General features: G+C 36.6%; 7 protein-coding genes across 14 annotated transcripts; 6 read left to right on the forward strand and 1 right to left on the reverse strand.

Annotated features, from left to right (window-relative positions):
* Window positions 1-3,165: 3,165 nt before the first annotated feature.
* Window positions 3,166-21,922, forward strand: lman1 (lectin, mannose-binding, 1). The gene is made up of 13 exons (XM_038275078.1): window positions 3,166-3,406; window positions 5,388-5,542; window positions 10,013-10,120; window positions 10,452-10,513; window positions 10,838-10,937; window positions 11,026-11,149; window positions 12,051-12,109; window positions 12,215-12,347; window positions 12,474-12,661; window positions 13,782-13,858; window positions 20,906-21,068; window positions 21,196-21,320; window positions 21,398-21,922. Exons 1-13 carry the CDS (start codon window positions 3,208-3,210, stop codon window positions 21,432-21,434), a joined length of 1,530 nt encoding a protein of 509 aa, XP_038131006.1. The 5' UTR covers window positions 3,166-3,207; the 3' UTR covers window positions 21,435-21,922.
* Window positions 21,923-25,258: 3,336 nt separating this feature from the next.
* cplx4a (complexin 4a) lies at window positions 25,259-30,566 on the forward strand. The gene is made up of 3 exons (XM_038274913.1): window positions 25,259-25,573; window positions 27,081-27,168; window positions 29,693-30,566. Exons 1-3 carry the CDS (start codon window positions 25,410-25,412, stop codon window positions 29,918-29,920), a joined length of 480 nt encoding a protein of 159 aa, XP_038130841.1. The 5' UTR covers window positions 25,259-25,409; the 3' UTR covers window positions 29,921-30,566.
* A 3,385-nt stretch (window positions 30,567-33,951) lies between these two features.
* On the forward strand, window positions 33,952-36,398 carry rx3 (retinal homeobox gene 3). Its single transcript, XM_038274909.1, has 3 exons — window positions 33,952-34,317; window positions 34,592-34,815; window positions 35,509-36,398. The coding sequence occupies exons 1-3, from the start codon at window positions 34,065-34,067 to the stop codon at window positions 35,953-35,955; spliced, it is 924 nt and encodes a 307-aa protein (XP_038130837.1). The 5' UTR covers window positions 33,952-34,064; the 3' UTR covers window positions 35,956-36,398.
* Window positions 36,399-39,556: 3,158 nt separating this feature from the next.
* On the reverse strand, window positions 39,557-40,836 carry LOC119776501 (gastrin-releasing peptide). Of its 2 annotated transcripts, XM_038274911.1 has the most exons (4): window positions 40,658-40,836; window positions 40,418-40,530; window positions 39,911-40,104; window positions 39,557-39,826 (listed from the first exon to the last, which is right to left on the reverse strand). In XM_038274911.1, the coding sequence occupies exons 1-4, from the start codon at window positions 40,660-40,662 to the stop codon at window positions 39,773-39,775; spliced, it is 366 nt and encodes a 121-aa protein (XP_038130839.1). In that variant the 5' UTR covers window positions 40,663-40,836; the 3' UTR covers window positions 39,557-39,772. The 2 variants fall into 2 exon arrangements, with proteins under 2 accessions (XP_038130839.1, XP_038130838.1); XM_038274910.1 differs by having other exon boundaries at window positions 40,418-40,835.
* An 11,887-nt stretch (window positions 40,837-52,723) lies between these two features.
* Window positions 52,724-70,325, forward strand: znf532 (zinc finger protein 532). Of its 4 annotated transcripts, XM_038274986.1 has the most exons (11): window positions 52,724-52,992; window positions 53,452-53,793; window positions 55,709-55,769; window positions 59,163-61,518; window positions 62,571-62,752; window positions 64,535-64,711; window positions 65,395-65,557; window positions 65,747-66,061; window positions 66,606-66,718; window positions 67,474-67,603; window positions 69,253-70,325. In XM_038274986.1, exons 4-11 carry the CDS (start codon window positions 59,194-59,196, stop codon window positions 69,754-69,756), a joined length of 3,909 nt encoding a protein of 1,302 aa, XP_038130914.1. In that variant the 5' UTR covers window positions 52,724-52,992; window positions 53,452-53,793; window positions 55,709-55,769; window positions 59,163-59,193; the 3' UTR covers window positions 69,757-70,325. The 4 variants fall into 4 exon arrangements, with proteins under 4 accessions (XP_038130914.1, XP_038130915.1, XP_038130912.1 ...); XM_038274987.1 differs by lacking the exon at window positions 55,709-55,769; XM_038274984.1 differs by lacking the exons at window positions 53,452-53,793; window positions 55,709-55,769.
* A 5,047-nt stretch (window positions 70,326-75,372) lies between these two features.
* oacyl (O-acyltransferase like) lies at window positions 75,373-82,078 on the forward strand. The gene is made up of 15 exons (XM_038275089.1): window positions 75,373-75,522; window positions 76,899-77,032; window positions 77,116-77,194; window positions 77,291-77,426; window positions 77,537-77,721; window positions 77,793-78,005; window positions 78,085-78,187; window positions 78,264-78,365; window positions 79,438-79,603; window positions 79,679-79,758; window positions 79,842-79,952; window positions 80,051-80,174; window positions 80,547-80,733; window positions 81,674-81,816; window positions 81,907-82,078. Exons 1-15 carry the CDS (start codon window positions 75,456-75,458, stop codon window positions 82,009-82,011), a joined length of 1,935 nt encoding a protein of 644 aa, XP_038131017.1. The 5' UTR covers window positions 75,373-75,455; the 3' UTR covers window positions 82,012-82,078.
* A 4,874-nt stretch (window positions 82,079-86,952) lies between these two features.
* On the forward strand, window positions 86,953-99,183 carry alpk2 (alpha-kinase 2). Of its 4 annotated transcripts, none has more exons than XM_038274982.1 (12): window positions 86,953-87,055; window positions 89,591-91,320; window positions 92,922-93,081; window positions 93,169-94,305; window positions 94,397-94,544; window positions 95,490-95,617; window positions 95,710-95,754; window positions 95,853-96,151; window positions 97,123-97,211; window positions 97,298-97,515; window positions 97,604-97,652; window positions 97,726-99,183. In XM_038274982.1, the coding sequence occupies exons 2-12, from the start codon at window positions 89,731-89,733 to the stop codon at window positions 97,931-97,933; spliced, it is 4,071 nt and encodes a 1,356-aa protein (XP_038130910.1). In that variant the 5' UTR covers window positions 86,953-87,055; window positions 89,591-89,730; the 3' UTR covers window positions 97,934-99,183. The 4 variants fall into 4 exon arrangements, with proteins under 4 accessions (XP_038130910.1, XP_038130911.1, XP_038130908.1 ...); XM_038274983.1 differs by having other exon boundaries at window positions 92,922-93,024; window positions 93,112-94,305; XM_038274980.1 differs by having other exon boundaries at window positions 92,922-94,305.
* The last annotated feature ends 5,509 nt before the right edge of the window (window positions 99,184-104,692 follow it).

Consider the following 104,692-nt stretch of genomic DNA (forward strand, 5'->3'; position numbering starts at 1 on the left):
TTGCATCATAATTTTTACTTCTATGCTATACCTAAGTACTTGAGAATATTGTTAATCAGCTACTTTACTTGCATAAGTTACTTCACTGAAGGTAAAAGAAAAAGGGTGTTTTGACCAAAAATGCACCAGATACATCGACATATTAGACTTTGAGTTTGTAAGCTTAAAGGTTTTTAGAGGCTGGTTGAAGATTTATGTTGTAAATCTGTATCCTAGTGCTAAAAAAAACAACTATGTTATTGTTTTTAATTAGTTTTTCAGTTTAATTTTTGTGAGTAGCAGAACCTGCATATCATTTAATATTTTTCTGTATAACGATATCCTTTTTACCATACCACTCAATTGCTCAGTACTTAAGTACCTAATCTACCAATACCTTTATGCTCTTACGTGAACTATTTTTTTCATATTAGTCCATTTTACTACTCTTTCAGTAAAAACTAGTGTTGCACCGATACCGATACCAGTATCGGACGGGGCCCCGATACTGCCCTAAAATGGTGGTATCCGTATCGGCGAGTACCAACAAATAGGGCACTGATACCATTTTGAGAGCCATAAGTTTATTCAACTATTGTCACCCACTCCTGGTAGGCAATAAAAAGTTCTACTGGATTCACTTTGTATTAGATTTTTTCCTGCTTCACAAAGGTAGGCTGCAGCTTGACAAATTCATGATGGCAATTATTTTACATTATTATGGTATCGGCCGATACTGCTCAGCCAGGATTCGTGTATCGGTATCGGGGCCAAAAAATGGCATCGGCGCAACACTGGTAAAAACATACTGAACTACTACTATTCTAACTTGAGTACAGCATGCACATATTGAAGTTGGTAAGTTTTTATGCACTCAACCCTTAATCTTCATAGTAAACTGTCCTGCAGATCTCCCTGTGAATAGGACCATTTGAAATATTCAAAACATGCAGGAGAGTGTGCCTTAAGGGCCAATATTAGGAAACGCCTGTTTTAGGTGTGTTGCATTACTGTTGACCTGGTTTCACAATGAAGGCGTCTCCCAGTAAAACCTACTGCAATAAAAGGAATGCACTGGTTGCAACCAAACTGTTTCAGCAAGCTGGCTCTCTAAATCTGGCGAACATATCTTGTTTCAGTCTAAAAGCAATATTTTTTTGTGTTTAGCACCTTTGCAATGCATAATTGAAACAGTAAGATGTTACCAATGGTTAAAATTGGCTTAAGGCTCTTTATATGGTTCACTTCTTAGTATCTTACTACCTTTGGTCCACTGTATGTTAGCCTTTTTTGTCCCCCCAGGGTCATTTTAGATATTTAATAATAAATAAATACATTTACCTTTATTGATCTCACAATGGAGAAATTAACTCTCTGCATTCAATCGATCCCCTTTGAGGAGCAGTGGGCTGCCATCGTGGAGCAATCGGGGGTTAAGTGTCTTCCTCAGACACCCAGATTTGCAGTCTGTGGGATTGGGTTTCAAACTCAGAACCTTTGGATTTCAACCCCTATGCCCTAACCACTAGGCTACCACTCCACCATTTATTTATTTTAATGCAGTGTTCCCTGGACCAGAACATAACAATATAAGCCAATATGAAGTTTATATGCTCTGGGTTTTTTGTAGCTTCAACCTCTATCCTGCTAAGAATAAAGTATGAAATATGATTTCTTTTTCCTCCTCTGTCTTTGTTTTTTCTTACTATAAGGGCTGCGCCTTTTATGGCAGCAAGGCCTTGGACACCGAGGCCTACAGTGACCGCCTATTTGGAAAACCCTTCTGTGAGATATCAATCTGTAATGTCAGTATTTCAGTATAATGTTTTTTAACCCTCAAATTTGGCTATGTTGTTTTTTTATTTTTTAGTGCACCAGTACCTTGCAGTAAATCATCCACACAACAAAAGGCTTCTGTTTTCACAGTTGGAATTGTGTTTCCAGAATTGTAAGCCTCCGCAGATTTCTTACAAGTGTAAAGATTGTCACTAGAAAGTCAAAGCTTCAGTTTGTCACTGAAGCTTTAACAAAAACTTATTAAATAATCAATTTATGTTAGTATTTTTACTTGTAAATATAATTTTTTTGCGGAAGGATTATTGATAAAAACAAGTAATGACAATGGAAAAGATGTTTGCCCCAGAACTTAAACCTGAAAGAATTGTATCCACTATATATGCCTCTATTTGTTAGTAAATGCTGTAGGGAAGGATTGTTTGTCTTTATTTAGAAAATATGGATGTTGTGCTCATTAATTTTCCTGCTGGAACAGTGTAGCTTAACCCTGAGGTTCTGTTGCCTATCCACTTTCGGCCACCAATCAACATACATTGGTTATTGCCTTGGTTAAAATTGGAATATTGCCAATTATTCAGAAAATCTATATACAATCTTTACTTTGAAAAATGTAAGAACATTTCTTGTACACCATTCTGAAATTTGTCAAACAAAATATGTCTGGTAATCCTAACTGACCCAAAACAGGAAGTTTGTCCATATTTAATGCCAGAGAAAAAAATAATAAAGCTGTGTATCTTACAGTTTATGCAAATTTCTAGTCTTAGCATGCCTCAACCATATTATATGCATAACTAAATCATGCATAAAGAAATTAGATAGAAGTTCAGTCAAACACATTTGACCATCTAGTGATCAAATAGTGGCTATCAAAAACACACTAGATTATAGAATTATAACAACTAAATGTCAATGTCAATTAATTTTTTTAAAGCTTTATTCAGCATTATTTAAATTTAGAAAGTTATACGGTTGAAACAGATGATGAAGCCAGAAAATGGGAATGGGAAGTTCTCAAATGTTTATTCTGAAAAATGTAATTTGTGGATGAATTAATGGGTATATGGATGGGAATGAGTGTGAGGGGGTGAGGGCAGGGAGGGTTTTGTGTTGGTAAATTACCTCTGTAAATGTATCCTGTGTTGTCATTTATGTTGATTTAATAAAAAATAAAATAAAATAAAAATAAAACGTTGATGGAGGTCATCTGAACAAAGTAGTTCAAGAGAAGAATGATTCGAGTCTTTTTTTTTTACTTCACTAAGCCAAATGATTCGAATCTCAGAAAAGACTCAGAAACCGTTGTTCGTAGCAAGAATAGAAGAAGAAGAAAGAAGTAGAAAACCGACCAATGAGAAAACGCCCTGTTGGCCCAGCTCGCATCCCGTCATGCTGTCGGATTGAGCGCTACGTCAGCAGTGAGGCAGCAACATGGCGGTGTGCATTGCTCGACTGTTAACAGTAAGTTTTCTTACAGCTGTTATATTTCACCGCAGCCTCGCCGACGTCTCCGCGGGAGGCTCGGCTTCGGAGGAGCCTCCTCACCGCCGCTTCGAGTACAAATACAGCTTCAAAGGACCGCACTTGTCTCAGTCCGACGGCAGTATTCCGTTCTGGATCCACAGTGGAAGTAAGTTTGTATCCAGATGTCAACATCATAAAACCAGCCGGTTAGAAGCAGCCTTTTTAGGTCGTAACCTGACATTGAGACGATGAGTACCGTGGAGTGTATAATGAGCAGTCGGTTCTGGCTGTTTAGTTCAAACGCGTTTCTCTTTTCTGTCCAAACCTGCTTAAATCTCAGCTCACACTCTTCACCTGATGATGTCTAGTTCAAAAATGAACTGCTTTATCATTATTTCAATTAAAATGAGCTAAATTCAACTATCCCATTCTGCATAAATCTATAACAGTGTTAATATTTAACGCTTCTTGCTGTTAAACAATTTATTATTGATTGCTAATCTTGCATTTATCTTCTCAGTTGTAAAAACTGGCCCTAAGGTTTGTAAAGCAAAGACTCCATGTGTCTAAATTCCTAACTCCAAGGGTCACAGTGACAAATGATGCAAGCTAGTTTGTAAACAAATCTGCACAAGATACACTCTCCAATATCAGATACGATTAGAGGATGATTTAGATTTAGAATTTAGATGGCACTCTGATGAGTTTTGTCAAATTTGAGGTGATTGATACATTGATCAGTGTCCAAATAAGTTGTGTTCAGTGTTTTTTTTTTATCTAGTAGGCTTAGTGTGACTATAAACAGATGGGATTAAGAAGTAATGAAAAGAGACAAAAGGGACCTGGGTCTATTGGAAAGTGGGTATTTTTGTAAGATGTTAAGGAGAGAATTCATCAAGGTGTTTCATTTGAAAATCCAGCTCCAAACATTCAAAATAAAGCCCCTGTCACACCTTTACGATTTAGACCTGACGTACGAAAAAGAAAAATCTGTCAAAAATGCGGGCATATGTCGGATTGGTTATGTGTACGTTTTGAAAAAGTTACGAGCACTCTGAAGTGCGCTGAAACAAGCTTGACACGTTGACATATGATGAGTATGCTCACACGCGGGCCATAAGTTACAGGTAAGTTATTTGATCGTTGAGGTACGCTGAGTGTGAGTTACTCATAAGTCGTGGTGTCCAGCTTATCCAAAACCTCTGAGTAACCTGTGCATAACTTATCAAGAACTTATCTCCAACGCATATCAATGTATTTGACGTGTTCCAGATAAACACTGACCGTGTTTCTAAGTTAGCACTACTGTATAATAGCGTATTGGCAGCGTTTTGGTATAAAACGAGGTTCACAGGGGGAAACTGTCAGTTCTCCTCCAGACTTCATCCCCATCATAAGGTGAGCGAGAAGGTGAGTGTGAAGGATCTTTCCTGCGTTCAGGACCACGACCAACAAACTTCCTAGCAGACATGATGCTGAATCTGCTGCGACTGCAAACCTTCAGTCTTTCTTTTTTCTTTTAGTTCTTTTTTTTTTTGGCAGGCGCTCAACAGCAGCTGGGTTAATACCGCAATCAAATAAATCATTTTCTGCAGGTCAGGAACCGCTGGGAGCATTGCTGCCCCCCTCAGGACACTGGCTTGTGACATTTCATGGGCATTACGCTGACGTGCTTTATGCATAAGTTAGGCTGTTGTTGGACATACGCTCTGGACTTGTAATGAATACTCTATGTATAAGCCGAAAATTGAAAAAAATACATAGAATGTTCAACATATATCAGCGTTTTAGAAGATTCAGGGATGTCAGGCATATGCTGGCTAAATCGGCAAGGTGTGACAGGGCCCTAAGGGAGTGAGGGGAGGGATTTAAGGTTAGCGGTGATAGACGATGACAGACTCTTAACCTGGAGGGGAACAATGGAAAATTGAGTCATTAGTATTGTAGAACTTGTGAGAGTAAAGCACAAGAGGTAAATTTGGATGGTGCAATTGAAATGATTACCATATTTTCTTAAAATATTCCCTCTTCGATATAGATTAAGAATAGCAGGACCCCATTTCTGTGGCTTGTAGCCCACTAAAAAAGCTACATAAAAATCACATTATCTTCTATCCAGAACTCATTATTTTCCATCTTGGTTCCAGATGCTATTCCAAGTGCAGACCAGGTCCGCATTACCCCATCGCTCAGGAGTCAGAGGGGGTCTGTGTGGACGAAAAACAAAGTTAACTTTGAGAACTGGGAGGCTGAGGTGACCTTCAGGGTGTCTGGAAGAGGCAGGATGGGAGCAGACGGTTTGGTAAGCAGGTTTAATTTCTTGTTGAGCCATGATGATGCAGCCAAGTCCACTCCCTGGGCAAAATGTGTAGAAATGTTTTTCCAGGTTGGTGAAGTGGAACACATGAGAGGTGTTGCTTAACAATCTGCTAGCTAAAGCAATTGTATGTGGAACTCCATCCGCTAATGATTATTTGAATTTTTGTGTAAAGATTAGAATTGGACTAAAATCCAAAAGCGTAGTTTGATTTAACAGATAGATGAGTTATTTAAAGTGTTAAAAAAAGTGCAATTATCTTAAACTAGGGCACAATACATCCATAGGAATTGCATTATGTGATTTAGGTTACACCCTGAATGCTCAGTGGACGTCCTACTAACACAAGCCACCGCAGGTTCCTAGACTGGTTCACTTGTGCAGGTTGTATCTAAGTTTTATTCATTTTATTCACCCAGTCTGAATGGTCCTTTAGTTCTTAATTACCCCTTTAAACATGTGTTAAAAAATAAAAATAAATAAACAACAACAAAAAAAATTAAAACCATTACTGTAATGCCACATTTCATAGTTTAGAGAAATTCCCCTTTGACCATATTAGGTCCTACAGTAAGAAATAAGTGTTGAAATTTTAGTTTTTTTCTCTTGGACAGTGAAATAGGAATAACAGTTGGACATTTTTAGAAATGGTTCATGCCCACCTTTCGACTCGGTCAGTGGAAAAGTTGAGCTTAAATAAGAATGGGCTCTTCCATTAAACTTTGAAATTGATTATCGTTGAATCTTTTGGTAGAAAAATAATCTCATAAACATTTTGCCACATCATTACAGCGATGTTCAGCTAGACGCAAAGTTAACCTTCTTCCATGGAAAGCTCAGTCTTCAGAGCTATCTGGCCCTAAAGGACCAAGTAAAGCCCACATGAGTCTGATCTGAAAATAGCACCACCCATTCGTTAACTGCATCTTAAATTTAGTCTTATTTTATTGCTCTTCATTTCATTATTAAGAATTTTATCATCTCTGAAGTTTTTAGTGACACCTGACTTCAAGGGTAAAAAAAGGTAACCCTTTTTCTTTTTTTTTTTTTTTTTTTTTTACCCTTAAAGTAATTTTAGAAATGTTGACCCCTAAAAAAGAGGAACTTCTCCAAGACAAAAATGTTTGGTGATGAATTTATCTGTGCTGCAGTGTAGTTTAGGGAAGTGCTGATGTATCTATTCATAAATACCAAATGCCATCTTATTACTTTTGAGCTTAATTTCTTTCTAGAAAAATACATAAATAAAAGCATCTGAATCATTAAGCCACCCGAGGTATTTTCCAGATAAGGCCAATTCAAATATTCACATACATCTTCCCAAGCATTTTAGTGTCATTTGGTTCACTTCTGATCCTATTTGTTTACTCGTCTCTCAGACCCCTCAGGGTGTTTATGACTCTGCCCAGAAGTAGTGTGTGTTCAACTTGTGATGCTGGTTTTCAAAGGTGTGTCTCCTCTTTGAGAAGCTGAAGCATTATGTTATATTATCACGCAGCACTAGAAGGAAAACTTAGATTAGTTCTCATGCAGTTCTGCAGCAATACAAGCAATAGATTCCCAGTGATGAACCTTTTTTCCCCAACAGCGCCTTTATTGTCATTTAATAAAAGTAATTTAGAAGAGGATAGGGGGACATATACAGAGAATGACCTTTGCTTCTTTGTGTATCCTTCTCATTAACCTTTTTTTTTTGGAGGTTGGACATGGAAAATAGATAGTGGCTATATTATAAAGGTCAAAATAGCAGCAACATATATATGTAGTGGCACTAGTCAGAGATTTATAGCAAATTTCTCATCAACTTCTATGTTGCAGCCTTACTTCAATATGGACTAAAATAGCCGTTTTCCTTTTAAACCTTTACACACAACACCTACATTATTATTTTAAAAATGTTTTGAGAACTTTCTACAAAGGTTTTCAAAGCCACGAAGCTCAAGATGGAGCACAGGTGCATCCTGTTTGCACTGACCTGCTTTTACCCCAAAACACACTGCTAGCATGCAACTCTATATACTTTCATTTCTCATTAAACGTAGCCTCAGAATAGCGGGCCTTCCAATAGACCACTAATCTTGCAAAATCAAGTATTAAAGCAAGAGTATGCACCTGTACCCCAGGCAAAACGGCTATATTTGAACACAAAATGGCACCTGATTTTCATGTTGCTGTTTCCGTTTAGCAAAGGAAATGGTGTATGTTTACTTTGCAATTTGACCATTCATTTATTTTTCTTCTATTTTTTTTTGTTTTTGTTTTTTCCAAAAGCAGATGTTTTATTTAGCTAGCATGCCTCACTCCCTGTTTGATTCATGACATTCCTTTCAAGATCCACTTGTATGGGCTGTCAGGGATGCAGTTGTAAAGCAGCCCAATCAGTCTGCACTGCACAGGTTACCTTAATGTATTCTAACTGCTGCAGATATCATTTGACCAGATATATATTTTTAATGTTTTGACTTTTTGAATCCCAAGCAATAAATTGTCAGGACTGCAATAAAATGCTTAGTTATTATTTAAGTACCACGTTTTGATGATAGCTGTGCCTGAAGGTGGTCAGGCGATTTAAGAAAATAAAACCAAGTTGTTTTGCTCACAGAAACAAAATGCACATTTTTGGTCAATTACAAATCTGGTTAAGGTTTTTACCAGTATTTTGCAGCCCTAAAAAAACTTAGTTAAAATTAGTTCAAGGGAATTGTCTACAAAGGGTCGTCTTAAGGCACAAATCTAGAAAACCGTACAGAAAACATTCTCCTGTGTTGAGGTTCCCAATGAGCAAATTGGCCTCCGTCAGCAGTTTGGCACAAACATAACACCTTCTAGAACTATCCAACCGTCTAAACTGTGCAATCAGAGGAGAAGGGCCTTAGTCAGGGAGGTGGACAAGAACACAAAGGTCTCTCTGTAAGTTGATCTCTCTCTCTGTTGATCTGTTGAGTGAGGAGAACCTTCCGGAAGGACGACCATTTCTGCAAATGGTCTCTAAAATTCTCTGGTAAGATGAGACAAAGGTTGATCGTTTTGGCTTGAATGAAAAAAACTAGGCAAAAATAGTGGTGGCTCTATCATGCTGTGGGGGCTTCTTACCTCATATGACAAGTAAGAAAAATACATTTTGAAATGGAGCTGCTGGAAAATAAAGCAGTAAAATGAGGATTCTACTCTAATCTAGACATCTTGCTTTATTGTTTAATAAAAAAACTGCTTCTCATCAGCTAAATCAGGTCCAAGGTTAAAATTCTGTCACCCTAAATAACTAGAATATCTTTAAAAAACTGCCAAACTTGAAGTCTTCAAATTTTTTGGTTTGTGTGATTAGATCATCTCTAGGAACCCTGGATTAAAACAATTAGTAGAAGCGATCCACAAAAGCTTCAAACAAACCACCATATTTTACAAAATTAATTTATTGCAAATGTTGATTTCTGATTAGAAATATCGAAATACATTTAAGATACCATGGATTTGGGATTATGAAGAAATATTACTTTTAATATCAAGCCTTTTTTGTTGTTGTTGTAAAAATGTATTATTTGCAATACTATAATGTTTACTTGCACTGCTCACTGTTACTATAGTAACAGTTGTTAAGATTAATCTCTCCCACTACTTACCTGTTTACATGTACTTTTGCAATATCATACTTTAACTGCAATATGCAATTAGCTTTCACTGCACTTTAAATCAGAAAGCTTCTGTCCAAGTTTTAGTTTTAGTTTTTTTTTATATAGTAATAGCTTTATATATCCTGCACTTGCTGCTTTTGCACTTCTGGTTAGACATAAACTGCATTTAATTGCCTTGTGCAATGATAATAAAGTTGAATGTACGGTAATCTAAAAGCTTTGTTCAATTTTTAATATGACCATTAAAGAAAACGTGAAGCAGCTCATATCAGTCTAAACATAGATCTGCAACTTTATTTCCCAAAACAGCCAAATTTGCCCTCATTCTTTAAAACAAGCAGGATTATCTACTGAAACAAAAACAAATGTATGTTTAAATTTAGGTTTCAGAACAAAGAAAAATTTTATCAGCAGTCAATAATGTCATTGTTTTGGATTACCTTGTTTCAAGTGCCTGTAAAATGAAGAAGAAACCTGGGAAAAAACAGATAAAAGAAAAGTAGTTAGTACAAAAACATGCCTTTAAAAAAAAGAGCTTTATATATTTAGAAATATGTTTCATTTTTGGCCAAAGTTATAAGGAGCCAATGTGGAGGACCTTGAGGGCCACATGTGGCTCCAGAAACAGATTCAAGTGTTTGCTGCTATTATATAATGCTATAATTGTTATGGTGATTCTTAAAAATCTGTATCTACAATTATCCTTCTTTGTTAATATCTAGAATGTATTTTTAAGTTTTTCTTCAGGTTGAACAATATTAAATAAATAAATAAATAAATAAATAAATAAATGTTAACATCTTCAATGTTTTTCTTCCAACAGGCAGTGTGGTTCACCACCGAGCAAGGCCTTGACGGCCCCGTCTACGGTGCTGCTGACAGGTGGAACGGAGTTGGCATCTTCTTTGACTCCTTTGACAACGATGGAAAGGTTTGTGTCATCTTCATTTTTCAATAATAAATCATTGGAATTCTAAACAATCCAGGCAAATAACCTGAGGGAAGAGTTGTTTTTTTAGGTGGCATCAGCTTAAGGAAACCTTTATCCTGTTAAAAATGTAATCCTTACATTTGTGCTTTTGTCTTAAGAGAAGCTCAAACTGGTTCAAAAAAAGTTGTTTATTTTAGTATTTTAAATAATTACTGTTCTTCAGGTATAGGATTTGTGATTTAAATAAGATTACCTACAAGCAAAGCCACTTCTGCTCCTCAGAAAACAAAAAGATTAACCTGTTTTCTCTTTTTGTGCTTCACTCTCCCAGAAAAATAACCCGGCCATACTGGTCGTCGGGAACAATGGCAACCTTGTTTATGACCATCAAAAGTAAGTAAACATTTCTGGTTTTCCTCTGATGACCTCACTAACTCCCATTCCAGCAACTTAAAGGAGATTAGAAAATATGATTACATTTGCTTGGAAAGTAAATTATCCTCTATCTTTTCTAATCTCCCATGGGCAAGTGAAAGCTTTAAATCACTTTTTCTGTGCCGTTCCAGTTTATCTTAGAGACCGCAGTGTTTACAAAAATATTAATGTTAGTCAATTATCTCGTGAACTTTGTATTGGACTTTCTTTTTGTCATCACAGAATGTCTAGTTTTGTTTTTTATTACTTTAAATGATTTATCTGAATTTTGTTTTCGTTCAGCGATGGCACAACGCAGGCCCTTGGAACGTGTTTAAGAGATTTCCGCAACAAACCGTATCCAATCAGAGCCAAATTAACATACTACAGAAAGACACTGACGGTAGGAGAAAGCTCCGAATCACACATGCAAAGCAACACTGGTCCTTTAAAGCAAACCGCTTCATACATGTTTTAATATTCCTCCTTAGGTTCTGATCAACAATGGATTCACTCCAGACAAAGAGGACTATGAATTCTGCACGAAAGTGGAAAACATGATCATTCCGACAGAAGGCTTCTTTGGCATCTCAGCTGCCACTGGAGGTTTAGCAGGTACTGCTCAATGAATGAATGAACGGCTTTTTTGTCATTTATATCAAACTACCAAGAAAAAGTTAAATCAGGAATCCTTTTATTCAGTTAAGAATGAATAAAAACACAACTAAAATGAAGACACTCTAATTTTACTGCCAGATTGGCTCTAGGAAAAAATAGCATCAGCAACCAATCTGTTTGTTTTGTGTCCATTTCTGACCAATTCTTATCTATTTAAACACTACAGCATAAAGACGCCTCATCATTTTATAGTCCATGTTTAGTCAAATGCCTGTCTTGGATCTAAAGACTCCATGTTTGCTGATCAATTATCACAACTTAGGTATAAGCGGTTTAGATAGTTTCTATCTCTGCAAGCTGTTGCAATAAAGTTATGACTGAGTAACGTCCGACTTCTGTTGTTTTTTAGAGATGAAATCAAATGGTGCAGAGATTTTTTTAATCCACTACTGTGTTACTCTCATACAACTTGATGCTCTCTACTTCAGAGCAATAGGACAACAGCAGCGACATCATACTCCCTCCTCACCTTTCAGTTGTCTGTCTTCTTGCTTTTTGCTGCCTTTTTAAGTTTAAGAAGTAAAAATGTGCAATCACTTAAATTACCAGATGGTTCTGTAGGGGGAAAAAAAATAAAAAATCCCCCAAATTTCAGTTATATTTTGATATTTTTTCTTCTAAAATGCTCAAAAATATTATGGATTTATTGTTTTTTTCTTTCATTGATTTTTATTCTAATAAAATTTTAAAGAATGGCATGATGGTGACCAAGATGTTCAATAACCTTTTCAACAAACCTTGCAAAATACTTTTCTATTCTGTCTGTATCTACCTTGACTGTTCCCATTAAATATATTCTTGGGTATTTTTAATTAATAAATTTTTCTTGCTCCATCAGATGACCATGATGTTTTGTCGTTCTTGTTGTTCAGACTCACAGAGCCAGGCCAAGAACCGGTAATCCTACTTTTTTATTGGTCCTCAGTTGTCATTTGCACCATTATTGATGTACAGCTCAGTCACCTTCACTGTTTTTTGTTGTTTTTTTTGTATTCATTGAAGCCCTCGGTTGATTCTGAGATCCCCAAAGAAGAAAAAGACAAATACCAGGAGGAATTTCAGAATTTCCAGCAAGAGCTCGATAAAAAGAAAGAGGAGTTTCAAAAGGAGCACCCTAATGTCCAAGGAGAACCAGGTAGCTTTTATACTGTTTATTATCTTAAATATCAAATATATTGATATAAATACAAAGATTGGAACATTGAGTCCTAAATCCTTTTACAAAACGTTGTTGTGTTTAATTGTTTGTTTGGCATTTCAGTTGACGATTTTTATGAAAGCGTGAATGACCGCGAGATCCGCCAGGTGTTTGAGGGCCAGAACCGGATCCATCTGGAAATCAAGCAGATAAACCGACAGCTGGCTATGATTCTGGATGAGCAGCGACGCTACCTTTCAGTTGTTACAGAGGAGATTTCCAAAAAGGGGACAAGTACCGGATCAGGACTGGTAAGCAAAGAAGCACAAAGGATCTATAATTGCATAAAATGCAAACCAAACTGACATTAACTTATCTGGAGAGGTTTTCCACATTATTACTTATATGCTTGACTTATTATATGACGTTATTTGTGAAGAAATTAAGCTAACACAAACTGCTACTGTGTTCCTACCGAGTGATTCTGACAGATCTAGGTTTAAAATGATTTTGATTTAATAAGAGGTATATTAATATTTTGGAGTGCCTTGACCGCTGACTTGGATCTGATAGAGACTAGGACTTTCAACCTTCATGATTTGGACCTTATAATAAAATCATTAAATTAAATTAAATTAGAGTACAAGATTCTTCTGCACACCCATCACTGTGTGCACGGTGCGGCCCCCATGTATCTCACTGAACTGCTCACACCACACACCTCTTCCCGGACCCGGTCAGGCCAACAGCACCGTCTGGCCCCACCCAGGACACGGCTAAAAACAATGGGCGACAGGGCCTTCGAAGCTGCAGCTCCCCGTCTGTGGAATGCCCTCCCAGACCACCTTAGGGCCCCACAGACGGTGGATTGTTTTAAGAAAGGACTAAAAACTTTCCTTTTTAGAAATTCCTACAATTGTTGATTTTAGATTTTTTTTAATAGGCTACGTATGCCTTTTAATGTATTGATTTTAATGACTGTCTTTTTACTCTGTTTTTAATGTTATGGTCTTTTAAACTTGTTTTGTAGCACTTTGAGATTTGAAATCAAATGTAAAGTGCATGATAAATAAAATTCATTATTATTATTATTATTAAATATCAGTGGAAAGATGCAGATAGCTGATTTAAAAAGGGTTTGATTGCCTGTAATGGCCTTAAAGATTGTTCCTCATATTAATCAGAAGGTTGTCAATAATTTTTAACCTGTCATTTTTCTTTATACATTAATAAAAACAGAAAAGGGATTTATAGCTTTTAAACACTTATTTTCTGTCAGAATCACACTACTTTGCTGTATGAAAATAATTTTAAAAGCTTAATATGCCAGGGTAGAAGAAGAAGGTAAACACTATAAAGATTGTTTGTTTTGTTAAACATCAACCTAGGGTTATTATTGCGTCAGGAAAATAATCTGTGTTTCCCTCTCAGCCCGATTCTGCGAGTCAGCAGCTGACTTCAGTCATATCTACGCAGCAGGAGCTTCTTAGAAACCTCAATGAACTGAAGTGAGTACCAGAACTGCATGATGTTTTCTTAAAAACTAGTTGTTTTTGCAACAAACATAAAGAAATACCCATGATACCAGAGAAAAACATTGAAAATCCTGCTGGACAAATCTCCTAAATCATATTTAATCTCAGGATGGTTGTAAAATCTCAGGTGCTGGCCGGCCTGATAATCCAGCTGCTGTAATGCTTCCTTCTCAGAAAGCTTTGCTCCTAATGAAACTGCTTTTCTCTGTGCACATGCCTGCTACTCGCAGATTTAGGATAAACATCACACTGTCTTCCAGTTAAGCTTATTTCTTTTTTGTACCTTTCTGACACAAACAGCAGGCATGCTACAAACAAGTGACGTTACTTCAATGCAGATGTATGTGTGTGGGGGGAACGATTTGCATTTTATAATGTTGACAGATTAAATTAAAGGAAAGATCTGGTCATATTCAGAATTCAAACTTCTCAAAATACTTTAAATATGAAATTATTCCATACTGTTCAATAATTGATAAGTGATTTTAGGTATAAGTAATGCTCCATTGATCATTCCTCGCTGACCAGACTTTTCCCTTAAGCTCCATGTATATTTTATATAGTGAGCGGGCTAGTAGTCCACGTATAATGGCACTTGTCGTTAGAACCAACAAGATGTGTGTCTGACCAAATTAGGTTAGGTAGTGTTCCCTGCATTAACATGCTAATATTTTTTTTTTTTTATTATTCTATTGCAATGCTTCTTAATAAACCTCCTTAAAGAGACATGATGTTAGTTTTTCCTGATAAATATCTTTAAAAAAGCATTTTTATTTGACCGTTTATAACTAAAACAGACGGACACCTCAGTAGTTCAGCACTGATGTATTAATAAGACTGTAGCCTATTTTCCTGAATTTACTTTAGGTCAGAAGTTCCTCCAGTGTTTTGCAGTATGTCCATGTTAAATGGGTCCTAATTTATAAACAGTTGAAGCGCTATATTCAAGATTGATTTTGTGGATATTAAGAAGCAACCGTTATCCAGTTCAACTCAGACACCAATGGTAACTCTATGTAAGACGATAAAAGTAAAAATAGGTGCGAGCTACGAGAATGAGTGGCTGCAGTTCTGTGTTTTGGTCACAGGTGGCAGTATTGTTAGAAAACTGTACCCATGGAGCAAAGTTTGGTTGAAAAGACATGATTTCAACATGATCCAAACAACGTCTACGTTTGGTTGAAAAGTGAAAGGTGAAAAACCGCAATTTTAAGATCGGTGAAAAGATGTTGAAAACTGGCTTTGCAACGTCTTTTCGACGTCTATTGTTGGACGAAATTGGGGCAAAATCAGACCGACCAAACTAAGCGTACCAGACTTCCGGATCACAGTAGTTTAATTTTCCCACTTTTATTATTTTAGTCATTCTTTATTAGGGATGGGGATCGAAATCCGGTTCTATCAAGGACCCGGTTCCACTTTTTTCAAAACCTGAAAATCAATAACGTTTGGGCTTATCGATACCACTATCGAGTCTGGTCGTTTTTGTTTTTTTTCTCCCGGAGGTCCTGTAACATAATTGTGTCCCCCTCAAGTCGCGTCACAGCATTTAAATCTAATCAATCCAATCACTGCAGCATGTCCACCAATGTTTTGGAATTAAATTGTAAGCAAACAGAAAAGTAAAACAAGTGAAGTCTGGCAGTTAACTTCGCTCGCGACTCGGCTTCATTTTACCAAGCTCAAAGATAAAGAAGAAGCGAAATGCAACTTATGTTGCAAAATCATCTCTTGTAAAGTACCTTCGACTGTCTCCGGGTTGAAAAGACTCCTCCTCCTCCTGCGGCTGCCACAGTCGGGCCCGTCTTCATCATCCACTCAGAGTACCACTGGTAAGCGCACACAGACTTTGTAGCTTGTCCGGTCAGTTAAAAATAGTAATTGTGAAATCCGTGTTGTAACCGGCAGCATACAAGCTAGTTAGCTTGAAAAATAAATAAAGTTTCAGACGTGCTGCGTGATGATGTGTTCAGATTGGCTCAGTAAAACGACAATTAGGTTATCATGATGCGTTCTAGTGTAATGTAAAGAAAAGGGAAATTGAGTTTTTGGCGAGAAACATGAGTAATACAGTTGTATATTGCTCTAATTATTTTAGAATATATAATTAAACTACTGATGCCAACATTTATTAAAAATTACATTTAATTTAAAATACAATTATTTATTTGCTAAATATTTTCTTAATCACTAAAACATGATGAAAAGTGACAGTAGACAATACATTAAACAACAATTGTGAAAATGTATATATTTTTTTAAACCAAAAGAAGACATTTCTTCAAAATATAGGACATTTCTTCAAATAATTTTTTTTTCCCCACTTCCTTTCTGTCTGTCAAAAAAATTTGTTGCATCGTCTTTCCACCAAATAACAGAAAGTATCGATAGTGGTATCGATAAAGACTCGGATCGATAAGGAGTATCGATAAAGGTATCAATATCAATAAATATTAACGATCCCCATCCCTATTCTTTATGCATGCATGCATAATCATTATAGGGTGAGATAATTTTAAGCGTGATATATTTATAGAATTCCACATTGAACAGTGTATCCGTGTCGGCAGGAGTAGCTGTAGTTTTTTTTGCAAGTCAGAACTTTAGTGGAGTTGTTTAGAGCATTCATGAAGAAATGGTTTAATGTAATTTCTAAATATTAATAGGCAAGACAGGAAAATTGAGAGTAGATAATATTGAGAAGATGTATAATTGGAAACTTTAGCTGAAAATAGAGATTAAAAAAATTGACTGACTGAGGAATCTACCTGGTCTATACCTGAGCAGCATCTCTGAGCTTTGCTCCGACTCAAGACAATTAAGGCCCTCATAGAAAATCAACATGACTTTGAATTCTATCCTTTTGACAAATGGGTAGCCGGTTTAGAGATTAATTTGAGTGCTACTGCAATGTGATTTAGTTTTCTAGTGTTGTCAAGGACTCAGTATTTTAGATAAGCTGCAGCTGCCTGATTTTATTTTTTTCCATCCTCTTCTAGCTGTAAAGATACTGGTACCAAGTTTTTAACCACATAATCTAGTTCAGTACTGAACTGTCAGAAACAAAAGTTAACTTTTAACATTAAGATGGAGGGAATTCTGACCTATTAAGTCATGAATATTTTTTCTGTCTCTGTGCCTTTAGTGGACTACGGTCAGGTGGTGACAGAAAATGTCATCAAATGTTTTATGTCATAATTTTGTAATAGAGGTTGTAGAATCAAAATCTGAGTTTGGGGTATCATTTTGAATTAAATAGAGCTCAGTGGGGAGCCTTGAGGAACTCCCCCTGCTATTATTTTGTCCTTATTTATTAATTTGCTCAGATTTATCACCAAATGGTTGGATATAAAGAACAATAAAATGTTTTTATTGAGTCACAGAACCAACCACATCTTTGTGGTTGAGGAATATTTATTATGCAGACAAACTTTTAAATAATTTTCTATGAGAACTGCATCTCACAAAGAGGCGTCCATGTTGTTGTGACTAACTGTAATTACTGCACGATGGATAAAGTGATATGTAGTCATAATCTCCTTAGTTTTGTTATTATTTAACCTTGAAATGTTTTCGACTTGGAAAAAAGAAACTATTCAGAATTTGATCCTTAGGTATAATACAGCTTAAGGGGTGTTATCACTCTGCTCATCACAGCCAAATCTCTAAAAGATGGGATGATTTTGGTACTCACAGTAAGTAAAACTGATTGAATGCACACAAAGTCATTTAAGCTGTCAAGAGCCACTGTTAATGTTGGGATTTTGTTGCAGTGGTCATGAAGCAGATTAAAAAAATATATCAAACTACATATACCTTCTCAATCCCTGTTTTAGATCAGTGCACTGGTTTTTCTCATCGGAACAGATTATTAGAAAATAAGTTGCTTTGATGGTGTCGGGTTATGTTCCCTGAAAGTATCGGCCTACAGCTGTAATAGCTGAGCCATTTAACCTGACTGAGTCCCGGTTCATTTCATTTAGAAATTTTGTCATTTCTGTAAAGTAAAAATGCATAATTTAAAATATTTTGGCAATAAATTCTGTTACTTCTTTTCATTGCCTGATGTTCAGTCATCTTTTATTATTTTTCTTGGTGTGTTTTTTTTTCTCCCTGAATTTATTTACTATTAATAAGTATATGTATGGAAAACAAAAACAGTTACATTTGTTGCTGTTATTTTTAAAATTTCTTAACAAAGAGAAATTAAAAATCCCTTTCGTATGTTTCTTAAAATTTCCATTTAGAAGATCAGAGAGTTAATATATTTTCTTTGTCTTTAGTTTTTTGTTACTACAGTAAATACCTTTTAAAATGTATTTTAAGTTCAACTTCATCAAATGAAATATTTTAGTGTAACATTGAAGCTATAACAATAGCATTTATAGAGACCTGTTAATCGGGTGAATTCATTATTTTATATTTTATAATAATATTAAAATTAGCATAGTTTTGAACAGCAAATTATTTTTATATAGAAAATGTTCTTTCTCCAATGAACTATAGAAGAACCAGACTGGTTATATGACTTTTATCTTACAGGATACCAAAGATTTTCAGCTTTCATGAATCCCTTTCTTAAACTGTAGATGCATGGCTTAGACACATATTGACTCCTATTTAACTATGCATTAAAATTGTTAAAATATGAATAGACAAGACCTCAAAAATAAAATGTCTTCGATGCTTCCATTTTAACCTAAGCGGAGAGTAGGTATTAGGATTCTCTAGTATTGACAGTAAATGGGTTCAGACGCTGGCAAAAGGCTGTTGTTGCCCCCCTCTAATGTGCTAATATGAGTGACTGATCTGTATGACTTTGTAGATTAAGAACTCCCTTGATCCTACTCTGTCATTTAAACACAGTTTATGATCAGGCTTCATCTCTAAACATACAAAGAAGGCTTTCTGCTCATAAATGGGTCAGTCGCCGGAGATGAAGATTATATCGAGGGTTTAAAAAATGCTCACTTTCTTAAGTGTTTTTTTTTCCCCATCAATGGTGACACAAATTAGATTTTGTTTATATGTCATCCCTGTCTCAGACCTTGGCCATGTGGCTCAGCAAGAAAAGGCCACATCTTAGCACCGTTTTTGTCCTTATCAGATTAGTGGTCTTTAAATACATCTGTCATACACAAGCGAAACATGGTTTCCCCTCAAATTGATTTTGTTGTAGCAATCCTCCCCCAGGGCCTTCTTACTTGCGCCACTGGAAATACAGTTGATTTGTAAGCGCACTTTTCCCTTCATAATCGCCTTAGACGTGTTTTAAGATGATAAGGGAAACTTATTGCTTTCTCCATGTTAGTAATAAAGTTTAAGAAATGACAATTTGCCCCGAAATGTGATCCAGGCTTAGATTTTTCTCTAAGAATGCTGTACTCTATTTAAACTTGATATACAGCGGAAATTGAATGTGAAAGTGCAGATTTACAACCTCTCTTTCAATCAGTGAGGAATTATGGCAGAAGGCATTTATAATTATTGTTGTTTTATGTCCTTTATGGGGGGTAAGAAAATTATTTTTAGGGATTATTTTATAGCCCAGTAAAGATGGTGTACCACAAAAGTTTTAGATAAAAATAATGTAACTAATGTAGCTTGCTCTACAAAATACCTAGGAAGGTGACAAAGTCAGATTTGTTTGTTCCAGTAATAAATGTTGAAGACTTATATTTTTAATATACTGCTTACAGAAAACAATAAATCTAAGCTACATTTCCCCTGTTAACCAAACTTTTTTTGTTTTTTCTTTTCTTTACCATATTAAACTAATATTTGTTATATAATATTGACTTAATCTTAATATTAATAATAATAATAATTAATAATCTTAATACTGACTTTTAAAAGATTAAATTGTCCAGTGAGCTGTTTCCAAACGATATTTCTTTTTGTTTTACACTTGCGTAAACAAAATGACAAATAAAATCTGTCTAAAGTCTAATCAAAACTTAATTTTAATTGCTTCTAGAAGAAGAATAGACTGCCCTTTACGTGGCATCTATGTTTGCTATCAACCTAAAGCAGAAAGATTATAAAACTTTTTAACTGTTGGTTTACTTTCTACTAGTCATATTGCTATCTGAACTTTTACTGCTATTATCCATGTTTTCCTAATATTGTGCAATATTTCTATATGTATATATATTTTTTTTGTATTTCTCGCTGTTTTGGGAATTTTGTCATTTTTAGCTCTTTAGTGGGATTTTTTAATAGCAGGAAGTTGCATCTTCTACAACGCTATCATCATCATAACCTAATTTTAAAGTTATTACTACAAAAAAGTTTAAATTCAGGTCAGAAATGCGTCCCTAGGATGTTTTATTTAGTTTTTCACTTGTTAATATGCATCCAATCTTAGTTTTTTGTTGTTCCCCTTTAAAGCAAGGTCCTATGGTTTGTTCAACCAGAATTGTTTTAAATCTTCCTAAATAATTTAGTTTACTTCCTAAATTACTGGGTAAAATTTTCATTACAGACTATCATTCAAAATAATTAACCTAAAGTCAATTTCAGATTAATTTGAAAATAAAGTAAGTCTATATACTTTTACACCAATGTATTGAATTGTCTATCTTTTTTTTTTTTCTTTTTAAGTTTTGCTGTGTAAAAATCTCTATTATAACTCAACGTTCAGTATCATGGCTCGCCTTTTACACATTTGAAATAATCCAGATACTTTCTGCTCTGTTTCTTAACCCTCTGTGCTTGTAATCTGTTGTAAGAACATGTTTTATAAAGGATTAATTTATAATCATGACCTCTTTTATCAGATGGTAATTTTCTGTTACTTAAACTTTGAGAATATGTATGAAGGAGTGAATGGGGATTAAAGGATTAATTTTGGAGCATTTCTTTTTTTTTTGTGGAATTAAACAAAACCCCACAGCATATTTAGGGTTCACTAAGTTCCCAAACATGGCTTGGCCTTTCTCAGTCCTTCGGGAGGCTTTAGATGGTTTAACCTAAAAGTTTGGCGTCTTTATAAGAAGTACTTGACTTTTTTGTCTGCAGAACCTCGTTCCATGAGTCTCTGAAGCAGATCAGCTCAGTCCAGCACCAGGGTAATGCAGGCGGCGCGGGGGCGTATGAAACCATTCAGCACTTCAACGACATTAAGGAGAATCTTCACACGGTGAAGAGGGACGTGGAGCACTTGGTGCAACGGAACGTTCAGGTACTTTTAAAAGCATCCCAATGTTGGTAGATTATAAAATCTTAATACTATTGCTCTGAATTAAAGACTAAAATAAATTTCCACCAATCATCCAATAATAAAAGCATCTTTATTGTTTTCTGTGCAGAATCCAGCTGATAAGGTTGTAAAATGCCCTGAGATGCCGCCCATGCCTTCCTGCTTATCGACTGTTCATTTTGCAATATTTGTTGTCATCCAGACGGTCTTATTCTTCTGCTACATCATGTACAAGTAAGTAACTCTAGTATTGATTTCTTTAACACCTCCCTGTGACTTAAAAAAACAGTTTGTTTCTGTTCTCATTACAGAAGTCAACAGGAAGCAGCAGCTAAGAAGTTCTTTTGATGACGTTGCTTTATAGAACAACCGTGTGCATGAGGGAATGTCTGTTTTGTTTTTTGTTCAATCATTTTCAGATTGTAAATTATTGTACCTGGAAAAAATGCTTTTGTGGAAATAGGCTTTTTTTTTATAATTGTTAGAAAATGTTTAATTTGGTCAGACAATTATGTGTGAAAGGCGGTGAGACTTTCCAGCATGTTGTGCCATGTTCCTTACAGTATTTCTGTTCAGTCAGACTCTTGAATTTTGTTTTCTCAAATGTGAGATCTGCCTTGGACGGTTCCATAAAACCAAACCAACGGTAAAACAAGGGAAGAGAAAACCCCTGTTGAAAAATGTACAATGTGTTTATTTTCTTATAAAATGCTACAGACTCAGTGACCCATACATGATCCGATTCGGTTTTTCTCCTCTGGTCGAGTTAAAATAATTTAACTTCCAGAATCTGATGTCATCTGCCTGAACACTTTACATAAACAGTTAACACCAATCACTGTGTCTCTCCTTTATTGTCTTATTTTATGAAAGACAATTAGGGTGGGCATCTTTTTAGGATGTCCTAACTCATGGATCTAGATTGAGTGCTATAGTCTCCCTACAATTGTTTTACCTGAAATTGCATAGATCTGTCTCTTATATCAGCAGGTCGTCACCTCAGAGTTAAACTAGCTTAGAATGCATTGTTTTTATAGCAGGGCCATTATTCGTGTTGCCAAACAAAAAAATTATTATTTAAAAATATTAAGTATGCAGATGTTTAATGTTACTAAGATTGTTCAATATTCTGTCGGAAATCAAAATTATGCTTAATATATCAGTATGCTTTATATCTATTAAATCCTAATTTAAAGGGTACTTTACATTTGGAGGGGGCTGCCCCACCCACCCAAATGATTTTATTTTATTTTTTTCTGTTGTTTTGAAAAAGGAGTTTTTTAATTGTTTGAAAGTTAAGTGTAAAAAGTAAATAGATTTTATATATATATATATATATATTTTTTAATTTTTTGTTTTTTGCTACCAAAACAAGACTGGTTTATGGACAACCCTCAAATAATTTATGTAAGAAAGTATTCCTTTGTCCCCATCATGTTTTGGCTGCATGGTGAGTTGCTAGGTTTGTGTAATTACTGTGTAACATCAATAGATGTCACTACTGAACACCTGTTTCTGCACTAAAGCCAAAGTTTTTATTTTTATTGGCAAACTAAAAGAAAAGGTTTTAATGGATGTGCAAAACTTCAAAAAAGAGCTCTGAGAGCATGCATTGAATAGGCTCTCCAAGCTAGGCGCAATGTTACCTAAAGGTGTCCAAAAACACTGGAGACAAAATTTTACACCTCAACAAGGCTGGAAAAGGCTACTGGGAAATACCCAAGCAGCTTTGTGAAAAAAGGTCCACAGTTGGAGCAATTGTTAGAAAATGGAGGAAGCTAAACATGACTGTCAATCTCCCTCCGACTAGGGCTCCATGCAAGATCTCACCTGGTGGGGTCTCAGTGATCCTAAGAAAGGTGAGAAATCAGCCCTGAGCCACACGGGAGGAGCTGGTCAATGACCTGAAAAGAGCTGGGACCACCGTTTCCAAGGTTACTATTGGTAATACACTAAGACAACGTGGTTTGAAATCCTGCATCGCACGAAAAGTTAAGCTTAAGCATGCTCGTGAAGGCCCCAAGCCAACAGCCAGGATAACCAAGGAGGGGCTCTGGAAGAAGCATATCTAGGTTCTGGCATAGCCTAGGCAGTCTCCAGACCTAAACCCAACAGACAATCTTTAGAGGGAGCTCAGACTCTGTGTTTCTCAGCGACAGCCCAGAAACCTGACTGATCTAGAGAAGATCTCTGTGGAGGAGTGGGCCAAAATCCCTCCTGCAGTGTGTGCAAACCTGGTGAAAAACTGCAGGGAAGGTTTGACCTCTGTAATTGCAAAGGCTACTGTACTAAATATTAACATTGATTTTACCAGGTGTGCAAATACTTATTTGCAGCTGTTTCACAGAAATAAATGGTGAAACCGGTGCTTTATCTGTTCAATATGTGCCACACCGATTAGAAACCAATGTGTTTTCTCAGTGATTCTGTTTTCTTATTTCCCGGTTTTGAGAATTTTTTTTTTTTTCATAGGCCAATATTTAAAACCACTGACTGATAAAAAAGTAAAGGTAGTTCCAAACATGTGTCTTCTCTTAGAATGCCGTGCCCATATTTGATTATTTTCTTCTCCTGTCCATCAAGCAATGCTTCTTTCAAGTTGCTGGGTGAACTAGGAGCTGACATGGAGTCGGTTACAAATGGAGGCAATTTCATATCTCCAGCGTCTGGGTGGATTCTTACTGCCTTCAATCTCAATCGTTTTTTCTAAAGTAGCTTTTCTGTTGTGCTGTCAAGCAGGGTTGGATTCATCCACACTTGTCCTTTCTTACTTTTAATCACATTCATTAGTGTAAAGTAACTTGCAAGTCTTTGTTTTGATAAGTGAGTTTTGTAACTGTATATATGAATACGAAGGTGCTCCTTTTCCACAGATGAGAGGAAATTTCTTTGTCTTTACCTAAGTGGAAAAAGAGTTTTAATATTCTGAAATTAAAAGCTTTTCTCTGTGGCTATCTTATGGCCACTGTTAACATTTCTGGTACTAAAAAAAATAAATCCCCAGTCTGCAGCACCATTATGGATCCATCTTGATTTTGAATTATGCATTAGGATTTATGGTTGAGATAAAAAAGAAGTTTGTCTCCTGATGTTTTTTTATTTTTATTTTTATTACTAATTAAACTTCTAGGTAACCAAGCTTTATTTTTTTCATAAACTGAACCTTTTTTGCTTGTTTGTTTTTTTTAAGCATTAGAGCTCCCTGTTTTGGATCTGGGTCGATCAGGCCCTTAGTGTTTCGATAAAATGCTAGTTCTCACTTCGGATGTCCTGTAATCATCTGTGGAAATATTTCAGTTCTTGAAAAACTTTGAAGATTGTTTCCCAAAAGTTACACATCTATTCCAACACATAACTATGGTCTGACTCAGACAAAGCAAAGACCTATGACTTGGCTTTAAGTAAAGCAGAAGGACTTTCAATGTAGAACAGCTCATTGACACATCAGAATAAGTGGGATGGATAAGCTCTTCTCAAGACCAGCAGTCATGGTTCGGGCTGATCAGCAGGATCTAGAGTGACTGTTTTTTTTTTCATAGGCTTTGCTTGTTTGGTCCCCTGTTGCACTGTTTTAACCTTGTCCTCTACAGTTAGAAAATATTCTTCTGTGCAACTTCTAAAACTATAATCCCTCATCATCTATTGGGGAGGTTCCTGTGATTCACCCAACAAGTAAACTGATCAAGTTCCAAAGAACACCATAGTGTTTGTAAAATATGATCCTATCTTTGACGAGGGGGTGACTCCTCCCCATTTCACACCTTCAGCCAGTCACGTTCCCATTAAAACAATGGCACCGCATGAAGGATGGCTTCATGGAGATAAACAAGAATACAGTATAATCCTGCTGCTCTCTCCACTCGGCTTGATCCTGGCAGTGTAAGCTGCACACGGGCCGCTCTGTACTTCACTAATATGATTAAGCAGCAGTGGGTGGGAGCAATGCAGCCTCTGTCTTTGCTTGAAAGTAACGATCCATCTACTCTTAAGGCCTATGAGTTTTTGTTAATGTTTTGCCTAAAAACTGTTTAAAATGTATAAATAAATCTTTTTTATCAAACATCCAGGATGGTCTGCTTGATTTAAAAATAGATAAAAAGCAGGCCATCTGCCTCTTAGTATAGTGAAGCAGAAAGGATTAAATCCAGATTATGTGTGTTTGTGAGCGTGTGTTGTTTGTCTTCAGTGTGTCCTTGACTCTATAGACAAGCAGGAGGTTAGCTAGAGAGCTACCTCTAGATTGGAAAGCTACAACAAGATTTAACTTTTTCAGTCAGAGGAAACATCCCAGTCCTTGGAGGGTGAACGCTTGAAAAACTCAAGATGGCTTTTTTGATCAAGAGCATGATTGGGAACCCACTGTCAGGGATAGGTCTCGGTGGTGGCGGTGACAAAGAGGAGGAGGCCGCCCCGTCAGATCCTGCAAAAGCAGCTGGGATGACTCGCGAGGAGTATGAAGAATACCAAAAACAGTTGGTAGAGGAGAAGTAAGTAGACACATGAACCAAACTGCATGTGTGGCTCTTGCTGCTGGCCCCATGGAAAAAACAAAATGGCTGCAGGGCATAAAATGTGACCTTGACATATACTTTTATTATATTCCCTCAATTTTCCCTTTCCCATCATTGTCAAAATTTCAAGCCTATCACTGACGCTTTGTGTTTATTCTGTTTAGATGCATCTATTTCTGACAGTCACAAAATGAAGTAAAACTGTTTGTTTGCTTCTATGAATATATTCTGCATATCTAAAGTCAAATAAATGTAAAGCAGAAACATCATCTATAGTTTCCTCATTTTAATTAACCTAACAATTGCATAATAAAATAAATCATAACATTTGGTGATAATCTCTTTTGATTCTTAAAGGATGTACAGTTTTTATCATGATCTCTGCTTCTAGATGCATGTTTAATCTTTTAGTTGCAATGTTTAGTTTAATGCCTTAAAGCCTGCAGCTATGTAAATGATTTAAAATTAATATTTTAATTAAGCTGCTTTAGATACACATAACTAATCAGCATATTTCTTTTGCACATTAAGTTTTTGTTTCAAAAATAATTATCTTGTGCTAAAAAATGTTTTACAAAAAGGTAATTGATATAATTCTGAAGTAATCAGTATTTAATATGTCTGTGTCACACAGTTCTTATTTAACTTTAACAGAAATAATATCTATTTAATGGAACAAAGTGTACATCTATGTTTGGAGCAAAACACAGCCTCTTGTTTGTGTTACATAAGCAGATTAATCTACCTTCTGTGATAACATGTTTGAGAATATTTAGCTCTTAAAAGAAAAACTAATAAACATTTAGGGTTAGATATTATTATAAAGAAAAAAAAAGGTGACATCTTAAAACTTTTAAAACTTAAGACTTAGTTTGAGGGTAAAATGTTTTTAATTAAATCAGCTTTGGAAACTGATAACATCGTGTACCTATTAGAGTTCCTGTTGTCAGGTTTTGGTCAAATTGTAGATCTGCTTGATTATGTCTGGGTTTGTATTTTCCTCTCTAGCTGAGGGAAACTGCACCGAGAGTTTAACGAAAATATCAGAATACTCAGATACTATTTAAAAAACAGTTTTTAAGCCAAAACTTTACTGATCTGTTGCAGAGAGACATTTGTGATATGTTTGATTGTATTTTGCATATGACCAAACCTGCATGAAAGCGCTGTCATAAACCTCTATGGTATTTGATTGTTGTATAAAGTAATTGGTTAATATTTCTAAGATATTGCATGAAAATATTACAAAATACACTTTGCTTTTTATTTTTCAACAGAAAAGTGTTTACATAAAATCCTATTGCCAACAGTTGCTTCATAGTTTTAACAGATACATCACAAAGTTAGATGCAAGTCAATAAAAAGCTGATGTAAACACCTTATATTCTAACCAACCTGGATGGTGTTTGTTGTGACAAAGAGTGAAAGAGACTGAACTAATGAGATTGTTGTTTTTGTTATTGTTTTTTTTTTATTTTACCAGGATGGAGAGGGATGCAGATTTCTTACACAAAAAGGCAGAGCGTGCAACTCTAAGAGTGTGTCTCAGAGATAAATACAGACTGCCAAAGGTAAACGCCTTGGTTTTTATCTTTAAACTTTCTGTATTTTCATATTTAGAGGTGGTTTGGTGCAGATGCCCAATAATATGAGCATAACAGTTAAATAAGTGTATTCTTTTGCCTTTAAAACATGTTCCATCATGGCAGATGCCAAGTAAAACATTTTAACATTTTAAAGCAATCTTACAGCAGATATTTCTAAATCTGTTTAATTTGATAGAGACGAAGAATTGACTGCTATGCATGCTTTGGATACAAAGGGATTCAATTGCTTCCCCCTTTTCTCATCTTATGTGTTCTGCACAGGCATTGTAGGCATATTGTATTAAAAGAGATGGCTGCATATTTATGCCACGGCAGAAACCTTATGAATATCAGAATCTGTCTATCTTGTAAATGAAGAAAAGTGCAGAAACATTTATTAAAGGTATGCTCAACAGCAGGTAAAAGAGGGTGAAATTTCCAATCGATCACTCTCTTTCTTTAGCATCTCATTAAAAATACTAAAATATAGGAATATTATAAAAGACATTGTAACAAGCTTTCAAACTAGGATAAAATAAATCTTCCTTCAAAAAATATGGTTCATTTTTATGAGCTATAAGTGACACTAAGATGCCTTTTTAGTCTTTCTACTTGTGAGCTTTTACACTGCAGGTTGGACATTTTACAGTTATTTTAGAGATTGAAGAGACTCTAAGGTAAAACAAAAGTAAAAAAACAATAGTAAGGAGAAAAATTAATCACATCATAACCAAAGTGTAGGACCTTTTAAAACAACTTTTAATTTACAATGAATATTCTAAATCTATATTGAAGAATGGAGGCTGTATCGGACTAACTTTTTGAATTGAATTAATTCAGCTTTGGCCAGGTTTTACTCGAGGTCACCTCTGTATGACTGCAGCACTTGGCAACAGCAGTCTGTTAAACAGCAGATTACTAAGAAAGGCTTGTTGCACCTTCAGTCTTAGAAAGCCAAATGCCACGGAGCAGGTGTTCCAAGCTTATTAGGGTGAACCTCGGCAGAGAGACCTGGCTTTAAGGAACTGCAGCATTGACTTTAGTGGATCTAAACTGAGAAATTCAGTGGAGCCTTGACAGAGCAATAAACCATAATGGAGGAGGAGAAAAAGGTATGTCGATATAATTTAAACTGTTAAAACAAGGAGTTTTTACATTATTGACATCAGGGCCATTGTGATGACAGATCTTTACACTGAGAGGCTTTAGCTGCTCTAAACAGTTATTCTGTTTACCTTTCAAGAACTTGGTTGATTTAATTCATTCATTCATTTTAAAAGTCATTCTGCATTACATTAAAACCTTGAAATGATAAAAACTTAACTATAGGAAAATGCAATTGTTTACACTGAATTACGGTACATTTATATTATCTTTGATGCTGAAAAATAACATTTTTGTTTTATAGAAGTAACATATCTGAACGTTTAAAAAGAAGAAAAATTTCAATTGCACAATTAGTTTTTAGGTGTTGATTTTAATACGGCATTATTCTTGACATTAAATGTATCAAACGTTTAACTATAGAAACAGGAAGTTGGAGTCATAAGTCACACAACTTTACCAAGGTTATCTTTAGGCTGCGCCTGGTAGGAAAAGCTAATTCTGGTCTGATAATCCCACAGATTGAATGTTAAAGTAGTTACAGGATGGAGCCTATTCACATTTAAGTCTTGATGAAGCTAAAGATATAGCGATAATTAAGAGCGGAAAACCTTCAATTATACGCATTGAAAAAACAACATATCTTAAAATCATTACAATATAGAAAATATATATTAAAATAAATGTCATAATTTTTGTCTTATTTTGATCTCTGCTTGCTTCTAATCGAGAGGTTAGATACATTTGATTTCATTGGATTACTCAGCAAAAAAACAAAAAATTGTTTATACTCAAAAGGCTAAAAAAATAAAAGGTTATTTCTTACACTTTTATTTTCAATTCACCTTTTAATTGCAGAACGAGGTGTTTACATGACAGAAGTCACACCAGAAGACAGAAGTGCACACTAAGTAAACAATATAATAATCATTGGCCAAATAAGTTGTGATGAGTTCAATTAGAAAATAGAGGAAAGCAAACCTTTGATTGTAGTTGTAATAAGGAATTACAACATGCAATTACAAAAATGTTAAATATATATAAGTTTATTCATAATATTGCAAATTCATAGAAATAAAAACCTAAATAAATTTAATTTCTGATCAAATCTAAAAAAAAACTAAAATTTAAAGAGGGAAAAATATAATAAACATGACTAAATCAAACAGTAATAAAGTTTTGTTGAGATTTGATCAATGATGATTTGAAGACATGGCAAAGGAAAGACAATGAGTATAAAGACTTAAAAGTATTGAATGAAGTTAAACTAGAACCAGGGCTAGAAGAAAAAAAGAAAAACAGGCAGGTCTGACATTTTCTGTGAAGTTTTTCATCATGAACCCAAATGTAAAGAAATGATGGGTTCCTCACTATATGTTCCCCTGCCTAATGTTCACACCTGCAGAGTGAGCAAGATGAGAACATGATTGAGATGGCTGGGGACGACGTGGACGTCCCAGAGGAGCTGCTCAAGATGGTGGATGAGGATGCTACGGAGGAGGAGGGCAAGGACTCGCTAATGGGCCAGTTTCAAAACTTGCAGAACATGGACATGGACCAGCTGAAGGAAAAAGCCTCTGCCACGGTCACTGAGCTGAAGAGCAAAGCAGAGGAGAAGTGCTCTGTCATGTGAAAAAGAATGAGAAAACAAAGGAGGAACATACACGGTGGTTACTAAGATCATGATTTAACAACTTGATTGGAAGAAATGAACCGTAAGAGCCTGAGTCTCTGTACATTTTTGAACATAAGCCCTTTCTCATGTTATACTATAAAAAAACATTCAAATAACAGAATGTATTACAACTGGCAGTGGGTATATATATAAAAATTTACAGTAAAAATTTCCTTTTTTACTCTCAAATTTGCAGTATGTTACATTATGTTAAGGGTGCCCCATCTCTAATGCTTAGTGGTGTCATAAAATGAGACCAAATAAATGTGTGTGTGTTTTTCTCTGTCAAGAAAATCAAAGTGTTCCAATATATTCTGATAGAAAACCAATCACTCCTGTGTGATGCGACTTTCCTTTTGGTTTTATTTATTCTTTTTTTCTTTTTTGTCTCTGGTGTTTAAAATATTTAGCTACTATTTCGGTATTACATGGAAGGTGGAGATTATCAAGCAACAAAAACTTTGCAGAAACATTTGCAGATTTGCACAAAACCTACAATACATGAATAATAAAGGCAACTTGTGTGTGTTTATAAACTGCTGGAATGTACTTTATTGTGAAAAGACAACTCTGTGGTTGAAATAAAAATGTATATCAAACTCAAGCAATGAGTTGGTTGTGGATTTCCAATATAAAATTCCACTTTTTTTTCTTTTGGATCACCAATTAATTAGCATAGGATGAAATTGAGAGACTTTCAAACATGAAACCTTGTAGGCTGAGAAAACACTTACTACTAGAAACATCTTGAAGATAAAGTTTCCTCACATTTCCATTTAATGTTTTACCAATTACAAACAATTTTTGGTGTCAATTTTAGAAAAAGCTGAGTTTGAAGATCATTCAGAAGTTTTTTTTTTGGTTTAAAATAATTTTAATTTCAGTCTTTTTGATTATCATCCCTCAAACGTAGTAATATAGCCAGGAAATGTATAACAGTATGCAGCTGCAATTAATCTCATTTAAGCAAATCGGGGATAACAGAGTGAAAAATAAATAGGTCTTAGTTTAATTGGGCATTACACAAACAGCAACGATTAGGCTGAAGAAAATCAGGACGGCCATTTGGGGGGTTGGATGGGAATCTGCAGTGTTTGGAGTTTTGCAAGAAGCCAAGTTTGAACGGCTGCGGATTTGTAAAGTCTGGAGATTACATCTAATAGGATCAGCAATGCCAAGGTTGTCAGCCGGTGCCTTCTCTGCCTGCCTTTCAGATCATGTTTCACCCAGTGGCATTTTTTTAGGTCTGCTAAATATGATTTAGCATAAATATAAATAACTGAAATATCTCCCTCAGGCAGTGCAGTTTATCTAATTTTTACAATACTGATTTACATTTAATAGAGGATCATAGACTAACAAACCACAACATTAAATTATAAGGCAAAGATAATTAGTTATATATTGGTTACATTTTAATAACACTAGAAAATAAGAGGCTAAAATCAAAAATATGAAATGAAATTATGTTGGTGACACGGCAGGGATAGTCTAGATGTTTAATTAAATTTATAGATGATTAATAAAACCTTCAATAAATTAACTTTATTGATCTCACATTGGCTGCTCAGCTGCCTTGCAGCAAGAAGGTTCCGGGTTCGATTCCTGAGTCTTAATGCATGGATTTTGCATGTACTCCTTGAGCATGCGTGGGTTCTCTCTGGGTACTCCGGCTTCCTCCCACTGTCCAAAAACATGACTGTTAGGTTAATTATCCTTAGGTGTGAGTGTGTGCGTAAATGGATTTTTGTCCTGTGTGTCTCTGTAATGCCCTGCGATGGACTGGCGAGCTGTCCAGGGTGTACCCCGCCTCTCACCCGTAGACAGCTGGAGATAGGCACCAGCACCCCTAACGACCCTGCTTGGGATAAGTGTGACAGAAAATGGATGGATGATCTAACACTGAGAAATTTATCTCTGAATTTAACCCATCCCCTTGGGGAGCAGTGGGCTGCCATTGTGTGGCGCCTGGGGAGCAGTGTGGGGTAAAGGGTCTTGCTCAGAGACCCAGAGTGGCAGACTGTGGGAGCGGGGCTCAAACTCAGAACCTCTGCATTCCAAACTCTATGCCCTAACCACTAGGCCGCCACTCCCCACAAAAGACTATTCCTACAAAAGACTAATATAAAAAGTAGGTCATTATTATAGAAAAATGACTTTTAATTGACAGTTGTTTTTTTTTAAAGTTACTCAGCAGCTGGCTGGCCTTTTTAATTTTTATTCCTACAAAGCCTTTGGCATTTACAGAGAGCAAAGGCTCTGGAAAGATTCAGCGATTGTTCCCACGCTACAATCCCCAACGATGTAAATGGTTCAGCATTTTCCGTTTTATCTAACTCACTATCAACTCTTAGAGAAAACTATTTAGGCTGAGATCCTTAGAGCAGCTGGTACCAGTTTAGACCTTTTAAACCTTGGTTTGATTGTCCTGTATTAAAATGACTGTCACTCAGTTTGTAACCTTTTATCACTCCTTATTATACTGTAACTATCAGTCACTGAATAATGATAATTTCATTTGCGGGCTAGTTCACTTTAAAAAGTGATAGTATGGGTTAAATGTGTCTCATTCAATATACTTTTATCTCCCAGCATTTTTCCCCTCAGGACCTTTCGTGGTTTTTTTCATGTAATAATCGAATGAGTCTCTGAGATTGAGTTATTGATCATTGGTCTGCGGTGATGGACTTTTTCGACAGTCTGACTCCTGTCAGAAGATATGATACATATCATAAAATGTTGATCAAAATTAGAAATAATGCTCCACCATGACCTCCTGTTTCTATACATGGGCAGGCTGCTGAGGTTCTTCAACCTCAGAAATACCGTACAACACTCAAAATGTATTGGCTCAGTTTTAAAGTGATCTCGAATCTCTGCCAAACCAGCTGTGCAAGTCTATAAATTTCCTTACTGCCCAAAACCATTATCTTTATTAGAATTTAAGGCTTCTGGCAACTGCTCGCAGATATAGGTTAAAAAACATAACAGAAAAGGGTACAAATGTTTATTTATCACCATCAGTATCAGACTCAATCATTCATTAATATTAGCCAAGAAATAAAATTGGCATTAAACTGGTTTTAAATTTCAATTGTCAAATAAATATGTTATCTAGTGTTTTTAGATGGATTTATTAAAGTGCTGTCTGTGTGTCAATAGATATTGCTGCAGAGGTTTTGCTTTGTAAAAAGATTTGTCCCAGTCTCATACTTTGTGGTGTAAATTATGATATTATTCATTATCCTGACTCTTCACACTGAACCCCCTCCAACACAGTTGGGCCAACACAGGTCTTCTCTAATTAGGGAAAACTAAATAGTGTTAAAGGTTTTAACTCTTTTGAGTAAAATAACTAATCCCCCTAAGGAGGATTACCACACTGCTGTCAATCTTTGTTTTTGTTAAGTGGCTTCTGGCTCAAATTGTTATTGTTTTGCTTCAGTCATCCTATTGAATGCAATATATAAAAGACATTGTTTTGAAATCCTTTGTTTTGATTTTGTTAAAAGTTTAATTTTTTTTTTATTTTATCATCCCATCAATGCATGGCAATTTAAAAATCTGAATCTACACTTTTTTTTTTCTGACCAGAGAAACAAAAGCGTTTATTGAATCAACTTATTTTTTGGCGACAATATCTTGAAGATATGATTAAATATTAAGCTGTCATCTTGCAATCCTTGCTCTCACCAGAGATCTTGTAATTATGATTTTGCTGTACCTTAATCTGTGGGATTAATCTTCCCCTTATTCCCCCCCACACACGTTGACATGAACATGACATCTGGAGAAGTGGAAAGATGGTTTTAAGATTTATGTAAGTAGGTTTAGAGGCATGCTGATGCACTTGGAATGGGGTGGAGCTCTGCTGGGGGAGGCTGCTGGCTTCACAGTTACCCCCTAAATCCAGCAGGACGTCCCCTCCGTGACGTGGGAGGGGAGGGGGTCCCATGCAAGACCTTTAAAACCCATCAGCAAAGATGCTCCATAAAAACAGAGGGAGACAACTTTCCCAAAAAAAAAAAAAAAAAAACTCTTTTTTTGAGGAAAAGAGTAGAAGTGTGAATTTGGATTTTTACTTTTGGACTTTAGCTGACTGATGTGGCTGCTAGGATCTCCTTCCCAAATGATGATGATGATGGAAGAGCGCACCTCGCCCTCCGTCCGCTCCGCGCAGAGCCCGGGGAACAACCCGGCCACCGTCCACAGCATCGAGGCTATCCTGGGCTTCAAGGAGGACACCATCTTCCACAAGTCAGCCCCTTACACCGAGACCATAAAAGACTCAGAGCACAGCGGGAAGGACACTGTGACCCAAAGGAAGAAAAGTCATTACACAGACAGCTGCGACAGTCAGTATTCATTACTTTTAATTAAATTTTTTTTTTTTTTTTTTTTTTTTGGTAGTTTAAGATATAATGCATCTGTTTTAAAAAGAAGAGTTTTACATATTTGAATAGTAGGAAATTGTTAAATAAAAAAACGTTATAATCTATGAGAAATAACTTATTGGAAATGATAAAGTTTTAAATTCGGGGTTTTCTAATTTCATTTTTCCAGAAACAACAACAACACAAAATTATATTTTTTTCTTTGAGTCAGTGAACGCATCTTTGCTGCTTTCAGGTGTGTGCTCCGGAGAGGCTTCCGCAGGCCCGGACTCACCGGACAGAGATGGCAGGCTGTCCGACGACGAGAACCAGAAGAAGAAACACCGCAGAAACCGGACCACCTTCACCACCTTCCAGCTCCATGAGCTGGAGCGGGCCTTTGAGAAGTCCCACTACCCGGACGTCTACAGCAGAGAGGAGCTGGCTCTGAAGGTCAACCTGCCGGAGGTCCGAGTGCAGGTAGGACTGAGCTCCACAATAAACACTATATCAGAAACAGGAACAACTATTCACTAATATTACTTTGCTTATATGTCAAGTATTTATTTTTCCAGTTCTAAAAATATAATGTAGAAACCCCAAATGTTCCTAGAGAAGATCCACATGACTTTCTTCATTTTTTCTAAAAAAATAAAGAATAAAAAATGCAAGTTTTAATTAATAAAATTAACAAAATGAGCAGCCAAATAAAATTCAATAAATCTAAGCATTATATTTTAAGCAACTTTTTAGCAGAAATGTAAAAGGATTTACATTCTGAGTATTTAGATAGCTCTAAAAAAAAAACAAGAAAATAAATAATTAATTAATTAATTAATAGGAAACTGCATTTTTTTTTCTCCATTGTTTGCAATGAGTTGTTTGGTTTTAGAATAACAACAGCTGGAATAATTGCTTTGTTATTAATAATATGTCTAATAAATTTTCCACTTGAAAATATTAATAAATATAATTTATTTGAAAGGAATCAAAAGTTATATTTTTTTAAGTAACTTGTAATATAGTAATACAGTTTAGAATCTTTTAATTGCAATATTTTAATATTTTCATGTCTTACATAAAAAGATTGTAAAATAAATGTTTCACATATGTCATTTTTGGATAATGTTATATTGTTGTTAATCTCTAATTTTTTCTAAAAAATCTCTCAAGGTTTGGTTCCAAAACCGGCGAGCCAAGTGGCGTCGCCAGGAGAAGCTGGAGGTGAGCGCCATCAAGCTGCAGGACACTCCTTCCCCGTCTCTCCTGTCTTTTGGCCGATCTACCAGCACCCTGGGCTCCACGCTGCCGCTGGAGCCCTGGCTCTCCTCTCCTATCACATCGTCCGCCTCCTTGCAGTCACTGCCAGGCTTCATCAGCGGTTCGCAGAGCCTCCAGGGTGCTTACACTCCTTCTCCTCCACCATCCATACCTTCTTCCTTGCCAGCATCTATTTTCACCTCGCCGGCCCTGGGACACAGCTCTCACCTGCCTCACATCAGCTCTATGTGCCCCACGCCACCCACATACCAGTGCTCAGTCAACCCAAAGAACTCCAGTATAGCCTCACTACGGATGAAAGCCAAGGAGCACATTCAGTCTATTGGGAAGACCTGGTGATTCTATCTGAGGGCCTGAAATCGACATGAACATCCAGACGACAGTGTTTGAAAATACTTTATTCTTCTGTTGATTGGATTCTATAATTTTGGACACTTTTACAACCCAAGAAAAATAAAACCACAAAATCCTCATAACTGGAGCATAAATTCCTGGACAATTGTAGAAAAAAAACAAGTAAAAAGAACAAAATATAAGTATAAAATATGTTTAAATATGCTTTCCTTATCATTTATGATTTTTGATCATTGTTTCAACTGTGAAGTTTTGCTTAATTTCTCCCTATCTTGATTTTGCAAATAGTTGTTTTTTTTTATCAGTACAAACTTCTCCAGTACAAACTGTCATCATTTGATTCTCTTCATTTGTTTTTTCTAATCATTCAGTCTTTTTGATAAGTAAATGTAATATATTTTTCCTGTATAATAAACTGAAAAAATAAGCATATTGTTTCAAAGACATTATAATTTTAAGAGCTTTTAGGCAATTAAATCTCACATAATTTGAAAATGTGGGGGGAAAAAAGCTTTAAAAAATGATTACTATAGACTTTAAAACCTAAAAGAATAAAATAGATAATGACTAAATTTTCAAACATAAAAATGTTGCATTATATTGGCAACAAAAATGTATAAAGCGCATGTTTTTTTTACACGAGAAATTGGAAATATTGATTGTAGTGCCCTCTAGCGGTAAATAGCTAAATAGCTTTTATTTTAAAAGTGCAGCCCCCTAAAAGTAAGATAAATCATAAGTTATTTTAAGCTTCCTTGAGTTTATTTCTGTTATTTTATAGTAGACAAATATCTGTCATTTTTTCTAATATGTCCGAATCTTAATAAACTGTGGTATATCCCAAAGTGGCCTAAAACTATTAACTATAAACTCTTTTAGAGATTTAGTCCCCTCAGCCTGCTTCTTTCCTCCTCATTAACTCTCATAAACTTTATCCCTCTCTCTACTGGGATCAGACTCCTAATAGGGGTGAAAGAGGCTCGCCCCTCAATTGTTCACCATTCATCCGTGACCAGTGGCTAAAGAGAGGGAGGAAGAAGAAATGTTAGCAGGGCTTTAAAAGGACGTTGCCAAACTTTTGCAATTAGTGTTAACCGGTATCTGCTTGAATCCAGTGGGAGCTAAAAATAATACTGATTGTCATCTATTCTTCCCAAACTACGACGGAGTATTAGGGCCACACATGAAGAGAAAAAATATTTTTGCCATGACGAGATTAAACTCGACATGTCGACTTTAAACTCGCCCTGTCGACTTTAAACTCGCCATTTCGAGAATAAAGTTGAAATGACTGACATGTTCTCAAATTCAGAACTGCGAGCCTGGGTAAGCATAGGGAAAGACGTTACGTTATTATTGGTAGGCCACCGCTTCCTGTGATGATTATACAGTTGCAGCACGTCAAAGACTACCTTCACTCATAAAAAGCAGACTGCAGCTGTGGAGCGCGGTTGCTCTTTTCTCCAAACTTTGGAATGTCGAGATTGAAGTCGCCACGATATATCAACTTTATTCTCGAAATGGCGAGTTTAAAGTCGACAGGGCGAGTTTAAAGTCGACACGTAGAGATTAAACTCAACATGACATTTCAACTTTATTCTCGAAATGTTGAGTTTAATGTCGACATGTCGACTTTAAAGTTGACATGTCGAGTTTAATCTCGTCATGGCAAAAATATTTTTTCTCTTCATGTGTGGCCCTAATACTCCGTCGTACCAAACAGACAAACACTGGAGTGTCTGTTTTTTTTTATTGTTTTTGTGTGTGTGTGTGTGTGTGTGTGTGTGTGTGTGTGTGTGTGTGTGTGTGTGTGTGTGTGTGTGTGTGTGTGTGTGTGTGTGTGTGTGTGTGTGTGTGTGTGTGTTTTAATACCGAGTCATTACTTAACCATACAACACTAATTGTGTTTTCAATTAGGAATATGGTTATTTTCGAGTTTTCTGAAACTAGAAAGTTGCTAAGACATGGAAGATATTCTTAAAAGTGAACTTTTGTGCCACCTAACGGTAAAACAGGGATATTGTAACTTACAAAGCAGGGCAATGGCCTTTTTTTTTTATTATTTTTTTTTTTTTATTGAAAATAATGAATATAAATGACAATCTCAACAATATGTAAATAATGAACATTACAAGAAACAAATAAGATCACAACTCCTATTAATAATTTATGGGGGAAAAAAATAACATCAATTATTAAGAAGAGGGGACTAACTGAAATTCTTCCAATAATTCAGACAATGTATTTGCTTTAAGGTTCTGCATCTTTTTCAGGCATCGGTTAAAGGAGGAAAGTTCGTTTTTTAAAGGAGAGAAGGAGAGGGAGCATTTTGCATAACAACATTTATGGATATAATATTTGGTTATAATCATCAAAGTATTGACTAAGAATTCCACATTTTTTTCATTAATATATAAACCAAACTGGATTATTTGTAAGGAATTAAAGTCCACATTTATAGATCTAGAAGATAGAAAGATCTGAAGTTGATCCCATAGGTTTCTTACTTCTCTACATACCTAAAACAAATGATTAGTAGTTTCCAATTTAGTTGTGCAGACACCACAATTCCCAATATTGAATTTAAATCTCTCTCTTAAGTATTAATTTGAAGGATATATGTCATTTATTATTTTGAATTGTAATTCTTTATATTTAGGAGGAATTGGGAATTTCAAATAATTTGTCCTAATTTTGGTTATCGTAGATTTGTTAAAATGTTGTAAGAGAAATGTAAGTTTAGTTCGACCAGGGTACATATTATGTATAGAATATTGATTCAAAAAGAAGGGCAATGACCTACAAGCTTTATAATGCACAGGGGCGGAGCAAGATGGGGGGCCAGGGGTGGCCCATCTGGCTACCATTTTCTTCCCTCTAATACAGATGGTGGCAGCAGTAATACTCTCAGGTGGAATATTCAAAACATTTAAATCTTTCATATATTAACAATTACTTGACAACAAAAACTCTGTGGTTTATTATGCACATCAATATACTAACATTAAAGATGATAAGTACAGAATTAATTCTCTTTTCAGAACTAGATTTTGTGTTATAATGGGGTAAAGAGAAAATGCAAGTCATCTAGGAGCCTTCAGTTAAATCATACATAAATATTTTAATACAAATGTATTAAATAATCAATTTATTACTTAATTGACTTTATTGATCTCACAGTGATATTTACTTTATGAAGATTTTAGTGCTTGTAAATATCAATTTTATGCAGATTGATTATTAATAAAAGTAGGTAAGTAATGACAATGGAAAAGATGTTCACCCCAGAACTCAAACCTGAAAGAATTTTATCCACTATACCTCTTATCTAAGAAGTGTGGATGTTTAAATATATGCATCTATTTGTTAGCAAAGGTTGTAGGAAAGTATAGTTTGTCTTTATTTAGAAAATATGGATGTTTTGCTCTTTTTTTTACCCTTTTTGTTTATGGTTGAAAGGAAATGTAATATCGGAATGTTACCATCATAAAATTATCTTTTTATAAGAGAGAACTGTTCATTCAGTTCATTCTTGAAGCAAAAGATAGCGGCTTGCTGTGTGCAAAGCATGATCCGACATCCACAATGCAAGTATAATTTTTAATTTATTTCAGATTCTCACTTTCTGTGACACGTTCTTGTCGGTCAGTAAGTAGTAGAAACCTTTATTTTGCGGGAGTAAAAATAGTAAATAACTGAAAACTGAAATGTTTGTGTCTAGCACAGTTTATACATGGTCATTTTGTTATTACAGAGAAAGTAGACGTCAGAAGCAGCGTTTCCAACCAAGTCTGTCTTTTCTTCAGGAGGATTCATTGTCTTGGAGTTTCAAAGCCAGGAGAAATAGGTGTAACATCTAGAGGGAACAGCAATAACACAGAGATCTGTAAGAATATTGAAGGTCGGAGATTACTAATGGTGTTTGACTCTGCAAGCAGACCTCTTGGAGATATTTTCCTTTATATTCTCCTCTCTTGTTGTTATGAAGAAGCTGTAGTATTGTTAGCTGTTTTTTTGGTGACAGAGCCTTCACAGTTTGGTCCTGGTCAACGATTCTGTCCGATTGTGAAAGTGTGATATAGTCAAGATTTACCTGCTGCTTTTCAGGCAAGCTCTTCTTTCCCATTAAATGACCTGTGGGTTAAGCATTTGAAAATCATTCTTCTGCCAATTAAAATTACTTGAACATTGTAAAAATAAGAAATAAACCATGAGAACCACCTGCAAACACATGCTTTAACCTAGGTGTTATTGTCTTTATTAACTGATTACTGATTAAAAAAACAAACATATTTTCAATCCAAATATATTATGTTACTTAAAAAGGATAAATGCAATTTGAAATATTAGGCTACATAAGTTTAGATATTTTGCCCATTATGATTCATTTTGCGCAATACAATAAAACTGGTTTAAATATTTCTGATAAATGTAAAGTTTTCCTTACCTACAGCCCAGTGATTGCCCCTCGGATACATTTTCCCAACTAATGCAGGTTTTTCAGAGCAGCGCAGAAAACAAGGCGCTGCTGCCAGGATGATAAAAACGCTCCAAAGCGCTCTGTAAGACCATGGATAACAAAGGCGCACCGCACACATGATAGGCGGGAGGTTAACTGCAAACCAAGCGACGTTTATCAGCCCTTACTTTGCACTGACTTTATCCAGACTAACTTTAAATTACCTACACCATCGTTGAGTTTTCTGGAGGTTGGATCGATGCAAAGCGGAGGGGAAAAAAAGACGTCCGATTTGCAGAATTTCTTCTCCCAATGGCTTAAATAGGAATGAGTGATAAAGAAAGTTAGGCGCTCCTCCTGAAGCAGCTGTACGTCAGCGCGTCTAAATGCTGCGGAGGAAGGCAGATACAGCTGGGAGATCATTTATAGTTGCCGATAACGCAGATTATTGCTTATATATTTTAGTTCAGGTGTGAACGTCACCGCAATCAGCACGAGAGCAGAAGCTCACCCCCAAACACCAGACGTCATTTGTTGGTTTTTAGGCTAAATCTGTCCGTCCGTCATAATCTTGATTTAGGCCAAAAATAGTTGTTGAAAAGTGAGATGTTTTTGTTCGGTCTGATTTTTTTCCCACTTTAAGTCCAATAATAGAAGTTAAGAAAAAACGTTGCAAATGTGAAACCCGTTTTTAACGTATTTTCGACTATCTGAATATTTGGCTTCTTTCTATGGAAGAGGATTAGGGCAACTGAAAAAATAAAAAAAAAGTTAACTGATATTTTATTTTATTTCAGTTGACATGTGGGAAAAAAGTCAGAATTCTGAGATTAAAGTCAGACTTCTGAGAAAAAAATTCAGAATTATGGGGGAAAAAAGCCAAAATTCTGAGATTAAAGTCAGAATCATGAGAAAAAAGTCAGAATTCTGAGATTAAAGTCAGAATTCTGAGAAAAAAGTCAGAATTCTGAGATTAAAGTCAGAATATGAGAAAAAAGTCAGAATTCTGAGATTAAAGTCAGAATTCTGAGATTAAAGTCAGAATTCTGAGAAAAAAGTCAGAATTCTGAGATTAAAGTCAGAATATGAGAAAAAAGTCAGAATTCTGAGATTAAAGTCAGAATTCTGAGAAAAAAGTCAGAATTCTGAGATTAAAGTCAGACTTCTGAGAAAAAAGCCAGAATTCTGAGAAAAGTCAGAATTCCGAGAAAAAAAAAGTCAGAATTCTGAGATTAAAGCCAGAATTCTGAGATTAAAGTCAGAATTCCGAAAAAAAAAAAAAGTCAGAATTCTAAGAAAAAAGTCAGACTTCTGAGATTAAAGTCAGAATTCTAAGAAAAAAAGGCAGAATTCTGAGAAAAAAGTCAGAATTCTGAGATTAAAGTCAGAATTTTGAGAAAAAAGTCAGAATTCTGAGATTAACATCAGAATTCTAAGAAAAAAAGGCAGAATTCTGAGAAAAAAGTCAGAATTCTGAGATTAAAGGCAGAATCCTGAGAAAAAAGCCAGAATTCTGAGATTAAAGTCAGAATTCTGAGAAAAAAGTCAGAATTCTGAGATTAAAGTCAGAATTCTGAGATTAAAGTCAGAATTCTAAGAAAAAAGTCAGAATTCTGAGATTAAAGTCAGAATATGAGAAAAAAGTCAGAATCCTGAGATTAAAGTCAGAATTCTGAGAAAAAAGTCAGATTTCTGAGATTAAAGTCAGACTTCTGAGAAAAAAGCCAGAATTCTGAGAAAAGTCAGAATTCCGAGAAAAAAAAAGTCAGAATTCTGAGATTAAAGCCAGAATTCTGAGATTAAAGTCAGAATTCCGAAAAAAAAAGTCAGAATTCTAAGAAAAAAGTCAGACTTCTGAGATTAAAGTCAGAATTCTAAGAAAAAAAGGCAGAATTCTGAGAAAAAAGTCAGAATTCTGAGATTAAAGTCAGAATTCTAAGAAAAAAGTCAGACTTCTGAGATTAAAGTCAGAATTCTGAGAAAAAAAGGCAGAATTCTGAGAAAAAAGTCAGAATTCTGAGATTAAAGTCAGAATTCTAGGAAAAAAGTCAGAATTCTGAGATTAACGTCAGAATACTAAGAAAAAAGACCCATAGATGAGGTGGGAGATGGACATTTTTCTCCTGGTCAGCTGGCATGTTGGGTTGCTCACACCCTGGATTCGTGAGTGTTGACCCAGTAATACAGTCTCCACTTCTGACACCGTTCCCAAGTTTCTGGGGTCCATATTGTCACCCCATGACTCCCTGATGGCCTAGTTGTACACTGAAAACTGTGTACCTTGCTTGCCAAAGGTGTTTTAGTGTCTGTGAAACCCTTGCTGGATCAAATGGGGTTTTATTCAATTTATATCCTGATTCCTAAAAAAGAACTGAGATCTTGATCTGACTCTGGACCTTAGAGAACGGACCACCCCTTCGAGGGTTATGCCTTTCTAAATGTTGGCCTCCAGACTGGTCTTCTTGGCAATCTGAGAATCTGAAGGATACATATTTTTCATATCCTTATTGCTTTATATCGCTGGAAGTTTCTCTCTGGGTGTTTAACCAGTGTGAGAGGGCAGTCCTCTTCCCAAGCTGATCCTGCCTTATGTGGACAACGGACAAAATTATGCAGCAAACTGAAACCAGAAGGTCCGGGACATATTTAGTTAGTGCTGGCCCATATATGGGATCTGGGCTCAAGTGTGAACTTGGGGTAGAATTGCTTAAACCCTTCTCAGGTAATGGTCTTCCTAGGCATTTGCCTGTACTTTGTCCCCATGACTGCTTACAGTCCATGCAAGTGGTAACCAATGTTCTAACCATCCTTTAAGGCTTCTGTCATGACAAAGTGTTTTAGGCACATTCATCCCACGTAGAACCCCCTTAACTGCTTTACTTGTGGCCCCTGCATATGTGGCTGGACAGTCTTAGTTAAGACCCTGCCTGTCATGCACACAGGCACAGATGACATTGTGTTTTGCCTCTGTGCCGCCTGTCTCTGTCCCAGTGGCAGGATGGGTCCTACATTATGCACGGTGTTCTGATCAGGATCAGTTCTGTGTTGGAGGGAGACTGGCTTGGCAGATGCTTATTTGAAAGATCAGGATGCAACCTAGCAGAGCCATACTGCAAGGGGTAATGGCCCCACATTCGCCCACATAATCAATCTATATGCTTTAGATCTTCTGGCTATGTCCCTGGCTCTTTGTGTTGCGGAGGAGCCCTGTGTTGATCAGTCTGACAACACCACAGTGGTCTACCACATAAACCTTCAAGGGGGTACAGGTCTCTGAGACTGCTATTCCTGACAAAACAAATGGGTGGTATCATGGCTTTCCAGACTTAGTGCAACCTCCATCTTAGGTCTGCAGAATGCACCTGCATGCTTTCTGTCTTGCTGGTTGCCTCTTCCACATTAATGATGGCTTCACCCAGAGATAATGGGTCACGTTTGGTTGGTCTTCAATGTGGCTAAGGGTGGATCTCTTTGCAAGGATGCATCTTACTGTCCCCCTTGGTTCTCACTGTCAGACTGGGCTTTATTGTTGGGCTGTTTTTCAGTAATGCCAGACATTTGAGTTCCTTCCATGCAACCTGTAGCCCCTACATTGCATCTATTTTCCTTAAAGCCTTTTGGTCTTCCCAATTTGAGTCCATACAGGGTGGATCTGAAGCTCTTTCTGAAGACTGGCTTTCTGCTAGCTTATGTTCTTGGCAACAGCAGCATGCTCTGTCTATTTCTGTGGAATGTTGTTGATAGAATCTATATGGTTACTCTGGGGACTAATGCTTGCAGCATCTTGCCACTCCTGCTTTAATTCTAGGACCCTCTCTGAACATCTGTGTCTAGTCGGAGGACTTGAAGAGTATGTCACATGATAGTATGTCCACTCTAAGATCAAAGACAAAAACCTTTGTCTGTTATACTGGTCCCCAGAAAGGCTGTGCCCTTTCCAAGCAGAGGATGGCATGTTTGAATATGGGTGTTACCTTATTTTAGGGTCAGCCTCTACCTGGAGGGGAATGCCACTACACCATAGGACCCTATCTAACTCATTGGCTGGGATTACTGGAGTGGTTTTGGAGGCCATTGGTGAGGCAGCCTCCAGCACCAAGATGCCATTGCAAAATTCTATGAGGTGAACATGGCCACACCCTATCCCCTACAGGGGCTTCCAGCAGCAGCGTTCTATGTCTCACTGCAGTAGGTGCTGTTGTTGCTTTCCGGTTGTCTTTTCTTTTTTGGATCCTCAAGGGCCTTGTTGTTATATCTTCTCTAATATTTGAAGCACCATCTCTGGTGTTCAGTATAAAATAAATAGAGCAAAATTTATAATTCTAACTAGTGCTGGAGTTATCTTTTCTTTTAGTAATTGATTGACTGATTGATTTTTCAATTAAATTAATAATCTAAAAATGAATACATTTAGTAAATTAGTAGCTTTGAATTAAATAAAACAAACTAATTTTGCTTTTTTTTATGAATTGCACACAGAAAAATTTTAAGATATATACAATATACATACATATAGACTCACTGGCCACTTTATTAAGTACATCTTGCTAACACCGGGTTGGACCCTCTTTTGCCGTCAGAACTTCGAGGCATACTGTAGATTCGATAAGGTTTAAGAAATCAATCAGTGTGACATGATTTGCACTATATGACATGGTTCAGTTTCCTGATGGAATTAGTCATCAGAAATGGCTACACTGTGGTCATAAAGGGATAAACATGGGATAAAGCAATAATGCGCAGGTATTCTGTGGTGTTGACACAATGCAAATTTGGTACTAAGTGTGCCAAGGAATTATATCCCATATACCATCATACCACCACCAGCCTGAACTGTTTTTACATGTTGCTGAAGCTTATTACACAGACTGAGTGATCATGCACATTAATATGTAGAATAATGTTGATCACAACAAATTACTTTGTCGTCATCATTTTTTTTAATAATTTTTCAACCTGCACAGCAGGAATAATGATCATGATCAATGCTTGAAGCACCACCTCTGGTGGTCATCTGGATTTACTGAAGCATAGTAACATTTTTAAACAATTATTTGAAAAATACATACTAGCTGTTTACAAAATGTGTGCACCCATATTAGTAAAAAACAAAACAAAAGAAAATTTAAAACCATTTTAATTTAAGCCTTTGTACTTTAGATAGTTTCTTTAACTGAAACTTTGGACTCTTAAGGTTAAAATGAACTCACAATTTTATAGATTGTGAATCAGATTGACTTTACCTTAAATTAGAATTTTCTTTCATAGGTATAACTTGTTCTTTAGGAAGGTATACCTCAAAACTATCAGCATGATTGAAGTGTGTTATCAACCTCACGGGAGGTAATCTGCCAAGACAAAAAAACTAAAGTAAAAAAAATTAATTGTGAGATGTAGAAATAGCAAATATTGTCGTAAGATTTCCTAATATTGAATTTTTTAAAGGATTTTGTTATCACAGTTAAGCCAAGGTGCACTTTAGCATTAGTTTATTTGTGGCTTACATCTCACTAATTTATCTAAAGAAATAATATTTATTAAAAAAAATTGTAATAAGATTGGCATCACACAGGACAATTCAATTAAATTTATTTATATAGCGCAAATTCACAACACGTCCTCTCAAGGCACTTTACAGTTCACCAGATCATACAGTAAAATTGATTCAAAGTTTTCTATCTAAGACAATCAATTTGATTGCATTGACTCGACTCGAAGGCAATACCACACACTAAGTATGCTTGTAACGACAGTGGAGAGGAAAAACTCCCTTTTAACCAGAGATGGCAAAAGTACTCACTTTCCGTACTTGAGTAAAAGTACAGATACTTGTGTTAAAAAATACTCTGGTAAAAGTGGAAGTACTGATTAAACTTCTTTTCTCAAGTAAAAGTAACAATGTACAGGCTTGTAAATTTACTTAAAGTATAAAAGTAAAAGTAGAAACCACTTTTTTCATGCCGTTGCCTACATTTTAAATGAATGTCTGCCAATAGGACTAGATCTCCGTTGTGTTCATTTTCAATCATCTCGTTGCCCATACTACTATGCTAACACCACCGCCACCGAGCTGTCGATTCATCTTGTAGTGGTGCGTCAAATGCAACGTAGATTCCCATCCAATTAGATTGAATTTGGTATTGATGACGTGAAAAATAATAACGGTAACTCCATTGAAATGATTCAAAACTAAAGTAACAAGCCAATTTTTTAAAATGTAAGGAGTAGAAAGTACAGATATTTGTGTAAAAATTTAAGGAGTATAAGTAAAAAGTCGCCATAAAAATAAGTAGTAAAGTAAAGTAAAAATATCAGAAAAATCTACTTGAGTACAGTAACGAAGTATTTGTACTTCGTTACTTCCCATCTCTGCTTTTAACAGGAAGAAACCTCCAGCAGAACCAGGCTCAGTGTGAGCGGCTGTGGTTTCGAAAGTACACACTTTTGTTACTTAAGTAGAAGTATAGATACTGCAGTTTAAAAAAACCCAGTAAAAGTTGAAGTATCAACTTGACCTCTTTACTCAAATAAAAGTGAAAAAATATATATATTAATAAAACTAAAATTCTGAGATTTTCGCACTGAAAACAGAACCAAGTCTTCTAAAACCTTACTTGTAATGTCTATCTAAAAATATACAACATAAAGCAATTACTCTATCTCGACATGGTTACTTTAAGGAAATTATTTAAAACAGACTGGTTAAAAGATATGAAACTTTAAGAAAACATGTTAAATACTATTTATGAAGTTGTATTTTTCCATGTTTGGGTAACAATATGTTTAAGGGAATATTTGCCCAGTATAGATTAAGGTAGTTGAAACCAGTCAAAATATTTGATCCTAAGTGGCCATAAATTGTAGGTACCGTAGATAACCAGTTGGATGTTTATGAGGTAATTGCTGTTTTCACTGACTTCCACAGAAACAATAAAAATAAATATTATATAATATTTCAGTATAAATATCATATTATATAAATAATTATAATAATGGTATTTTTAAATAAAATCTTCAGAAAACATTAAAGAAAATAAACTGTAAAAAGAAAATAAATTGCAAATACTTTGTTTTCCTAAGATCTCTGATGTCAGAAAACCTTTAATTTAGTGGTGATAAGATGCTTGAATTCGATTAGCAGAAAAATAAAATACCTCCAAAAAACCCCAAAACCTATTATTATAACCCTAAGGTCAAACACCCCACCATCTCTGAAAACAAGTCACTGGTGTAAATGGAATTGAAACCTTAAATAAATTTTTGTGCGTAGACAATCTCAACATGATGAAAGCTTTTAGACCACCTGCCACGTAGTCTAAAAGCAAATGGTTCCTTTTACACAACCAGTAAGATTCAAATGGTGAAAGTTTGATTCACCTTCAGAGAAACCTGCAGGCTAGGTGCAAATATATTGGAACAGGTGTTTTCTTTGTAATAAGATTACTGAGAGGATTCAGAAATCCCTTTTAGTTCCCCCGGTCCCTTCTTTATACTGTTTTCCAGTTATTTCTTGTATTTATTTTGGTGAATGAATTGCAGCAGGTTTCCAAACCTCATCATCTTTTCGGAACTGTAGACAATAGTACAAAAAGAAACTGTCAAACACAAAGGCAGTAATATTGCCAAACCATGCTGTTCATAACACTTGTATTTCATAATGCATCACATGCCAACTTGCAAAGCATCTTTTATTTACCTACATCTCTTGGTCTCAATCTGATTTGAGATTTGTGTGGAAAACTCATACTTGACTGATCCTGCTTATGACAGTATTGACTTACAGATGCGCATAAAAAGAGAACAGATGAGGACAGATAAGGAGTCCGCACAGGTAAGTAACATTTTGTGTTGAAAAGGTTGAGGGTTTCCTCTAGCTATTGTCAGGTCACGACCTCACACACATATACCTGCAGGAGACTAAAACAGTACATATGGCTCTAAACATGTTGCATGCTCGTCCAGGGCTGACCTTAACGAAACAGGATGAGTCACCTACGATCAAAGGGCAGCAACAGTTAGGTTGCACAGTGCAGTGCCAACTGAAATATTTGTCCAATAGTTTTTACTAGAGACGAAAAAAGAAAAAGAAAAACAAAGAAGAAATACTATCTGCATCTACAACAGATGAAATATGAGATTAAGTTCTTTTAAGACCCCTGCACAGCAGGTTTTTCCCTTTACATATTTTTGCCTTCTCTTTCACCCTTTAATACTGATTTGAGGATATTAACAAAAAAGAAAAAAATTGTACAAGTTTCTGTAGTACAGTCATAAAGTTTAAGACCGATAAGGATTTTAATCAACTTATAAGACACACAAACACTCCTGTCTGAGTGTCTGGCCTTGATCACATATGTTAAGAACCACTTTATCAATTCCAGACGCCACAATTAAGATAAATGTAATTACTTTGAAAAGCTCCATCATTTTCCTTTTACAAAACACTAATCATTAATTGACACTGATCAAGGTGAACTTTTAAAACTATTAGTCACCAGAGGTTTCAAGAAGTCCTTCTTTAGACACGACATCAATATTTCATTTAATATTCTTACATGTTAAGTCCTTATTTCAGTTATACCATTTGTTTGAAAGGGAAACAGCAGATGGCGCTATGGGGTGTATTTCGACTTTTATATGATGAGCCATGAGGTTTAAACTATGTATAAAAAAAAAAATTAAGACCCTTTAAGGCATGTTAAGCTAGAATATGACTCAGGAAAAATGTTTATAATCATAGGGTGATTAGAAAAACGTCTCTTCTATTTTCAGGTCATTATATCCATTTAAAATCACATTACATATTAATAATGACAGCTTTATGGAAAGTGGAAAAGACTAATTTAAAGGCTTCCTTTCAGCGAGCAAAGCCTGCAGCGTGATGGACAGTTTTTCATCTTGAGGTATTATGTCTTTCCACTTTCTCTCAAACTCCAATCACAGGATTTGAAGGCAATAATGGGGTGTTAAGAAATCTGCTGTTTATATGCTGCTAGAAGTTGTTGTATGTATTAAGCTCTATTCATATGTTTAGAGGTTAACATACTTTCATCATCAGCAGTATGAACAATATAAACTGGTTTCTTTAAACTGCTCTTTCTCCATTGTGGAACAATAACGTGTGTCATAATGAATTAAACATTTGAACGAAGATGATTTAATTTGGGGTCATTTTCTTTTATCAGCAGTGTCAAAATTATGCATAAACAGTTAAATATGCCCCTGCCAATGCTTAAGTAAAATATGTAGTGAAAATCATAAATTTTGAACAGAATTCTGGCATCATTCTGGCCTTTTTTTTGTAACCACTCTTCTTATTAGCAAAGATAAAATAAGTGTCAGGTTTCCTCTGACTCATTTGGCTTTCAAACAGACCCATAACATTTTCAATTATCAACATTCAAGCCATTCAGCAGTAAAGATGAGTTGACAGTGTAAACTTTACCCTTGACAAGATACTACCACTGTCGTGCTGTATATAAGGTCAACTGTAAAGCAGAAGCTGCAGCTTGACTTTTTCAAAGATTTTCGGATACTGTGGTGAAGTATGTGAACCTTAGTAAGGTGAGAATCCCACCATAAAGGTTTCCACAGAGGATTTATGAAGCTCACCAGAACCACCTAAGATGTCCCTCGTTCAGCTTAGCCTATCGATGTTGGGATTGCACCTCCTCCGAAACCAATCATCTTTCAAGATCCCCTTCCATTACCAGGCGAACTTTCCCCCACCTACGCCCCATCTCCACCCTCACTCTCAGACTATTCTGAGAATACATCCAACATGCATGGCAGTTGGATGTTGTAATGCATTGGGTAAAACTGAAAAAAAAACTGGCTATTTATTTCAACTTTCCGAGTCATGATCCTGCATGGACGGGTTCGTCGTTGGATTGCCAACTTGAAGAGGGAGGATTTGCCATTGAACTTCTGGCCAGAGAAAAAAACACGTAATATGTAGCTGACATTTCGAATAATAACGTTTTCAAGATGACTTGAATAATAGCGCGTTGTGACAAACACCAGATACAGACTCAATCAACAGCCGATACCACACCGTGATGTCACAAACCAATAAGTAGAAGCAGTGTTCTTTGAAAAACATGGATGTCAAGGATCCATGGATGTAAAGCATATTCAAATAAAACTCACATTTAATTAAAAAACACTTACCAGGGTGTGCAGGTTGTGCAGTGGTTAGTGCGCACGATCCATGTACGAAGGCCTTGGTCCTCAACACGGCCCACCCGGGTTCGAATCCAACCTATGGTCCTTTGCCGCATGTCTCTCCCCCTCTTTCATACCCCCGCTATTGTCAGAAAAATGACAAAAAGATAACCACAAGACACTGGTTTATTGTATTACTTTTAGTCACGTAGTCGTCTATAAACATACCAAAACAAAACTGTAAACAACACTGCCATAGCTGCAATTAGTTTATAGTAGGTATATGAATGATGCGATCATTAGACTGCTGATGGATGCAATACATTTTATTGCCAAAAAACCTCAAATTCAATGTTTTGGGCCTCATGGCCTCATGACCCTTTAATCAGTGAAAGGCTGGCGCTGTGGTGGGCCCTCCATTGCTCTTAATTATGCTAAATCTTTTTCATCTTGACTCTTGAGTTTCAGGGAGTAAGTCATGTTTATGGATTAATAAAGTGCCAAAATGCAGAGGTTAAACCGTGGAAATAAACAGTTTTTAATAAAAAAGAAAATCAAAAACAAAACAAGAGGCCTGTTCTAGCTCGCCGGCTGTAAGACACGGTCAGCTAGAACAGGCAGGAGATCAGAACCCAGCAGACAAAGGATGGCAAGATTATCAAGAGGGCAAAGCCAAAGCTGGTGTCAAAGAGGTGCTCAGGAGTCAGAGCCAGAGATCAGGGATACGAAGAGGTACCGAAGGGAAATCCAGGACGGTGTCAGGAATCACCTTGTTAAATTTGCTGGACAGAAGCCCTGGAGGACCGAATTTGGACATTCCTGCCTTAGACTTTATACTGAGGGAGGAGTGGATAATGGCATTCAATCCAGGTGAGTTAATCAAGGGAATGTGGTCCAGCTGGGGGAGGAGAGCGAATAATTAACACAGAGGTAACTAAATTAGAGACAAAAAAAGTGCAAATCCAAGGGGGAAAAAAGAACAAAGCTGGCTTCACACATACCATGTCCCATGTCCCCTCATCATCCTCTTCAAACAGCTGCCATGCAGCAGTCCTTGATTTTTTTAGGATTGATCTGTGCATTGACTCTTATAATGAAATATACCGGATCCACTTTATTAATTCCATGTCAGACTTCCTGTCTGGCTCACCTGGTTATTAAAATTTGATGTATCTAATCTCATTTAAAACTATATCCATATGTCTGATGGACGAGGGAAGGGAACTATTTGTAATGCTGCAGCGCAACAGAGTCTGTACAAATGACCACACTGACTAGCTAGTTTTATGAAACAGAGTCCGCATTGATAAAGGACTCTGTGTGAATAAGAGGTAACTGTGACGTAAAAAGAATAAACTGAATACAAAGAATAGAACAGAAGATATTGTAAGGAACTAATATGACAAGGACATTGTTGAACACACAGAAATTTAATAAATGAACGAATGAATACAAAAACCCACCTAAGGATCATAACAGGTGGTTGAAACATGGCCGTAACTGACCCAAGACCTAACACTTTCTCTAGGCTGTGCAAATTACCCTTAAGAACAAAGTTTCACATTAATAGCTTTTTAAAAGATTCATTTAAATAATTTAGCTTTTACTTCTCAGTTGGAAATAAGCCTTTTGTTCCTGAACAAAATTACATTAAATTTAAAGATTACCCCGTAAAATGATGGATCCAAGCATGAACCTGAGGGCTTGTGTAATAAAGTGTTTAAGGGAGGGCAAAGAGACTAAGGATGTTTAATATGTAAGTGACCTCTCATTATAATCTTTACAGAGAGACTGACAAGTATGTCACAAATGAGAAGGTGTGTAAACAGCTGCTTTCAGGTGATTCATAGGTCAAGTGAGAACCAAGATCAGGCCCTTCACTTAATTGTTTGATTAGTCATTGCAAAAAAGCTTTAGAGCCGAAACTAGGCATGAAAAAAAAGCTAACACAGATTGGCATCTACAACCCCACAGCTTTAACATACATAGATCTTGGGGGGAAAAATGACTGAAAGCAGAAACTGCTTTATGCAGCCTTTCTTATTTCAAGTTTGGATGGAGGCAGTAGTGTGACGTCATGTGACTCTGTAAGGGGTGGGGAGCAACCTCAACCTCCACTGCTGCACCGAATCTGTCACAGTGCAGTGAGGCAGTAGGCACAGCTAGGGCCTTTTATCATATATACATATCTGCTCACCTTCTGCTGCCCTTTGCACTGTATAAAAAGCATTGGTGCACTAAAATAAATACATCTGCGTAAGGTGTTTCATATAAAGATGAAGAACTAATTCATGCTGCAGCATTGTTGGCTGCCTTTGGCAGATCTGCAAGATGAATCAAGGACTAGTAGCAGGCCTAAGAGAGGCTGTGTTACCCTACTGGCAGTCTCTTTCCTTCAGGTAGGTTACAAAATATCTAATTTATTTACCCATTTCTAGATCACATTGTCATTGTAGTAAAGTGTTATTTATGTTTCTACGGCTTCGCATTCAGGCTGAAATAGTATTAAAAAATAACATGGATGTATATTTTGTTATTCATGTCAGTCTTATTAATTTACTATTTTAATGTTTTTTCTGCATTAAAACATACATTGCATTAACAATTTCACACAATGTTAGGTATTCAGTTTTATTTCTACCCATGACAGAGGAGAAAGGCTGAAGATCATTAATCTATTTCAAACACATTTTTTTTCTATGGAATTGTTTCAGAGCAGAGGCCTTAAACATTAGTGGTGTGGACAGAATAAAGCCTGCTTTTAAACTATATTCTGTGTCATTTCCATTCTTCCTCTATCTCCCCCACTTCCCTCTGTCTCTATTTCCCTCCCTTTCGTCTGTTTCTCTGTGTACCAGCTGCTGTTCCTGCTCCCCAGCCAGACAGGAGCGTCCCCTCACCCCGCTACACACTTAGAGACAAAAGGCCTCATTCGCTTGCTGAACACTGCCCCCTTTCGCCATCCATCCCCTCACTCCTTAGCCGCAGAGGTGGTGATTTTGAGGGTGTTGTGACAAAACAAGGCCTCGACTGAGACTGATAACTAACCAGTGAAGGAGAGAGGGAAGAAGTGGTGGTGGAGGTGGGGGAGGAGGAAGCAGGCTGGAACAGTAGGCTGTTAAAAGCAACTGCTGAGGCCTCTGCAGAAGATTTTTTTCTCCTTGATATCTCTCAGATTGGAAATAAAAAACCTGACGAGGGTATGCTATATTTACCTCTATATATGCATGGGAGTGCATGTTCATCTTCATCTGTGTCTTTGTGGGGGTGTAGATGGGAGAGAGTAGTAATCTACTGAGGGAGGTGCATGAAAGTGCGTCATGAATTGTGTCCTGGGTGTGTGATGGCTCGTCTTTACATAACAATATATGAAGCAGTTCACTATTACTGCAACTGGAATTAAACCATCGAGAGCTAACTATAAGAAACCGACCAGACTGAGTCTCTCCTACAATCATAATTACTTAAACAAGGGAATGGTTTCACAATACAAAAACATGTCTTACAGTACTTGGCATTGTTAGGTCAGATGATCTGAATTAATTCAGCATTTTATGAAATCTAGATATATCCTACTGTGGCTCAGTTATTAGCATCAGGTTTGGTAATACTTGTTTTTGATTGATTAGGGCATCAGATGTTTTCATATTTGATGATGTATTTGATGTACCTCCTACTCAATTCACCCCTTTTCCAATTTGTCACCATTTCATACCCACAAGTCACCATAAGTCCCATTTTCTCTGCCATTTTTACCTTGCTGTTTAGTGATATCTAAAATATTTTGGGTGCAAAATGGGACCATCTACCACTGGCAATTCCATAGAGTCAACATCAGTTGTTATCTAGAAAGGGGATGTGAGGTACCCATAAAGACAACTTATTTAAATAGATTTTCTTAAATCTACCCATTCCCCTCTGGAACCTAATTAAAACCTGACAAAAAATTGGAAAACTTGATTGCTTTTTTTTTATATATATCCTGGTCTACATTTGGGCCAGCTGATGCTGTGGAAATAAAGTATAAAATGAGACACCTGATCAATCTAAAATTGCTCTAACAGAATCACATGCTGGAATCACATGAACACATTTTAGTGTAGGAAATGTTCCTCTGGTGCATAAAAATCTGTGCAAGTCCAGCAGAAACTGATGGAGACAATGTATCATATAAAATTCCTCAAGCATAATAATCAAATTGTGTTCAAATGTTCAATTGTGTGTTTTACTATGTCAAAATTAAACGGTATATAAACTTAGATACATAAGGAGTTTAGAGATCGGAAATAAAAACAGGAAGGGACAAAATGGTAATGGGTATTATTAGGGTTGCAAGTTGGCAAGCTGATTTTTAATTGGTTATTTTTATTCTGTATTTGCCCAAGCATTCACATTCTTCAGGCTTATTTGTCTGTTTATGTCTCTGAAATGCAGTCATCCACCTTATTATAACGTGGTTATAGTTTCATATCTCTATGATGCATTTATTAAAGGAAGAATTTGTCGCAGGACTTCCTGGGAGGTGGGCACACTCACTCTTCCTGTACGTTTTTGAGGCCGTGCTGCAGCAGTCAAAGCCTTTATGTCGAGTGACCAGAACCAGCTGAAACCGGTTTGAGGCAGACTGAGGGCTGACGGGAACAATGCCGTCTCTATGCTACACGAGGAAACGATAGCCCAGACTGCTTGATGGCAGCCCCTCACGGCTAAACCACTGGTGGCTACCAGGGCACCACTGCCTGCTGAGTGTCGGAGTGCAGAGTTGCATGGTGCACGGCGTGGGGAGAAGGGAGATTTGGGAAGGGACGAGAGCAGGGGGACGGGGCTGGATGGGAGTCTATGAATCTGCTGCTCGGAGCCCTGCCTCACACATTCACATACACACACTCAACACAGGAGCATGATCTATGTCTCTGTTTATATGTTTGAATGCTGCTGGTGGTGCGGAGAATGACTGAAGACGATCCTTATCAGGACCACCAGCACACACCACAAGCCTGGATGTAACCTGACCTTGTATTCTGGGCCTTTGCCTGTTTGGGAAGATTTTTTTTTCCAGACAGGGTGGGGTGGATGCCTCCTGTGGGCTAGCTGTGTTGTGACTGTTTGTTGCAGGATGGAAGGCAGCAAGGAAAGAAGGTTTTGCTAAGTGGCTGGACAGAACGAAGACCAGAGGGTGAGGACTTGCTGATTCACTTGCATGTCTCCACCATTATTTTACATACACTTTACTGAAACAGCAGCTGTCTGTTATAAAGTGTTGATTCCTAATGAAAAAAAAGTGCATGTGCATTAAACTGCTTGTATAGAAAGCCATCCTGTGTTGTGTGTTTTTCTCATTTTTCCTCATTAAAGCTTCATACGTCAGGCTGCTGTGGCTGTCATGGCTGAAACTCGTTGTTTTTCACCCAGGCCTTTCCCCCTCTCCCTCCTGCAGCAGCTCATCGGCCATTTTTTTTTCTCCAGTTAGGGTTTGCCTTCCCTCTCCCTTTGTTTCTGTTCTCATTTTCTTCACCCTTTCTGTTATTCCATTTCTATGATTCCAGACATCTGGAATGAAGTTAGCAAATATGGCTTCATGCAAACAAAGATTTAGCTTTTTTGTCACTAGTCAAAGTGTGCAGATGTGTTTTGATCAGAGTACTGCTCTGTTTTTTGTTGTAAAGAAGAAGACCTGCTCCTCGTTTGTAACTCAAGCACCCATATTTTATACAGACATGTTAACTCAAACTCAAGAAATGTATGTGAGATCAATTTATCCATTATCGGTACCGAGTTTAGCCACATGAACTGTACTCAAAAGTAAAGGTGATCGTAACCATGAGCTAAACACAACAGCAAAAAATGTTTAATCAAGTGAACAAAAAGCATAAAAACAAAATGTGACACGTGGGACCATTTGAATTATTGGGTGCTATATCCTCACAAGTCCTTATGATTTTCGATCTAACAACATGAACCACATGCAGTTCTTGTATGCATAAAAAAAGCTTTCATGCCCATGAATGTCATGCTGATTTGGGTCTTTGAATGATTTATCTGAAATAGAATGGAATTTGTCAAAGATGCAACAACAATGAATTTCAATAACAAAGAACATGATGCAAATGTGTTTACTTGATCCAATTTATACAAGGTAAAAGTGTTGAACATAACGTCTCTAATATGTCTTAATTCTGCTGTATATATCTAAGCTAACCAAATTGCATCAACGAGTATCCAAAACCATACGCAAGCTTTGGAGATTATGCTGTATGTTTAACCACCTTTTCTTGTAGAAATTTGTTGAGATGATTTAAACTAGTTTGTTTCCTAGCAGTGACCCAACATTTTAGTGTAATATATACATGTTTTATCTGATTAAGGATAAGCTGGAACAAAAGCTTTATGCTAGCTTTCTTTATACATTTCACAATGAGTCTACCTATTTGATAAAGATAATTGTATTACTACAAGACCCATTTGTATGCTACTTAATCTAATATACCAGTACCAACCTCACAGCCTCTGAAAGCCAAAACCTGGACTGAACTATATTTTTTTTCTTGGCAATGTAGCATAAGAGCTCAAACAATATGGTTTGACAGTGCTGTCAAACCGTCCAAGGGTACTGTCAAGCATCCAACAGTATGCTGAATATCGGTATATATATATATATATATATATATATATATATATATATATATATATATATATATATATATATATATATATATATATATATATATATATATATATATATATATATATATGTGTGTGTGTGTGTGCGTGTGTCTGACCATGTCTTTAATACCTGGTGGGGACAATTTCCTAGGAATATGCCACATTTTGGGGACTCATAGGTACTTGTGGGGACCAACAACTGTTCCCCATAAGGAAAGTTTCTCTTCTTGGGGTGGGGGTTAGGTTTAGGACTAAGGTGTGAATTGAATTTAGGTTAGGTTTAGGGATAGGTATGTGTCGGTAATGGTTAGGGTTAGGGCAAGGGTCATGGTTAGGCCATATAAATTAGTGGGAAATGAATGGAAGTCAATAGAAGGTCCCCACAAGGATATTGTGCAACAACATGTGTGTGTGTGTGTGTGTGTGTGTGTGTTGGCACATGCCCAGTACAATACAATTTTAGAAAAATTGTTAAGTTAAAGTCATCGGTAAAGAAACTGGCTACTACATACAAATGTGAGAATTACCTTAACTATAAGATGCAACAGGTGCCAACACTAATTTATTGTAAAAATATTAAAATTAAATAATGATTATAAACTATATGTCACATTATTGAATATGAAGCATCCAATTATAGTATTTTAAGGATTTTTCCAACTATATCTCTGAGGATCTTTTCTTGGGGAGCATTTTTTTCCAGCGGTAGTCCAGTTGTTTTATCAGAATCACTGGCAAAAGTTTTGCACATCTACTGTAACCTTAAGGATTATGGATTTAGATTTAGAAAGTGCAACATGAAATAAGGTTTGTTTAACAGTATATAGATCATTCATTTTTATGGGGGGAAAGTCCACAGTAAATACAGAAATATTAAGGACTATAGGATGGATAAGAGAAAAAGTCTTTTCAGACATTTTAACTACTGTACATGAGGGGGTTCATTTCTGTATAGTGGTTGAATATTCTGCAGTTGTATATCATGGGTAGTTTACAAAAAAAATTGTCTACTTTTTAGGCTGCATGTAGATCACTGTGATTCTTGTACAAGAAGTACATATATTTACTTCAGTCCTCTACATGCTGCAGGCACTGTGGATATGGACTAAATTTTGAGAAAGCTCTTGAAAATTAGTCACTCAGTTACAGTTGAGTAAGTTTTTGTTAAAAAAAAATTACTTAAACTTTAAGAAGGAAGTGTAGCTACACTTGTGCTAAAGTTGCAATAATGTGTACAAATATTTTCCTATCATTTAAACAATCAGAGAATGTGATCTTACAAGATTTTTACATAACAACTGTACTTATATATGTATTGGCATAAAACAAGAACCCAAAATTAAGGTTTCTGTCTATATGGGCTGACAGCAGCGTGGATGCAGGAAATTGCCCTGCAACCAAAGAGTTGTGGGTACAACCTCTGGCTCTAGCTTTTCATTGCAACCTTGGAAAAGACACTGAAAAAAAAATAATGGAAAAGACACTGATAGTGGTCAGAGGTCATGGTGGCGCCTTTGTACACCAGCCTCACTTCTGTCAGGGAACCTCAGGCCAGCTCTGGCTATAATGTAGCTTGCCACCATCAGAGTGTGAGTCTGTGCATGAATGACTGAATGTTGTGTAAAGCGCTTTGGTCAAGTTTCGTGACTTGAAAAAGCACCATATAAGTACAGACCATTTACCTTATAACTAATTTTTTTAAAGGCATCGATTTTTTTTTAAATTATTATTTCAGAAATGTGTTGCTGGTGTTTAGATATGCATGCAAATTATACATTGAATACTGAATCAACATCTTCTCTTGGAAAATATCATGTTTTAAAACAATTGTGACAAAAGGAACATTTTTTGAATTACATATACCAGCTCAGTTAAACTTGTCTCTAAATGAATCTGTGTATTACAGGTATCCTACCCATCAGATCAAGGGAAGGAACATGGGGGATATGAAGACGCCAGACTTTGATGACCTACTGGCAGCCTTTAACATCCCTGACATGGTTGATCCTAAAGCTGCTATTGAATCTGGCCACCAAGACGACCAAGATGGACAACTCAGGCCCCAGAGCAACGCGGGGACCGCCAATGAAGACGAGTCTAGCAACTCTTGTAACACACATGATGCTGGTGTTAGCGTAATTGTAAAAAACATTCGAAACATGGATACTAGTGAACAGGCTAGTACCAAATGTGAAAAAGATGAGCATTTTAATTCCCATTCCCTAATACATGATGTTGGCAGTGGACTGTCTAATGGCTGCTTACCAACAGGACTACCAGCTGTTCATCACATCAAGAATGGATGGAAAGTTCCCAAAGATGATGGATATAAAATTAATTCTCAGTCTTCTACTCTGAGCCATTTTAGTCCAATAGCGAGTGCTGAAGAGTTTGATGAGGAAAAAAATGAGGACGTTGATTCAACTAATATGCAAGGAGTTCAAATCTTCCTTACCCCAACTTCTAAAATGGAGCACCAGGTTTCAAAATGTTCTGCTGTCGACTGTGTATCTATGCCCAAAACAAAGGCAAACCACAAATCTGGTCAAAACAGGAATCAGAGTGTGAAGAACAGTCGTGCCAGATGTTTGTACAATCACTCTGAATCATCCGTACCAGAAAAAAAACTGGAAGACACTGTTTTAAAACTTCAAAGTCAAGAGTCCAGAGATGCTGGTGAGTCTCCAGGATGTGTTGATTTGTTAGATATCTCCCAAGTGAAAGCCAAATCATCAACAGAACTGCATCACTGTACAGCAGTTAATGCATCACAATGCATCAAAAATGTAAGCACTGAAGATGTTTTGGATTCATTACCTAAAGCTAAGGGGCCTGAAAAGACTAAAGAACACCCCAACATACGGGAGCAAGAGACAGAAATCTATTTCACACAGAGTCTACTTACTCAGGAACCAGACAGTCCCTCTGGTGTCATCAGTGAGAGCAGCAGCAAAGGTTCCCCTTCTTCAAACACAGACAACACCCCAGTCATTCCAAAAGTTAGGATTAAAACAATCAAGACCTCCTCTGGACAGATCAAACGCACTGTTACTAGAGTCCCTTCAGAATTAGATATGGAAGACCTAACAAAAGAAAAAAATAGCTCAGATCTTATGACCACCACCAGCACAATTTTTTCATCAACAACTAAACCCTCATTGCCAACAACAGTGGTAGCAACCAGTGGGGGGCAATCAATTGAAATCACCAAACAAATGACAATTAAGCCTGTGGCAACAGCTTTCCTGCCAGTATCTGCAGTCAAAACAGCTGGCTCACAGGTAATTAACCTAAAGCTGGCTAACAACACAACAGTCAAAGCAACGGTAATCCCTGCTGCATCTGTGCAAAGTGCCAGCAGTGCCATTTTGAAAGCTGCAAATGCTATTCAGCAACAGACTGTCGTAGTACCTGCCTCTAGTTTGGCTAATACTAAATTTGTGCCAAAGACAGTACATCTTAGCAACATAAGCCTTCTTCCTCAGACAGTGTCTCCTGTTGCATGTGATCTTCAACAGGTTTTGTCCTCCTCCAAACTGCCTCCAAATCAACAATCACAACGTAATAAACAACAGACTGGTCTCACGGGCCAGGCCTGCAAGAAAGTCTCTCGGGTTCAGGTGTTTACAAGCTCTCAAAGCCCTGTAGTAGATTCTTTCAATAAGGTACTAAGCAGCCTGAATCCTCTCCCTGTATATGTCCCAAACCTCTCTCCACCATCCTCAGCCTGTATTTCTCTACCCTCCAGGGGCTACAAGTGCCTGGAGTGTGGAGACTCATTTGCTCTTGAGAAGAGTCTGACACAGCACTATGAACGCCGAAGTGTTCGTATCGAAGTTACCTGCAACCACTGTGCCAAAAGTTTGGTTTTCTACAACAAATGCAGCCTTTTGTCTCATGCCAGAGGTCATAAGGATAAAGGGATGGTCATGCAGTGCTCACATCTAATCCTAAAACCCATCCCTGCAGATCAGATGATTAGTTCAACAAAATCACCAGTGCCCCTTACGATCAATAGCAACACCTCTATGTCTCAAGCACATTCACCTGCAAGTCAAATCGAAACTAAGATTGCTTGTGGTAGCCAAACGACAGTGATTTCAGCTCCAAGCAGTGCTCCCATTGTGGCAGCCATGCCTTTGGAGGATGATACATCAAAGCTTGGTCGGCACAACTTGAAATGTTTGGAGTGCAATGAAACATTCCAGGATGACAGTTCACTGGCCATGCACTATCAACATACACCAGAACCCAACGATCAGGTATGTTTATTTCATAATACTATTTTTTTTTTAAACTATCATTTTACAACGGCTGTACAGTCACAAGGTTGTTACCATTGTTTCCTTGCCCAAGATGGTTCTGTGTTTGAATGCTTGGTACTCCAGCTTTCATTCACAATCTAAACACATGCAAGCCGTATCATTTTATCTCTTTAAACTTCCCCAAGAAATGTGTGTGTGTACATGGTTGTTGGATGGATGGATGGATGGATGGATGGATGGATGGATGGATGGATGGATGGATGGATGGATGGATGGATGGATGGATGGATGGATGGATGGATGGATGGATGGATCATTAACCCCTTGAACCCTACGGACCCACCGGCGGGTCCAGCTGCTACATGACCTCGTAATTCTACCAAACCCCCAGTATTGATGTAAAAAACATATTTGGCACAGTTTGGTGACATTTATGGATAAATGTGCCAAAATGGCCTCTCCGCCTAAGAAATTTATCACTAATACCATTCTAAAATAAATATGATTCGTCTGAATGAGTCCAAATTTGGTATATTTTTACACAACATTTAGATTTGAAAGTCTGTACTACTTTTTTGTGCTATAAATAATATTTTGGCAGTGTTTTGCAATGTTTATTTCAAAGAAAATTTTGGCGAGGTTCAAAAAAAGCAAAATATTTTGTATTTTGTCCCTAATATTTCAGGCAGGGTCAAAGCTACAATGGTACTGACACCAGAAAACCATTCTATGACATCTTACCTTTACAGACGTACCAAAAGTTTCTTCTTAAATCTAATAGCTTTGAGGCTATAAGTTATTTACTTTTGTGTGTTTTTGTCAGGCAGAAATTTATTTATACCCCCTTAGGGTGTAAGAGGTATCAGAATGTATAGCATATGTGTAATATTTAGAATTACATATAAGTATGGCATAATCTTGCAAATATGACAAAGCCATCATTGTTCTGTGTCCTGACCCAAAGTTTTATTATTGAGTTATCATAATACAGTTTTTTAAGGTTTTTCCAACAGTGTGTAGAATGTCTGTATTTTTTTCTCCTTTCATAGAAAACATGCACAGTTTGCCAGATGCTTCTACCGAATCAGTGCAGCTTTCTGTCACACCAGCGAATCCACCAGCATAAGTCCCCTTATATTTGCCCCGAGTGCGGTGCTAGTTGTCGCTCTATCCACTTTCAGTCCCACGTCACAAAGAATTGCCTGCACTACACTCGCAGAGTCGGCTACCGGTGAGTCTATCTCAGTGAAAACCACAATGTTACAAAACTGCTGTTTCATTCTTATTGAGATTTCATTTTCAATGGCTGTGAACAATTCCTTGTTAAAGAGGAGCCACATTTCCTCCTAAGTGGTTTTACTCTTCAGTGCCTAAAGAACAATTTTAATTGTTTAATTACTGTTATTTAGATAGTTTCTTGGCAGTTTGTCCTCAGCTTGACACCTGACATCCTCTATATGCCATGTCATTAAGGACAAAATGAAGGGGACAAAAGGGACAATTCTTGTGCTTAAGTCATCAAAGATACATGCTCATGAAAAATAACATATTTAGTATTCAAGCAATAATGGTCTCATTATAACCCTAATTATCAATCCCATCCTAACATTTTTTCACTTAAAGGTCACATGAAGTGAAACAATTCCTTCTTCTTGAACTATCCACCTAATCCAAGAGTCTGAAGCCTATTTTAGCACTTATTTTCACCATACCAATAACACAATGTAAAATTCATGAGTTTGGCACCTTTAAGTATTTGTATTGTCGCTTTAAGAAAAACACCTCATTAAGTCCCTGTGTGTCTAGCAAAGAGTTAGTGTGAAGACTTCTATTTTTTTTTTTTTTGTACTTTTTAACAAACACAACATATGTTTTATGTAGTGCAACATGTCAAACTAAAATTGTGTAATTTTTATTAATTTTAATTATTTTCCATGGTTATAGTATGTTGGAAGTAATGTGCTAGCTCTCAATGAGCCGGGTATGCTGTTTAATACTGAATGAACATATCAAGGGCTAAACGACAGAGAAAACAAGACATGGAATGGTTGAAAACTACAAAGCCTGCCTTCAATATTGTCCTAATGCTGTTTTCACTGAATCTAAGAGCATTTGGGGATCATTGCAACACTTTGTGAAATTCAGTGAAATTGTCATAGGTAATTTAAAAATTAAAGATAAAGATTTTGATGCTCAGTGCATTAAAAAAAGTATTAATCCAACACATTTTTATCCAGAAAATAAAGAATAAATAAGAATGAAATAAGTATTTTCAGGATTACAATTAGAGTTTTTGGAGAAAGAGAAAAACGTATTAAAATATACTAGAAATACTAATTGCCCCCACAACTGTTTGTTTTAAATTTGGCACCGACAGCTGCCAGATGCCTTTGCCATTACAGTCAAATAATCTCTTACATCGCTGTGGATTTAATGTGGATTTGATAATGCAACTCCAAAACCTTGTTTTGTTTTGTGAGCCATTTAAGAGGGGGTATCAAGTATCTTCTGGTTCTTCGTTTTTTTGCATAATTTAAGTTATTTTCTTTTTAACACATCCCATACGTTATTACTCATGTTAACATGATTTGCTTCTTTAAAAAAATCAAAATTGTTGTTTCAAGTTACTTTTGTACTTTTATAATGAATCTAAAGCTAAAAATAAGTTATTGTAATGGAGGAAATGTGTTTTATGATATGAAAAGGGAATATCGTAGAATGTGTTTCATGAAAAATATAACATCCTTAACTATTTTTTATATGTAATCCAAAAAAGGGTTGCACATTTGTTTATCATGTATGCCCATTTGTAGCATCTACCAGTCACTTTTAAAAACAAGTTTTGAAAGAGCTTTATGAATTTGCTTTCGTTAAATTTACCTTGGTCTTTTTGTATGCAGTGGATATGTCTTCCTGCAATTTAAGATTAGATGCAAAAAAAAATTGTTCTCAGGTTTTTGTAAGTCAATACTGAGTCAATTTTTATTTGTGTTTCTATGTTTTCTCCATCTAGCTGTATCCACTGTAGCGTAATCTTTTCCGATGTCGCGACTCTCAAGTCTCACATCCAGAACACGCACTGTGAGGTCTTCTACAAATGTCCTCTCTGCCCCATGGCTTTCAAGTCTGCACCAGGAACTCACTCCCATGCATACACACAGCATCCGGGAGCCAAGTCAGGAGAGCCCAAGTATGTCCTTACAGTACATGTTTGCATTGTGTCTAGAATAAATTATCTAAGTTTTACAGTTTTGTACACTCAGTGAAACAGCTGATTTATCTTAGGTTGCCATAAACCTTATTTTCTGTCAACCTTTTTATGATTTTTTTGTTGATAGACACAAAAGTCTACATCTCACCAGACATCCAGACCCTCTTTTACCCACTCAAGTTACACTAATGTAATCTAAAACCCATGTCCAAACCCTTTCTCTCTAGATAACAACCGTAGCTTCCTTAGAAGTTAAAGGATTTGCAGCTTTTGAATGTGGCAGCTTAACTTGTATTTTCTTATTTTTCCACGTGGAAACCTTTTACGGTATAATGCAATATCCAACGTCAGCAGCACTGATGACAAACCCGCTCAGAAGCAGCTGTTGTGCAACAACAGATTTGGCTCATATGTGCACTTATGGCAAATTCCAAAGTTATTGTTGAAAACAGTCAACAAATGCTGAAAAAAAACATAACATACATTAATCTGTTTTTGCATTAGCATTAAACTTCATTGGCAAAGTTGGTGCACAACAGCAAAGAATTTTGGTTCCACTTTGCTCACAAAGTTCAGACATTCAAAAAATAATTATGTAAGATTAATAGGAAATACAGAGAACATATATAAAACTAATAATTGTGACTTTTCCTTTCTTTCAGGTTGATATATAAATGCTCCATGTGTGATACAGTGTTCACTCTACAGTCCCTGCTCTGCACACATTTTGATCAGCATGTTCCGAATTTCAAGGTTTCCATTTTCAAATGCCCTGACTGTTCATTGCACTATGCACAGAAACAGCTCATGCTGGATCACATCAAGGTAATCGGAAAAAAAATATTTTAATATATCATGCTTCAGCCATACATAAAATCTATACATATTTAACAAAAGCAACCGAAACCTTCTTCAATGCCATCTAAAGTCAATAACTTCAAACACATTAATTCTGTTCAGTTGTGAACATTCGTATGGTAAAGGCTAAAATTGTGCTCTTGTGACTCGTCTCAGACCATCCATGGAACCCTGAAGACAATAGAGGGTCCACCAAACTTGGGTATCAACCTCCCACTCAGCACAAAGCCCACAAATTCCAACAGCACCAACAGCAACATCCCTAAAACTAACAACAAAGATGGAGCAAATGCATTTTCTCACGACAAGGGAGAAAAAAAGTCTTCATCATCACCTCTGAAGACAACCAACAGCAACTGTACAGCAGATCCGAGGAGCGCTGTTGGCTCAGGTTACATATGTGGGGAATGTAACGCTTCTCTCAAGTCCAGGGAGCTCTTTGTGACGCACATGAGGCGCGAACATGGCAAGGTAACTCTTTCTTCAGTACTGTAAAAGAACAGTGTTGATTGATATAATAGATTGCAGGTTATTTTATTATAATTTTTTTTTTTGCAATGGTAGCTACGAACTAAATAAAAAAAAATTAAGGACAATCCATGTATTTTTTGAGGTTTTTTGGGAGTTTTTTCCTCACCTGAACTTCCGAACCGTTACTCTGATTCTGGTTAACTCCACCTTCGTAATAGGTTTTAAGCTTAAAAATGTGATTAAATCAAAACAGGAGACAGAAGCTATTGCTGGTCTTATAAATCATCCTAATTAGGATCTGATATTGTTTTCTCTGAACATTAAAGTGTATGTTTTGGTGCTGCTGACATTTGATTTGATCGTTTTCAAAAGTAAACTGCTTAGTAGCCGTACACAAAATAATCTTAAAGCTGAATTCATTAACTATGGAGAAGCACTTCCACAAGTTTAACTTTTTTTCCCCTGTTTATCAGCCATGAGTATTAAGGTGTTTCTATTGCTTTCAAAGCTTTTTGTATTTTTGGATATATCTTTCAAACTGCAGATACTGAAGAAGCATCCATGTCGACAGTGTGATAAGTCTTTCAGCTCCTCCCACAGTCTTTGCCGACACAACCGGCTAAAACACAAAGGGCTCCGAAAGGTCTACACATGCCCGTGAGTATTTATGTCCTAGAGTTTTTTTTTCCAACCACTTAAGCACATTACTAACCAATGCCTGTATTTCCAATTGCTCTTGGTAGAAAGCTGTATATTAGTTTGTAAATACCAGACTGTTCTTGTCTAAATTATGCACACAGAAAAAGACATCAATTCTTTAACCAAATGTTTGAATTGGAAATAGATGCTTCTTAATCAGTTGAAATTTCTTATAATCTTAATTTCTTATACAAAAACAAATTTAAAAGTTTCATTCATAAGCTTGGGATTTTGTTGCATAATCTAACTATGGTTCCAACTTTTTTCTTTGTCATTATTATTCCCCAGATTCTTTTTATTTCTACAAAGCATCCATACATTAATCACAAATCTTGATTATTGACTCAAAATCAGAATTAAACTTAAACATTTTGCATCCTTTGAAGTCAGAAGAACTAAATATGAATACATTTAAACTGCTTGAGCTCAATAAACCTGCAGGCATCACAAGGAGGACAGAGCCAAATCCAACTACAAACTGTCTATATATATGCTTGACTCTGATATCAAGCTTAAAGAGAGCTGAACTATTGTGTATTATTATGACTTTGTTGAGGTTGAGTAGAGGTTTTATCCAGTGTCCATCATACTAACTGAGTTAATTGTAAGATGCTAAAAAAAATGTTCTGTAAAAGAAAATACCTACATACATTATGTAGACAAACAACAAAAAACATTATGTTTCTCTTAATTATGATGTTACTTTTCAACAGGCACTGTCCTGCACTGAGTCAACCCTTTACAAAAAGAGTGCTGCTGGATCAGCACATTCAGATGATCCATGGCGGAAAACACCCAGCAGGAAGGACAGAAATGGTTAAAACTCCATCTGACAAGCAAACGGTACAAATTGCATGGGTTCAACAACTTAATATGTTGATTGAAAATCATCTTCTTACTGTGTTTATTTATAAACCTCGGGCTATGTTAATGTCCAGTTTTTATCAAATGACAGTTGGCCTAGGTCAAAGCTTTTCTTGCACAGCAGCACTTTGAAACCGTAATCCAGTCTCCAGTTGGTTCAAAATGCAGCCGCACGCCTTTTAACTAAAGTACGTAAGAGGGAGACCATAACTCCCATCCTGGCCGCCCTCCATTGGCTGCCTGCATTTTAGAGTTCATTTTAATATTCTTTTATTTATGTTTAAGTCTTTAAATGGCTTTGCCCCTCCCTACCTCTCTGAGCTTCTTAACCACTATGCTCCTACTCGGTGCCTCAGGTCAGCTGACCTGCTGCTCCTGGAGGTACTGAGGTCCGAACAGAAGCTCAGAGGGGACAGAGCTTTTTCAGTTACTGCTGCAAAAATTTGGGATGATCTCCCCTTACTCATTTGACAATCCTCTTAGCTGTCTATTTTTAAAACTCTTCTTAACACCTATTTTTATTCATTGGCTTTTAACACAGCACGAGACTCTATTTGTTTTTGTGTTTTTGATTTGTTTTATGTTTTATTTTTGGTATTATTTGTTTAAATGCATTTATTTTACTGTAATTGTTTTTGGTCATTTAAACTTCTGTTATTTTTATACTATTTCAACTTTACCTGATATGTGCAGTACTTTGTGGCAGCTGTGGTTGTTTTAAATGACTTTATAGATAAAGCTGAGTTGAGTTAATGTAAATTCTCAGTTTGACATCAAAGTTTGATCAAAGTCACAGCCACAGAAGAAGCCTGAGGTTTTCTAACCGAGGAGGTTTACAGGAATTGGTGATCAAGGAGTAGATACTGGTTTGAAGCTGTGGAAGCAGCAACAGTTAACAGAATCCAAGGGTTAATCTTAGGGATACAGGAATGAGGTTGAACATGAAGAGGCAGATTAAGGCTGACAGTTCCAGGGTTAGGCAGGGGGAAGAAAGAAAGAGGCCAGGGAAACATTGGTGGTCTTAAACATATTTTTGACTTTTTCCAGGGCTTGGAAAAGAGACTGCTAGTGAGATTTGATTCTAGTCCACTGACTGCTACCTCATTTTCCTTCCTGCCACCATGAATTCAGTATAACAGTTGGGATAGGGGCTCTTATGATTATTAAGTTCAACCTTTCCTTCCAATTATGCTAGTACCGATAAAATGGTGAAAATGGTATTGGTATCAGCGAGTACCGGCAAATAGGGCACTGATACCATTTTGAGAGCCAAAAGTTTATTCAACTATTGTCACCTATTCCGGATAGGCAATAAAAAGTTCTAGTGGATTCATTTTGTATTTGTCTTATTTTCCTGCTTCACAAAGGTAGGCAGCAGCTTGACAAAGCCATGATGGCAATTATTTTACATCCAAGTATTATGTAGTTCCACATATATACACACTCACATCAATTTCAAACAGATGGTATCGTTATCGTTCGATACTGCACAGCCAGGTATCGGTATCTGGGCCAAAAATTGGCGCAACACTAATATGCTGAATCCTTTCTTGGATTGATGACACCGAGTTTTGCTTATTATGGCAAAGCTTTAACTATGAGGTCTTTATCTTTTGCTGTATTTACAGAACCGAAGCCCCAAGAGAAAGCCAGATGAAGAGGAGGGGTCTCCAGGCTTGAATTCCAGGCGTTCCGACTCACAGCCATTAAAGAGACTCAAAGTTAACATACAAAAAAATCACAAGTGTGCCGTTTGCGGCTTTACTACTGAAGATATCGCTGCATTCCACAAGCACATTCCACAGCACAAGTCTGATGGCTCATCCCACCAGTGTCAGGAGTGTGGACTCTGCTACACCTCCCCCTGTTCTCTGGCCCGACACCTCTTCATTGTTCATCGGCTGAAGGAGCTTAAGGGCCTTGGCCGATACAATGGCAGAGGCAGGGAAGATGAAGACAGTCAACGGGAAAACCAGATAGATGTTGTAGATGAGAACAACGATGGAACACCAAATACCAAATGTAAGGTGTGTGGGAAGAAGTTTGACACTGAGGGGCATCTGAAGACCCACATGAGGACACATGGGATGGCGTTCATAAGGTCAAAGACACTTAGTGCTGCTCAAAAGTAAAAGTAACCATTCCATAGATTCCCAAAACCCGTGGTACCTCATTTAGCTGTGGATAACCTGTAATTACATGATGTTGTAGTGCACAACAATATGTAAACAGTAGAATATATGTGCTAGTAATTGTAAAACAAATCAGTCTCCATCTGTGTCTTTAAGCAGATATAACAAGAACATTTTTAAACAGATCTTTTAAAGACATTTTGTTTATCTCCACAGTTTTCTTCTCACTACGACATGATAATGTACGAAATCATGAGAATAATTTACATATTCTTGGTAGTCTACTGAGTACTGCTGATATCTGAATGTCTGACAGAAAAAAAACTTTTAAAGTACATGTACAGGACTTTTTTCTTTGTGAGGACCTTTTTTTCAGACAATGCTTTGAATTCATATATACAACAAATGGACTGAAGTTGAACACCCACAGTAAAAATTCACAACGCCTAAACAAAATAATCCAGAGGACCTTTGAGGGTGAGCAGATCTTTCCGAAGAATTATGGACAATCAATTAAAAATGAACTGCATTCAACAAAAGTCAGCTAAAAAGCCTGATGAATCGAAAAACACTTAGGGCCGGATTTATCAAGATCCAATTTTGCGTGCAGTAATTTGCGCTCGCAAGCTGGAATTTTGCGCGAGGGGCTGAACCATGGTTTGCGGGTGATTTAACAAGAGCGATTGCGTAACTGGTGGCAGGTGCAAAACTGTTGGAGACGCCCTATTTAAATGATGGTTTTGCGCGTTTTGTGGTTTGCGGCATGGCGAGTTTGGACAGCAGAAAGCGCAAAAGGAAATTCGACCCCATGGAAATGGAGGTGTTGGTGGATGAAGCCAACAAACATTTGAACACAGAGGAACGCTATATGTGAACAAATCTGTAATAAAGTAAACGCTGTTGGTGAAACCTTGCGAACAGTGGATGAAGTAAAAAGAAGATACCAGGATATTAGAAGGCGAACCAAAGAAAAACTGGCATATAACAAAACATCTGCGAACAAAACAGGAGGGGGCACAGTAGATGAGATGCCTCTGACCAGCATTGAGGAACAAGTACAGCTGACGAAAAATCACTGGAATTGCAGCTCCAAAATGGCAATGCTGGATAAACGATATGTTTTGATGATCGTTTCCTCGTTCATTCCAAAAATATTCACACGGAGTGAAAAATGCGTTCTCTGCGTCTCCTTGCTTCATTTCGATGTCTCCTTCTTGCGACAATAACCGCTGCCATGTGTGCGCAATTACGCATACAGACCATTTGCACCTTCTTTTGAAACGTGTTAAATATAGAGTCAGATACCGTTAGCAAAATTGCTTTCAGGTTTGATAAATCACTTTGCGAGTGCTAAATTGATATATTTACATGTTCTCCTCCCACAAGACGCACTTTTGCGTGTAAACGCCCCAAATTGCATATTCATAGCAGAAAAAGTACTAAATGGATAAGAGGCGCGATTTAGCACGTTTTAAAGACCAAATCCTTTTAGCACGCTGTTGATAGATCAGTTTGTACATTTTTTAGCGTGCGCAGTGAAATAGCTCACGTTTTTATAAACGCAAACCTTTGATAGATCCGGCCCTATATGTGTTGTTCCAAAATAACGCTGGGCCAGATCTAAGAACACTTGTTCAAGCTTGTAAAGTTATTGTTTTATTTGTTTTTTTATTCTCTTAATGGCAGCTCTGTGAAATTAAAGATCACTTAAATATATTTCTACCAAAATACTTAAAACATGATATATCAAGCACTTGCCTTTTCGCTGCATATAATATTGTATCTTTTCTTTAAAGCACAGTGAAAATAGGACATGAAATTTTAACATTGCTTAACATTATTATTTAACTGAACTGTGTCTAGCTTCTTTTCCTTTTATTTGTATATTTTTATATTCTAACTTGGTGGCTGATGTTGGATCATCATGAATGTGCACTGCCTAGAGTAGTGATAAAAATGAATGTATTCTTGGTAGTGAAGCTAATTAATTTATAGTACACAACTGGTGAAATAAAACACAATTTCAATAGTGTTTTAAATGGCGTTATCTAAATTAATACTCTGTTTTATCAAGTGAGGTTTTGTTCTCTACTTTTGAGTGGTCAGAAGGTTCTTGCTGACTAGTGAAACTTATCAACTAATCCTCGTCCCTTATCATTTATTTTTTAGTCTAGTAGTTATCCTAGTTGGGTCAGTAGTGAACATCAGACATAACTGCTTCAGACAAGAGTGAGAAATACTGGAAGGTTAAAATTATCTTACAAAGAAAACAAAAACAACTATCAAGCGTCTAGACACCAGCAAATAACTTTTTCTGTTCATAAGTATCGCAGCTGAATTGCTTTGACACAACCAGTCTGAATGTGCAAAAATGTCAAAAACTAATTAGCATCAAATTAAACATTGGCTGATCTCATTAAAGGTGGAAAAACGTATACAAGTCAATGACCATGACACTGTCATTACCTCAGTTGGTGAGTGAGAGGCAGGACAACATAAATTCTTCTTGCCGAGTCATAACTTTCAGAGATGACAGAGAAATCCAGAAGGAGACTATGTTATCAGTCAAGTGTTTTAGAAAGAGACTAAAATCTTTACCAGTAAACACAGCAGTCTGAACTCAACTAAGCTTTCAGAAAAAGAATATTTTACGCAGGTGTCAATTTTAAGGGTTTCGTGTGGTTTCTGCAAACATTGATTCTAGCTTTAAACCTCTTCCATGTATGCCGTTTTAGCTGAGTCAGATCAGATGATTTAGATATTGGTATGATCCCATTTTGAGCTCCACTTTGCATGATTACTGTTATGGATAAAAGATTCCCTTGCATCCCAAAGGCCAAAATGATTGGTGGTGTCAACAACCTAGTTTCTCACTTGTTCTTAAATTCCTCTCGATCAGTTCATGATGGTTTTTTTTTTCTCTCTCTGAAATCCATAAGCCTATTCATGTTGTCCAACAGGATTAATTTAACACATTTTTTTTTTTTTTTTATCTGCTGGCCAAGCAGTAAACAGGCCTGGATTGAGACTGAACTAAAACATGTGGTTAATCATTGTTTCTTCTTAATTTAACAAGATAAGCAAATCTCTAAAATGTCTTTTTTAATTAATGTTAGTTGTATTTGTCTGGTACTAAAATATTTTTTATGACTGGAGTTATTGAAATATAACAAACTAGCTGACAAAAAAATTGGTAGCAATATAAAAGGATTACCCCAATAGGTCCTTGTTGAAGCTTGAGTAATGCTTTGTTATGTAAGGCCTCTCTTAAATAAGTGTAGCCCTGAAAAGCAGTTAGCTTCACTCTAATATGAGCGTTTATTCTTGATTCTCCAAACCGGTTTCACTGAAATCTACAGCAGGAGACATACTGATTCATAAGCAATCATTGAAATTTCAATTCAACTAAAAACAACTATACACTTTCTTTTTAAGCATTCCGAGGTAAATTCAGAAACTTCTCAGCTTTTTACGCCCAACCCCATCCACAGTGTGACCAGGCTCTGAATATTTTGCACTGTTAAACTGCATGTGAGCAGTCTGTGAATTATGTATTAATTATAACGTGTCTTGCCGCTGCTTCTGTTAGTTTTTTAACATTTCTTATGATTGTGTGCAAAAAATATTCTGTATGTCAATAAATGGAGAAACAAGGAGTGACCTGATTCTAACTGCATTTTAGACATCAGTGCTTCCATAGAAAAAAACAGTAAGAAGCTTCTCATCTACTGGTGTTAAATCCGACAGAACCTCTCAAGCTACTCTGCATTAAAAATGCTTACTAAGCCTTAAAATACATTTATCATGTGAAAAGGTCTTATAACCCGAGCAAACTTGTGTCCTTAAATAAGCTCTGTCATTTATTAACAACTCCACCTTCTTATAAAACGTACTTTACAGAGACAATTTGATAAATCTGATAATAAGATAATATGGTCAGATTGGTTAAAAGTTTTCTATTTAAAGCAAAAACCATCCAATTATTAATTATTGATAGTAGATGCTTGACTCCATTTTGTCATAGACTCGACAGCAATCCATTACACCAAGCAAGCATCCAGTGATAGTGGAAATAAAAAACTTCCTTTAAACCAGAACAAACCTCAAGCAAAACCAAGCTCAGCGAATCAAACTGCTGGTCCAGACTGAGGGTATAAAAGGAAGCTGACATACAAGAGGAACATAGAAGTACTGATTCCTTATACAGTATTTTTGAAAAGGTAACATAAACCAGCTCCATGGGGGCTCCGTTCAGGAAAGAAATCTTTGAGTCAATGTCATGTTAAAGGAAAGAAAGGGAGGACACAAAACTAGTGAGATTAAAAGCTGAGCCCATAGATATGTCAAGGTGAGAAACAAGACTAAACAACAAGAAAACAAGCTAAACTCAACAGGAACAAAACAAATGAAGGTACTATGATGAGAAAAAAACTGCAAGAACATAAAGTTAGGTATGGAACTAACGAATGAAGCAGAATGGGAGAATAGGAATAGAATTTAGAAAAATGATGAAAAGAGCTCCCTATGTCCTAAAAAAAACCTAAACATATAAGCATAACTACAGTGATAGCTCAGGAGAAGCTGTAAATAAGCTGTGGTTCTCTTAGTTTTACAGTGAGACACCTTCTCCCTCTAGAGGACAGTCCTTTGAAGTGCTCTTATTGAGGTACTTAGAGTGTATTAAAACACATTTTCACTGTGCTTTAAAGTACTAAATTGTATTAATGGTATCAAGGTACATTACTGTATAGAATAAATACAGGTATATTTCTACTAAAAGTGCTGCTGTTGACTCACTAGGTTGTTCTACCATAAATAATATGAACAGTACCATCATCAGAGAGGGGTAAAACACATACAAGTTTTACTGAAGTCAGAGAAGCACTGCTGTAATACTCAAGCCAGAGTAAAAATTAGTAATTCAAAATAATATTTAGGTCCTAGGTGAGGAAAAAGGTATTTTAAGTGACTGTAAAAAACACTGGATTCCATTTGTAAAATAAAAAAAATTCAGGAGAAAATCAGAACACAGCCAAATTTAAACTGGAAGTACCGGTAAGATAAATTACAATTGACCATTTTTACCAAATGATTGTTCCAAATTAAAAGTAGAGTTACTTTAAAACAATATACCTCAACTCAAAGCTTAAATGTACAGTTTATCAAAACTATTTCTAGAAGAACATTTTTCTGAGAAGTTACTAAGTAAATATAGCTATCCTCCTCTGACTGTCATATAATAGCAGTTCTTAAAAATATAAATTTTTTTAAAGAACAGCTCAATATGACTTTTTTAGTAATTCAAAATGTGCTGAGCTAATATTATTATTTGGTTTGATGTTTGACTCTTTGCTGAAGCCATAATTATTATGTTTCCACATTTTCCAGCTATCATCATGCATAGTGACGTCTTCAGCTCTGATCCCTCTGAGTAAATCAATCCAATTCACACCTCAAGCAGAAAATCCACCAGGTCTCGGCTAAAGTTTCCAAAGCTCTTTTCCATTTCCAGTTTAGAAAATTAATTTCATGCTTCTCTCTCCTTGGTGATCTTCTCCTTTCAAATATTTAAACACTTTGCGGATGGAGGAGTTGCATTCAGCTCTGAAATGGCCATTGGTTGGATTGTGTTTCTGCTGCTGGTAAACAACAGTGGAACACTTGGAAACTCTCATGACTGCAATGTATCACAAAGATGTATGAAGGATATTAACATATTCCTTTGGGATTTAAACCAAGACGAGCCAAAGGAATATGCTACTCTCAGTAAGTGTTGTCACCTTCCTTTTTCGTTTATTGTCTGTTCAGTAGCATTTTTAGGCAAATTAGATGAGGTTCACTGTAAAACAATAAGGATTTTAACATAATCAAGAACTTGTTTAAGGAAACTGGTCCATATTCTGATTTATTCTAGTACAGTACTATAAACAGAATGGGGAATGCATTTTTTTTTATTGCAGATGCAAAAAAGAAAATGCTAAAATAAACTAAAAAGTTTAGTTACCCAACACAAACATTAACTATAATTATGAGATAATGTACTTTGTCTCCCAAAAGAGTATTACCACTTTAGAGAATGAGATTTGGTTAAACGTCTTCAATGATTATTTAATGTTAAATTCAATGTAATTTGCATACATACTTTTATAAATCCCAAAAAACTAATTTAATTGGATACACAAAAAAAAAAATGGAGTAAACCTGGTTAGTTATGCATAATCCCCAAAAACAAATACTTTTTTGGAAACAACTTTAAAATACAACGTTATTTTGTTCACACCTGGAATCCATGTTAATAACTCAGACAGATTAGAGGTAACATGGAATAATTTGCAAAACTTGCTCCATTTAAATGATCTAGTCCCATTGAATAAATTTAAGGCCATGTTAAAATGTCATGTCATTCAAAAATGTAACTGCCCTATGTGACCTGTCTTTTCCTCTATGTGAGATTTTGTCTATGTTGTATTTCTGTTTGTATTTTAACTGGTGTGCCGTCTTGGCCAGGTCTCCCTCGAAAAAGAGATTTCAATCTCAAGGGACTTCCTGGTTAAATAAAGGTTAAATAAAAAAATAAAAAACATTAAACTGTCCTCATAGGAGTGTTTTAATGTATGAACTTTTGTATCGTTTATTTAAAATAATCATTTGCAGACTGGCTGCAGAGATCCAAAGTATTTCACTAACCCCATCACTTAGCAAGTCATATTATGTTTTTAGGCCCTTCTGTGACTTTTTGATTATTTTTTGTATACAGTTAATGAAAACACTAAATTCAATATAGAAAATTATATATGGCCATAAAAAAAAAAAAAAAAAAAAAAAAAAAAAAAACATAAATGTGGGCTGAATGAAAAGTGTCTTTAATACTTGCTTAAAGGTTGTTCTTTCCAAAAGGAACTTTTAATCTGATAAACTACTCTCACATTAAATACCCTCTCCAGAACAAATTCTAAATGATCTAATATGACCTTTTCAATATTGAAATAAAATGTAGATTAACATGTTATAATCTTATAAAAGACATATCGGGTATGTAAAGATAATACATAGCAGTGACATAGCAAAGGTAAAAAAAAAGTTAGACTGTGTTTTATTAGCTGCTTTGTGACAGAACATAATTGTTTTCTCCTTTTTAAAAGTGTATGATTCCTTTGGAAAGATGGGCAGCAGTGTTAAAGATGGTAATGTGAACCAGCCTGGTTCCCTGCAGCAGTGTCGCTCTGCTATCGGCCCCGGCTTCTCTGCACAGTATTGCCAGGTGTTCCTGAAGCAGGTAAATAGTCTAACTTACTTTCATGGCCAACACATGTTAAGGCTGAGAGGGGGAAAAAAAGTTTTTTTCTCCTGCTTCTGCAGGAAGCCATCCAGTATTTTGTTGGTATTTGTGTTCCTGACTCCTGCAGGGAGGAAGATGTGGAACACGTTGTGCAGTGTGGTGAGGGACTCTAACAACAAATCTTCTGCAGGTCTAATTTTATGGTTTTTGCTCACTTTCATTTTTTGTGTCCCCTGTGATTAATTTTTCCAACAGACGGACTTCAGCTCAACCAGAGGTCCCTCCTTAGTCCATTACCTCCCATCTTGACCAATCAGTCTTATCAGGACATAATCATGACTCACTGTTTAGCCGACGCAGTTACTCTTGATGCATCAAACGTAGCTTGCATGTCAGTAAATGAGTCATCTCTTTTTATCCTTGATATTCCTCCCTGTAAAGTGGATGTTTGACTTTTAAATGCCTTTGGGAGATTGAAATCTGGTTACTTTTCTTCCCCAGGTGTGTGTGCTGTGTCATGTTAGCCATTCCTCTTGCAGCTACCCTTCTCAGAGCCCTAAGAAGGTCAGACCCAAGTAGAATGGTCCGTCCCACAGAGCATATTTCCCTTTCAAACTTTTATGGCACTCTGAAAAGCAATGGCTTATCTGGCAATGAAGTAAATGGCCAAACATTACAGGAAAATGGTAAGGTGCAAATTCTGTCTGATTTGTTTATATTTACACAGACCCTATATCCAGTCATTTCTTTTTTGCAGGCAGGATCAACCCTGTTGCAGAAGATATTTCTCAAAGTTGTCTTTCTAGCTGCTTTCGAGCATTTGCCTTACAGACAACAAGCAAGGGAGTCTTCAGCACGCTCCCCTCTGTCCAAAGTGACAAGTATGCCTCTCTGAACGGCATACGTGTCCTCAGTTTGCTGTGGATTATATGTGGGCACTCTGCACAGTTCCCAGTAATTAACAACCTTGGTATGAAAGAAAGGAGTCATTTGACTCATTTTTACTTTTTTTAAAACTTTTTGTTCATGTTGCCAAGTCTCTGTTTTAGATAACTACAAAACATGGAGGAAGGCTGTTGAAAGTAGTCCAACATATGTGCTCACCATTAGCGGCCCTGTTTTTCTGGCTGTTGATACCTTCCTATTGCTTGGGTGAGAACATTTTATGAAGATTTTATGGTGCAAAAATGGTTCTAAACTTCTAAACTTCACATTTTTGCTGTTTCAGAGGTTTGCTAAGTGCCAGATCTTTGCTGAGCTCCATCAACAAGGCAGAAGACCATCTGAGTCTCGGTTTGGTTGCAAACTATCTCTTCAAGAGGATTAAAAGGCATAGTCTCTTAAATGGATCACTATTTTACTGCAGCCTGAGAAATAATTCTTACCTGATTTATAGATTTTATCGTTAGGGTTTTATGTGACAGATCAACAAGGATATCATGTTCTGTTTTTAAAGAGTATATCATTTGTTTGTTTTTTCTTTTTTTTATAGAGAAAAATCTTCAAAACAGTGTAACTTACTTCCTTAATACCTTACAATAAAGAATTTTGGTACGTGTCTAACAGCTTGTACATCTAGAGGCTAAATTTTCTGCAGGTTTTTGGTTGCAAAACACCTCAAGCTGAGTTTGATGCAATTAAAAGGTTCAGTGAACGTCACTCTATATGGGTCATGCCATGCTGACCCTTTCTTTGTAACCCATCTGATCATTAACCTTCTTGCTGTAGGCTTTATTTCCTTTGTGTAAACAAAGATAAACCTTCACCCCAATCCAATCAAAATTTTTATAGCATCTTACTTATAATATTGATTGATTCTTACGTTCCCCCTCCTTGGTGTGTCTGCAGTGTTCCTTGGTATTTGGAAGTAGGAGAGCAGGCCATTTGCATTCTGAAGAAGCTGCAAGATCATCGGTTCAAACCTAAGTGAAACTCAAACTCTGCGCCCCTGAGCAAGCACTTTAAGGAAACCCTTCAGGCTGCTTGCTGCTCCCTTGAGGAGGGGTTAGATACAATGGAGACTTTTTTTAGTGTACAATTTTTATGATATATCAATTTGATTTTTGTTTTTATGATTTATCGTTTGTTATTGAGTTGTTCAAATATCTGAAGCTCAAACAGAACAGTTCTGATTATACATACGGTAGATTGAATTAGACACAGATTAAAATTATTCATTAATTAGTTCTCTTAGATTTTTATTAAAGGGCATTGCAGTGAAGTGAGGTGAGAAGAAAAAAAATACTCCTAAAGTAAGAACTAAAATCCTTCTATGTCAAAATACTGGCCTACCTTTTGTCTGTTGATCAAATATAATGCAAATACATTAAAGTTAATATAAAAATATGAATATAAAATGAGGAGTTAAATGTTATATTTCTCTCCTCATCTTCCTGCTCCAGGATTCAGCCTCTGCATCTGTTTACAATGTGTCTCACTGTCAGCCTCATCTCCTTGGTCCAGTGGGGTCCCTACTGGTTCCCATTTGTAGAAACACTGATGGACTGTAAAGCATACTGGTGGGCTAACGTACTGCTAATTATCAATCTACTACCAGTACATGAGATTGTAAGTTAAGTGACTCTTCAGGTTTTGTTTTTTTTTGCCCTTTTCCTCATATTTTCTCTTTAAATCTCTCATCAGTGTATCCCCTGGACATGGTACCTGTCTTTAGACTTCCAGTGCTATGCAACTACCCCTCTGTTGGTCTATATTTACAGATTGTATGTTCACTTCCTTTAACATCATCCCAAGTATTATAAACACTGGAATAAAATCCTTTTCCATTCTGTCTCCATTGTTTCAGTAAAAGGAGTGTGTTTGCCATTGTGGTAGGAAGCCTTTTGGTGATTTCTACTGTAACCAGTGCAGCTATAACTGCATGCCTGCACCTCCCAGTCTTTCAGCCATCTACGATGTAATCCTCCACCATGACGATCCTGTCTAAATAAAATGTTATGTTAACCATAAAACAGAAAATGTACCCCTCTTACCTTGATGCGTTTGTCTTTGCAGAACAACGGACAACTACGTTTTGTATTACTACGTGAAACCCTACACGAGGTATGGACCGTTTCTGATAGGGATCCTAACAGGGATACACCTGACAACAAAGAAAGGTCAGCTTTTAAAGGAAAAGGTGAGATGATTTGATATCAGACCTTACCATAATAAAATTGACTGTGTTGCTAAATTTGCCAGCCCTTGATAAATTAACTTGGTTTTAAAAAACTACAAAGAATTTAGACTTTTTTTTTAACCTTTTCTTGGAGTTGTTTGAGTGTATTCAGCAAATCTAATGTACATTAATCTTTTCCTCACATTAACATGGAATAACTGAAGCTCTTCATTAGAAAAGTAGTTCTGTATTCAAGTTAGCTAAAAAGTTGGTAAAAATGCATCTAGTTATTTAAGAATGATCTCTGCATAAGCAGGAATTAAGGATATAGGTGTAATAACACATAATTCCGACCCTTGACTTCAGCTTTTAATGTTGGTTGTTTTTATTCAGTGGCAAGCAGCGCTTGGTTGGTTCTGCTGTCTTTCCATGATGTCTTTGCTTATTGGACTGGCTTACCTCCTGAAAGAAACTCCAGCCTACCCATCTGTGGCCCATGCTCTGTATCAAGGGCTGCACAGACCGGTCTGGGCCCTGGCTGTGAGTTGGATCATACTGGCCTGTGAGGAGGGCTATGGAGGTTAGAACAACTCAAAATACATCTCCAATATGTCAAAGCTAGGGTGTCCAACAGGTGCAAACACACAGAAAGTGACTGAATGTGTTATAAACAGACGAATGCATTGCAAACACACAAAAATGAAACTTCAAGGCACAAACTCATACAAGTGCTCCACAAAAAAACATGGTGCAATTACAAAAAACAGTAGGAGCAAAAGGCAGCCCGTAAAGAGCAGAAAACTGATTCTCAAGAAACAGAAGTGCATCAGACCAGTAGGTGCAGCCAGTTAGGAATAAAGTAAAGACATTGGTAAAGACATTATCATGATGCACAGAAGTAGGATGGAGGAAGAAAAAAAAAGGTATTTGTTAAAGTACTGCCATGCATGTGGCCATAAACTTTTAAAACATAAAACAACAGAATATTTAAGTAGGCATGATTTTAGACAGCTGACTAGGTGGTCGACTCCCTCTAGTGGTCTGGTGTATTTATGATAAAACTTTAAAGCTTTTTTTTTTTAACTCGCTGTTGTTTTCGGTGCCTGTATTATTTTTTTTTTTATTATTATTATTTTTTTTGCTTGTTTGTTTTTTTTTGGATCGTTTTTATTTTTTTGTGACCACAGCATTTCTTTGTTTTATACACTAGTTTTGTGTGTTACAAATTATTTTGGTTTCTTTTGCATCATATATGTCTCTGCAGTCTGTTTGCCTGTTAGTAGTGGTTTCATCTGTTTGCTGCATGTTTGCATGCAGCAAACAGATGAACCATTCAGCACCAAACTAAATACTGATTAAATTCTTTGGTTTTGCTTTAGTTACTTTTACCAAGAATCACAGCACAGATATTAGAACTGTTATTATTTAAGTATATAGTATTAATATTACAAAGGGTAGAACACTAGTTTTTAAGGCAGGCCCTCTACACCAGTGTTTGTTTTTGTTGTTTAATTCTGCAGGATTTATCAAGACATTCTTGTCCTTTGGTGTCTGGGTTCCTCTGTCCAACATTAGCTTTGCCTGCTATCTGGTACATCCCATCTTCATTATTCTCTACAATGGTTTGCAAGAAACACCAATCCACTACACAGATATCAACTTTGTAAGAATTTCATCTTAATCGCTTATTAAGAAACCAAAATTGGTCTCTTTATGTTTCCTTGATATATTTGTGGGTTTCTGTTTTCTTTAGATGTACCTGTTCTTCGGCCATGTGGTGCTCACTCTGGTGGTCGGCTGTGCTCTAACCGTGTTGATTGAAAAGCCCTACCTCTTCCTTAAAGACAAAAGTATCTAGATAAGGTGTAACATATAACGCAGTCCTCTTATTCATATGTATCCCCAATAAAGGTTTGTAAGAAGACTCGACTTGTGTTAACACAAACTTATGCTTAAAAAAGGCTGCAGGTTTTCAACAGTAAAATTTGAAAATGGTCCTTTATTATTCTTGGTTGGTGACAAGATATACTTGGCTACTCCTTGAGTGATTACCTATTTGAAATTGTTTAATGCTAGTATTGATCTGAGCAGGTAGGTTTGTAGCTGCTTTCTTAACATTTATTTATAAATATAAAAAACAATTCTTGCCTTATTTCTGTGGTCTGTTTTTCTGTCTTTCCCATTTTAGGCAGCATTTTCCTTGTAAAACAAGGTTGATTTGAAGTGTAATCAAAAGTACCTTTCTGTTCATAATTAATAAAAAAAAACAAGATCAGTCGTCAGTAGATTGAGGTTTCATTAACAGATTATTCAATGGGATGTGTTAATATTTAAAGATGCTCAAATTAAAGGTTGTTTTTTTTCTCAGGTTTAATAGTGTGTCATATGCTATTGCAATAAAATAGGAGTTCATCTTAAGGCTTTAAAAATCTTTACTAGGGATGCCTGTGTGAATTCCCAGTCAACTTGGTCAATGGCTCACACACCACAAAAGGCTCCAACAACCCAGGCAGATGATGGGATGATCAATAATTTACTGACTCGAAATGTACTTAGGAGGATGGACCTCCATGCTGCTTAAAATCAGCTCTCCAACTATGGACTGCTCTAGTGCGAGCTGACAGAATTGACAAAGAGAGGTGTCAGAAAGTCTACAGATAAACTAAACAATATTCCAGTTGCCTCTGATTTAAGCCTGTTTGGTGGTTTACTAGGGATGACTGTGGAGGGATGCATGTTTATTTATGCAAATAAATATCCTTTAAAACAATATTGTACTCTGTGTGAATGTTCTCTGCCCTTACCTGTTTAATTAACCTATACAAACTTAAAGTTATTTATTTTCTTCATAAAGTCAAAATGATGGTTTCTGGAAGCTTAACTCCAACAAATGTCTTTCAAGAGTCTGGCAGTTACCCACTGGGAGAGAAAGGAATATGTAGTGCTCCTCGCAAGTGTAGCATCTTCTGGTAAATGAAGATATCACAGGTGTTACCGATCAGACCTGATTGCCAGTGCAGTAGAAGCTTTGCAGGCAGGAACAGAAAACAGTTATTGCACAGAATTTATTTTTATCGCTGTAATTTGCATTATTTTCCTCCCCCTTTGTTCTCTCTTTGTTGCCCGTTAAGCTTTAGCTCTCAGAGATCAAGATATTTGACAGAGAGGATTTCTTCCTTTTGTTCCCACCTTCATTTGATTTCCGGTTACAAAATATAGTTCTGTGACATTTATAATTTATCTAAAAATAAATGAGCAAAAATTATAGCAATTAAGATGCCATTTCCCTAAATTGACTGCTTTCTCTCTGTGACTCACTTTTTCCCACACTCCCTTACGCTCCTTCTTTTATAGCCAGTCATTGCCAGATGTTACGGTGTCCAAGAATACAAATGACTTCACTACGCTTCTTTTATAAGTGACATATTAATGCACCAGACACTGACTCAACTGTAGAGAGAATAACTAAGGGCTTAGTTACAAGTGACATCAAACACATAGCCTCAATGGCAGACTTGCTTCTCAGTTACAGCGAATGTAGAGCAGGAGCTTTGTTGTGCATTGCTTTGTGCTGACACCTGCTGAGCAGTCTCTAACAAATGCGGATGTTTCTACTTCTGCTTGGGTTTTTTTTACCTATCGAATAAAACCATGATAAATTAAGCATATGAAACAAAGCTTTACCAAAGTTTAAAGCTGTTATATGTTACATTTCTACCTAAAATAATGACAAAGAAAAATCCATTGCCTGCTAGGTGCATTTTCTATTGTTGCTGCTATTGTGCCATTCAAGCTCCATTCAGTTCACAAATATGTGCCTCGTATGATTTCCACCTGTTCTTGGCCTTTGGGTTGTGGAAAGCAGCGCAAAGGCCAGGCTGAGGCCAGTCTGTGTAAAAATATAGCTTGCTTTGGTAACAGGATCCTTTCCATTTAATGACGACATGAAGTCACGAGGACACATCAACTCTTGCGGAAACCATGCTAAAGATGCATGAGATTTCATGGGGGACTCATTCAAATCTTCCAATTTGGACCTTTTTTTTGGAAAACACTCACATTTGTTTCACTTCAAAATCGATTAGAACTAACAGCTTCCTCAAAGACGAATTTAGTCTAATAATATTTCATTGGTTGCCTGGCAGATTTAGACGGCAAAACAAGAACAGGTGTATGGAAATAAGCGTTACACAACAGAGGAAGTTTTAATGGTTTGTGTCAGTGTCACGCTGCTCCTACTCCTCAGAAAAACACCATTGTTTTTTGACAAGTGCGTAGGGTGCAGAAACTTTGTACATCCTTCTCATCCATCTATTAAAAAGAGGTTTTTAATCTCAATGGGACTTTCCTGTTTTAATAAAGATATACTAAGAATCATTGAGTGGTGAAACTATGTTAGTGCCGCATTAGATTATACAATGTTTCAACAAAAAAATTTTTAGTCCTCCTCATATATTTCACAGTTAATCAAGGAATTAAACAATGTTAGCAATGTTATGAAATAGTTACATTATCCTACAATGTTAGGCTGTTTAATATTTTTTCCTTCTCTCTTTTGTCATAATTTCCCTGCCGGTAATTTTATCTAGTTGTTTATTCGAGTTTGAGTTTTTTTTGTCACAATTGTGTTCTTGTACATCTAGATTTATTGTTTAGATTCTTTCCAGTATTTATGTGCACAACTCCTGTGTTAGTTATTATCTCGGCTCCTTGCCTTGATTCTGTGATGTTTCTTACTTTCACCTGATTAATCTTACCTCCTTTGTTTTGCTTTTATATTTTTCCTTATTACTTGTTCCTTCCAAGCTCTGCTCCTTGTCAGTGTCCCTCCTCTATGTTCAACTTTTTTTCTTTGCTCCTTTGTTGTGTCCCTGTTCCTTGGCTATGTTGATGGGAATACAACAAAATTAATTTTGTTAGTCCCTCTAGTGTAGGTAATGAGACTTTGAGTTTGATGCTTTACCTTGAGGAGGATCTAAGTCGTTCTGGTTATCCTCTATGTTCTTACTTCATCTGCTGCATCTGTGCTCAATGATGTGTTTATCCAGAGACAGACCATGTAATGTTTTGAAAATGGTGAGAGTATGGTACAAATGCTATCCTACCAAAAGATGTCTGTTTACATAAACATCTATTTGAAAAGTAGCCATTGTACCCCCTAGTGAGTGCTCAGCAAGATTAAACTAATAGAGAATCTTTTGGTGAATTGAAGGGGATTGTTATGAGAAGGAGGTCAGAAAGCCTTCTTCCCATGACTCTCACACAACACAAAAAAAGTCTGATCTTTGCATCTTGGACTTTTCTTCTTTTCCCCCCTAACTCGCTTAGCTCCATTCCTTGTTTACTCATTGCAAGCATGCACAATATCATCCTTCATTAAAGTGGTCTTGTGATGATGAATACACAAAAAGTTCTTTGTTTACCAACAACCAGAACAAAAATAATTGTAAAGCACAGAATTAATATAACTAGAGAAAAGCACTCTAAGAGCACAGATCTCCACCAATCAGCGAATTTCCCCCTTTTTGTGACTTAAACCTGTAGCTGAAACTAGCACATGATCTGGATCATTACAACATTTGAATGAATTGTGTCCTTGGCATGAGGTGCACCTCTGGTGAAAAATTATGTTAAAATTCATCCATATGTTTTCAAGTTGTCCTGTAGACAGACAAACACACACACATATATTCCTACAAATGTAACCTCATAGGTGGAGGTAATAACCTCCCAGGGTGCAACAATTCAATCTGAAGACATGTATCCAACCATAGTGTGAAACTGTCATTAAAATATGATATTGTAGTGTGTGACCAGGCTGCTTTAATTAAGTAAAATGTTATTTATGTAGCACCTTTTACAAATCAAAATCACAAAGTGCTTCATATGGTACATAAATACCACAAGAACAGCTTATAACATAAAAAATACTTGTTTAAATTAAAGTGTCTTCAGCTGCCTTTAAAGCTGCCTGTTATTGTTCAAATAACGTTTGGTTTCATGGTGGGGTTTTAATAAAGAAATCTTAGAGAATTCACACTAGAAGAACTGGAACTGGAATACAGGCAGAGTAACAAGGTGATATAAACTACTATATAGCGAGAAAGGAGTGAGAAATGCCAGGGAACGCAGGTAGGTTAATCAGAGGAATTTGGAACAGCCATGGAGGAGATGTATTGAGCAGGGAAACTGAGTTGAGAGGACTACTGAATCAAACTTTCTAAAGGGGCTTATTATCTATTAATTATTATTATCTCAAACAGAGCACTGAAAAAGTTAGAAGCTAAAAACAAATAATCTATTTAGACATGACCAAAAACAACACATAGGAATGAACTGATATGAAAAACAATTACAAAAAAAGAAAAATGGTGGATCCTAAAAGGCAACTTTATGCTATGCTGATTAAATTCCTCAGCAATATCAGAGAGATCAGAGTAGATTTAAAGATGGATAGAGTAAAACACTCTTTAGTAACTGCAAATGACTGAGATCAAAGCACGTTCAGAGTGAAAATCTCCTAGACCCCATTAAATCCAATCGAGAATCTTAGGCAAGACTTAAAAATGTGCACTCTAACACGCCCTTAGTCCAACATGACCTTGGTATTTAGCTACATATTTATTATCTATTTTCTCTCTCAGTAGTAAAAAACGTACCAGGCTCTGCTTGTAATTGATCCAGATATTCATCATACAAACTAGGTCATCCCTGAAGCTGCCTGTAAGTGTTCATATCAGGTTTTAAATGTTCAGGATCAGCACATGTTCACAATATCATGTAACTAACTTTGTACAACATTCAAAAATAGCCCCACACCCCAAGACCGCCAGCTCTGCCTGATCTCTCACTGAAGTCCTACATCATAGGTCTATATCCTCTGCAGCACGGCCATGAAATGGGTACGTACTATTTGTTTAGCTGGTAATCCCCCTGCAGATGAGACAAGTGTTTTAATTGTTATAGTTTGATAAGCTATTATTGAGCTACAAGGTATCTTGTCATTTGATTGAGTCTCTTTGGTTTTAACAAACACTCTGCTGCTGCATGATTCACATTTTATTAAGCATCAGCTTTCACTTTCTCAATTAAACCTGAAATATAATAGTGTAGTCTTTCCCTTGTTATGTGGTGGATTCGAGAGCTGGTTTGTAGTTTATATCATTTGGTTAAGCTTTTATATTTCAAACCTGGAACATGCACACACTTTATATGAAGTTGAAATTTAAATTGCTGTCAGTTGCAGCTCAGTTTCAGTGTAGACTTTCTGATTTAAATAAAATAATAAATGTCAGACATAACTGTTTTGTGAAGCATAGAAATGCTTATGAATGAAGTTTGCATCTCGTTTTTTTTTTTCAACAAGACCATTAGTTAAGCATTTAGAACTCACAGAGTATAATAAGCTGGCTTATATGTTATGATTCAACATCAGACAGGTTGAGTGTTGGAATAACTGCAGGTTTTTTTCTCATCTCGACTTGAGAAGCTTTTATATTTGCAGTTTGCATCCAGTATTTGTAGAGTGTGCTTCACAGTAAACATTTAAAGCTGCAGTCAGGCGTCCTTTATGAGGTTGAAATCTGACAAATGCAGGTCAGGAGTGAAGATGAGCTGCTATTTTTCCAGTAACCCTGCCGCCAGCTTCCATCTTATATGTCAGAGTGAATGTTTTGGAACCACTGCGTTTGGCAATGCTTCATAAACACCCTCCACATGCTCCAAAAGCAGTTTGGACCCTTTATTTAATGTAACTTTTAAGACAAGATGTTGAGACTGAAAAAAAACAATCAAAACCAAATGTAGCTAAAAGTTACCCAGTATTTTTCAATGTTAGAAAGGGTTCTTGTGTATTTATATTTAAGCTAAGCATCAGGAAAATTGGAAATACTGAGAAACAAGAAACAAGTCACTGAGACAATAATGACAGCATCAGAGTGGAAGAGTAAAACAGTCCTGTTAACTAAGACAAAATAAAGACAAATTGCTCAATTTATTCTAGATCTGAAGCCATTATTGATCTGTTTGCATGTTCAGTGTCGATATATTGCAGCCTCTAATACAGTGGTGGGTCATTTTAGTTCCTGGGGGCTGGTATCCTGCAATTCTTAGATCCATCATTGGTCCAACACACCTCAATTAAATGGCTGAGTTACCTCCGCAGTGTGCAGTGAGTTCACTCAGGTTTCTCTCAATCATCTATTTACTTTATTCAGGTGTGTTGAACAAAAAGTACATCTAAAAGTGGCAGGATACCAGCCCTCAGGAACTGGAATTGCCCACCCCTGCTCTAATAGGTTGTCCTCTAGAACTGCTTTGCATAGCTTCATCTACCTCCCTGTCAGCTCCAACCCCATTGAATGTCCCTGGTAAACTACAGCATGATTCTTCATCTGTCATGTTTCACAGTGGGGATGCAGGTCTGCAGTATGACCTGTTTTTTTTTTGTGTTTTTTTTCCAACCATATACAACCTTTTATGTAAGCCAAAAAATCTCATTTTCCTTACAGTTTTTTGCACGCTGGTAGCAGACTAGCACTCTACAGTAATAGTTGTCTGACCTTAGCCAAGCTGTGGCAAGGATGATGTCAGGTTAATGCTAAGAATCAATTGATCTAATAAAAACAAGTGATATTCATGTGTTTTGATTTTCATGTAATATACATTGCAAATCAGAGCAGAATTTATGAGAAACTGCATCACAATTTTTTTTTTTTTTTTTTTTTTTAGATTTGCTCACTACCACCCTGCTAACCATTGTTGCACTGCAAAAGGGATCTAGAAATAAGTTAACATTTCTTAAATTAGGTGTATTTAGCCTTAATTTAAGCAGTAAAATAAGATGATTTGCCAATGAAATGAGTTTTTTCACTCTTTAAAATAAGATATTTAGATAATATGGACTTGAAATAAGACAGTTGTTTTTTCTCATTTTAGATGTAAATTGTCTTGTTCCATTGGAAAAGCGTCTCATTTACCTCCTCAATTTAAGAAAAAATGCACTTATTTTAAGGAAAAAATGACTTACTTAGATTTCTATTTTTTTGTAATGTGTTTATACATGCTTTAGTGAAATTTACTTTTGGTTATTATTTCATCATTCTCTTAATTTTAGTGGATACGGATAAACACAGATTTCTTACCTTTCAGTTGGGCTTTTAAGAAAAACTGGGGTGTGGAAACCTGAACTGTCAGCTGTTGTATAACACCACATGCTTTTATCAGCAAAGTAATAACAGTAGAAAGGCTTTCCTTTGATAAGGTTTGCAAGAAGACTCTTAAGAATCCCTGAAATAAACACAGCTGTCTCTGCAACTTAGAATAACACGTCTCACTGAGGAGCAGCAGAGGTAGACACGTAGCAGGCCTTTTTCTCAGGAACTGTGGGACATTGTATTTACAGATATTTAATTATAATAGCGTTTGTTCCTTTTCAGGTGATAAATGCCAGAGTCCAAAGAGAGAATAGCCCCGAGAACGACAGAGATCCATTCATTTACACAGGACTTTGCTCCAGTTTGACTGTTGGGGTCAGCTCGATGAAAGACCCCCCCACAACATTCACACAGAAGACCTGATGGATTTGTCGCTTTTTTGTACAGATGACTCTCTGCCATCTTCAGAACCTCACACAGATGGTCAAACTGAAGTTCTGGCACATGAACTGGGTACAGAGACTCTGTCCAAAACAGCTGAGAATAACACAATTAACATTACCACAGAGGAGAAACTATCAGACTGTGATAGATCAAACTACTCAGCACACAGCATTTCCTTTTGCCCAGAGGCTTCACAAAAGCCTGCTTCCAAGGGACCTTGTTGTCTGGATCTGTCGGAACCAGAAAGTGATGCATTATTTCCCGTTCCTGAGCTTTGCAATGACTTCATCCCTATCCTGTCCAGCACAACAGAGTTTTATGCAGGACCAGAAACATCTCTGCTTCCACATGAGCACAAAATGAGAACTACTGAATTCAACAATTTAGAGAGTGTTGAGGTTTCAGCACCCCTGTCAGATCTTTATATTTTTGAAAGTGAGACACAGGACTTTATCATCACCCACACAGCAAATCCTCATAAGGTTACAAGTCCTGAATACTTGCCAGTATCACACTCTGGAGGAAAGGCTGTGCAGGAATGGGATGCACATGACCCAATGTGTTATTTAGAAGCCACTGAGAAACGGTGTCAAAGTGGATTTAGAGAGGAACGGGCCTCAGAGAACAACGTGTCAGACGTGAGCCAACGTGAAGAGTTACAAGCAACTGCTGTGGATGCCTGGGAGGTGGACTGGATGTCGGAAAATGATGTGAGACCAAAGAAAGCAGAGGTCACTGCTCTGATGCTCCAACGACAGCACAGCAACAGCCCCACTGAGCTCTGGTTGGATGCATGCCAGTACCTGACAGGTGAGGAAGCAGAAGATAAGGAGGTTTTGGATCAACAAGCTATAAGCAACTCCTTACAAGAGTCAGATTACAACCCCAGTGACAGTAGGAGGATTGGCTGGTCACCAGTCAAGAGGTGGTCATCTGTAGACAGCTGGGCTAGTGCACGTTCAGACTGGACTGGGATTATTGAGGATCCACCAGAAGACATAACGGCTGCCTTCGCAGAGATAGGGGCCGAGATAGATGCTTTAACACAAGCACTACGGGAGGTGACCACTCACAGAGAGCCGGAGGTTTTACAAGAAGATCCAAGGGCAACGGTGGAGGAGGAAAAACAGAGAACCATGGGTGTGCAGGATCAGCCTTTTAAGACTTCAGATATCCCAGAGGGGTCCGTCTCCTCTGAACAAAGCTGTCTTTCTTTGTGCCTTGAAGCTTCAAGACCTAAACTGTGCAAAAGAGAAGGCACCAATGGTCTCAGATCTCTGAGTAAATTTGAAGGAGAACTCAAACCAGAAGAACCATCTTCATGCTCAGCTCCTGAAAACTCGTCAGCAGGTTCTTTCTCTGTGAGAGCAGAATCTAATGCTGAGCTGATGGAGGTCACAATCAACGCTGGGTCTGTGTCTTCAGGCTGTTTGAATCTACCTCAGTTTGATAGATATTTGAAATCATTTGCTCAAGATTTATTTTCCAGCGAAGAAGACCATCCAATTGAGTTAAAAATAACAGAAGATGTAGATCTGGACACACAAAGAGAGGTAGTGCTTGAGGAGGTAAGGTTATGTCTTTGTTTTGTGGAATTATAAACTTAAGACAAATTCATGGTCAGGTTGATAAGAATAAATGTGGGGATCTATCCGTATCTGTGGGTCGTGTGTTGGAGATTATGGAAAGATTCAACCTTTACACCAGAGGCAACAGAGAACGGCCTTGCAATGTTGGCCAACGAACAAACCAATCGCACATTTTGGAAACAAAGCAAGAATGTTAAGAGACATTCTTCATCCTGTCCTTGTGATTGCTACCATGCTTTTAGCCTTTCAGTCATCCCTCTGTACAAGACTGAGCCTGACTGGGATTTGAACCTTTAACTTCTATTATTTGGATTTTTTTTTAATCCTTATATCTTAATATCCTCACAGGTGAGAAGAACTGTAAGATCGGGAGGGGGGCTGAGAAGAAGACATAAATGGCATCTAATAATAGCTGACAGTTCATTGATAATAGCATGCATCGGTGGTGTGTCAGGGGAATGGGTTGAGAGGAGAGCACAGCTGAGAACTGAAACACGACTCTGCCCACTTCCAGCTGTCTTTTGCACCCTTAAACGCACACGTTCAGACCAGGTCTCAGTTAGAAAACACAAGATCAGGAGGGTTGGAGGTCCTCGGGAGGAGAAGGCTGTTTTCATTTACTCAGAATAGAGTGAGCAATGCTAAAGCATGTCTCAGTCATGTAGAGCAGAGGGGACGACTTCTACACAAGGCTGCATATGGAATACCTGTGCTTTTTAAATTTTCACATTGTGGCTCTATGGAGAGGTAAGTGTTTACCTGGGAAAACAGGCAATTATCTTTGGGGTTTTCTTGTAAAATAAGGACATCTGTTAAGATTTCGCTTCTGCACATTCTGATCATAGACATCGCAACACAAAAATTATTAATAAGCCTTTAAATTCGTCATGTTCTCTCCACATTGCAATTGAGAGAATTCTTAAGTGGATTTAAGTGTGGACTTTGACTAAGCCATTCTAAAAGATGATTAGGCTGTGAGCTGAACCTTTTTGGCCTTGGCTGTTTATTTTGGGGTTGTCCTGGTGGAAGGTGAACCAATCTAAAGTCTTATGAAGCTTTATGTAATTCATCCACCATTTTTGTATTTTGCTCATTACCGGAGCTCCCTCCTCCACATGAGTGGATTTGTGATTGATCTGTAAATGCCTGCAGCTCCTCCAGAGTCACTGTGGGCATCTTGGCTGCCTTTCTAATTAATTATCTGCTGTTCCTTGGTCTCCATGATGCTGTTTGCTTACTGATGTTTTCAAACATAAAAGGGCTTGAGAAAAGGAAAAAAATGCAGATATTGGCTTTATTTTCTAATTTCAGATGACTTCTACAGAGAATTTGATGCGGCTGGGTTTTAGGGGCATAAGAGTAAATTTGGCAAAATACATAATAACTTTCAGATTTGTAAAAAGATTATATGAGGGGCATATGCAGAAAAATATACATAAAATATACAGGAATTTGTGGCAGTAACATAAAATAATACACACTGGTATGAATAATCTTGCAACAGATAAATGTTTACACATGATTGTTTAAAGTTCCAAAAAGCTAAGAATTTTCTTGTCATTTGTCTGTTTCATCATCAGGGTTTTGGAGACAGCCTGTTTAAACTGCCAAGTGAATACACCTTCTCCCAACAGAGCTCTGTGACTGAGGAGCATTTTAAAGGAAACCGGGGTCAAACAGATTGTAGGGTATTCTCTACAGATATTCATAAAAATTCAAACGAGCCAGGTGTGGACTCAGGTATAAATGTCTCTTTTAACATTTGTTCAGACTCAGTTGGAGCAAGAAAGGTGGAGTCATATAGTCCTGAGCTTATTATGTGCTTAGATCCTGTCAGTGGCGACTCTACCCTCGTCTGTGAGACAAACAGCAGCTTGGAAGGAGATCAAAGTTGCACCGAAACCTGCCTGAGTGACAGCATTGATTGTTGTCATGTACCAGACTACTCAACCTTTCCGACCCTGGGTGGAATTACCAACGAGCAATTTTTGGAAGGTCACAAGGAGCTGATTCATAAAACGCAGAACATAATAAACACCGCTGAGAAAGTCTCTCCAGATGAACTACAGGAGGTAGAACCTGAAGAGCCTGTGTGGCCGTTCCTCTCTGTGACTGCGGACAGCAGAGACCTAGCGAGGTTCACCGTTTTTCCTGGAGACCATCTTTTCATATCAGAGAAAGATTGTGTTGCTTGCATCACATTAGATCTGAACGACCCATTTGTCCCCTGGATATCAGAACCAATCTTTACAACCACTGAATCTGAGCTAAGTCAGCTGGAAATGCCTCACAAAACCTCCAAGAATTCCTCAGATAAATTACGCACCAAAAAGGAGAAGTCAGCTCTTAATCATCATGGTGCACAGGCTCCCAAACAAGAGAGTACACCTCTGCACATTTCCAACCAGCAAACCTGGAAACAGCAAGAAAGCTCCCCAGCAACATGGGAAAATCATATTATTGAGAACAATAGGCTTGAAGTCAATGAGACTAAAGTTGTTATGGAGAACATTGTGGGAACTGAGAAGGGTACAGGCAAGCCACACGGGAAGAAGAAGAAGAAACATGGTCATAAAGCAGCAGGTAAACAAGAAGCAGAGGCATCCGTTGATCTGGAAAATGGAGCAAAGGCAAAAACTACGAAAGGAAAGGTTGATATGTTTGAGACCAAGCTTGGGATTAAAGGTGGGAAAGCTCAGCAGGATGTAAAACAGGCAGCTAAAACCCAAAAGCCAGAAGATACGGTGCCCCAGCAAGCTCCACGTCTCACAAATGATGATGTTGTTAAAAAACGACGTGTGTCAGGGGATAAATTTGGAAAGATTCTCAGTGTTTTGGAGTCTAAACTACCAAAGGCAGATGCCTCATTAAGAGCAAAAGAGGAAGAGACCCAGACAGAGATCACAGCTTCCCAGAAGAAAACATACAGTGATGTGGTCAAACAGAAGATCCCTCCAAAGGAAGGTAAAGGGATCTAATCCAGCACTATGAAAATAGAGCACTCAGTCTTTGACGCCTTGTTCTATTCGTCATGGTGGTGTCCTGATTTTTGCAGATCCAAAGGTGGTGGAGTCCATCCAGGCAGTGTCAGTGAGCGGAGACCCTCAGAGTCTGTGTCTCTGGTGTCAGTTTGCTGGGGTCCACTCAGACTACACTGTAACATGGAGCAGAGACACCACACCACTGGCTCAGGTTAACAGAAGGTATTTACTGTCATTTTACAGGGCTACATTTTAAAATTCGACTTTTTTCCATATGCTGCATTTTACACAAATCTGTCTTTCACAAAACGTTGAATGTTGGAAAGCAGCACCTCTTGTGTTTTGTCAAAGATTCCCTTTGGATAATGTCTGGACTCAGTCTAACGGAGATCTTTCTATTGTAGCTGTGGGTGTATATTTATGGTTTTTGTGGTGCTGAAATGTGAACCACCATCCCAGTCTCAACCTTTATGCACCACCTAACAGGTTATCATTTAGTGCCTTCCTGTTTTTAGTAAAGAAAAGTATTCCCATAGCATGATTCTACCACCACCATGTTTTACCAATCGGCATCTGGTGTCCTCACCTTTTTTCTTCTCCATTAAATATTCCAAGTTTGGCAGGTTGTTTTATAACCATTAGATTTCTCGACGACTTTATCAATGACCAACTAAACTCACATAGGCTCTAGTTATTAATTGTGTGACGGATTTTTTTTTTTTTTTTAGAAACCTTTGAAGGAAATGCTTTAAACCATGTACTGTGACCTTTCCATCTTATAATTGCGGACCATGTCGTGCTGTCTAACCAAATAAAATGTGGATTAATTTTTAGTTATCATGGAACTTTTTTTTTTAATTAGCATGGTAATGAATACTTTTGTAATGTTCTGTTTCTATTCCAGCTTCTTTGCCACTCCTCATTCCAGTGAATAGAATTACATTTTCCTAAAGTGTTCCGTGGCTGCTTTAGTCAAGAGACGCAAATGACTCTGGTTCAGAAACAGACACCTATCTCTGAGGAAGGACAAGCATGCTCTTAGGATTACAAAACAAAATGCTTGAAAGAAATTTGAAAAAAAAAACATCTAAATATGATGTGTAGAGCTGACAGGAGAACATGCACTCATTAAGTTGCTTGGGTAATAAGAAATCTTTGTCTCTGAAGTGCAGGAGATGAGAGCAGAGTGTCATTGATCATCAACAATGCTACCCATAAAGACCTGGGCAAGTACGTGTGTCAGCTAAGCTGCTCTCATGGTTCAGTGTACCTGGACTACGTGCTAACGTATGAAGGTAAAAGACAAGCAAAGAAATGTCTGATTCAAGCAAAATAAATCTATAAAAAAGTTGAAAGTATAATTTTTTCAACACTCCTTGAATTTTAGTTCTCAGTGAGATTGTCATACCTGCTTCTCCAAAATTCCTTTCATGTAAGTTTTAATCCAAGGCCATCTCAAATTTAATTTAAAGAAAAGGTTAAAATGTTTACATTAAATTAAAGTTGTTTGTGTGTATCTTTATTTCTCAGCTGTGGCTGAAGAACTGTGCAGTGAAGAGGAGGACGCCCACTGCTCAAGACTCTTGTTCAAAGAGGATTTTTTGTCGGATCAGTACTTTGGAGAGAACCACCCCATCAGAATCCTCACTGAAAAGGTTCACTTTGGGGAGGGGATGCATCGGCGGGCTTTCCGAACTAAGCTCAAGGCAGGTCAGATTCCCCTGTTTGTTCCAGGAAACTCATGTGTTCTCAAGGTGCACAACTCTATCAGCTATGGGACCAAAAACAATGATGACATCCTTCAGAAGAACTTTAATTTGGCTGTAGAGGTGAGCAATTGTTATATTTGTATAGTAAGCCCAGTATAAATGGAGCACTGTTAACATATCACAGGAACAATATGAGGTCATTCCCTGCAGTCATAGATTTACACTTAAATACGTAATGCTGTGCATCAAAATATTCACTGATTATTATTATTTTTGGGTGGGGAGGGGTGTCTTCATGTCACTTTGTTACTAATTTGGCTGTCTGGTTTGGAAAATTTTTGTATATATAGATATATATAATTATAAATACCATATAAAAATGGTAATTATACTTACAGCGCTGCAATATATGTCTGCATATAGGGCTGTGTCTGTGATGGCATTTAAAAACTGTATTCAGGCTTCATTTGGATGAATTGCCTTATCCTCTCTGAGTGGCCTTTCAGCCCTTGTTGGTATAAGACCTCACTCAGTCTGAATGAAGGAACATTTTACAATACTTCAATCAGCCCCCTCATAAGCTTTGATTTTGGGGTAGATCTAGTTTCCACTTCCCTTAAATATTTTAGAAATTCAATCCAAGATTGAATCAGACTTGTGGAAGTCTGCAGTTATTATCTCCCTGATAATTTGCCTGATTTTATTTACTGCCACACAAGAAAGTAATGTGTTTTAGGTGTTAAATGCAACCAATGAGTGCTTGAGTTTTTTTTTCAAGCACTCAGAAGCATAGAAAGCCATAGATTCATCCCCTATTTGCATTTAGGTAAATTACGTATTTTCAGCTTGTGAATTGATCTGTATTTGAATGTGCTTTAGGGTAGAAACACTGTGTGTGCTCATTTACTGGACATTTACTGGCTCATATACATAGATACATGGGTAAAAATGTATCTGAATTTATGCAAATATTTATGTGTGGAACATTTAAGAATGAAATTCAAAGCAAATTAAAGATTAAGCTTAAAATTGGATCTGTACCATAGAGATATTGCAATACAGGAAGTGAGTGTTGGTTATTTATTCTGCAGGAGTGTCAGGTTCAGAACACAGCAAGGGAGTACATAAAGGCTTACACATCAGCAGCTCAGTCTGTCGAAGCCTTCGGAGACGTCCCAGAGTGAGTGCTATGTTTACCAGTGTTTAACTCTTCCATAACATCCGTACTGTACATAAGCCAACATCAATGTCTTATTTTCCCTCCAGGATCATTCCCATCTACCTGGTCCACCGTCCATCCAATGACATCCCCTACGCAACGCTAGAAGAGGAGCTAATAGGAGACTTTGTGAAGTATTCGGTGAAGGACGGTAAAGAGATCAACGTGATGAGAAGGGACTCAGAGGCAGGGCAGAAATGCTGCGCTTTCCAGCACTGGGTGTACCACAACACAGAGGGCAATCTGCTGGTTACTGACATGCAAGGTCAGGAAGGGCTGGTGGTAACATCTGCAAAGAGCTGTGTGGTAAAACATAAAGTGTGAGTGCTAAAATCTGTCTGATTTCTTCTCAGGAGTTGGCATGAAGCTTACTGATGTGGGAATAGCAACTTGTAAGAAAGGGTGAGTATTTATTTTTTTCTTTAAATAAATGGATTAACCTATGCTGATGACTTAATATGAATTATTTTTGCAGGTATAAGGGATTCAAAGGAAACTGTGCCACCTCTTTCATTGACCAGTTCAAAGCTTTGCACCAGTGCAACAAGTATTGTGAGATCCTGGGACTAAAACCCCTTCAGCCAAAACCCAAAAAGGTCCCTGCTGCTCCAAAACCCAAACCCCCACCATCAGCTGTCCCTAAAAAGAAGACATTTGGGCCAACAATGAAGAATAAGTCATAACATCAGGTCTCTACACTCTTTTTTGCGCTGCAGGGCATCTGGCAAATTAACAAGTTCGATGTTGCAGGATGCAGAAGGACTAAAAAGACAATTTACTTTGAAAGAAGATACTCCCATACCATTGGAGCCTGCTTTTTTTAATCAAAACAGTTAATAGGAAGCATTGTATGTTTTTCTTGTTACAAATCTTACCTGTATCCTGGTGTTTTTATGACTAAACTCTGTGAAAACCTGTGATATATTAGGTCATACTTAATCAGTGATATACTGTCATGTCTTAGACTGCTTGGCTACTGATCGGTTACAAAGGATTTATTTCATTTCTTTTTTATTGTATTTTCCAACTTTTATTCAATTATTAGGAAAAAATGTGTTTTACTAGACAGTATAACTGTGTGCTTTTTATTTTTTTGATTTGTCTATTGGCAAAGCTGAAAGAAATTGATCGACCTCTTACTTTAATGGAACTTGGACTAAAATCTTAGTACTTTTATTTTTAAGAAATATGTTTTTGAAATAGTTAATTAATGTGTGTTTAATATTGTAAAGTAATTAATTCAGGTAGGGTTCATTTGAAATATCTGAAATAGGTTTTAGAATATGATTACTGGATTTATACAGGGTTGAAGTGTTCAGTGTAATGGATACAGAAGCTCTGTATGAATCGACTATAATATGATAATTAGTTCTGCTATTTACTGTCAACATTAAAATGTAATGATCTAATAGTGTATCAATATAGAATCATGTTACATGATTTTCCATGTTTGTAGTGACATACCTTCTTAACATTTGAGGTTAAAAAAAGCTGGTTGCATAAGTGTCAAAGCATTAAAACAACCAATTTTAAAGAACCTTATGATTTTATTTAGGCATTTAATCCAATTTACCATCAGATACAGTGAATATAAACAATGACATAAAGCAAACAAGAAAATGGCATTAAAGAAAGATAGAAAAGGATAGTAAAAAGTTAAACAGGATTGCTATAAAAGAACTCACTTCCAAAAGTGAAGCACAGTGGTGGTGGCATTATGCTTTGTGGTTAATATTCTTTGTATGAACCTGTTTATCATGTTGGATGAAGTGATGAATGGTTTCAAATTCCAGATAGTTACTAACCTGAATCTTAGTAGCTTTGCATGGATACACCTTTATTTTTGTATTCACCCAACTAGAGTTAAATATGACAGAAAACCTGATGTGGCATGCTGACAGACAAATAAAAAAGGTGAGTTAGCAAAGTATTATTTGAAGTGTGTGCACTCTTATGTGACCAGGTTATTTCAGCTGTTTTATGTTTCACATTTTAGTTTAATCCCTTATTTTTCAGATTTGTATTCATAAGTTAGATTTTATTGTTTGTTTATCTTAGGATATAAATGCTTAACCTAAATTTGTCCTATAGAATAATTAAATTCAAATTTAAGATTATATTCAAATTTTACCATCTAAAGAACTTTTTTTTATGTGCTGGATTTATGAAAGATTAAAGGTTAAAAATGTGCAAAATCATTTATTTTTACCATCACAAAAATCTGGATTAATCCAGATTAATAAAACTAGGAGCCTGTAGATGTTCATTATCCTTTTCTAACTTATATAAATGAGCAAAGCTACAGATGTGTACGGTCAACATTTTGTTACTGCTTGCAAATCTCTAAAGGAATTTATGACTTTATTCAAGTCTATTTTTTCCATAATAGAATAATTATGATGCTGAAGAGTCAATATGTACCTATACAGCTTTCTGTCATGGTACACAGTTTTGTACAACTGATAAAATGTAAAAAAAAATGTAAATATTGTGTATCTCATTTTTCCATGATTAAATTTTAGCACCCATTTTATGATTCAGAATAAGAACTACCAAACAGAATAATCAATAAATAACTTCTTCAATGAAATGATAAATGCATGAATAATAAAATAGATACTGTTTATATGTCGAATATATATGTGTATATATATATATATATATATATATATATATATATATATATATATATATATATATATATATATATATATATATATATATATATATATATATATATATATATATATAAATACATTTTCTAATTGTGTTTAGCATGAAAAGATCAAGTTTCAATCCATTTGATATCTATTTCCATCCCTGCTTGTCCTCCCTCTGTGTACGTAACCCGATCTGTCGCCACCTCTGACACATGACCACACGTGTTCATGCTCTACTACAGCTTGGACGATGGAAAGTACAGAACCTACGGATCATTCAGGACAGAATGAATCAACCCGATATTTGAAGCATATGAACTGAGGACCTTTCTGCACTGTAGCTATTTAGTGTGATAATGGCGTTTGATAGAGAGGACACAAACACCATTGTCACACTCCATAGCTCTGGAGGAAAAGCTTGGCTGCAGATGGAGAAGGTTGGGATGGGGAGGGGAGGATTGGTGGAGGATCTGGAAGAACAAAATGAAAAATGCAGTTTAATCTTTGGAGTAAATGAAGAGGAAGCAGGGTAGTCTTTGTGAAAATAAACAGTTTGTGCAAATATTATTAGACCTTAACCAAAGTAAGTAGGGTATAAATGGTGATAATGAGAGAGGAAACAAGCGTCAAGTTTTAGCAGGCTTATCCAAAGTGTCCAAAGTCCAGCTGAATGTCTTCTGTTACTGATTGTGGGGATGACTGCAGCTGTGCTAGCTTGGGAATGTGAGCAGGAGGAATGTGACTCTACAGATATATGTCTCTAAAACATAAATGCTAAATACTAATAGGCCCAGAAAGATATAACATATTCCTGAAGATTTACTAAATAGGAAAAAAATTAAACAAGTCTGTCAAATGTTCACAATTTCCGGTTAATCCTCATTAGACTTTCTAATAAAGAAGTAAGAATCAAACATCATTAAAATCCAAACTTACCTTGTGCTGCAGTGGGTCTCCTGCTGCACTCTGCTCTCAGTTTCTTCTATCTTTGTATTTTTACGTCCAGTAGTGCTGCTGGGTTCACAAGGGTGACTACGTGGTGCTTTTGGGTTAGGAGCCGTCCCGTCCAAGTCTTTATGTAGACAGAGCAGAGTGGACAAACAGCCAGTGGGACATTAGTGATAAGCTACGGGGGAAGTATTGATCGACCCTGACCAGAGGTAGAGGGTGAAGGGTGGAAGAGGGGAGGACCAAAAAGCTGGCCTGGACAGAACCTGTGTTTCCACCATGAGCTTAATTCAACTAATGGAGAATAGAGACGAGTTTGTGGAGGGGCTTCAAAAGGATTTAATATTGTGCCATTATACTGCTAATTGTGCTTGGTGGGTTAATGGGAAATGTTTAAGACCGAATGTGATTGATTTTATAATTTTGGTAAAATATTTAGAGAGCAGAATGAATCTTTAGAGTATATTTGTGAACAAGTGGCAGCAAGAAGACAAAGGTACTCAATATATATATATCAGGCGGAACAATTGATGAACAGACTAGGTTTAGGATGCATTATCCCAGATGCTGGATATGCTAGAGAACACCGTTAAGTCCATCGTCTATACTGGGCAAAGAGAGAATGGCTAACCCTATCAAAGCAGGGCATCTCTCCAAAACTGACATAGTTGAGAAGGAATGAAAACTTAACAACAGAAGTTAATCCGCTCTGTTGACCAGGAAGCCATTAGGAGTTTAAAAATCTTACCGCTAAGCATCAGCAGGAAAAATAGTCCATAGGAATGTGGTTGTTAATTTTCCAGAGCCATTCATAGAACATTGTCACTGTTAAAGAAGCTGCTCTGATCAAAAGCATTAATGTCACTCTGAACTCATCAGTGAAACACGGCAGTGGCAGCATTATACAATGGGACCGCTTTTCTTTAGCAGGATTACACTGCTTAGAGTAAATTGGAAGATGGATGGAGTTAAATGCAGGATGATCCTTTAGAGAAAAGCTCTTAAAACTGAGAAAAAGGTTCAGCTTAATCAGGTCAATTGGTCATAGCATACAGACAGAGCTACAATGGAACAGCTACAGAAGTAGAATCACCAATTCTAAGTCTGAACCTGATGTGATAAAAAAAATAAATCTGTGGAGACTTGAAAATGGACAGTCCTAAATGATCTCAGGTTAGCTAGACTGACCTGAGCTGTTCTTCATGGAACGCAGTAACATTTTACATTTATGGTGACCACAAAAGTACAGAAATTCCCTCTCAGATAGTCTCAGAATGCCCCATTTTAGCTTTATTTAAAAACAAATTCTAAAGTGACATTCTAATTTCCCTAGACAAATAATTAAGGGATCTATTGTTTTAAATCATAATCAGCCAAATTAGCAGAAAACAATGCTTAAAAAACATATCACTCTCTCTCTCTCGATCAAGGCTATTAAATATATATACAGCTTAGTAACTGAACAAATGCCTGAAATAATCATTAAAATAATACTGTCCTTCACAAAAAAAGAAAAAAGGAAATTAATTGCAGCTCCACGTCTCTTGAATCTACAGGAGACGTGGAGCTGCACAATCTAAGACATGTGTGGCTGTAAGTAAGACAGATATAGGAAAAATATATCTTTAGACTTAGTGATAGTTCTCCCATTACTGGATTTACAACATTAAATATTTTTTAACAGATCTAGCAAAGCACAAAACTCAATGAAATTGGAATATTCATTAATAAAACACTGTGTGATTTTTACATTTTCCATCCATAAAAAAAAAAAAAATGTAATTGTTAGTTATCAGCTAAAATTAGCTTTAGTGTTTTAAATCGCTTGTTATTAAATGCATAAAGCAGCGGTCTGACATTTAAAAGGCCCCATATTTTCACTAATACATTGGTTTACCACTTTGTTTCTTAAGTAGGTGACCAGTTGAAACATTTCAGGTTTAAGAAGTTGGCACTTAATTTGTTTATGACCAGATGGAGGGTTTAGGAGCGCTTGAAAAAATGTCCCCAGAGAGGCCGGGTGGCTTTTATTTGCTCAACCTTGGAGCTGATAACTCTTTGATTGCCTGTGTGAATGAACTGAGGTCCCTTCACCACAACAAACGGTGTGCACATTCATCCAGTAAAGAGCGCCTGCAGCTCTCATTATCATCACCAAATGGGTGAGGCTCTGAAAGCAGTTTGGATACGTGCAACGAGGATGCATTAACTATGTGAAAAAACACCTGCAAATTTAGCAAAATAATGAATATATCAAAAGTAACATCAGGAAGTTATGAGAGCCTCTAAGGACATAAATCACATTTTTTACAGACCAAAATTGAGGAGTTAGAAAGGAAAAGTATGAATTATATATAAAAAGATTTTCTTATTCTAATAAAAGATTAAACATTTATGTTTATATTCTGCTCTGTCCTTTGAAAGTAAAATATCTCAGTGTTTCAGAAGTGAAGAACAAACACATCTAGTTTAGAGGAATCTATAGGATTTTAATTTCATGCCAACTCATAAACTCCCAACTTAAATATCTATATTTTATTTATCAGTTTAGATTTCATATTTATTTCAAATGTTTGAAACTAAACAATTTGGTCTCTCCTTTCCCTAAATCATGAAATAATTTATTTGTCTGTACTCTGTTAATCATCAGTTGAACAATTTTATTAAAATAGTTTCCTAAATGTATAGCTGGATAACTGATTCCAATTAAAAAACAATTAAATATGTCTGTTGCTGTTTTTTCCCCACATGTATTTATTAATCTTCTTACACTATGCTGGTATTTTTAATGAAAAATGTCAGCATTATTCATTGATTAATTAAAATAGTATATATTCTAAACCTATTAATTGAGCAATGGCTGAATGTAGATAGATTAGGAGTCAGTTGCAAACACTCCTCTGGGGCATAAATAAAGCTAAATTTGGAACTATTAATCATTTATTTGACCTATTTGGGCATCTGCAATGGTTATACAACAAAAGGGTCAACTTGCAGAAATCTTCAGTATTTCAGATCATCAAATGAATGTTAATAGCAGATGAACATTAACCTGCGTAAATACAAAAAAAGTGCTCAAAACAGTTCATTTACAGTGTAAAAAATTTATGTTTTTCTGTCCCTTTGTTATAAATAGTTGCCTCTGATCTAACTTCCTTCTTATGCCATCCTTGGAAGGAATAGCTGTCAACAATTTGCAGTGAAATAAAGAGATAATTTATTCTGTGACCAAACCATTACACAGTACAGAAGTCTCCACAGAACTATAAAAACATGCAGATCGCTGGGAGTTACCTCTCTCTGATATGATCTGTTTTTTGCAGAACTTTTAACTCCATATTTAACACCTCTTAATGCAAGCTGTTAAATAAGGGATGGATAAATTGACAAATCTTGCTCTTTGTACGAATGCAATTAGAAATAAAGGTGATTATAAAAAGTATTCACTGGGAAACGGTATTTTCTATTTCTGTGGAGGCCTCTCAATTTCAGTTTTAGCCATGTTGGAGCATTGTTGGACATCTGTGTAAGCCCATGGCACAAACATCAATTGGATTAAATTTCAGACTTTGACTAGACTACGACAAAATGTTTACCTTTTAGATTTCCTGGTTTGCCTTAAATACTTTCTCGCTGCAAACTCAGTTGAAGGATCTTTTTCTTTAGAAGGTTCTGGTAGAAAGCAGAGGTGACGGACATGTCAGCCAAATCAAGGTGCTGAAGCAGTCCCAGATCATCCTCCTACCGCCACCATTTTAGGTGTTGCTATGACATTTTATTTCTTAAACGTGGGAGGAATGCCATCAGAATGCATACCAACAAAAATGTAATTTT

Source organism: Cyprinodon tularosa, unplaced genomic scaffold (genome assembly GCF_016077235.1).
Source record: "Cyprinodon tularosa strain WSP-4 unplaced genomic scaffold, ASM1607723v1 ctg94, whole genome shotgun sequence".
In the NCBI taxonomy this organism is placed as follows: domain Eukaryota; kingdom Metazoa; phylum Chordata; class Actinopteri; order Cyprinodontiformes; family Cyprinodontidae; genus Cyprinodon; species Cyprinodon tularosa.

What these genes read in the sequence shown, in the direction of transcription:
- lman1 (XM_038275078.1), top strand. Translation starts at nt 3,208, where the DNA reads ATGGCGGTGTGCATTGCTCGACTGTTAACAGTAAGTTTTCTTACAGCT. An exon ending in CTTGTTTATGACCATCAAAA is followed by an intron (nt 10,514 to 10,837) that starts GTAAGTAAACAT and finishes GTTTTCGTTCAG; the next exon opens with CGATGGCACAACGCAGGCCC. An exon ending in ACTACAGAAAGACACTGACG is followed by an intron (nt 10,938 to 11,025) that starts GTAGGAGAAAGC and finishes ATTCCTCCTTAG; the next exon opens with GTTCTGATCAACAATGGATT.
- cplx4a (XM_038274913.1), top strand. Translation starts at nt 25,410, where the DNA reads ATGGCTTTTTTGATCAAGAGCATGATTGGGAACCCACTGTCAGGGATA. An exon ending in AAACAGTTGGTAGAGGAGAA is followed by an intron (nt 25,574 to 27,080) that starts GTAAGTAGACAC and finishes TTATTTTACCAG; the next exon opens with GATGGAGAGGGATGCAGATT. An exon ending in ATAAATACAGACTGCCAAAG is followed by an intron (nt 27,169 to 29,692) that starts GTAAACGCCTTG and finishes TCACACCTGCAG; the next exon opens with AGTGAGCAAGATGAGAACAT.
- rx3 (XM_038274909.1), top strand. Translation starts at nt 34,065, where the DNA reads ATGTGGCTGCTAGGATCTCCTTCCCAAATGATGATGATGATGGAAGAG. An exon ending in TTACACAGACAGCTGCGACA is followed by an intron (nt 34,318 to 34,591) that starts GTCAGTATTCAT and finishes TGCTGCTTTCAG; the next exon opens with GTGTGTGCTCCGGAGAGGCT. An exon ending in TGCCGGAGGTCCGAGTGCAG is followed by an intron (nt 34,816 to 35,508) that starts GTAGGACTGAGC and finishes AAATCTCTCAAG; the next exon opens with GTTTGGTTCCAAAACCGGCG.
- LOC119776501 (XM_038274910.1), bottom strand. Translation starts at nt 40,568, where the DNA reads ATGTGTGCGGTGCGCCTTTGTTATCCATGGTCTTACAGAGCGCTTTGG. An exon ending in GGGCAATCACTGGGCTGTAG is followed by an intron (nt 40,105 to 40,417) that starts GTAAGGAAAACT and finishes CTTAACCCACAG; the next exon opens with GTCATTTAATGGGAAAGAAG. An exon ending in AAGGAAAATATCTCCAAGAG is followed by an intron (nt 39,827 to 39,910) that starts GTCTGCTTGCAG and finishes TGTTCCCTCTAG; the next exon opens with ATGTTACACCTATTTCTCCT.
- znf532 (XM_038274984.1), top strand. Translation starts at nt 52,925, where the DNA reads ATGAATCAAGGACTAGTAGCAGGCCTAAGAGAGGCTGTGTTACCCTAC. An exon ending in CACCAGAACCCAACGATCAG is followed by an intron (nt 61,519 to 62,570) that starts GTATGTTTATTT and finishes CTCCTTTCATAG; the next exon opens with AAAACATGCACAGTTTGCCA. An exon ending in CTCCATCTGACAAGCAAACG is followed by an intron (nt 67,604 to 69,252) that starts GTACAAATTGCA and finishes CTGTATTTACAG; the next exon opens with AACCGAAGCCCCAAGAGAAA.
- oacyl (XM_038275089.1), top strand. Translation starts at nt 75,456, where the DNA reads ATGAAGGATATTAACATATTCCTTTGGGATTTAAACCAAGACGAGCCA. An exon ending in TACTACCAGTACATGAGATT is followed by an intron (nt 79,604 to 79,678) that starts GTAAGTTAAGTG and finishes ATCTCTCATCAG; the next exon opens with TGTATCCCCTGGACATGGTA. An exon ending in ACTACACAGATATCAACTTT is followed by an intron (nt 81,817 to 81,906) that starts GTAAGAATTTCA and finishes TGTTTTCTTTAG; the next exon opens with ATGTACCTGTTCTTCGGCCA.
- alpk2 (XM_038274980.1), top strand. Translation starts at nt 89,731, where the DNA reads ATGGATTTGTCGCTTTTTTGTACAGATGACTCTCTGCCATCTTCAGAA. An exon ending in GAAGATCCCTCCAAAGGAAG is followed by an intron (nt 94,306 to 94,396) that starts GTAAAGGGATCT and finishes TGATTTTTGCAG; the next exon opens with ATCCAAAGGTGGTGGAGTCC. An exon ending in ATAGCAACTTGTAAGAAAGG is followed by an intron (nt 97,653 to 97,725) that starts GTGAGTATTTAT and finishes TTATTTTTGCAG; the next exon opens with GTATAAGGGATTCAAAGGAA.